At 41.8% G+C, this 117688-nt stretch overlaps 2 protein-coding genes across 4 annotated transcripts; one reads left to right on the top strand and one right to left on the bottom strand.

Moving 5' to 3' along the window:
• Positions 1-15445: 15445 nt before the first annotated feature.
• Positions 15446-19092, bottom strand: LOC310965447 (zinc-binding protein A33-like). Its single transcript, XM_083939052.1, has 2 exons — positions 18970-19092; positions 15446-18820 (listed from the first exon to the last, which is right to left on the bottom strand). Exon 2 carries the CDS (start codon positions 18811-18813, stop codon positions 17449-17451), a length of 1365 nt encoding a protein of 454 aa, XP_083795178.1. The 5' UTR covers positions 18814-18820; positions 18970-19092; the 3' UTR covers positions 15446-17448.
• Positions 19093-32202: 13110 nt separating this feature from the next.
• mtss1 (MTSS I-BAR domain containing 1) lies at positions 32203-106166 on the top strand. Of its 3 annotated transcripts, XM_083939275.1 has the most exons (14): positions 32203-32933; positions 54694-54755; positions 58554-58627; positions 74905-74989; positions 76713-76804; positions 76895-76969; positions 89698-89855; positions 89994-90101; positions 91410-91507; positions 92489-92567; positions 94828-94959; positions 95100-95250; positions 97043-97069; positions 99089-106166. In XM_083939275.1, the coding sequence occupies exons 1-14, from the start codon at positions 32862-32864 to the stop codon at positions 100219-100221; spliced, it is 2346 nt and encodes a 781-aa protein (XP_083795401.1). In that variant the 5' UTR covers positions 32203-32861; the 3' UTR covers positions 100222-106166. The 3 variants fall into 3 exon arrangements, with proteins under 3 accessions (XP_083795401.1, XP_083795402.1, XP_083795403.1); XM_083939276.1 differs by lacking the exon at positions 97043-97069; XM_083939277.1 differs by lacking the exon at positions 97043-97069 and having other exon boundaries at positions 99092-106166.
• Positions 106167-117688: the final 11522 nt, after the last annotated feature.

Raw genomic sequence — 117688 nt, forward strand, 5'->3', positions numbered from 1 at the left:
GGAGTTACTAAATTTGGCTTTGTGAATATGATATTTTCCTAAAATGATCTACAGATTAACTAGGTATATTTCTTTCTGTTTTTTTTTTTACTTTTGTTGTCATGGAAACCAAACAGTACATCTTTCCAGAACGACGAAAGAATCAGAGACAAGATTATCAGTAAAGTAACGAGACATCTCATCTCATCTCATCTTCAGCCTCTTATCTGGGGTCGGGTCTCAGGGGCAGCAGCTTTAGCAGGGGACCCCAAACTCCCCTTTAACCAGCTCTAACTGGGGGATCCTGAGGCGTTCCCAGGCCAGTGTGGAGATCTAATCTCTCCACCTGGTCCTGGGTCTTCCCCGAGGCCTCCTCCCAGCTGTAACGAGACAGATCTAAAAAGTGATGGTGTAGGGACACTGGAGAACAGATGCACCGTTGTTTCTGGACATATAAGTGACAGTTAACACACATGTAAAGCTTAAACCTCAGGAGTTGTTGCTCAGCAGGGTAATACCTACGTATGACTGTGAAAGAGACTTCTCTTACTTTATTGGTAAGGAGGTATTTGTAAGGAAGGTTCCAGATATTTCCCCAGTTCAGCTTAACAAGGGACCAATAGGGAACAGCATTAGGGATACTGGGGACATCTCTCTGGAAGAGCCAATGCAGTCGCTCTACCGCATCGTTGTGCCGAAACGTGGGCTGAGCTGGAAGGCAAAGCTCTGGATCTACCGGTCAATCTCTGTTCCTACCCTCACCTGTGGTCATGAAAGCTGGGTCATGACCGAAAGAACGAGGTCGCGGGTACAAGCGGCTGAAATGTGTTTCCTCAGGAGGGGGGCTGGAGTCTCCCTTAGAGAGAGGGGGAGAAGTTCAGCATCCGTGAGGAACTCGGAGTAGAGCCGCTGCTCCATAGCGTTGGAAGGAGCCAGTTGAGGTGGTTCAGGATCATCTAGTAAGGATGAACCCTGGGCGCCTCCCTAGGGAGGTGTTCCAGGCACATCCAGCTGGGAGGAGGCCTCGGGGAAGACCCAGGACCAGGTGGAGAGATTAGATCTCCACACTGGCCTGGGAACGCCTCAGGATCCCCCAGTTAGAGCTGATTAATGTGGCCCGGGAAAGGGAAGTTTGGGGTCCCCTGCTAAAGCTGCTGCCCCCGCGACCCGACCCCGGATAAGAGGCTGAAGATGAGATGAGATGTTACTAAAACGATTCCTTGTTGTGGTATCAAAACATACATTTCCTACTGAGGTCAACTTAGGGTCCACGGATGGTAAACAGTCTGGTTTTCCAGTCCCTTTTAAGAGAGTTAAAATACCAGATGGGATGGCGTCCATAACAACTGCAAACTCTTTTGGGGTGGTAGGAACGCCAAAAGTGTGAAGGAGTTCAGAATAATTGGTTAGTGTTTGGTTGCTTGCATCTCTGGAAGTGTGTCTCTCTGTCTCTTTTGTCTGTCTTTGTCACAGAAGCTGTGGAAGATAATTTGATTGTTTTGATAGAAATTCGGACTTGAATGGCGTTTTTAAAAAATATAATAGTATCATCTGCTAGTTGGGTGATGATAACTTCTCTTTCTGCAACTGAATTTCCCTCTAAAGCACTATTTTTTCATATGGGTGGAAAGAAGTTGTGTACATAACTGAATAGGTGGGGAGAGGCAGGGCAGCCCTTCTCTCCCCTTTTGTCTCGGTGTTTGTCTCCCTCTGTCGGCGGTTCCCTGTAGGTGTCTCCCCTCTCTGTGTTGGTCTGTTGTGAGCTGGAGGTGTGGTTTTCCAGGCAGGCTGATCCAGGTGGACCTCTTCAGCGCTAATTACCCCCCCGTATATAAGGACGGACCTGGGACTCATTCAGCACGCGATTGTTTAATCAGCAGGTGTGATAGTGTGTGGCAAACCCTGGCTTCATCTGTGCTTTGTTGTTTTTAACCCTGTGAATGTTCTCATTTGTCCAGGTCGTCGTTATCCTCAAAGCAATTTCAGTCAAAAGCAACTGGACTTGGTTCTTTGTCTAGGAAGGCGTTTCACCTCTCATCCAAGAGGCTTCATCAGTTCATGTACGCATCTGACCAGGCTGGGACTGGACCAGGACCAGGACCAGGCTGGGACTGGACCATGTTTTCGTTTTTCTTCTCACTTCTCCATGAACCTGTTCATGACTGTGTTTGTGCTTTTTGCTTCATTTACCCGTTGCCCTATCGACCTGCCTGCCTGCCTCCCCGCTTAACTCGCTCCTGTGCTTATTCCCTGTGGCCTTTCACTCCAACTCACTACTGGCTTCTTCTGTGGAGGACGCCATTATCACGTGGAGGAACGGACGTTCGGTGAAGCTTCACATTAAACACCAGGCTCCCTCAGGAGAGCGATTCACCCTCAGTCCCCACTCCTTTATTCCCTGTTCACGGCGCACGTTGTGTGGAGAAACTATTAAAACCTTTAAAACTGACTCTGTGGTTTTGTGTCTGCATTTGGGTCCTGGTTCATTGTGTTTTCCAGTAACAGTCCATGACAGGATGCCCTTTAACAGTTCAAATCTCAGCGATGCCCCATTTTTTAATCTAATAGAGCTATTGCCTTTGGAGTACAATGTTTAACAGCTTTACAAAAAATCACCAAATCTAAATTTCTCAGTAGTTTGAAAGATGAAGTTATGTTCTACTGTGTCAAAGGTTTTATAAAAGTGCAAGAAAAAGATAAAACTATCATCAGGACATAAATGTGAATGATCAATTATATCTAAGACAAGCTGAATATTGTTTGAAATATGTCTTTTCCTCATGAATCCTGATTGAACTTCATCAATAATAGGGTCTAAAACATTTTTCAAATTTAAAAATGTCGCAGTCAGTGTTTAGTAATGAACTAGGTCGCCAGTTATCAACAAACAGAGGATCCTCTTGGGGTTTGGGGATTAACGTGATTAAGCAACGTGGTCTCATGGGAGGGCGTATAAATAGCACGCCACTTTTCATGACTTTCATGACTTTTCGCGTGCATGTCTACGCATATTAAGCTTTTCGCGTGTCATTTAACGCCCGTAGTTCCCCAGGGTTAGGGTTAGGGTCAGGGCATTTCACGCCGTCATTTCAGCCATCCTTCACATGAAATATTGATTTAAAAACAACCCTCTGACAGAAACCTCCACCACTTCGTATTTTTCCGCCACCTTGCGGAAAAAACGTTGGTTTTCCCTCAATGACATTTGTGCGTGAAATGACAACGCCATCTCTGCATAGTACAAGTCAATTGAGACTACATGGCGTGAAATGACACGCAAAAATCATGACATGCGTTGTAATTATACGCGAGATGGCTTGAGAGAAATAGCGTGTCATTCACACGCCTTTTGGTGAGACCAGGCTGAATTAAGCCCTAGGCCACTGAGGGAGGTAGAGAACCCTTTTCAACACTTTCTAATATTACTTCAGGTAGAAAGGGATCTAAATCTTGTGTAAAAGCCTGATAAACCTCTGCAGAGAGGCCATCACCTCCAGGAGATTTTAGTTTTACAGTGTTAAGTTGCAAATGTGGGTTCCTGTAAGGTTATAGGACCATTGCATATTTTTTTTATCATCTTCAGAGATTGGTGTGACTGGAAGAGAGTTCAAGAATATGAACTATAATATATAAGAAATATATAATATAAGAAATAGGCTGAGTCCTGTTCCCTTTCTTAATCCATCTTTTTCTTTACCTTATAAAGGCACCTTTTGCTTTGTTGGAGTAAATCTCATTTAGCTTAAGTTGTTCCAAAATTAAAATTAATTACCAGAAACTGCTCTACCTCCAACCTCAACGTACCGCTAATTCATGTCTCTGACCACTTCTTCATATCCTACTCTCTCCCTCTCTCCCAATCTGACAACCCGTTTTCATCAACAGATACAGCACCTGTCTGTCACAACATCCGATCCCTCTCTCCTTCCTCTTTGGCCTCATCTGTTCTTTCAGCCCTCCCTTCAACTAACTCTTTCTCACTCATGCAATCTAACTCACGCCACAGACACTCTCCTCTCTACTCTGTCCCCTTACTTCAGGGGTGTCAAACTGATCCAGTAAAGGGCCGTGTGGCTGCAGGTTTTCATTCCAACCAAGCAAGAACACACCTGACTCGACTTACTCAATCACCTGAACTGCCTTCACACAGTTGATTTGTTGGACCAGGTGTGTTTTTGATTGGTTGGAATGAAAACCTGCAGCCACACGGCCCTTTACTGGATCACTTTGACACCCATGGCTTACTTCATGGCGGGTCCGTAAGTCCTCCCCAGCCCTGTGGTTGTCTGACTAAGTATGTGCTGAGAGAGACACTATACGGCCAGCAGAAAGGAAATGGCGGAAATCAAAACACCCTGATGACCTGCTTACTGATCAACATCTTCTCTCCTCCTTCACTGCCTCCATCTGTCTTTTAAAAAAGTATTTCTATCAGACTAAAATTCAATCCTCCTTCTCAAACCTCAGAAAACTCTTTTCCATCTTCTCAAACCTCCTTGACCCCCCCAGTCCTCCATCCTCCCCTCTACCAAGGCACTTTGTTGACTACTTCATAAAAAAGGTAGATAACGTACGCTATACATTCTGCACAACACCTCCTGACCATTCGACCCTTCAACCACCTGTCCCCTTGACCCCAACCCCTCTCACCTACTCCAATCTATTCCACCTGACCTTCTTCCTTTTCTCACCCATCTTATGAACACGTCTTTATCCACTGGCTGCTTCCCTGACTCTCTAAAAGAGGCAAGAGTGAACCCCCTCCTCAAAAAGCCTATCGTTGACCCATCTGAAGTAAATAACTACGGACCTGTCTCTCTTCTTCCATTTCTCTCCAAAACACTGGAGCGTGCTGTCTTTAACCAACTCTCTTCCTACCTTCACCTGAACAACCTCCTTGATCCTCTCCAGTCTGGTTTTAGGGCGCCCATTCAACCAAAACTGCCCTTCTTGCTGTCACTGAGCGACTTCAACTGGCTAGGCTAGCCTCTCTCTCCTCTGCACTCATCCTTTTGGACCTTTCTGCAGTATTTGACACAGTTAACCAACAGATCCTTGTTTCCACCCTACAGCAATTAGGTATCTCAGGCTCTGCATTCTCCCTGCTCACATCTTACCTAAAAAAACACACATCTCGAGTAACTTGGAGAGGCTCTATGTCAGATCCCTGTCATCTCACTACTGGGGTCCCTCGAGGTTCAGTCCTGGGGCCTCTCCGCTTCTCTCTGTACACCAACTCCCTTAGTTCTGTTATTCTCTCAAATGGCTTGTCCTATCACAGCTATGCTGATGACAACCAACTTTTCCAGTCTTTTCCTCAGTCCAACACTCACAGCAGAACAGAGCTCTGCCTGGCTGACATTTCTCAATGGATGTCTGCACACCACCTGCGGCAATAACCCGATCATGCAGATATATGTTGCACAACATCAGAAGGATACGTCCTCTTATGACCGAGAAGGCAGCACAGGTTCTGATTCAGGCCCTTGTCATCTCACGCCTTGACTCCTTTACCTCCCCCATGGCTGGTCTGCTGGCCTGTGCAGCCAAAACCGTTTTTTCAGCTAAAGTCTAGTACCTTTAAGCAGTGTGAGTGGACCCACTCCGCGCTCAACTGCGGCCAGCGGACCGTCCACGGCCTGCTTGAAAGAGGTGGGCTTTAGCGGAGCCGTTTGCACATGTACGAGCACGAGCGTGCGCACGTGTATGAGCACGAGCACGAGCCCTACGGCAGTAGCAACAATGGCGGTGAAAGGTTCACGTTGGTGTGGTGCGGAGGTGGAGTGTTTACTGCAGATTTGGTCGGATGAAAATATTCAAAAACAGTCGACAAGACGCACAAAAACTCCGAGGTCTACGGAAAGATTTGTAAACAAAGCCACACACACGCGATCAATGCGTGTGACGTGTTACGGCGTGATGGCGTATGGACAGCAAGAAGCATTGGCCGGTCCTGGCAGTGTGAGTACAAACAGGGCTGGGGCGCGGGGGGGGGGGGGACAAGTACCCTAAAGTCCGGGTCGCGGTCCGGGAGGACAGTGTGAGTACGCTCTTAGTTCCCGTCTCCGTAAAGCTCCAGAGTAAGGCTCCGGCAGAGCGACAACTCTGCTGCTCACACTTTTAAAACATTGTGTCCGATGGTTTTTCTAATGTTTATCTCATGGACACAGTAAACGTTTTTTCTAGTATGCATGACCTACATGAAATTGATAGAAGTCATTTTAGGCATGGACATATTGATTATAGGAAATGATGGTACGTCATTTTCTTACATTGTTAATATGCTAATATAAACATTATAACTGCATGCACTACACTTAATTACTTTTTTAGCTATGTAGTCTATGCAATTGTACAATGTAAGTGTATTACAATATGGGCAGTGAAACCTCATCATACTAAATAGGCCTATCTGTGGTCATTCATTCATTCATTCATCTTCAACCGCTTATCCCGGGGTCGGCGTCGCGGGGGTGCTGGAGCCGATCCCAGCTGACATCGGGCGTAAGGCGGGGTACACCCTGGACAGGACGCCAGTCTATCACAGGGCACATAGAGACGTACAGAGACAGACAACCATTCACACCTACGGGCAATTTTAGACTCATCAATCAACCTAACACATGCATGTCTTTGGACTGTGGGAGGAAACCGGAGTACCCGGAGAAAACCCACGCAGACACGGGGAGAACATGCAAATTCCGCACAGAAAGGCCAAGGTCGGGATGCGAACCTGTGACCTTCTTGCTGTGAGGCGACAGTGCTAACCACTACACCACCGTGTAGCCCCTGGTATTTTATTTAATTAGTTCCTGGTAGACGTACTATTCCTAATAAATATATGAATACAAATATATAATTAAAGCTGCAAGCAGTGATGAATGGGCCCTCGGGAGAACAGGCCAGACTCCAGCCAATGAGACCAGGTGTCTCAACGACTGTCAAACACTGCACGAAGGGAATGGCGCCGCAGCAATCTATGGAAACTTTTGCCCCACTTCCTGCATCCACCATGTGGTGCTAGAGAGCACCTACCAAACATGCTTTCCCTTGCTGCATATCAAACGAAGAACACACATTGAAAATTTGATGTAAAGCGGATGAAGTTTGTCATATTAGGCAGACTTCCTGTTTCCAACAGGTGGTACTGTTGCTGTGAGTTAATATTGAGATGTTAGCGTGTTCAGTCAGGGGTTCTTGTCATGCCTCAAAAATAAGGTGAAGATTGGACAATGTATGCTAAAGTTACAGCAACTTCCTTTTTTATACCCTGCCCCACTTCTTGTGTCCACTGTGTGGCACTTGAAAGCACCTATCAAACTTGCTTTGCTATGCTGTACATCAAACCAAGATCACATATTAAAAATTTAATGTGAATCGGATGAAGTTTGTCATATTAGGCAGACTTCCTGTTTCCAACAGGTGACACTGTGGCTGTGAGTAAATATTGAGATGTTTGTGTGTTCAGGCAAGGTCTTGTCATGCCTCAGAAATATGAAGATGAGGTCATTTTGATCACTAAAGTCTTTCTACGGGGAGTTCGTTACAGTATGACACCATCCAAAAGGAGCATATCTCCTGTCACCAATAGGGGGCGCTCTGACTAGGAGTAAATATTGAGATGTTGTTCGGTTCAGGACTGCACTCTCATCAACCATCAGAAGTTTGGAAAAGATTGGACAGTGTAGTCTCAAGTCAGCAACTTCCTGTTTTATAACGTGACACCAATATTTAATAAAATGAAAAGATATGAGGTAACTTTGATCACTCAGGTATTTAGATGATACTGGCCAGTTTTGAAGTGAATCAGGTGTTGTGGAAATAGATTCTTCAATAAAGAATTCGTCTTGGATAAAAGTAAAATACTAGGAAATTATAGGACATATTTAATTAAGAGGTGTGTGACAGGCAACATTGATGAGAGATACTCAATACGCTGCTTTCAACACTTTGCTGTCTGCTGTTGTGGAAATGGATTTCTTCAGTAAAGATTAACAAACAGGACCAGCTTTTTCTCCGTGGTTTATTTTGCCAAAGCATTTTCCTCTGCAGACAAACGTTCATCCCTGCTTCCTCACAAAGTTAGAGTCTAGCAGAAAAGGACGATGTGCCAAATCGTGCACAGTCTTTTAGGGAGAGGGACAGGACGCGATAAGCCTTGGTTGGGTGACGTCTTCAGACCAAACAAAAACATGCCTTAGACATTACAATTCTCATCACAAGGTCTCTAACACAGGGTACAGATGCACAAATATGCCAATATATCATCATGAGTTAGTTATTTGCATTATCCATTAAGAAGGTGAGACAGAGGAGACACTGAACTGTGTCTGACCTGACAAAACTATGATTATGAATTACAAGTATCCAAAATTCCCACAATTTAGGTTAAATCTCTAAGAGCAGTTTTGTAGCAGACCCTTGGCGTCAACAAAATGAGGCGGAGAGATTTTGACGGGTGCTTCATTTTTATTGTTTGCTGTAGCACCGTGAAAACTATGAAAAGTAAATACAGAAAGAAAATAAAGAGGTTAGATTAAACACATGAAACATTTGATTTATAATTTCCAATTCCTCAATACAATCGCCCCCATTCAATAATAAAATATGAAAGAGATACATTTATTAGCAAATGTTTACACATTGTTAAAACTTGATCAACCAAAAAACAAATCTAGACACCTCAAGGATAAAAGTAATTGCCCAAAATTTGAGTTTCACATACCTCGTTCCACTTCACCAAGGGAGCTAATTGTTTGTATGTTGAGGGTGCAGGAAAGCCATCTGCCTCCTAATAACAATAAACAAGCTTAAGACAGACTGCAGCAACCTAATCAATATAAAGATAGTACGTGATTACAATACATGGATCAAATCAAACTTACTGGGAGTGCCCCAAACAATCCAGACAAAGAAAAGGCCCAGCAGAGACAAAGGGGAAGGCGATTGAGATGCGCACAGGTGAAAATGCGCACAGGTGAGGTTACAGGGCTCATAGTCTCCTCCCTTGCTAGAATTGGCCACTAGTTGGCAGTCCAGGGTCATTCACATGCTCCACAAACAGAGAGGCTGAGGTGACAGCCTAAAACAATGTATTGTTCTTTACAAGTTTGTTAAAGTATGACACGTGCAAATGTTGGAAAATGGGCATAATGTTGGAAAATGGCCAAAATGGCCAACTTCCTGTTGAGTTTAGGATTTCGCTCCAGGAGGCTTTTTTGTACGACTGGAGATGTTAAATATGCCTACCCATTTTCATAAAAGTACATCCATCCTTGAGGACAGGCTGTAATTTAAGGTGAGCCAGTTGGGGGCGCTCTCACTTTGAGTCAATGTTGTCATCTAGGTTTGTTTAGGGCGGGGTTCTTGTCGTGCATGATATATTTTGGGCAGATTGGACAACTATTGCTCAAGATATAGCTACTTTATGTGTTCTGATGAGAATGGCCACATTTTGTTTGTTAAAGTATGACACTATCCAAAAGCCACATATTTCCTGTCACCAATAGGGGTCACTCTAACTATGAGTGAATATTGAGATGTGGATCTGTTCAGCCATCAGAAGTTTGGAGCGGATTGGACAATGTATGCTGAAGTTATTAGCTACTTCCTGTTTCATGGAAAAACGCCAATATTCACTACCACGCCAGGGCCACACGCTGAAAAATTAGGTTACAAGATGAGGTGACTTTGATCACAAAGGTCTTGAGGTGGTACAGGCCACATTTGAAGATGATCGGGTTAAATCTCTAAGACAAGTTTATGGACTAAATTTGCATATTTGACTCAAAATGGCAGACTTCCTGTTAGGTGTAGGATATGGCTTCTTGAGGCTTTGTCTAGTGTCTCCTCACTCTCTTTGAGAGTACTGATTTTCGTAACTCTAGGGCTCAATTTTAGCAACTTTCCAGGGGGCGCTACTGAGGCATTTTGCCACGCATGAGAGGAATTGCATGAGACCCATAAAGTACCTAAATTTACATCAGACTTGACAAGTTTGTAAATTTTGGGGACTTGTGAAATATGTTGAAAAAAAAAGGCAATTTTTTGGTAAAATAATAATAATAATGATAATAATAATAATATAATAATAATAATAATAGTAGTAGTTAGCACTGTCGCCTCACAGCGAGAAGGTTCCAGGTTCGCATCCCGGCCTGGGCCCTTCTGTGTGGAGTTTGCATGTTGTCCCCTTGTCTGCGTGGGTTTTCTCCGGGTTCTCCGGTTTCCTCCCACAGTCCAAAGACGTGCAGGTGTTCGGTTCATTGATGACTCTAAATCACCCGTAGGTGTGAATGGTTGTCTGTCTCTGTTCGTCTCTATGTGTCTTGTGATAGACTGGCGTCCTGTCCAGGGTGGACCCCGCCTCATGCCCGATGTCAGCTGGGATCGGCTCCAGCCCCCCCGCCACCCCGACAGGGACAAGCGGTTGAAGATGAATGAATGAATGAATGAATAATAATAATAATAAGAAGAAGAATCACTAGGGAAACAATAGGCCCCAAATTATATTCAAGATAGTGCTTAGGACAGGGAAGTCAAACTTATATTTCTATTATCTTTAGTATTTTAGCACATTTTAGTCAGATAATTAAAATTCTAAAAAAGCTCCCTAAAGACTACAAACATTGCCTTTCTTGATTCAAACCATTAATACAGATTAATGTTATTTCGGCTAATTTAAATACATAAATAAACAAATGCCAACTACATATATGGACAACATTTACTAAATCTACTAACTACCGAATCATAGTTACCATGGGCAGAAAAAAATAAAACGAAAAGACAAACTCGAAAAAGAATAAGAGGCTTTTTTTCGTTATAAACAGACTCTTTTTTTTCCAAAAAACTTTATTGACAGTGACCAGCAGATACAAATGCAAATACCATACAATACGTTGTTGCTGGTGTAAACACCAACACAACACTGAACGAGAACAAACATTAAAAAAGAGATGAGAGGTGAAGAAAAATAATTTTAAAAAAGGGAGTGAGAGAGAAAGATCAAAATAATATTAGCAGCAGTAAAAGTAAATAAATGGTAATAAAATAAAGGGGAAGTTATCAGATTACGTAAATACCTTAAAAGTAGAGCATACACAGAGTTTTGATGCTTTTTTGTTCTGTGATTTTGCTAACAGTAAACTCAAATTAATAAGAAAAAAAGCATCCTCATTTTTACAACTGTGTTCATAACAACCACATTTTTATAGTATAAGACGAGATCTGGGAAAATACAGGCAACTATAAATCTATTAATCTCATCCCATGAGTAAATTCACAGTACCAAAACAGATGAGACGTTAGAGACAGACTCGCTCGTGCTTGGTTTCCGGGCATTTCTACTTCCGGTAAGTCCTCTCGCGTTCACTAGATTCTAAAATGGCGCCGTTCTTAGGGGAGCCTGCGCCACTGAGCAGCTCTCCGTAGGAATGAATGGGCCGCCATTTTGTGTCCGCTGTCCGTTCTTCTTATCTCCATGATCATCCCTCAACGGTTTGGCCGCCTGTAAGCGCGCGGTCGGATAAATGCAGTACACTGTATTTATCCGACTTCCGGCATGAACGCACTTCTTGCACTTCCTTTTGGGAAACAGCGTTTTTTCTCAACAAAAAAAAAGGAAACCGAGACACTGACGAGACAAGATGATATTCACCTTGAGACAAAAACACCCACAGCTTCAACACAAACAGGGGGGACACTAGCTTGTAAATGTGAGTTGTCAAGACAACCACAATTATTTTAAATCCATTACTCAAGTAGAAATATATTTTATTTAAATTGGAAGCAAAAGGCGTCATTACCTGCGATGAAAACCAAGACAAAACAATACAGTGGATTAATGTCAATTTACTTCAAGGGAAGCATCATATCCATAAAACGAAATTCTCCAAATCTCAAACTTTAATCCCTTCAAATTTGAATTTTGTAACTATTTTGAGTCTGTCCAGATTATCAATAATAAGAAATGTAATTATACCACAGATAAGTTACAAGGCTTTTTTAAAGATGTATAACAGTAGCTATAGCCTGCGTCTTAATTTAAGTTCTTTACATGTATCTAATTTTACTTTATTTATTGTCTTTTTTTCTCTATGCCTTTGTATCTTATTAAGTATTCTTATGTAATGGCATTATAATTGAATGTGTATTGTATTCAGAAAGAAGAACTGACTGTCTTTACGCACATATCTATATTTGTCATGTATGATGCAACACTGTTCTGGTTGTACTATATTTGATCAAATTGCAAATAAATTATAAATTGCATTAAAAAAAAGTAGGAATATAGATTCTAGGGTTTAAAAAGACTTCTGTAGAAGAATCATCTCACACCTTTTACTTAAGTAAAAGTAATAAAGTACTGGTTTCAAAACTACTTAAAGTATAAAAGTAAAAGTAACGTAAAAGAAAAAATGCCATTAAGGACAAATGCTAAGGCCACACCACAGGGGCCTATGGTGCACTACCCCACCTCCCCCTAAAGATTTGTTCTAAAGGCCATAATGACTATCATGTTATATTAAATGTTAATGTGAATTTGTTGAGTTTTTGAAAGCCATTAGCTCGTGGTACTTGGGAGTGCAGAGCTTGCAGAGCATTCAAAAGGAGATGTTTTTGCGTCCAACCACAAAAATTCTTCACGGTACGGCCAGGGATGCAGAAGGGTTGGTTGGTGTTCCTGGCTACCATGTCATGAATCAACAGCCAAATATATATACTCATAACAACATGAAAAATAAAGTGGTAACATAGGCATCACATTATTACTCCTGTGTTTTTATAATGGCTCGGACCATCGACTGTATAAAAACTAGCATAATGTAGCGCTAGCATACCTGAACATACTTGAGGTGGATGGGAAACAGGAGAGTTGTGAGCTCGGCTGTCAAAAACGGTGCATTTATCTGTCTGAATATTCTGCACTTTTAGATGTTTTGAGAGGCTGCTCGTGTCCCTTTACATGCAAAACCTTTGTTGCACTATTTAGCATCACTATTTGCATCAGTTTTGGAGAAATAGCACGAGGACGGGGCTCTGACTGAGTCTGATTCTGTTCAGGAAGACTGGGAGGACTAAGCAGAAACGATAACGTCAGAGTCTGTCGATATTATAATTTCAAAATCTTAAATCTTAAAAGTTTAGAACCAGGTTTTGGTATCCATCATCCCTAGTAACGAGGCTATATTTAAAATGTAAGGAGTAGAAGTTAAAAGTAATCTGAAAAATAATTTCTCCAGTAAAGTATAGATACCCCTAATCTCTACTTAAGGAACGTAACGAAGCATTTGTAGTTAATTACTTGACAACTCTGCAATTAATCCATGAGAATAACTATATACAGACATAAATGTCCGAGGTCCGTCGGTCGTTAAATTGTTTAAACAAATCTGTGACACAAAACAAAGAAAAGAAAGAGAAACATGTTAGAATTAAATTTATTTTCTTCTGTATTGTAACCAGGCGGAACTGACGCTGGAGTGCAGTTGTGTCCGTCCGGACCCCTTAGGGTCCATCCGTACCGAGCCTAAGCACGTTTCAAGGCTAAAGTCTAGTTCATTTGACCAGGGTGAGTGCAAGCGTACCGCTCCTAGCTGCGGCGCGCTTGCCGTCCACGGCCCGTTTGGGAGAGGTGGGCTTTTGCAAAACACGTTTGCACATGTACGAGCACGAGCGTGCGCACGTGTACGAGCATGAGGCCTACAGCGGTTCTGACGTCATTTTATGTGCGCCTTCAACTCAAGTTGTTGCCTCGCAACGTCGACTAAACAGGTTTGTGCCGCATCACAATGAGTCCAAAAAAACACAAAGCCAAAAACTTTACTATGTTTTCTGCGCTGCTTTCCATTATGTGCCCAAAAGACCGCACACTTTTGTAAACAAAGTGACGCATCGCGATGACGTCCATCAATGAGTGTGACGTGTTACGGCGTGATGACGTATGGACAGTAAGAAGCATTTGCCAAGGCCCAGGCAGTGTGAGTACAAACGGGCCTGGGCCGCAGGGGGAGAGGCGGACGGACAGTGTGAGAGCGCCCTTAGTCTTTGCACGAATGGGAGATAACCTTTTTATACAGTCTATGGCGATAACAGGACACATAAATATATATATTTATAAACATAGATATATATAGATAGATATAGATATTTATAGAGAGAGAGAAAAACCTGTCCTGTCATGGATATATCTATATTTATCTCGGTTTCTTTGTTTTTTTGGTCTCCAGGCTGACTAGTGAGGGCGGGATGAAGCATCATGGAGTATTGAAGCTTTCCAACCACTCATGGACCGAAGCTCCACGGTGCTTCATCTGCTCTACTGTGCCATCAACTGGACAATAAATGGGAAACAGGCCCAGGAGTGATTATAATGACACCATGGCTTTGGTGCCTGAAGCTTTTGATCGAATTGTGCTTAAATTATAATGCCAATAAACAAATAATATACTCATTAATAAAGTGTATTTTATTCTGATAGAATGTGAGACAGCGGGGAAAGTTGAAACTTGGATCATAGCGACATATTACAAATAACATATATACAAATTGTGGAGAGGGTTGTGATGTGAATGTGCCTCTGTAGGCCCCTGGGCCTGTCCCGGGTCGGCCCGTTCAATAATCAATCCATGAAAATAACATTTCTATTGAATTTCTCCCAGTAAAACCATTTTCTTTCTCCTTCCCCTTCTCCGTCAGATTAAAACCGATTTAAAAAAAAACTTTTTAGCCAAACTAACTTTGAACTAAGTTAACCCCTCTGGCACGCCTCAAACATGGGCCTAACAAGACGCCCCCCCCAAACCATAATTCAACATGATGGGAACAGATTTATGTATTATTGGACATTATACATTTCACAATTTTTTGTTTGTGTCAGGTTATTTCGAACATAATTGTGTTTAATGCTGGATAGAGGGGCCCCCCAGGACCTTTTGTCTTGGGCCCCAACAGACTCTAGTATCACCTCTGCACAGCTACATTCATTAAAGTAGAAAGTGTGTCTCCTCAGGGAGACTTAAACAGGTGGATACAAAGGCATTTAAATGCTTAGTATTAAAATAAAGTTTGGGTCCTTGGTGTAAATAATGAAAATAAATAATTAAACTTTAAGCACAACCTAAGAAGTTAGGTAATCTGTTCTCCGGTCTTTAAAGAACGTAGTAAACAGTATGAAGGAGTCGTGCAGTAATACAGTTTGTGTCACAAATCACACATAAAAGTAGACAAAGTGTGAATTTATTTTGGTACAGAAAAGTAAAATGCACTATAAGGAAGAGCTCAATGCTGGTTGCCAGACTGGCATCTGCTGTTGGTTGCTAAAACTGATAACACGGTTGCCATTTTATCTTTTTTATCTTTTATATTATGAGTAATTAAGATGCAGTTGTACGTTGGCATAATGATGAAAATGCTATGATTTAAACATTTAATGTCCTGATTATCCTGGCCAAAATAATAGCAATTTAAAATACACTTAAAACTCTTAAAATGGCACTTAAACATACTGGAAACAGAACCTTACGATTGGTTAAGAAACAAATATTTTTATTGCCTCACAGATAGGACATAAATAATTTTAGTGAACATCCTTTTGAATTTAATCCAGTTTTATTTATTAGGTCAAATAATAACAGAAGTTATCTCAGGATACTGTTTTTTAAGTGAAAAACAAACAAGGCCATCATTAATCATAAGGTCCCCCCACGCAAAAAATATGCACAGCGTTTACGGAGAGCCTCTTAAATGATTAAACTTACATTTATTGCCGTTGTGGTTAATAAATACATGCACAGTGATGTTAATTGTTCATGCAACTAACACTTTCAGGGCGCACTCACACTGTCCTTCCGCACCGCGACCCGGGCTTTAGGGTACTTGTCCCCCCTCCCTCTCCCCCCGCGCCCCAGCCTGTTTGTACTCACACTGCCAGGGCCTCGGCCAATGCTTCTTGCTGTCCATACGTCATCACGCCGTAACACGTCACACGCATTGATCGCGTGTGTGTGGCTTTGTTTACAAATCTTTCCAAAGACCTCTGAGTTTTTGTGCGTCTTGTCGACTGTTTTTGAATCTTTTCATCGACCAAATCTGCAGTAAACACTCCACCTCCGCATCACACCAACGTGAACCTTTCACCGCCATTGTTGTTGTTGTTAAATGTCCGCGCATGGTCCGTCCTTCTATGTCCGAACAGGCACACTCACACTTTCTCTTCTTGTAACAGGCTCCATCAAATGAGAAGATGATTGTCAAATAAAATAAATTATATTTGATTTACACTGTAACTGATGGGTTGTGGCCAAATTAATCTCTATAAACAGATTCTGCAGAGGAATGTAACAATCAACAAACAAAACAATCACTGACACTCGGAAGAGGAAGTCTCGGCCTGGATATCCGCTGGTTACCAAGGAAACATATATTTTTTCCACGATGGCAAAGGCATGACCCGCTGTACTCTGTCTCTGATGGGCTTAACCTGATATTCTTCCCCTAACCGTAACCAGTCCCACAAGTAGGGCGTGGCATGCCTTCACCATCCTAAGAAAAAGAAAATGTGCCCACTGGAAAGTTTGAAATATTAGCCCCCAGAGGTTAAATCAGGAATTGGGATCAAATCAATTTTACAGTTAGAGGAAAACTTTAGTACATTGCATTCAATTAACAGTGTAAGTCGATCATCCTGATAATGGAAATACACCACAATCAACGTTAGTGAGTGCTTTTTTATCCCAAACTGCAGCATTAGTGGTTATAAAAGACGTTTTAATGCCTTCACCGTACTGCCCGAGCTAATCAGTGTTAGCCACGTCCCGCTGTTAGCAACTCTCCCGAATTTCTCCATTTACAGTTCATGCCCTTGGGATGATTTTGCACCATAATTACACTTTAATATCAACATGACAACAGTCTTGTACGGCTTGTACCCGCAACCTCGTTCTTTCGGTCATGACCCAGCTTTCATGACCACAGGTGAGGGTAGGGACGAAGAGGAGGGTGTCTGGAGTCTCCCTTACAGAGAGGGGGAGAAGTTCAGCATCCGTGAGGAACTCGGAGTAGAGCCGCTGCTCCTTTGCATTGAAAGGAGCCAGTTGAGGTGGTTCAGGATCATCTAGTAAGGATGAACCCTGGGCGCCTCCCTAGAGAGGTGTTCCAGACACGTCCAGCTGGGAGGAGGCCTCAGGGAAGACCCAGGACCAGGTGGAGAGATTAGATCTCCACACTGGCCTGGAAACACCTCAGGATCCCCCAGTTAGAGCTGGTTAATGTGGCCCGGGAAAGGGAAGTTTGAGGTCCCCTGCTAAAGCTGCTGCCCCTGCGACCTGACCCCGGATAAGCGGATGAAGATGAGATGAGATGACAACAGTCTGGGACAATATTTGTCTTGTGATCTGAGCGGCACAGCAGCCAGAATCATCTTCAAACTGTTCATTTCTATTCATACCTGTTCCTCTGTTACAGACACTAAACTGGTAATATCTTCAGTGGTAGCTGATTTGAAGTTTGAAAGTACGCAAACAGTCTCTCAGTGAAAGTGTGTGTGAAGGTGTGCATGTGTGTGGTGGTATCAGGATCCAAAAATGACAGTTTTCCTTTGTTCCAGTCCAGATGAACTCTGATCCTCTGGAGCTTCTTCTCCAAAGGGAGAATGATGGATAATCCTGGTAGTGAGCGAACTGAGTATTCACCTTCATAGAACCCAATCCTCCATAATCCAGATTTCATCTCTCCCTTCCTCTGGACAGACTCTGCTGCCACACCAACTCTCCAGTGAGTACTGTCTCCAACCTCAACATCCCAGCTGTGAGTCCCAGAGTTAAAGCCCTCAGAGCCCAGGACAGAGGGGTAGTTATCAAACCTCTCTGGATTGTCAAGAAACTTTGGCCTCTTTTCACGCCTCGCACTGGTCAGATCTTCAGACAGGAGGAGTTCTTGATGAGCAGTGTTTGGATCCAGAATCACAGGAGTGTAGGAGACCATCTGCTTCATCTTGTCCCAGATGTGGAAGGTCAGGTTGCCCAGGTGTTTGGCCTCGTCTATCAGAGCTCCTGAGAGCAGCTGTGGATCATCCAGCAGGGGGCGCTGCTGGACTCTTTCCACTGCAGCCTTGTAGTTCTGCAGGAATGAGACGTCTTCAGCTCTCAGCTCCTCCTCTGTGGCTCTGATTGTGTCTGAGAAAGCTGCTATCTCTCTGCTCAGAGCCTCAATCTTCTCCTTCATCACCTGACTCCTCTGCTCCTCTTCCTCCTTCAGAGCAGAGATCCTGGCCTCCTCTTCCTCTTGTAGAAACTGGTGCAGCTTCCTAAACTGCTCCTTAATCTGCCTCTCTGTGTGTCGGGCCTGGACCTTAATGTGTCCTGCTGTTTCATCACAGTTGCCTTTAACTTGTTCAAACAGCTTCAGTTTGTCCTGTAAGGGCTTCAGGGATTTCTGGAGCTCCTCTCTGTGATCCTGTGCAGCTTCATCGATGGGTCTGAATCTGTGGTCGGTGTGTTTTTTTGAGTCTCTGCAGACGACACACACCGGCTGCTGATGGTCCAGACAGAAGAGTCTGAGTTTCTCAGAGTGCAGACTGCAGAGAGCCTCTGAACCTCTCTGGTCTCTCTCCAGTAAGAAAGACTCACACAGGTTCTTTAACGCCAGGTTACAAGGAGGATCCGTTCTTGATGATCTTCTGTTACAGCATGGACACTCCTTTGATTGTTTCTCTCTCCACCATTTCTTCAGACAGTCTTTACAGAAGCTGTGGCTACAGGACAGGACAACAGGATCTTTAAAGACATCCTGGCAGACAGGACAGGAGAGATCGTCCTCTGATATAGAAGCCATTTTCTCTCTGAGCAAAGATAAAGAAACATCAGGCAAAAAGTACAAAAGTCAAAGTCAAACGCAAAATCAGTTGTGAGTTCCCTTTCCCCTTGAACAAAGCTCAGTTAACGCTACTTTTTACTTTTAGTTGTGTTAAAAGATAAAAACAAAACTCACATTTAGCTTGTTAAGGTGCAGCAGGTTGAAGTTACAGTTTCCATGTCCTCTGCCGTTGTTAGTTTGGGGTGTGTGTGTGTGTGCGTGTGTGTGTGTGTGTGTGTGTGTGTGCGCGTGTTTGTTTCTCCTTAAACAATAAACCATTTCCTGTTTTTGTCTCGGGTTAGTCAGGAGAGGTGGAGCTTTTGCAAGACCAGTTTATTCTGTTTATCTGCCATTGCTCCTCCTCTTGCTGCATCTTCTTCACTTTTTTTTGCTATTTTTTTTAAACACTGGAGCTCCAGATTTTAACCTGTTTGGACCTGATACTCCTGATACACTGAGCTTCTCTCCTCTCTGTCTGTATCATTCATGTCTCATCAATGCATGTTACTAATTCAACTTCTTCCCTGGAGTTGTTTGTGCTTCGTTGTCTCGTGAGTGGGTGGCTGTGGCTCAGGGGGTAGAGTGGGTGTTCCCCTTACCAAAGATCAGCTGTTCAATCACCGGCTCCTCTGGTCCACATGACGAAGTTTCCTTGGGCAAGACACTGAAACCCCTAATTGCTCCCTGTGCTGTGCATGGGTGTGAATGGAAGTCGCTTCGGATAAATGTAATGCAAATCTCTGCTGATCGTGGTGGTGCCTGCTGCTATTATTATTACTATGACTCATATATTCCATCATCAGTTTTATTAACTATAGAATTTGTAGCCATAGAAACATAATCAGTAATATATCTTATTGTATCACAGCTGTTATTACCACCATAATTATTATCATTGTTATAATCTATCACCTTAGCTGTGCTTGTTTCTACTATTCTGCTGTATTAATAAGTCATATTCACATTATTATAGATATTATTATAGTTACTGGAAGTGTGTCTGTCTCTGTCTTTGTGTCTGTCTTTGTCTCTCTCTGTCCATCTGTCCATCTTTTCTCTCTCTCTCTCTCCTTCTCTTCCTCTCTCCGGTGCAGACAGATGTGCGTCCTCCACAGAGCTGGGTCTGTCTGACGTTCCTGTCTGTTATAGTGAAGGTTTTCAACGCCACCGTACTCTACGGGGGAATTGTTGGGTCTCTGTAAATCATAAATAAGTCATAGAGTGTGGTCTTTACCTACTCTGTAAAGTGTCCTGAGATAACTTTGGTTATGATTTGGCACTATAAATAAAATTGAATTGCTTTTAATTATCATTTAGCAGTTGGGATATCAGAATTTTGTTATCATTGAACCAAGCTTTATAAAATAAAGGTGTAGTCTTGCATTTAATAAGCCGATTCTTCCAGATGAAGCACCTATGAGGGGAGAAGTTATGTTTGTAGATTAACGGCCATGCTAAGAGCATTTGTTTGGGGAATTTAGATAAAATCACGGGATTTTTTTTCCTATTTTGTAATCACAAAAAAGTAAATGTATTAGACCTCTGACCTTTAGAGAAAATACAGTTAGGTATAAAATTACATGTGGATGTGGGAGTGTGGTCTATACCTAAAGTGTCCTGAGATAACTTTTGTTATGATTTGGCACTATAAATAAAATTGAATTGAATTGAATTATCGTGATTTAAAAGTAATAAACATTTGAATAATCTATGTTTAGATCAGATTATTTTCTAGTTTAATCATTTGGTCTATAAAATATCAAAGTCCGAGGTGTTGTCTTGTTTTGTTCATGCCCCAAATATTCAGATAATTATGATATAAAACAGAGCAAAGCTGGAAATCTCCATATTTAAGAGGCTTTTTCTGCCATTTCTCATGATGATTTGGCATTATAAATTGAAATGAATTGAATTGAATTGATATTTGTCTAAACAGAGTGATGTGTCTGGATCCTCTGCTTCATCTTGTCCCAGATGTGGAAGGTCAGGTTGCCCAGGTGTTTGGCCTCGTCTATCAGAGCTCCTGAGAGCAGCTGTGGATCATCCAGCAGGGGGCGCTGCTGGACTCTTTCCACTGCAGCCTTGTAGTTCTGCAGGAATGAGACGTCTTCAGCTCTCAGCTCCTCCTCTGTGGCTCTGATTGTGTCTGAAAGAGCTCACTTGTTTTACGTGACCATCTTATATGTAAACGGACAGGTGGTACCAACATGTCCAGTCATTAATTACAATAATCACAAGAAATACCTACAGGACGTCTGAGCACTTATACAGAACTCAACTCCTAAAAGGATGCAGGATTTTGTGTTTCTTTAGGGATAGACAGATAACTTTATTTATCCCTGAGGGGAAATTAGGTCATCGTAGCAGCGGTACAGAACAATCAGAAGTACTAAAAATAAGATAAAATATCAAATACAAAATATAAACTACAATAAAATAAAATAAGAGTACAGTATCGCAGATTTAAAACACTATATTACAAATATACTATGTGGATTTTAAGGTGCAAGATGAAGAGAGAAAGGTGCATTTATTTTAAAAACATGTCAAATCTTCCAGCACATGCAAAAACCTGAATCCATAATGCTGCTAAAAGTATTATCAGTGAAATGTTACAAAAAAGTACTTATTATGCACTAATGAATACATGAAAGGGCATTTTAGTGCTGGTGTTGCTCTATGTGGACTCAGTTTAAGATGCTTTGTATCCTGGGTAGATTATTCAAGATTCAAGAAGTTTTATTTATCCTGAGGGAAATTATTGTGCAACAGTTTCAACACAAAGATGGGAAAGGATCAGAGTGACGATAAGCATAAAAACATAAATCAAAATAAAGCTAACGTCAAAAAAATCAAACAATAACTAAATGTGACAGAGTGCAACAGACATTGTGGTTAAACGCAGGTTCATACAATATACAACAATACGCAGCGTGCAGTTTAGCAGCAGATGAAATAAAACAAGTACAAACTAAATAAGTGATAACAGTGTTAAAGTGAAGCAGCATTTCTGACAGAACTAAGTTACAGTACAACTCAATACAGTGATGCAGTGATGATATAAAGTGATATAAAGTGATGCAGTGATGATATAAAGTGATGCAGTGATGATATAAAGTGATATAAAGTGATGCAGTGATGATATAAAGTGATGCAGTGATGATATAAAGTGATGCAGTGATGATATAAAGTGATATAAAGTGATGCAGTGATGATATAAAGTGATGCAGTGATGATATAAAGTGATGCAGTGATGATATAAAGTGATGCAGTGATGATATAAAGTGATGCGATGATGATATAAAGTGATGCAGTGATGATATAAAGTGATATAAAGTGATATAAAGTGATGCAGTGATGATATAAAGTGATGCAGTGATGATATAAAGTGATATAAAGTGATGCAGTGATGATATAAAGTGATATAAAGTGATATAAAGTGATGCAGTGATGATATAAAGTGATGCAGTGATGATATAAAGTGATCTAAAGTGATGCAGTGATGATATAAAGTGATGCAGTGATGATATAAAGTGATGCAGTGATGATATAAAGTGATATAAAGTGATGCAGTGATGATATAAAGTGATGCAGTGATGATATAAAGTGATCTAAAGTGATGCAGTGATGATATAAAGTGATGCAGTGATGATATAAAGTGATGCAGTGATGATATAAAGTGATATAAAGTGATGCAGTGATGATATAAAGTGATGCAGTGATGATGTAAAGTGATGCAGTGATGATGTAAAGTGATGCAGTGATGATATAAAGTGAGGCAGTGATGATATAAAGTGATGCAATGATGATATAAAGTGATATAAAGTGATGTAGTGATGATATAAAGTGATGCAATGATGATATAAAGTGATATAAAGTGATGTAGTGATGATATAAAGTGATGCAGTGATGATATAAAGTGATGCAGTGATGATATAAAGTGATATAAAGTGATGCAGTGATGATATAAAGTGATATAAAGTGATGCAGTGATGATATAAAGTGATGCAGTGATGATATAAAGTGATGCAGTGATGATATAAAGTGATATAAAGTGATGCAGTGATGATATAAAGTGATATAAAGTGATGCAGTGATGATATAAAGTGATGCAGTGATGATGTAAAGTGATGCAGTGATGATGTAAAGTGATGCAGTGATGATATAAAGTGATGCAGTGATGATATAAAGTGATGCAATGATGATATAAAGTGATATAAAGTGATGTAGTGATGATATAAAGTGATGCAATGATGATATAAAGTGATATAAAGTGATGTAGTGATGATATAAAGTGATGCAGTGATGATATAAAGTGATGCAGTGATGATATAAAGTGATATAAAGTGATGCAGTGATGATATAAAGTGATATAAAGTGATGCAGTGATGATATAAAGTGATGCAGTGATGATATAAAGTGATATAAAGTGATGCAGTGATGATATAAAGTGATGCAGTGATGATATAAAGTGATATAAAGTGATGCAGTGATGATATAAAGTGATATAAAGTGATGCAGTGATGATATAAAGTGATGCAGTGATGATATAAAGTGATGCAGTGATGATATAAAGTGATGCAGTGATGATATAAAGTGATATAAACTGATGCAGTGATGATATAAAGTGATATAAAGTGATGTAGTGATGATATAAAGTGATGCAGTGATGATATAAAGTGATGCAGTGATGATATAAAGTGATATAAAGTGATGCAGTGATGATATAAAGTGATATAAAGTGATGATATAAAGTGATATAAAGTGATATAAAGTGATGCAGTGATGATATAAAGTGATGCAGTGATGATATAAAGTGATGCAGTGATGATATAAAGTGATATAAAGTGATGCAGTGATGATATAAAGTGATGCAGTGATGATATAAAGTGATGCAGTGATGATATAAAGTGATATAAAGTGATGCAGTGATGATATAAAGTGATGCAGTGATGATATAAAGTGATATAAAGTGATGCAGTGATGATATAAAGTGATGCAGTGATGATGTAAAGTGATGCAGTGATGATGTAAAGTGATGCAGTGATGATATAAAGTGAGGCAGTGATGATATAAAGTGATGCAATGATGATATAAAGTGATATAAAGTGATGTAGTGATGATATAAAGTGATGCAATGATGATATAAAGTGATATAAAGTGATGTAGTGATGATATAAAGTGATGCAGTGATGATATAAAGTGATGCAGTGATGATATAAAGTGATATAAAGTGATGCAGTGATGATATAAAGTGATATAAAGTGATGCAGTGATGATATAAAGTGATGCAGTGATGATATAAAGTGATGCAGTGATGATATAAAGTGATATAAAGTGATGCAGTGATGATATAAAGTGATATAAAGTGATGCAGTGATGATATAAAGTGATGCAGTGATGATGTAAAGTGATGCAGTGATGATGTAAAGTGATGCAGTGATGATATAAAGTGATGCAGTGATGATATAAAGTGATGCAATGATGATATAAAGTGATATAAAGTGATGTAGTGATGATATAAAGTGATGCAATGATGATATAAAGTGATGCAGTGATGATATAAAGTGATATAAAGTGATGCAGTGATGATATAAAGTGATATAAAGTGATGCAGTGATGATATAAAGTGATGCAGTGATGATATAAAGTGATATAAAGTGATGCAGTGATGATATAAAGTGATGCAGTGATGATATAAAGTGATATAAAGTGATGCAGTGATGATATAAAGTGATATAAAGTGATGTAGTGATGATATAAAGTGATGCAGTGATGATATAAAGTGATGCAGTGATGATATAAAGTGATGCAGTGATGATATAAAGTGATATAAACTGATGCAGTGATGATATAAAGTGATATAAAGTGATGCAGTGATGATATAAAGTGATGCAGTGATGATATAAAGTGATATAAAGTGATGCAGTGATGATATAAAGTGATATAAAGTGATGATATAAAGTGATATAAAGTGATATAAAGTGATGCAGTGATGATATAAAGTGATGCAGTGATGATATAAAGTGATGCAGTGATGATATAAAGTGATATAAAGTGATGCAGTGATGATATAAAGTGATGCAGTGATGATATAAAGTGATGCAGTGATGATATAAAGTGATATAAAGTGATGCAGTGATGATATAAAGTGATGCAGTGATGATATAAAGTGATGCAGTGATGATATAAAGTGATGCTGTGATGATATAAAGTGATGTAGTGATGATATAAAGTGATATAAAGTGATGCAGTGATGATATAAAGTGATGCAGTGATGATATAAAGTGATGCAGTGATGATATAAAGTGATATAAAGTGATGCAGTGATGATATAAAGTGATGCAGTGATGATATAAAGTGATATAAAGTGATGCAGTGATGATATAAAGTGATATAAAGTGATGCAGTGATGATCTAAAGTGATGCAGTGATGATATAAAGTGATGTAGTGATGACATAAAGTGATATAAAGTGATGCAGTGATGATATAAAGTGATATAAAGTGATGCAGTGATGATATAAAGTGATATAAAGTGATGCAGTGATGATATAAAGTGATATAAAGTGATGCAGTGATGATATAAAGTGATGCAGTGATGATATAAAGTGATATAAAGTGATGTAGTGATGATATAAAGTGATGCAGTGATGATATAAAGTGATGCAGTGATGATATAAAGTGATATAAACTGATGCAGTGATGATATAAAGTGATATAAAGTGATGTAGTGATGATATAAAGTGATGCAGTGATGATATAAAGTGATGCAGTGATGATATAAAGTGATATAAAGTGATGCAGTGATGATATAAAGTGATGCAGTGATGATATAAAGTGATGCAGTGATGATATAAAGTGATATAAAGTGATGCAGTGATGATATAAAGTGATATAAAGTGATGCAGTGATGATATAAAGTGATATAAAGTGATGATATAAAGTGATATAAAGTGATATAAAGTGATGCAGTGATGATATAAAGTGATGCAGTGATGATATAAAGTGATGCAGTGATGATATAAAGTGATATAAAGTGATGCAGTGATGATATAAAGTGATGCAGTGATGATATAAAGTGATGCAGTGATGATATAAAGTGATATAAAGTGATGCAGTGATGATATAAAGTGATGCAGTGATGATATAAAGTGATGCAGTGATGATATAAAGTGATGCTGTGATGATATAAAGTGATGTAGTGATGATATAAAGTGATATAAAGTGATGCAGTGATGATATAAAGTGATGCAGTGATGATATAAAGTGATGCAGTGATGATATAAAGTGATATAAAGTGATGCAGTGATGATATAAAGTGATGCAGTGATGATATAAAGTGATATAAAGTGATGCAGTGATGATATAAAGTGATATAAAGTGATGCAGTGATGATCTAAAGTGATGCAGTGATGATATAAAGTGATGTAGTGATGACATAAAGTGATATAAAGTGATGCAGTGATGATATAAAGTGATATAAAGTGATGCAGTGATGATATAAAGTGATATAAAGTGATGCAGTGATGATATAAAGTGATATAAAGTGATGCAGTGATGATATAAAGTGATGCAGTGATGATATAAAGTGATGCAGTGATGATATAAAGTGATGCAGTGATGATATAAAGTGATATAAAGTGATGCAGTGATGATATAAAGTGATGCAGTCATGATATAAAGTGATATAAAGTGATGCAGTGATGATATAAAGTGATGCAGTGATGATATAAAGTGATGTAGTGATGATATAAAGTGATATAAAGTGATGCAGTGATGATCTAAAGTGATATAAAGTGATGCAGTGATGATATAAAGTGATATAAAGTGATGCAGTGATGATCTAAAGTGATGCAGTGATGATATAAAGTGATGTAGTGATGATATAAAGTGATATAAAGTGATGCAGTGATGATATAAAGTGATGTAGTTATGAAATAAAGTGATATAAAGTGATATAAAGTGATGCAGTGATGATATAAAGTGATGCAGTGATGATATAAGGTGATATAAAGTGATGCAGTGATGATATAAAGTGATATAAAGTGATGCAGTGATGATATAAAGTGATATAAAGTGATGCAGTGATGATATAAAGTGATGCAGTGATGATATAAAGTGATATAAAGTGATGCAGTGATGATATAAAGTGATATAAAGTGATGCAGTGATGATATAAAGTGATATAAAGTGATGCAGTGATGATATAAAGTGGTGCAGTGATGATATAAAGTGATGCAGAGATGATATAAAGTGATATAAAGTGATGCAGTGATGATATAAAGTGATGCAGTGATGATCTAAAGTGATATAAAGTGATGTAGTGATGATATAAAGTGATATAAAGTGATGCAGTGTGATATAAAGTGATGCAGTGATGATATAAAGTGATGTAAAGTGATGCAGTGATGATATAAAGTGATGCAGTGATGATATAAAGTGATGCAGTGATGATATAAAGTGATGCAGTGATGATATAAAGTGATGCAGTGATGATATAAAGTGATATAAAGTGATGCAGTGATGATATAAAGTGATGTAGTGATGATATAAAGTGATATAAAGTGATGCAGTGATGATATAAAGTGATATAAAGTGATGCAGTGATGATATAAAGTGATGCAGTGATGATATAAAGTGATGCAATGATGATATAAAGTGATGTAAAGTGATGCAGTGATGATATAAAGTGATGCAGTGATGATATAAAGTGATGCAGTGATGATATAAAGTGATGCAGTGATGATATAAAGTGATATAAAGTGATGCAGTGATGATATAAAGTGATATAAAGTGATGCAGTGATGATATAAAGTGATATAAAGTGATGCAGTGATGATATAAAGTGATGCAGTGATGATATAAAGTGATATAAAGTGATGCAGTGATGATATAAAGTGATATAAAGTGATGCAGTGATGATATAAAGTGATGCAGTGATGATATAAAGTGATATAAAGTGATATAAAGTGATGCAGTGATGATATAAAGTGATATAAAGTGACATTTGCTCAGGATACAGTGTCTCCACTGTTCCTTAACTGACCTGTAGATGAATTATACAGTTTGATGGCCACCAGAAGAAAAGACTTCCTCCAGCGTTCAGTGTTACAAAATAGTATAAAATTGCACCATATATTTTAATTAAAAAGAAACTAGTAACTAAGGATGTGTAATGTCGTGCAGTAAAAAAAAAACAATATTTCCCTCCGAAATGTAGCGGAGTATAAGTATAAAGTAGCAGAAAAGAGGAATACTCAAATTTGCTTTTAAGTACAGTACTTAATTAAATGCACTATCACTGATAAAATAATAAAATATAAAATATCATAAACTGAAGTTGTCCAAATACAAACTCATAAAAACCCTCCTGATGGCAGCTCATAAAAAATTCCAGGTCCCAGTTTTAAAAATAGAACAATTCAGATTAATTATTGTATTACATTTTTATTATTGTTATATGTGGATGCTGATGCTTTGGTCTCCATGGAAACCAGCCTGGTGTTTAATGGTGGTCCTGTGATTCAGCAAAACACGCGCACACACACACACACACACACACACACACACACACACACACACACACACACACACACACACACACACACACACACACACACACACACACACACACACATACACACCACTTTGGCATGCTGGTTGCCATGGTAATCAGGCTGGTAGGAAGGCTGCTGGCGCTGCTGTGACTCAGCTGGTTTCCGGGTAAATCAGCTAAATACACTGTAACTGTGTGTTTATTATCAGCTGGTTGCTACATAATAAAGTAAATATATGAGCTGGATATGAGCAGTCTGCGTGACAGAGTGGAAGACAGTCATATATATTTATATATATATATATATATATATATATATATATATATAAAACATTATTATTATTATTATTATTGTTATTCATCTTCTTCTTTTTATTATTATTATTATTATTATTAGTAGTAGTATTGCTATCTTCATATTTTAACTTCTCCCTCCCTTTTTAATTTTTATTTTAAACAAATTCTCAAAGCAATTTCAGTCAAAACAAACAAATTAATATCATGTTTTCCTTTTGGATTATTATGCTTTGTATATTCTTAGTTTGTACATATATAATCATACATCTACCAGATACTGTTATAACTTATTGCTACTGCTATTTTTACCTTCTGGATTTACTCCATTTAATCTAATTTATTGTCAAAACATCGATATGGAAATGGAAAACTTAATTGTCGCAAATAAGAAATATATTCTATACTGTGTTTTTATTCCATGGTTTCATGTTTTAATAGTTTAATATGGCAGTTAAACTTTTATTCAGCTTCTGTTTTGTTGTTTCTGTGTTTGTATATATGTTGTTGTTAAAGTAAAATAGGCCAAACACTAAAGTTTTAACTGTATTCTGCTGTTGGGGAGAAATCTTTCACCTAACTCCGCCCGCCGCGCCGCCGCGCCGCCGCGTCTTCCACACAACAAACCGCTTTCGTCCACAGACGCGAAGCTGCGTCAAGCGAAGCGAACTCAGCGCCGACCGGAAACGTTGAAGCTTTTAAAGTAAAGGCGTCAAATGAGGTTTTTTAAATAGTGTACCAGCTTTACCAGGCATTTCCATAATTCATTATTTCAGTATTTCAGTAGATACGACTTTATTTTTCCTACATCTGCACATAAAACATAGTATGTATTTTTCTATATACTTTTAATTCTATAATTTATTGTTTCTTATTGATGCTTCTTCTATCATGTGTGCTTTCCACTTTGCGTCTGTGAATAAGACATTTCCCCTCTATGGGACTAATAAAGGAATATCTTATCTTATGAGACAGAAAACAAAAGAGAAATATTTTTATTGTCAGACGTTTGTTTTACTTAATAGGTCAAATATAAAAAGGTAAACTGAACCTGAAATAAATTATGTATGTTGTTTTTTGTTTTTTTTCTGCATTCAATGGCAAAAACACAATAATTATCAATTTAGAGACAAAATATGTGTTTGGTTATTTCTGTTATCATTGCAGATGTGAAATGTGAATATAGATTATTAAATAAACACTAAGTTCAAAGACTTATTACTTTTCTTTAATCGAGACATCGTGTCACTTAATAAGATCCACTTGCAAGGAAATTGAGTTTCCAGCAGCTTACAAAAACACAAGGGAGGTATAAAAATACAGTATAGGATAACTAATAAACTCTTATATAAATAGATACAGAAAGTATATACTATATATAGTAAACAATAAACTCAAATATATATAAGTGTATATATAGAAATTTAAAAACAACATCAAAGTAAAACAAATCTAAATCCAAAAGCAATCAGGACTTTCTCTTGTTACAGAGGATTTCTACACTGATGCATTGCTACCTTTATTTATTGAAAGCTTAATTCTGGTGTAAAATAAGCCCAGGGTCTTTTTCGTCTTTTTTTTAACCATTAATGCCTGTTTAAAATAACAGCAAACCTCTGCAGCAGCATGAGAAGAGTCCCTACACAGAAAACAAAGCACCAATGGGCTCCTTCCTTTGGGATTGACTTTGGTAATCCACTTGAATGGACTTTACTATGAGAGGAGCTGGTACAGGGGCCAGTAGGTAAGTCTTTAAAACACTCTTTATAAACTCTGGGTTCACTAACTACGTTGTTGGTGCTTTGTTTTGTGTGCAGGGACTCTTCTCATGCTGCTGCAGAGGTTTGCTGTTAGTTAGTATTAGTGGTTAAAAAAGACGTTTTATTGCCTTCTCCGTGCTGCCCTGAGCTAATCAGTATTAGCAAACACTGCCAGTGTTGTAGCAACTCCGGGACTTCAAGATTCAAGATTCAAGATTCAAGAAGCTTCATTTATCCCGAGGAAAATGATTGTGCAACAGTTTCAATACAAAGGTGGGAAAGGATCAGAGTAACAATAAGCATAAACATAAATCAAATCAAAGTAAAGCTAACATCAAATAAATCAAACATTAACTAAGTGTGACAGAGTGCAACAGACATCGTGGTTAAACGTAGGTTTATACAATATACAACAATACGCAGCGTGCAGTTCAGCAGCATGTTGAAATAAAATAAGTACAAACTAAATAAGTGAGAAGGAGCGATAAGTGATAACAGTGTTAAAGTGTAGCAGCATTTCTTACTGACTTACTTCTGACTTATTTCTCCATTAATCGTTCATACATGGTAAAAATTGTGTCAATGGCTTATTTAATGACTGAATCATTCGTAAAAAACTGGGATGATTTTACATCGCAAATTATGCTTTAAGTAAATATCTGAGAGTTCTTCTTCGACCACTGCAGGAAGGATCCTTGGGGCGGCAGTAGCTCAGTCCATTGGTGACTGGGCTGGGAACTGGAGGGTTGCTTGTTTGAGTCCCTGTGTGGACCATGAATGGAGCGTGGACTGGTGGCTGGAGAGGTGCCAGTTCATCTCCTGGGCACTGCTGAGGTGCTGTTGAGCAAGGCACCGAACCCCCAACTGCTCGGGGCGCTGGTCACTGGCAGCCCCATCGCTCTAACATCTCTCCATTAATTGCATGTATATAGGTCCTGTCTGTGCATGTGTGTGTATTTCGGGCTTGTGTGTGTGTACAATGAAAAATAATAGAGTGAAAATTGAATTTCCCCATTGCGGGACAAATAAGGGATTTCTTCTTCTTCTTCTTCTTCTTCTTCTTCTTCTTCTTCTTCTTCTTCTTCTTCTAGCTCAGGGGTCTGCAACCTTTACTATCAAAAGAGCCATGTTGCCCCCTCTGACACCAGATAAAATGTGTCTGGAGCCGCAAAACATATTTGATGTCACAGCTTATAAAGGTTTATATGTAGTTACTGTTACCTGGCTTTGTTACCTGTCCTAAAACTGTGGTTGTTTGCTAATTCCTCTCCACATATCAAGCTAACAGGTAAGCCACCATCATGTGACATCAGATCAATACGTCCACGAAACACGATTTTCCTCGCTAATGTTTTGGAGGGGATTAGTCACCAAGTCAACATTAGCCCCCTGCAGGGAAAGGCGCTGGGCCCTAGACCAAGGATGAGACGCACATTTTCACCTAATATTTCTTCAATATCACCTTGAACTCCAAGATCAAATGTTTTCCCTCGTCCACTGTGCAAAAAAAACCCACGTTATTTTCACATTGTTTATATAATTTTTTGCCAAAGCTACAGGGGGCCGCTGAAAAAGGGGCTGAAGAGCCGCATGAGGCCCTAGAGCCGTGGGTTGCAGACCCCTGTTCTAGCTGTATTGATTAACGGCTTTTATTGTGAAACTCCTGGCCGGATGTGTGCTAGCATCGCTACGGCTAACTTGCTGCGGCGTTCGGGAGGACACACTCATTCACTTTAGGTTAGGACTTCCCACTGGAGTAACCAGAGGGAAAAACGGCTGGCTCTGTCGTCTAAAAACTCACAAGAAAACAACGTGAATCACTCGGATACACTTCAGGAACCGAGCGACGCGGAGGTTTGAAATCCGAGCCGGACATCAGATAAACGGGACACGCCGGTTTATTTAGGCGAACTGATTGATTTCGGTCTGCGTGCTTTTGGAAACACAGTCACAGGTTGATAGCGGAGTTAACAGCTAACGTAAGCTAGCCCGACTTAGCTGTGTGTGTGTGTGTGTGTTTCCCCTTCTTTACCCGGGACTTCAACCCGCAGCCGGGGCTAAATGATTCAGGCATGATGTGGTGTTTTTTCGGACGTTTATCAAGTTGGCCGGCCGTTAGCATCGGCTGATTTAAAGCCTAACGTCTATTTAACGGTTTTCTAACGGCTAACCAACGTCTGTCTCGAGCTGTTTTTACTCCTGAATGTTTTTTTTTTCCACTCCTGTTTTTAGCAGTTTATTTTTTATTTTTTATATTAAGGTAGATTCTGCCTTTGGGGTGGTGTAAATCCCCCCTCAGCCTAATTTTCCATTAAATAATATTAATAAAAATAACACTTGTTTGGAAGTTTTTTTTACTTCGGGAGGTAAAAGTTTAGGGAGCCGAGGAGGGTTTTTTCCCCGACCCTGTGGAAAAATGGATGCGGGTATAGAGAAGGAATGCAGCGCCCTGGGAGGGCTCTTCCAGCTCATCATGAACGACATGAAGGTAAAAAAAACATCATTATATTTAAAATTATATTAACATTTTTTATCCCCTCCAATTCACGTCAGTGTTTCTATCATTGTATGTTTTGATTTTGGGTTAAAAGCTGTTTTATCTGTCTGCAGAAGCTTTATTTCTTACATAAATGACTTTTTTCTAGTGTTTTTTTCATAATATTATATTATTTTTAGTTATATTTCCAGTTTAACTCATATTAGTGATAGACCGATACATTGTCTGGTTGATATTTGCATTTTTCACGTGTATCGGCATCGGCTGCTGCGTTAGCCGATATTTTTCCGCGACATTATTTACAGACAGGCGTCCGCAAGCAACTCGGTGTTGCTTGTTACGCCTTTTTAAAGTTCAATAAATGTTCCTTTTTTAAAGAAAACTGAGACTCGTAACAAAGGAGCAAAAGTTGTATCGGCTCAATATCGGTATCGGTATCGGCATTGCACCTAAAAAATCCACATCAGTCGATCCCTAACATATACTTTAAGGTGATATACCTTTATTATATATTTATCTATCTTTATAGATGTGCATTTTTTATTACATTGCTATTCAGCCAATTACTGAATATGTTAAAATAATAATAACACAAAAATAAAACACATAAGCATTAAAAACAAACAAAAAACACTCAACTTACATAATGTAGTTCATGTTCGAAAGGGGATAAGAAGATGTTAAAATACCATTTCTGGTCCTACCCCGTCTTATTTTTATACATTTCCATACAAAATAAGAATTCAGTGCACTGCCATAAGTGTCTGTTTTTTTATCTGTCTGCTTAAAAAAAGCAACAATTTTGCACAAAACAAAACAAAATAATGGGAACAAATGAACGCAAACACTGTTTTAAACAGTCTACAAACAAAAAATAAAATAAAGACTCCATATATCTTTATGGAGATTTTTCCTGTATTGCTTCACTTTACATTTACACTTCCTCTAATATTAAAAACGCTTACATTTCCTCCTTTTTTTAGTCATAACTTCATGTTATGTTAGTACTGGGGGAGTTATACGGTGCTGGAAAGCTTTAAAATGCCATAAAAACTAGGTGAGATGTAAAGAATAAAGAGTCCTATAAATGAACGTGTAAGGTTTAGATCCTACGTATAAAATCTAGGTTATTATCGTCTGGATTTAGAGCGACGGGATGTAAGCGCTGGTGATGTTGATTGGGTAATGAATGAGCAGAGGTTAAAACTGGAAGTGGGCCATCTGAGAGGGTAACAGGGCTGGATGGGGGTGGATTTTACCAGCTGTGTGCTCTTTGATGTTTGTTAAGCAAGCTGCCCTTTGCTGCCTGTCTGTCTGTCTGTGTTTCACTGCTCTCAGATGTTCATCTTTAGCAGCCTCTACTTTTCCAGCTGACCCTGAACGCATCTTTTTGTCCAAAATAGCCACGAAGGCTCTGGTGTTTGTGGAGTCGTTGCTCCAGCGCTTGTACTGCGTGGAGTACGACCGAGACTTCACCATTATAAAGCTAATTCTGGCTTTTCACAATTGTTTTGGGCATCAGTGCAAGTAACTAGGGCCTGGAGATCCAAATTAAATCATATTTTGAGATATTGTTATACACAATTGCGTCTTCTAATTGCTGATCTGGCTATTCAGTCTGGCGAAACACTCTTTCAAAATACGATTTCCGGGTCCAAACGCTCCGTTGAAACAAAACCGACAACAAAAGCTGAATATGTGAACCGTTACGATCACTTCTTTCGTTAGTTAATCATCCTTTTCATCGATAAGAAAGAGAATTACGTTATTTTTTTAAGACTCAGATCTGGTCAAACAACGGGGAACACAGCGCTGCAGCGTTTGGACCCAGAAATCATACATTTAAAGGGTGTTACGTCACGTCTTAACAGCAGGATAACAAGCATAGCTAATTATTCCATATTTCGCTCTGAAGTTCTTAATAAAATGAGGAAAATACTCAGTATTTTAAGTGCGGCCAGATAATACTTGCAGCCAATCAGTAACAGAGTCCTGAACACAACTCCGGCTGCAGAAAAATTTAAATAATGTGACATACACCATTTTGCTGCTGCTTGATGTGTTGTTGGCGTAACTTAAATCCTACTGTGCGTGTTAAACCTCCAGTAGGTCACGTTCACACTGTCGGGTACAACATATGATCATATGAGAGACGGAGGGCGCTGTCAGAGGGAGAAAATGTTTCAGAAGTTGCTGAAATTATAGCTAAAAAAGTCAGTGAATTATCAAGCCATGATGATGAAGTTCTGAACAGTATTTTTATTTTGCAACTTATGCAACTTATGCATGTGAAAGTGCAATTTGAGAACAAATGTGTTTGTCCAGAGTGGAAATGATAGCCACAGATGATGACGCAGCTTTCAGAAATACAGGAATATTAAGCAAGAGTGGATCTGCAGATGACTACTTTACGTGACGCCGCATTTTCAGGCTGAAAGCTTTCTGAGTTTTTAGTCTATGTCCTGATTTAAGGCTGGAGGGACGTGAAGGTCACCTTGCTGCTGGGAGTCCTAAGAGGTTCGATCTGCGTGAGAGGAACAGTTTGAGGAACATGAGGCAGTTCTCATTTTGTTCTTGGATGTAACGTGATGGAACTTGCAGACTTCCTGTGGTGACTGAGAACAGTGCGCAGTACGCATGAGTCAGCTCTGCTGTCAGATAACAGGGAACAGGGATGTTAATGGCGTGCGTGCGTGCGTGTGTGTGTGTGTGAGAGAGAGATTCAGAGTTGTGGCGTCCTCACATCCTGGTATTTTACCAACATGGCACCCAACCAACGGGGGCACTCCTTCCATCTGCCACACACAGACAGACACACACACACACACACACACACACACACACACACACACACACACACACACACACACACACACACACACACACACACACACACACACACACACTCACACACTCAGAAATCATGTCTAATTAAGTAGAGAGTTGCTGTTCAGATAAATATCTCCTCGGGGCATCATAACAGGCCTGTGAAGAGCTCACACTCTGAATCACTCAGTACACACAAGTCACGCTCGGTCCACTACCGGGTCGATTTAGGAGTCGCAGTTCGGTGCAAGTTCGGCACAGAGGGAAAAAAAACTAACAAATGCGTAATGATGTGACGTTTCTTTTCATTTATTTAGAACAGAGAATTAAAGACAGACACAATCCTCTCGCTGGGCACTGAGGTATCACAGGCATAGTCTCGCATTGCCTGTGTTGTCACCACCGTCACCACAATATGGCTACGGTCACACTTCGGGTCTTAATGCACAATTACGATTTATTGCTCAAATCCAATTTTTACGTCTTTAAGTGTGGCCTGTCTACAGATTGCTGTGTTAACAGCTCACACTCCTGAAGTGACTTGCATGCGCTGTTGTTCATTGATGACATCATGTCACAACAGTGTTTACAGAAGCAAACACGGCAACAGCAACCGGTATAACGTTAGTGTATATAGTCTATGAGGTCTAAAACTTCCCTCTCCCTCCACTGGCTGCCTGCTTCACTTCTGTCCTCCATGTTTGTTTTGATTCTCTCCCTGGTTCCCGTCTGTGGCACACTTTTTATTCATCAATCAACTGTATTTGTCATTCATTTACAAAAACAGTGCGGGTCAGAATGACGTCAAAGTCGCATTAATTACAACCTTGCTGTTCAGAAATCTGATACGTATCCGATGCAGTAGCACATTTAAAAGTGGCCTAATACTGATTTGAAAATGTCAGATTCAATGCGTCTTGTGCTGATCACACTGTCAAGAGCAAATCAGATTTGGGTCACGTGAATATATGAGCGAAAAAATCCGATTCAAGTCACTTGTAACTGCAGTGTGAACTGCAATGCGAGACTATGTCCATGTTTAGCCAGGTGTAGCTCTGCTTTTCATGGTAATTTGTGAAACTCAAAGTGTTTTCATACTTCCCTGTATATTTAATGTTTACCATACTTTGGATTTAAAATGTAAGGGGGCCGATTGCATCCCTGCAGATCGCAGACCAACTGCTATTTACTGCTTTTGCACCATAGCTTAATTTGGAGGCTAATGTGACGTCATGTTACTCAGACTCCAACAGTAAAAGCGGTAACTTCCTCGTACCTCCACATGGTCTTAAAATAATCGCACCCCTAATTACGGCATCAATGCGGTACCTTTTTTGGTGTGTGCGTTAAAGTTATATGTCATGTGCCATGGTATATAATAAAGACAGTAATAATCCCTGTTTAGTTATTCGTGTGCAGTTGTAACTGTGGGCGCAGATGAATCAGTGAAGCTTCACAGGACCTTTAAATTCTGCCGGAGAGAGACAGACGACTTATTGATTTCTGTCTCAGCGATATCAGGAGTGACATTATGAGCCATCGACCTTCTTCACCCCTCCATCCCGACGTGCTCAGCGCGTTCCTTCACTCTCACTCTTTCTGACTCTCACGTTTTCTACACTATATGTTTCTCCATCCTCCTCTTCTTCTTCCTTCTCTCCCATTTTCTCCATTCTCTCTTTCTATTCATCCTCTTCTTACTCCTCCTGATATAATTCACGAGGAGTTGATGAGAATTAAATTGAATTTATTCTCCTCGTTAACTTGACTTCAAACGAAAACAACCGTCGACCTGCCCTCCTTCCTTCAGAGTGTATTAAGTGAAAATGTGTGTGTGTGTGTAATAGCAAATAGCTTTCAACACCGAGTTACAGCCAGGTTTAATTTCTACATGGACACACACACACACACACACACACACACCATAGTAAACAGTGGTTATGACGGCATTACTGTGTTTTACATTCAGTCCTGTCTATATATAATTAGCTGTCTGTGTATGTATATATGTATGTGTGTGTGTGTGTGTGTGTGTGTAGACAATAAATACAGGCTTTTCCCAATCACAACTGTGCACAATTACATTACACACGCATACAAAGACACACCCTGCAACTACAGGCCGTGATGTGATGTCATCAAGGCTTAGTCACATCAATGATATACTTTATAGTTCCTGATAGTGTGTGTGTGTTTGTGCACGTGTGTGTGTGTGTGTGTGTGTGTGTGTGTGTGTGTGTGTGTGTGTGTGTGTCTGTGTGTGTGTGAGCAGTTGATTTTAGAGAAGTCTCACTGCTGACAGGAAAATAGGCAGCTTCAGGTGAACGTAGGCGTGGACAGACACACACACACACACACACACACACACACACACACACACACACACACACACACACACACACACACACACACACACACACACACACACACACACACACACACACACTCACAGACACACAGACACACACACACACACACACACAAAATACAAAACTACCCAACAAACACATTATATACACACAGGGCAACACTCACATTGTTTGCCTGGGTGTTGGCTGAGATATGAGAGATAGATAAAGGAAAAGGGGAGGACATAAAAGACAGAAAAAAGAACACGAGAGAGGATGATGGGAAGAAATAATGTTGGAAAAGAAAGAAGGAATGAGGGGGACTAAAGTTGACAGTTTCCGGCTGTTAAGATGTGGCGTGACACCCAGGCCCCCACCACAGCGACTTCCTGGTTGATCCAATCCGGACGTGCCAAAAACTGCAGTTCTCCGAGTGTCCAGTAGGAGTAGTTTGCACAATAGAGCAGTTTCTCATTGACCCCCATGTTAAACAGGCCGATTTTCACAGCATCATTAAACCTAATTAGGACTTGTTTACAAAAAAACATTCTTGTCTGTATGTTTAAGTCATATCTCCATGACAACACTTGGTGAATATTTTTGTAACAGGCTAGTTTTTACTTTATTGGAGGTCACCTCGGAGGCTAGTTGTCAGGATTAGCACGCTAACTCCGTCGTCTTGACCTGGACTGCAGTCATTCGTGTGGTGGTGTTACTTTAAGTGACAACAAGGTTTGCTCTTCGATCGACTGAACAAAAAGATGGTTTAGGAAAACACTGTATTAACGTTAACTTTGTTATGCTAATTAAATAGCCGCACGTGCACCATGACTTGCAGTACAACCTGCTATCTGTGACACAGACACTAAATGCTAATCTGGAGCAGCGGGAGGATTCGGGTCGTGATGGTCGTTGTTTTACAGGCTCTGAGCGTGGTACTGTGTTGAATATCAGTTTAAATCATAGCTCATAAACGCTGCATGCACTTGACTCACAAAGCCGGTGTAATCTCTGCTAGAGAACCGGGACTCCCACTCCCGTTTATTTAGTAACGTGGTCTGTTAGCCTAGCTCCCGGGCGGTGGAGCTAATGTGAGCTAATGTGGCTAATACTCTAAACGTTGGCCAGACAGACGTATCTCCCTCCCCCCATCAGTGCCCTTTTTTGGTAAGAGGAAATGAGGAGTCACAGTCTGACAAGACTTGCTCCCAGTTGCGAATATGATTGGATCAAGTTGAGAGAACGGGCCATTTTTTATACCGTCTATTGTAACACCCGGCTTTCAAATAAGATTTCAGGGTCCAAGTTGTTCCGAGCCTCGTGTTTCTACAACGCCACAGTGCTGTGTTCCCTGTTGTTTTAAAGAATAACGTATTTGTCATCTAGGGCTGAAATAGTTACTACAGAACTCGCTTTACTCGCTTACAAAGATTTATCAAGGCAAAATGTCTGCTTCGATGGATCATTGTTCCCCACGGACCGTTTTTGCAGATGCACAACACTACATCCAGAAAAGGCAGAGAATCATTTCACACTTAAAAATGACGCCAAAAAGGTGCAATGTGTCCACTGCAAACTGGAACTGTTATACCACAACAGCGCAGCATTGTTTAAGGAGGGCGGTTGCCGTAGTGATACGTAACATTAGCTGTCCCCGTGAATGCCTGCTTAGTTTTTCATGAATGTTCAACATCACGTCACCTACCTGATCAATCTTTATAGTTTTGTTTGAGAAGATGTCGTCTTTTGTACGTTGCTTGTCGTTACGGTAAACAGGAATCAGTCACCAGTCCCAGCCTGGTCAGATGTGTAAAGGGGCTGATGAAGCCTCTTGGATGAGAGGTGAAACGTCTTCCTAGACAAATAACCAAGTCCAGTTGCTTTTGACTGAAATTGCTTTGGGGATAAGTATTTGTGTGCATGCATGTAAACTCATTTCATCGACAGTGCAGGAGAATATTTATGAGGTGGTTCAGGATCATCTAGTAAGGATGCCCCCTGGGCGCCTCCCTAGGGAGGTGTTCCAGGCTCGTCCAGCTGGGAGAAGGCCTCGGGGAAGACCCAGGACTAGGTGGAGAGATTAGGGGCGCGCTCACACTATCCTCCCGGACCGAGACCCGGACTTTAGGGTACTTGCCCCCCCTCCCTCTCCCCCCCACGCCCCAGCCCCGTTTGTACTCACACTACCAGGGCCTCGGCCAATGCTTCTTGCTGTCCATACGCCATCACGCCGTAACACGTCACACGCATTGATCGCGTGTGTGGCTTTGTTTACAAATCTTTCCATAGACCTCGGAGTTTTTGTGCGTCTTGTCGACTGTTTTTGAATATTTTCATCCGACCAAATCTGCAGTAAACACTCCACCTCCGCATCACACCAACGTGAACCTTTCACCGCCATTGTTGTTGTTGTTAAATGTCCGCGCATGGTCCGTCCTTCTATTTACATGTCCGAACAGGCGGACATAAGGCTACTGCCGTAGGGCTCGTGCTCGTGCGCGTACACGTGCGCACGCTCGTGCTCGTACGTGTGCAAACGGCTCCGCTAAAGCCCACCTCTTTCAAGCGGGCCGTGGCGGCCCAGCTGGCCCCAGTTGAGCGCGGAGCGGGTGCGCTCACACTACTTAAAGGTACTAGACTTTAGCTGAAAAACCGGTTTTGGCCGCGGCCAAAAGGATAGTGTGAGCACGCTCTAGATCTCCACACTGGCCTGGGACACCTCAGGATCCCCCAGTTAGAGCTGGTTAATGTGGCCCGGGGGGAAAGGGAAGTTTGGGGTCCCCTGCTAAAGCTGCTGCCCCCACGACCCGACCCCGGATAAGAGGCTGAAGATGAGATGAGATGAATAAGGGAATTGCTATATAAACTTAAAGGGTAACTCTGCGCTGTTGACTAAAGCCTAATTTCTGTGGCAGGAATAAAAATAAGCTTGTTCTCAAAAACACAACTACTAACTTAGGCAGAAGAGTCAGATCGATAAACGGAATCAATATCGGCATTTTTATCAATATAATCTTATCAATTTTCACCCGTAAGCGTAACAGAGGCTGCTGATATCAGGATTTGGACTCTGTGCACAAAGATCACGCTGGATGTGCCTCTCAAACTCTTTCACATCAGGCAGATCCACGCCGACGGGTTCGGTCTATAAATACAGACTGTGCAGATGCAGCCAGAGACTTGAACTGTGCACGGAAAGTTGAGAAGAAAGGTAGAGTGATAGATGAACGTGAGTCAACAGGTAAAGAGAGATGGAGGTGGTGATGATGAGGCAGTACGGATGACTGCAGTTCAATAGAGGGTGGGGATTTTTACAGCACGCACCACATTTTGCGGACTGAGGGGTTTTTTTTCAGCCGGAGGTTGAAAAAAGGATGTGGAGCTCTTAAACCAAAAGTTAAATCTTCTGAATTGAAATTGAAAGCATTCATTATTCATTTTTGGAGATTTTTGACACTTTATCTTTACATTTTATCAGTTTTAACGAAATTCATCTTGGGTAGTTTCATTAGATGCTGGAATTAAGTTTGAAGTTTTGGTCACCTGGGTTTGAAGATTTGACAGATTTGATTTTTTTTAGTGGCAGTGTTTTTTAATGCTAATCTAAAAATCGTATTAATTAGAGACACGTATGCATAACCAGTAAGAGATTGAGCAACACAACTGTGGACAAAAGAGATAAACAAATGACATGCAAAGAAACAGAACAGCCGCCATTTTACTTCCTCTACTCCACACCAATAGGAAGCCATGGCTAAAAAGACTAATGATAGGGAAGAGAGAAGGGAAATGAAATGACAGAAGCAAATGCTTTACTGCTGGTTTAAAACAGTGGGTATAAATGTAGGATATGGACATAGAACAATTAGAAAGTCCACATTCAGAAAACCTTCACTGACATCAGTTTTAATCAGATTCCTCAGAAAAGCATGTGGGAAGCTGCAAGAGAGCGACATGAATTCAACTTCAAAAAGGATGATATCACGCAGGGAACTGACTACGCAGAAACAAGCTCTCTTTCTCTCGCCTGTGTGTTGGAAGTGTTGTCTCTCCTGTTTCCCTGAAACATTTGGGACTTTTAGCAGCGCCCCAGCTCTTTTTTTTTTTAATCATTCATTGAGACGGCAACTTATTAATTAATGATGTTTTTCTGATGTGAAATAATTCATCAAAAGCAGGTGAATGCTAACTGTTGGGCGCATCCTGGTGGAGTCAGGGCGTTGGACTGCTGTAGTTCACTTACTTACACATGAGGTTTGTCGTGCCATGGGAGTTCGACTTCTTAGTGACCTCCTACTTCTGAATGCAAGTATGACTGAAACACTCGCCCGGTCACCGAACTTTACGGTGCCTCTGTGCCCTGCAGTTGTTCAAAAAAACAGGCATGTTTTTTTAATTTTAGGACAGAAAGGTGTCTCAAGTATCAGTTCTCGTGGCATCCCTACTCTCTTGATGACAAACCCCTGAAAATACCTAAAATCACAGGCTCAACAGTAACAATTATCAGGTTGCCATTCACAACCATTTTGAGAAATTGGCAACCAGTTCTTGGCCTTTGGTTGCCATCAGTGGCTTCAACTTTTTAACATGTAAAAATAAGGACAGCAGAACACGCAGGGCACCAGACTTACCTTTTTCACTAGGAGCACTGTGGCCCCCAACTGAAAATCTTAGGGGCACAACCAGGAATTTTAGGAGCACACACGGTAAATTGATAATAGATGCAGAAATTACAATGTGCTGTTTCAAATTCAGTGTCACATTTTTATTGTGCACTTTTGAAGATGTGCATATATCACTGTCATGACAGTACAATATTAAAACATATACCATATATTCAGAATAAGGGGTGTTTCCATTTTATGAAGACTCACACCCGAGTTTTCTCCGACTGTTTATGTGTTTTAAACATATGAACCGTGTCTACACTGACTGATCAGATCAGTCTGTGTCACCTGCTGCCTCACTCCCTGCACTTGGCGGAGAAATAAAGTCAATGAAACAGTTAAAAACTATTTTGATTAAGTATATTTCTCGGCTCGGCAGAGACCGTCTGTCAGCAACTCGTCACATACGAAGGATTCGGGTCCGTCAGGTCCCTACACTGTGATTATAACTTGTAGCCTGATGTTATTGAAAGCTGCGGGTCCTCACGTGTTACGTGTTTGTGTTACGTGTTTGTGTTACGGTGCTGACGGCACCACCTTCTTACACTGCTGACATATTGTTCCTGTCTTAGAAGAAGAAGAAGAATTCCTTTTTATTTATCCAGCTAGGAAAATTCAATTTTTTCACTCTGTTATTATTATTATTATTATTATTATACAGGTTACACACACACACACACACACACACACACACACACACACACACACACACACACACACACACACACACACACACACACAGGCCTGAAATACATACATGCAATCAATGGAGAGATGTTAGAGCGAGGGGGCTGCCAATGGCTCAGTGCCCCGAGCAGTTGGGTGTTCAGTGCCTTGCTCAACAGCACCTCGGCAGTGCCCAGGAGATGAACTGGCACCTCTCCAGCCACCAGTCCACGCTCCATTCATTGTCCACACAGGGACTCGAACCGGTGACCCTCCAGTTGCAAGCCGAGTCCCCTATGGTGTTCAGTTGCTCACTCAAATTTTGGTCGCAAAAAGGGACCATTTGGTTGCAGTCTGGCGCCCTGACATGCACCTCAAATAAATATATTTTTAATATCTGTTGCATGAGTGATATTTAAACATTGGCCACATTCACACAGCCTCCGGCATCTCCGGTGATTTGCTGACGGGTTGTGAGGTGGTGGGAGTGTCGTACCCTAACCCTCTAATGTAGCATAAGTACGCTTTATATTTCACAATTATTGTTTTTTCGTCTGATAAAGAGAAAGAAAACAGAAGAGGACCGAGCTTTATGCTGGAGCTTGTTGCAGGAAACAACCAGCTGTTAGAAAAGCTCCTGGGTTAGCACTGCAGTCTGGTTCGGTTTGAAGAATTTACCGGCTGTGCTGTACGTCTGTCAGTCTGCTGCGACGATCTAGGGACGGTCAGTGTTATGCAAAACTAACGTCCAGCCAACCTGTAACCATGAGATGGCCACTGCTGTAGAGAGGAAGAAGGAGAATGTCAGAAAGAAGTATAGAAATGAATGATTGAGCTTTAAATCCTTCATTTCTTAACTCCTCAGCCGTGATGCGTGCTGCATGACTTCAGCTTTCACCACAAGATTTTAGTCTGGAAGTAAATCGATTGAGCCGGGCAGCTGGGAGGGCTAAGAGGTGACCTTCTGCTTCTCAAATATCCAATCCAACGATCACTCTGATTCCAGCTTCTTACATGTAAATATTATCTGGTTTCCCTCCTTCTTTGACAGTAAACTGAATATATTTGAGTTATTGACAGAACAAGTCATTTGAGGGGTTTTAGGAACCAGTAATAAAAGTTTTTCACCATTTCTGACTTTTTAAAGACCAAACAACGAAGCGATTAATCGAGAGAATGATCGGCAGATTAATCTATCCGACTGTTAAGTCTGACGTGACGCCCTTTCAAAATAAGACTTCCAGATCCAAACGCTCCGTTGAAACAAAACAGACAACAACGGCCTAACGTGAACAATTACGATCACCTCTTCCGACAGTTAAACTCCTTTTTCATCCATAAGAAAGAGGTAAAATGACAATTACGTTGCTTTTTTAAAAACTCAGATCTGTTCAAACAAGGGGGAACACGGCACTGCGTTGTGGAAGAAATACAGGGCTTCGACCTGCTTGGACCCGGAAATCATATTTTGAAAGGGCGTTACGTCACGACTTAACAGCCGAATAATGAAAATAATCGTTAGTTGCAGCCCTAAAGAGAATAGAGCGGTCCATAGCACAATCCCTGCACCTACAGCCAATGGGAGTGATCTGCCGGATGTTGGTATTAAGGAATAAAAGATTATGAGTTACGCAAGAACGATAACAGGAATAGAAAGTCCATGTTTGTTTCACTTAATAAAAACCTCATTGTTTCACAGATAAAGGAGTGAACAGTCCACTGTGTTGAGCACATAAAGACTTCACTGAACAAACCATTAACCTGATGTTGAAATACCCTACCTTTCCACTTTCTCCTCTCTCTCTCTCTCGCTCTCTCTCGCTCTCTCTTTCTCTCTCTCTCTCTCTCTCCCTCCCCTGTTTTGTCTTACTCTCTTTGAGTCAACCAGTGCTGCTCAAACACAGCGTTAAACAAACCATCCACCTGCTGTTTGAACAGTCTCAACCTCTCTCTCTCTCTCTCTCTCTCTCTCTCTCTCTCTCTCTCTCTCTCTCTCTCTCTCTCTCTCTCTCTCTCTCTCTCCAGCATAGCTGCTTTAACCCTAAACACTGTTTATTTCACCAACAATTATTAAAAATCCAGAAAATGATAGTAATCAAAGTTGTTACTCAAGTTTTTATGTCAGGTATTCAATCTGTAAAGAGGCTCAGTGGAGAGTGGGTCGTCCTCCATTTGAGAGAATGGCGGTTCGATCCCCAGCTCCCCTGGTCCACATGTCGAAGGGTCCTTGGGCAAGACCTCGAACCCTGAATTGCTCCCCGTGCTGTGCATGGGTGTGTGAATGTGGTGTGAATGGTTAGATTAGATGGTCTGTAGATGTCCACTGTCATCAGTGTGAATGTCTGTGTGAACGGGTGAATGTGACAAACACTGTGAAAGCACCTTGAGTAGTCAGAAGACTAGAAAGGCGCTTTATAAGTACAAGTCCATTTACCATTTACAAGTCCATTTATATTATTTGTAGGTACTATTTTGTGTTACTTACTCTAATATTTAGAATGAAAGTATTTTCCATTATCAAAGACTGTAGCATGTGTTAAATACAGGGTAAGATTGACCTCAGGAAAAACAAACAATTTCACACATTTCTAAATATTTAATTGTATAATAGATAATAATAATAATAATAATGATTAAATCATTAAAATGATCAAACACCGATGCGACAAGTATGTTTACAGGACAATGAACAAAATATAATCATGCCAATTTTAGGTTTTCCCAGTTGTCCCTATAAAATTAGGAAAAGTCATAAATATAAAGCAAAAAATATATATATATATATGTCAACCACGTATTTAGAGTATTAAACACAAAATGAGGTCAAATTGACCCCAAGGATAACAGGAGGGTTAATATGGTGACTGTTAGTCTGAAACGTAATTACCAGTGCAGTCGACAATTGTATTTTGGGCTACTTAGTCTGTATATACTGAGCCTTTTGCAGACATTAAACTATAAGTTTGTGGTCTGCTTCGGTAGGTACCAATGAGCTTGGGTTTGAGAGCCACAAACAGAGCAGAGAAGTCATAAAGTATTGGGGACGTTCATGGGATTTATAGAAGAATAAGACAAAAAGAACAATAAACCCCAGCCTGATACAGACATAGATAGGGAATACAAAGCACACAGAAAGACAGGTGACTGATGAAATACAACGTAATCGTCTGAAATAAACTGATCCGACAAATGGCCCAGAATATAATGTTGACAACGATGACATTAAATGGAGGTTTTCAGAAAACCCTCATGTTTTGGGAGGTTGCTTTGAAACAATGCTGAGATTTTAGAGGATGTTTTTCCAGGCGGACTGAAACAAAAGTGATACTAATGACAATCCTCTGAAGTGTGTAACTGTCAGGCTTCACTCTCAAACTGGTTTCAGAGGAATTTGCACCATAACATTGTTTTGACAGAGGTCTTCTCCTCTCTGTGACACTCAGTGATTCATGATAAGAGTGATTATCAATATTCCCATAAATCACAGACCAGCATTTTCCCCCTTGCTGCTACTAGTTAGTCAGACAAAATGGTTGAATTTCGTCTGGACGAATACAGGGCTAGCTTCTCAGTCAACACTGGATACAGTTTTAGTTCTGTAAGCTGCATTAAAAACTAATAGCCTCAGAGTTTGCGATGGCTTATGCAAGGGCACAGTGAAATAGATTTGTTTTGCCCCACATGCAAACACTTTAACAGTGTGGTCTTGTTATCTGTTCGGCTGCCACACAGTGAAAGTGGCAGGTGAGTTATGTAGGAATTAGCTTCAGGGAAGGCCTCTGCAGATTTACACAGAGACGCTGTAAGAGGTGACTGAAGGTTGCAGAAGCTGATTGGATAATCCATCGTCTTGTCTGGAGGCAGGTTCGAACTGACAGACTGGAGTTGACTGGAATATGCTGGACCCAAATCACACAAGTAAATGTTACAGAACAACATGTTTGACTACAAACAAAGGCTGTAACTAACCACTGTTTGCATTATCAGTTCGTTGTTTAATCTATAAAATGTCAAAGATAGTGAAAAATGTTCTCAAAGTCCAAGGAGATGTCTTTAAATGTGTTAAACCCTATAGATATTAGTATAATATGATATAAAAACAGAAAAACACAGGAAATTACCATTTTTGAGAGGCTGAAAACGGCATTTCTAGCATGAACATTTACTTTAACAACTAATTGTTGCAGCTCAAACAGGAGATACGTCTCCCACCCTTAAAGCGGTCGTTTCTTGAGGTTTAACTCTTAAACCAGTTTGATGGAATCAGTGTGTTGAACCTGTTTCCACTAAAAATACTTTCAGCTCTTCTCTCTCAGTAACACCCATTACATTATCTGGAAGTCATCATAACACACACATACAGTACATATATACACACACACACACACACACCTGTATGCTTAGCTGCACATACAAAGGTAAGATTGAAACCTGCAGTGTACACACACATTAACACACCAAACATCATGAAGACTGTCTTTAAAACTGAAGCACATGCAGAGAATCAAAACATATCAATACCGAGTTATTCCCCCTTTTGTGACAGGGAAACAAAGAAATCTTCATTTTAAAAACAGCTGATTTAAAGTCCTCATCCATCTGTGAAGGAGCACAAATTCAATCATCCAAACTTATTAAACTTCCATTAATATTTAATTCTTTCAAATGAAAAATAGCTGCTTTAAAAGACCTTTTTAGCTGCTATACAAGTAACATTACTGACTCAACGACAGTCATCTTTCAGCAGTGACTTAGGGCGCACTCACACTGTCCATCCGTACCGTGCCCCGTGCTTTAGGGTACTTGCCCCCCCTCCACCCGAGGGCCAAGCCCGTTTGCACCCACACTGCCTGGGCCTCGCGCGAATGCTTCTTGCCGCATCACACCAACGTGAACCTTTCGCCGCCATTGTTTTAAATGTCCGCACATGGTCCGTCCTTCTTTCTCTATGTCCGAACAGGCACACATAAAATACACGTGCGCACGCTCATGCTCATACATGCTTGACAAAGCCCACCTCTCCCAAATGGGCTGTGGCCGGTAAGCGTACCGCTCCTAGGCACGGTACGGTTGCACTCACACTGGTCAAACGAACTAGGCTTTACCCGTAAAACCTGTTTGGGCACGTTACGGATGGACAGTGTGAGTGCACCCATAGGCTACGTTCACACTGCAGCTCCAAGTGACCTGAATCAGATTTTTTTCCGCTCACATAACATCGCTAAACATTAAACATAAAGTGAAGTATGGGAACACTTTGATTTCCACAAATTACCATGAAAAGCAGAGCTACACCTGACTTGAAGGGTCTTATCGTAACTGATGTTTCCGATTGCATTTCGAGAGAAATAGAATATGAATTTTCTTTCTCCTCTTCCTCCTTCGTGATATCACCCGCTCACAAATTTTGCCGGCTGCCGCCACACACTGTTTTTAGCACTAAGCCATAAAGTCCAACAATACCGTTTACTGTTGCCATGTTTGCTTCCGTACACAGCGTTGTGGTGTGATGTCATCAATGATCAGCAGCACATACAGTTACTTCAGGAGCGTGAGCTTTTTACACAGAGATCTGTAGACGGGCCACATTTAAAGACTTAATGTGAACAGACAAACAAAAAATCATCAGTGTGAACGTAGACATAGACTCCCAGACGGCTTATGCATAAACATCAGCCACTGTCACAGGTGAATGCCACCTTATTTGAAGAGGGGAATATTGACCCATACCTTTCATCTGTTGTTAAATCGCTGCGTCCCTTATTTTCAGCAGTTTTCAGTGTGTGTTACTGTGGAAATTAACCTTGAAAACGCACCTGTTATAGTTCATGATGACACTGTTAGGGCACCGTTACTTTTTACTCAACTGACTCATTAAAACAATTGAATTTTCACCTCAGTGACTGTCTGACTAGTTGACAGGGTGACTAAATAAGGTCTTTCTTGAGTCAGTCGAGTCAGCAGGACATTATTCTCACTTTCCCGCCGAGTCCCTCCTCAGCGCTCTTTTCTGTCGGTCAGTAGAGCAAGTCAGGATTATCATGGAGGGATTACCCGCTGATGGCAGGTGAACACACACACACACACACACACACACACACACACACACACACACACACACACACACACACACACACACACACTAGAGACTAAAGTAACTGTATACCTGGTCATGCTGTCTGGTTGACTAAGCAGATAGGATAACAGCTCCGTATATATTCTCTACATGGAGAGCTCAGGCTGAGTGAATAGTTTACTGTGTCAGTGCCAGTGAAGCATGTAGGCTGCTTCCACTTATCTTAAAACAGCAGGTGCCAAAGCTGGTTGGGTTTATGAAATATCTGAAATAAAGACACGTGCATGTTACTGCCAGATTCACTGTGTGCTTGCTGAGTTTTGCAAAGTGATAATACAGTTTGTTCTGCATGGTTTGGAAGTGAAGCCTATATTAAATCGTACATACATCTACAGGATCATGGATACATAAGGATTTTATTTGATTTATTTAAATGTGAAACGTAAAATCCCACAAGGTTGCTCTTCTGCCTCACATTGCCCTCTGGTAAAATGTTTATTTTTAATTTTTTTAACCACATTGTACTTGATTTTTACACAGTTCTATGAAGCTTTTAACCTGTTGGTGGGTAGCTGCGTGTAGAGGAAAAAAAAGAAATAGACATGCTGGAAAAGTAGAGTTTAGCAGCTTCAGTGCAGCCGTGTCACACCGCGTACACACCCCGCGTATGATGGCTGTTAAGAGACAACTGTAAATCCTGATTTGGGGACAGCTCTACTTTTGACCGGCAGTTAAATGAAACCGAATCAAAGACCTGCTAACATCTCATTTATCATGTTATTTTCTTCTTCTTCTTCTGAGAGTAGACGGCTGTTTTGTCAGCAGCTGTCTCAGGGAACCCTATGGACACAGTTTGTTACCCTTGTGGGCCCCCAGGACCCTAATTTAGCCACAACTGCTCAAAAGCTCTCAGTATCAAGCTGCAGTGGACCCTAATAATCTCTCTCTGTCTGTCTGTGGTACTTTCAGCTCTGCTTGCTGGGATATTTTGTCTGCGACTGACTGTGACATTCCTGCCAGTCACAATAAATCCTGGCAGAATTTAAGGTTTAGGCGAGAAGTGGCGGTGGAAAACAAGTAGGGCCCTCTAAAGTGCTGCGCGGACTAAAATACAAATCATTTTGTATTGTACGTTCTGTTTGTAGCTCGACACTCTTGTTCCGAGTGACCTTCAGTATTGTTTTCTTAGATAAACAAACTTACAAGAAGGAACAAGAGTCAGAGCTACAGTGCTGTGGTATTCCTGTGAACAGTAGTAGTGTAATAGTTTAGTTTAAGGTTATTTATTTTTTAAAATGTCAGCATTAAGTGGTGACTTATTGCCCTTTATAGGTCCAGTAACAGTATGAGTGGTGACACAGAGACACTAATGTTCTTCACATGCTTAAATGTAAACCTAATAGCTTGAAGTTCCTGTAGAGAGTGGTTCTGGGGGAACACGCGTAGACCATTACACCTTGCGAACATATCAGGACAAAAATGTACAGAAATGTGATTAAATGTGGCGGAGCTGCAAGGAACAAGAGATCTGATTCCATACAAGTTCAGGCCGATTTATACATGTGACAATTTTACACGCATGGGTTTTCTGAAAGATTAATATGTTGGGGCAAAAAAACCTTTGCATGAGACGGGGTTTTGGAAAGATTACAAAATATTATGAATGCTTTCAATTCAAAACATTATAACATCTAGAAATTCACCTTCGTTCTCATAGCAGCAGTTCAAAAACCACACATTATTTTACAGCTAACAACAAATGCCTTCTAAGTTCAGCTTACCCTAAATGTGCTTCTTCTTAAATTTCACTTGTGAGCTTATGCCCCCCCCCCAAATCCCTGTGTAAATTTTGTTCCAGCCACAATCTATGTTTTCCCAGTAGGGATCAATAAAGCATTTGGAGTAAAATCCATTTCTATTCATTTCCTTCCTTTTCCATTTATCCCAGGTTCACTTTTAGTTGTTTGCCAGAGGCATTCAGCCGGTCACCTGCAGTATTTCATCACGCAGTGCTAAATCCCCTGCAGCTAGTAAACCTGTCAGCCCCATGCCGTGTGCATGCCTGGCTAGTGGTGAAGCGGGGGCCAGCTAACAGCTTTAGCGGTGTTGAGCTAAGAGGCTAATGGCGTGGTGTTAGGGGTTAAATCGGTATTATCCTCTCTATAGTGGACCAGAGGAGACAGAGGACAGGCAGGGTGAGTGGGTTCAGGAGAGAGAAAGTGGGATTCAGCCCTCCGTTCCAAAAGGGCTTCCCTGCATTTTAATTGAATAACCAGAAGAACGCCGCACCAGCAGCTGTTGGTCACAGATGTAACCCAAGGTCAGAGCCTGCAGCACCGACCAGCCTTAGATTACATAATCACTCAGCTGCTGCTACAAAATGCAGACATACAAACCGTTTTTCTCTTAAAGGAAGTGTTAAACACCACGGAGATAGTTTAATCTCTACAGAAGAAATAAATCCATGATTTTTCCTTTTTATGTAGAGCTCTTGAACACCTTTCAGTGACGTTGTGCTGTAGGGCTGGACGATATGGCCAAAATCTTCTATCACGATGAAGGTCATTTCATAGAACAATAACGATATACCGTGTATCACAATATAGTGCGTTCTCTGGTAGTTCAGTAAATAAATATTCTATATGAAATAACCACATGGTAGAGCCTATTTCTGTAAACTCCTTTAAATATAATATAAACAACTTTAAATATATGTAAATACAGTATGTATATGTTTGTTATTATCAATTTAGATGATGTAATTGTGTTTCATCATATCATATATCAACTTATCGCCCTTTGTGCTGCATTGGTGATATCAGAAAAGTGGTTTCTGTACTAATTTACACAACAGTGCAGACATTGATTCATTGAATCAGCAACTATTTTGATAATCAGTTAATCATTTATGTCCTTTTACAAGAAAAACATGAATATTAGGTAGTTTCAGGTGCTTAATTGTGATGATTTGCACCTTTTAAAAGAAGATTTGAGAGAAAACTAAACATTGAAATGAGCCAGTTTCAATGACAATCAGTCAGAGCTGCATGACACCGGTTTTTGCTGGTACTCTGCTCTGATGGTCGTCCAGCCTCTGTCCCCGTGTGAAACCCGGAGAAGCCAAAAATAACATGAGTCAGTCAGCTGTCGATTGGTTTTACACTGTTCAGCGGGGCAGCTGTTGTTCACAGCAACTCAAAATGAAAACTGTGAAAGGAATCTGACATTCAGTAACATTAAAGTACTCAAAGGTCAAAGAAAGAGCTGCAACTGTTGGTCCATCAATCGATTAGTCCGCAGAAAACTAGTTGACAACAACGTTCCTGAACTGATTTCTTAGCACCACCTGAACAGAGCGCTGCAGGGATGACATATTTATTACGGCTGACTCTGAAGTTATCGCCCCAGTCCCCTTAAATAAAAGTCAATAGGATCTTTCCATTTGATTTTGGATTATTACAGAAAAAAAGCTCTGTAGCAAACAAAAGGTCATGATATTTACATACAAACAGGTACTGCACAACCTGCCAGCTTCCAACTGATTTCACTTCACTGTCCTCTCATTTAGCCACTTGTTAGCAACCGCCTTTCTAAAGACACTAAGGGCGCACTCACACTGTCCTTCCGCACCGCGCCCGGGCTTTAGGGTACTTGACCCCCTCCCTCTCCCCCCGCGCCCCAGGCCCGTTTGTACTCACACTACCTGGGCCTCGCGCAAATGCTACTTGCTGCCTTTACGTCATCACGCCGTAACACGTCACACGCATTGATGACGTCATGGCGATGCGTGGCTTTGTTTACAAATCTTTCCATAGACCTCAGAGTTTTTGTGCGTCTTGTCGACTGTTTTTGAATCTTTTCATCGACCAAATCTGCAGTAAACACTCCACCTCCGCATCACACCAACGTGAACCTTTCACCGCCATTGTTGTTGTTAAATGTCCGCGCATGGTCCGTCCTCCTATTTTCTATGTCCCAACAGGCGCACATAAATGACGTCAGAACCGTCGTAGGCCTCGTGTTCGTGCCTGTACACGTGCGCACGCTCGTGCTCGTACATGTGCAAACCCACTCTACAAAAGCCCACCTCTCTCAGACGGGCCGTGGACGGCCAGCTGGCCGCAGTTATGCGCGGAGCGGTTGCACTCACACTGGTCAAACGCACTAGGCTTGACCCGAAAAACCTGTTCTGGCCCGGTGCGGAAGGACAGTGTGAGTGCGCCCTAACAAGCTTCAAAATTCACGAGTCGGGTATTTATTGACATATTTTATGTTGTAGAACAAAATGTTAAACTCTCTTAAGCCTTTTTTAACCACACTCTATTAACAACACTAATTATATTGAATACAATGTCTATTTGTCTCAATCCCCATTCCCTTTTCAGCGATATTCTTCATTATTTCTTTTTAGCTGTCTCTTTTCTTTTTACATGCTCTCTTTGTCCTTCCTGTCCTTTCCTGTCTTTGTGTCCTGATGTTTTCTGTCTTTTTCTTTTTTGATTGCTTTCCATACATGCAATTCATACTCCAGATGCTCGTATTGCCATTCTGCTTTTCATTTACTTTCAGTCCAGTCCATTAATCCTCCCTGACTTAAATGTTGGCATATTTGTATTGCTGCCAAGTGCATACATGCCACCTCTAATGATAGTTACAGTAATAATAATAATCATTTTTACTGTCATATTATAATGTCCCATTATAAGTGTTTATGTTGACTGTTGAGAGAAGGTTTCCGTTGCCACCGTACTCTACGGGGGAATTGTTGGGTCTCTGTAAATCATAAATAAGTCACAGAGTGTGGTCTTTACCTACTCTGTAAAGTGTCCTGAGATAACTTTTGTTATGATTTGGCACTATAAATAAAATTGAAATTGTCCTCAAGTTTAACAAGCAATGAAAAAGAAATAGCTCTTTCTATTGTTTCCCTGTCAGTTTCGTGATCATTGTTTCCACACACTCCGGTCCTGTGCAGATAAATACGGGTTTAAGACTAATACTCTAATAATAGCTCTATCTCCCTCATTAAAGGCCATAAGCTCTTTGAGATTATTGGTATGAAATACACATTGTTGAAGCTTTGTGTTTAACGTCTCAGTGAATCCTGTTGTTGTCAGACTTGTGTGATGTTTAATGTTGTTGATTGATGTTCTTTGTGTTTGCTGCAGGCCAGTTATCCAACATGGGAGGACTTTGTAACCAAAGGAGCCAAGCTACAATCACAGCTCAGGTAAAACACACATGCATGCAAACTAGAGACTAACACGGGAGTGGATTTTCACTTTAGCTGACGCTTTTGTCCCAGGCAACTTAGTATTAAACAATGAGGATACAACCCAACAAATGCATATTAAGGAACAAGATACAGTTTGAACAGATGACTTTTCACTCTGCAACATGCAATAACCCTCACGTGAAGTCTCTTACATGGAAGATCGACTGCATTGTTTTCATTCACTTGACCTAGATTTAAAAAAAACACGTAATCCTGCAGAACTACGCAGTACAGCAGAAAAAGTGCAGATCAGCTGAGAATCCCACCTCAGCTGAAGGGAACCTGCAAAGGAAAATTAAAAGAAAGAACTTGTGGTAGTTAAGTGAGTCAAGTAGTGGAAACACAGCTTTTACTTATTCATCAGTCAGTTTTTTCCTGATTTTAAATCTGACTTTGTTCATTTTATTCTGTATTGATTGATGGGTATGTCACTAGATATTTGTCCTGAAAAACAGAACAGTGAGAAGTTTGTCTTCGGGACCAAAACTCTGGCGTCTTCTCCTAAACATTTTAAATGACCGCAGCTCAAAGTTCTCTGTCTTGTGGCGTTATTTTGGCTCCTGGCCAGATGATGACTCATCGTTGAACTCTACAAAATGTCCCTGCTAAACATACTTTGGTCACTGGTGTACACTGTACTTTACATGAAAGCTGCATGTGTTCTGACTCTGATGCTCGCTGTCAGGGGGAAACACACACACACACACACACACACACACACACGCGCGCGCACACACGCACACACACACAGTGACCCAGTAGCTGGCTCAGTATAATAACAGTATAATGGCTGCGTCTCCCAGTCGACCAGTTTTCTTTGATAAGCATCGCTCTGCCTGCTGCAGCCGGTCGCAGTCCATTAGCCCTGCCAGTCAGCCAGCTAGAGACACACACACACACACACACACACACACACACACACACACACACACACACACACACACACACACACACACACACACACACAAACACTTGCATGCACAAATAGGACATCCACGCTGTTAAAACGGCTCTAATGCTTAATGCTACTTATCAGATCTACTGTGGATAATTTGCACACATAAAGCTTTAATACAGACTTAAACTTCACAGTTGTGTTTGTAAATATGCAAACGGAGAAATGTAAGTTTATGGTTGTATGTTGCAGTTAAAGCTGTTATATTAAGTGAACACCACCAGGATTATTATGCATGATTTTCCGGGATTAAGTCTTATACCTCTGAGCCTCAATGAACACAAGTCTTCACCAGAGAAAAATACATGTTTAATGAAGTCTAATTAGTTTCTTGTCAGAGCAACGAGAACAGGTTTCATTTACATGAGTTAACCTGTCAATCTAAAGGCTGCGGACAGAAATGCCTCTGACGCAGTAACTATATTGTATTATAAAATATATTAACATTGTGGCCAAAATCATGGACTGGAATCCTCTCTGGCTGGACAGAGCTGTCTGTCTGTCTGTCTGTCTGTCTGTCTGTCTGTCTGTCTGTCTGTCTGTCTGTCTGTCTGTCTGTCTGTCTGCCTGTCTGCCTGTGTGTGTGTGGTTATATTGTAGCAGACTGATATTGTTTAAAGATGATTTAAGTATATAGTATAATAATAGTCATCTGTAACCTAAATTTTGCTTTTCTTAAATCTTAAGACACAAATCCATAACAATTTTATGCTCCTATCACTGCCTCAAGCTCAATATTTTAAAGGCATTTAGAGACTTAATATTTAGTATCTAATAAAGTTGACTTATGAAACTGAATTATTGGGAGATTAGCACATTGCCTGATTTCCCTTGCAGGATGAGGCAGCGTGATCTTCACTCCAAAATTGTTTTGAGGTGGGAACGATTAGACATGTTGCTTGTTCCGTCTCGTGTTGGATTTAGAGACACATCCCTACTCCAGCCGACTTTAAAAGCAGCGTGCACCAGCTGAACAAAGACAACCCGGCTTCTGTCAGACTCCAGCGGGGTTTCTAGTGTCTCGATGAGGAATGTGGGACAGAGTTTTCCCGCAGCGCCACCAGCGTGTTCAGGCAGCCGGGGATCATGGGACGGCAGATCAAACATGCCTGTGCACACATGAAGCCACAGCAGTGCGTTTTAATTTGTTTCTGGTGGAGTTTTACTTTCCTCTACCTCATCGTTCTCATTGTTGTATTGTTGCTGCTGTGTGCTCACTTCAAAGGAAGCAACATTGTTTTATTGTTGTATTGTTAGTTATTTTGGTCAAATCTGGAAATTGTTGTTTATCCTTTGAGATTTCTTTTTTTGTTCATATACGTCTGCATGGGAGTCAAGACTTTGGTATTATTATGAAAGACAATTTCCACTGAAGTCAGACATACAGACTATTGACAGCAGTGTCATCTGATCTTATTAGTTAGGTTTTCCTGGGTAGTGTGTGTCTGTCTGTGTGTGTGTGTCTTTGTGTGTCTCTGTGTGTGTGTGTAGCTGCAGAAACATAGACCTGGCTGGTAATGGGACACACACACAGACAATAGGTCCATTGATGATGTGTGTGTGTCAGAAGGTCTCCAGTTGCACTCTTAACACTGGCCTTTGAGGGCGACTGGCCTCTCATGTGGCTCCATCAATCTTGCTTCCAGAATAAAAGTCCTTTTATTTTTTCCCCTTTTTTAAAACCAAGCAGAGGTTTTGTTTATGATGTGTCTTCTGCTGCAGACTGTAAATTATTTTTGCGTTTCTGTTTTTGTGCTTTTGGAGTTTCAAACTTGCATTGTAGACACATCTCCATCTTTCTTACGGGCGTAGATGTTTTCTGATATGCACTGTATAAAAACCTTTTTTACGGAACGATAAACCGGAACCGTTGTAACGCAGAAAAAGATGTTTGGGGTTATTAAGAGATGTGTCAGAGCATTTTATTGAAATGTTAAGCAATTTACTAATACAAATAAAACAGTACTAATCAGCTATTCAAGAATTCACATAGAAAATATCTATTTTCATACAAACTCAACCATTTCACTATATCAGCCACCAGATTGTTAATTTGTGAATTCCCCCTCTGAAATCGGTGGAATCCATCTCAAAAATATCCTCTCATTTGGGTCTTACACTTTCATTTAATCTCTGTAGGTCTTCATGGGAAGTTATCCAAACTATATGAAACCAACATGCATACATCGTTTTTCAAAATAAGTAACAGACTGTTCTTTCTATGACAATGTGGTGGTGGTGGCGTAGTAGGACTCATCATGTGTGGAGCGTCTCTATCTCCTGATGTAATCAGAAAAACATATTTACCCCATCTTTTTGTGTAAACAGCAGTGTTTAGCGTCCAGCTGTTGGTACTTGCAGTTCTTTTGATCAGTTTTGTTGTACTGACAGGATGCTTCACTGAACTGCCATGTTCTTTTTTTTTTTTAAAGCTTCCAAGCTACAGAAAGCCAAAAACAGAACTGCTGAAACTAATGTTGTGACTTTGAGCTAGCTAACAGGACCACAGCAGCGCAGCTACCCCCTGCTGTGAGGCTTTAGTAGAAACGCATGTCAGCACAGCCTGGCTTTGCGAGACTAAAGCATGAAAAAACCTTATTAATGACACTCATAATGTGATCCATCCAGCAAGTAGGAAGCACAAGTACACAACAGGAGCTTATAGCTTATTGTAGCATATGAAATACATCTGAAATATCTGGTGTTTTGTATAAATTCAGATGAAATCAGGAGGTCAGAGATCACATTTGTGTATTTAACAGATTCAGTTAATACATGTGTGTTTGTGTTTGATCCAGGACGACCATCGTGGTGACCGGAGCCTTTCTGGACGCTTTTCAGAAGGTGGCAGACATGGCAACCGGGACCAGAGGTAAACACACGCACACACACACACACACACACAGACACAGACACACACTGACACACGCACAGAGAAACACACACACGCACAGAGAAACGCACAGAGAAACACACGCACGCACAGAGAAACACACACACGCACAGAAACACAGGTAAGCTGTGGGCCGAATACACCAAGAGGGAAATCATTCTGAGATCAGCTTTGCAAATGTGTGTATATATAAAGTTTATATATATATACTGTGTGTGCATGTGTGTGTGTGTGTGTGATGTAGAAACCATTAAGGATTGTGCTACTGGAAGACAAAATGGGCCAGGAAAATTGCCCAGCCAATTTTAGTTACATCTGTCTTCTTTTCTTTCCTTGTTGTCTGATTTTTTTTGTGCTTTCATGCCAAGTTACTTTGGCTGCTTTTGGGATCATTTTTCTCCCTTTTTCCCCCCTCTCTCTCTGAAGTGACACAGTGAGACCTCATATGCAGCTGCCTCGTTTTACCCTGGATTAGGTTACTCACATACATACTTCATAGTGCAGGGCGCTCTTAATTCTTCAATGCTGAAGGAGTACTCTAACACTGAAGGAAATACTCCGCTGCTTGGTATCGACTCGACTCGATTTGGCGTGCGAGCCCAGAACGGCAGGGATGTGCTTTTCCACTGCTGCAGCTACCCACTCTGTGTACTCTGACCGTTTTTATTTTATTTTTAAGCATCATAAAAGTATTTCTCATCAGAGAGTGAATCTCGCCGTTGTCTGGCAAAAGTTAGCGGTGTTGACATGGAGTTCCACAGTTAGACAATAACCTTAGTTTTAGTTTTATAAAATGTAGACCACCTGAGTTCAGAAATATGTAGGATATCACTACCAACACTCCTGTACTTAGTCGCAACATCTGCTGTTGCTATTTAGAAGCCAGCAAGGTTGCGGTCTGGCTGTAAAACAGTGGATAAACACATTCAAAAACTTTTACGAATCGGCTCATTCTCGTCTCCTGCACAGACACAAGTTGAATCTCACAACACACTAAACACCACTTTAGTATCATCTCAGCTAACTTAGAACCTCAACCAAAAAAGAGCGAATCGAGCCGTACCGTACAGTGGAAAAAAACGCCAGTGTATCAATTTCTTAACTTGAGGTTCACCTGATGGCCATGACAAACCTTACACCCATATGTGAATTAGAATTAAAGCAGGCAGGCTGCTGCTGCAAAACATACATGGCAGAAACCCTGGTAGCGCGTAAACTCCAACCTAAATTAGAAATTGCGTCTCTACTAGGCTGTGTTTCAATTTACACATAGCCGGAACAACCCGGTGCTGGTTTTGTGCATGGGGGGCAATGTCATGTTGAAACAGGAAAGGGCTTTGCACTAACTGCCACAAAGTTGGAAGAAGAATCTTCTCTAAAATATAACTGAGGCTATATTTGTCGACAGGGTATGTTCATCACGTTGTATTTTTCTCTACAAAATTAATAAACTGACATTAACCCCTTTTAGGCTTACTTCAAACAGGAACAGAAAAGCTTCCCTCCTGTGGATAAATGAATCGGTATTGAGTGCAGATGTCACGATACCAAATATTCAGTAGTTGGTGCCAATACCAGTGAAATTACACAATTCTCGATGCCACAGTAAAAAATAAAAGATCTCATTTACTTAAACATGAACTTCTTTATCAGCAAATTTGCAAAATAAAAAAAACGTTTCTATAACAGACATTGCAAAAGTATTTAGTTGATAAGACCTAATGAAATGTAAAGAGGCATGCTAGCTGATTAGCCAAGGCTGCATTACTACGAGGTACAGGCCAACGTTAAACCTACAGCACGTATGCAACATAAGACGAGGCATATGTGTCCATGAGCATCCAAACATCATGTTATGTGTATTTCAGTATGATAGATAAAAAAAGAAAATGTTAACTCAACTAAAAATCACCTTGAATTAGCAGATGTACCAGCTGTCCTCATGAATGCCTCCTTCTTTAATTTTTCATTACAAAGTTAAACATAACATTACCTATCTGATCCGTCTTTATAGTTTTGTTAGCATCGTTTGTATAGTGGCTTTAGCAGATTGATGATAGCTCCACGGTCATCTGCCTCACACGTAAAATATTTCCATTTAAGATTCTTGTTGCCTTTTTTATCAACGAGGCGGGGCGAAGCGATCGCTGTAGTTCACTTCCACATGGGGTTTGTATGACTGGGACACTCTATACTGCCCCCATTCGTTCTGGAAGAATCACGGGACCAAAACATATGGTGCCTTGGTGCTTCTGGTGCCTCAAAAAATAGGCATCCCCTGTGTTTTTTTATTTTAGAACCGAAAGGTGTCATAAGTATCGGTTCTCGTCACATCCCTAGTATTGAGCCTTTCTGATGCAGACTACAGGCTGTATATAAATACATGCAGGACGTGGACAGGGACTGCCAGGGTATTCAGAGCTGCAGTGCCTGTGTTGGGGCTTTGTTAATTCAGCTGCCAGTATGATTATGTAACACAGAAGCTGGTTGGTATTTAAAGGAAATCCAGTAAAGGGGGTGTGTGTGCGTGGGAGGTGAATCATGGTCGCTCCCCTCCAAGAAATCCTCAGCAGACCTGCTCAGTCATGTCTTAGTGTTCATGTTTGTTTATCAAAAAAGAGCCAACAAACATAAATGGCGCAGACTTGGCTGTGGTGGTTGACAGTTACAAGAACATAAAACACAACCTCTAATATCAGAGTGAACAGACTGCAGATAAATATCTGTACAGTCCTTTAAATAAAGAGGTTAATGTGAAATGAGCAGCTTCAGGCAGGCCACAATCTACAGCACATGACATCACCTGAAGCATAAATAAAGCCTGCAAACCTTTCACCATCATACTCTATCATTGTGCACGTCACAAGACCTACAGTACAGTATAGTTCGACAGCAAGAGGAGAAAGTTCAACACTCACAGAGCAGTCCACACTTAAAGTATGTGTTTATATGTCTGTTAAACCTGCACGGACAGTGTCTCATACCTATGTGATGTGTGCTTTCAGTGCCTGTGAATCTTCCAAGATTTGACAGCTGGTTATGGTGGTGAAGCATTTCATTTCAGAAAAACAGCTTTGCTTAGAAGTAGCTCAAAGTTAGATTCAAGATGCTGGTTGTCATCACTTTGTCGTATTGGTGGTTAAAAAATCCAGTGTTTTTGAAAAAATTACTTTAATGTTAGTTACAAGCCCGTAACACTGCACTGCACAACACTGCGGATGCCTTTTGTCTTTCAGAGGCTTTAGCATGTTTAGCCAGGCTTTTAGAGATGGAGTGAAGATATCTGTGTTATATGAAACGAGATTTGGTACCAACCATGTCATGCTAGCTAGCTAAATAACACATATAACTTTATTTATCCCCGAGGGGGAATTAGGTCATTGTAGCAGCGGTGCAATACAATCAGAAATAGAAAATAGAAAATACAATATAAAATACATGATATAAACGTTGAAGTGTTGTAGAGTCTGATGGCAGCAGGTAGGAATGATTTCCTGTGCTGTTCTTTAAGGCAGCGAGGTTAAATAACAAAGTTAGGCTAAATTTTGGCAAAGGAAAACTGGACTGTCCCTTTTTCGAAGAGGGCCCTTGAATGAAAATGGGTTCTATGGTTAGCTCCAAGTATGGTCTTTACAGACACACCCACTTTATGATAATCCCAGAGAGTTCATAGGACCGTAATAACAATGCAGTTTACATACAAAAATATGTTATTTTCACCTTTTCTTAATTGTTTTATTTGAATATTTCTGTCACCGGGATCTTGTAGTTGTATAAATTGGGTCTGACTGGAAAGCTGAGACTCTTGTGGATTCAGTAGTCATTCAGTCATCACCAACTGTATTTATGTGTAATGACATTAGTCCCCATGGTAGCCATTTTATTGTAGTGAGAGCACTGTTTTGAAACTTGAGCTCACTGTATAAAATGATCTGTTGTGACCTCTAGGATAATCACAGCCTCATGAAACTTTACAAACGCAAACCGGACACCTTTAAACCTTTTTCTTTGTCTAAACAATGTCGACAGAAAATTGATCAACAGCCTTCTGAGTGAAATCTGTTGGGAATGTTGCTGAATCACCAGCTTCACAAGGGACATTCAATAAAGGACACAGAGGTCACAGATAACACAGCTGTTTTTGAACACCAAAAATTGTGCTGAAATTGTTAGTCAGTGAATCAGTCAGCTGACAGAAAATCAACAACAGTGTTGATAGTTGGTTAAACATTAAAGTTATTTATCTAAAGAAGAAAAATCCCCTCTTATTCTCTGGTTCCAGCTTCTCAAATGTGAGTTTTCTTTGTTTTATTTAATTGTAAACTGAGTATTTTGGAGTTTTGGGCTGTTTGTCGGACAGAGTGAGATTTTTGAAGGTGTCTGCTTGTGTGCTTGGTATTTTCACTTTTCCGTCAATTGTATTTTGTCTACAGAGACGTGCTAAACAGGAGCTCTGTGGTAGGAAACAGGCGTGATTGTTCTGAATCCGTTTGGACCTGGCCTGGAATAGCTCCGTTTAGTGCATGGGTGTCAAAGTCAAGGCCCGCGGGCTGGATCTGGAGAATTAATTATCTTGGCCCCTGGGATGATATTTGATTAGTATTAGAACCGACCCGCACGCCTGCTGGTGTTTTTCACGCACCAAAACGACATTACCCACAATGCAACGGTAGCCCGCAAACTCACTGCAGCGCCGCAAGTGGGCCGCCTCGGCTTCAGGAGGCAGAGGACATGTTCACAAAGCTGTGCGTCTTTATCTTGATATTAAGGAACATATTTTATTTTTGAAGGACATTTTCTTTTTTGCTGTTTGCCTGTTGAAAATGTTTTCCTTGAAATCACTGACAGAGTCGTACAAAAATATTGGATTATTCATTTAATTATTAAATAAAATACGGTACACTGTGTTAGGTCTTGGTTCAACAGGTGATATGCATCATTTTAATATGTTTTAATAAACATTGAACCAGTCCGGCCCTCGGTTTGTAGCACATTTGTTTTTTTTTGGCCCTTTGATGTATTTGACTTTGACATCCCTGGTTTAGTGGCACCTTATCTAGTTTAACTTGGCTCTGCAGCGAACAAAACTGCTGCCACCTCTTTAGCAGTAAGCTCAGTGTAGAGCTAATATGGCCTTTACACACTGCCTGTTGACCAGGCACATACCTCTGCTCTCAGTGTGTGTGTGTGTGTGTGTGTGCGCGCACCTGTGTCGTGTGTTTTGACAGCTGTCTCCTCTGTCTATAGAAGTATTTTGAGACAAAAAGATCACAAAACAGATTCTGAGCTCTACTCCAGTCTGTAGGTTTGCGAACGCTTGTTTCTGGGGCAGCTCTCAGAATTTTGTTCAGAAGTTTTCAGCGTCTGAACTTTGCAGATTTGCAAAAGTTCACTTTCCAACCAATTTCAACTAGCAAGTTCAATTAAATTTTATTTATAGTGTCGAATCATAACAAAAGTTATCTCAGGACACATCCGGACGTCATGTTAAAATCCCATGCACAGAGAAAATAAGTAATCATTTGAAGATATTGCTCCACGGTATGGAGCGATTGATGAACATATGTCCATATGTCCTATTGTTTAGCCTACAATTTAAATTATTGTGTGCATCTGCACTGTAGATTGAAGAGACTGTAGTTACAATGAACCTCATTCGTTCACATAATTTTCTTCAAAGACGGAAGAATTAATAAACCCACCATCTAGTTCAGAAAACCACAATGGAAATAGTAGTTAGCACAGAGCTACGGAGTGGCCACTATGATTTATAGCTAGTGTTGATTTTTAAATTAAAAATTAAAAGGTAGATATTTTGACAGAAAATTAAATGTTTTAGTCATTTAGTGCAAACACATTTATATTTTTAAGATACAGACACTGCTTCGTGTCTCCATCTGGTGGATTAAAACTCACACACACACACACACACACACACATGTTGACAAGTCTTGTCAGCATAAAGACACTTAATTGTTTTCTCCCTTTGAGTCCCTCATAACACCCGCAGGAGACTCTGTGTCAGAACCGGTCTGGTAGGTCTGTGTGTGTGCGCGTGCGTGTTGTCATGGTAATGTTCATGTTCTCATCTTTCTGTGCTCTGGGAAGTGTAACACGCAGTGTCTGAAAATGGTTTACCAGGATGAACTGACAGCCATGATGCCAGTGCCTTGCTCAAAGATCAGTGGTAATAAGACAGTAGACACCAGATGAGGGGACGCACAAGAACCAAACCTCCAACCACAGCGACTTCCTGGTTGATCCAATAAGAAAGTGCCAAAAATTGCAGTTCGCGGAGTGTCCACTAGGGGCAGGTTTCATAATAGCACAATTTCTCATTGACCCCCATGTTAAACAGGCTGTGTCACAGCATAATTAAACATCTAATTCTTGAGTGACAGCTAGACGCTGGCCTTCACTTCTCCTCTGAGGTAAACGTCAGCCAGATGCACGTATCTCCCTCCCCCCAACGTCACATACATGCCCTTTTTTTTGTAAGAGTAAAAGGGGGGGAATCAAAGACCGACAAGTTGGTGTCTCCCGTAGGAAAGGACGATAGGATCAAGTTGGGAGAAAGGACCCCATCGTATAGGAAACATCCATTTTTTCTTACAGTCTCTGCCCAGAACCTTTTTTCAGTGTCGGTGACAGTGTTTGCCTTAAAGACACAGTGCTCTCATGGTGTCAACGCAGTAAACGTCAGTATTTGAACTCAACCAGAGCAACACAGAACCTTTTTTTCCTGTGTCCTCCTCATTCATATCTAGAGACCACATGTTGGAAACTCTTTTCAGTGCACTCGCCCTGACAGAATCTAAAACAAAGTGTCCTTTTCTGAGCGCTCCACCCTTTTCCCTTTTTTTGTGCAGCTTCTCCGAACGCTTCTTGTTGAACTTTTCAGAAAAGTGGTGGTGTCGTCACTGTTGCTCCTGTTCAGGAAAGGATCACAACAAAGACAGGGAAGTCAATTAGAGGGAGCAGATCGATCAGACACTAACTGTCTTTTTATCACGTACGCGTTGTTGATCACGTACGCGTTGTTGATCACGTACGCGTTGTTGATCACGTACGCGTTGTTGATCACGTACGCGTTGCTGATCACGTACGCGTTGCTGATCACGTACGCGTTGCTGATCACGTACCCGTTGTTGATCACGTACGCGTTGTTGATCACGTAAGCGTTGTTGTTCACGTACGCGTTGTTGTTCACGTACGCGTTGTTGTTCACGTACGCGTTGTTGTTCACGTACGCGTCGTTGATCACGTACGCGTCGTTGATCACGACCGCGTCGTGGATCACGTACGCGTCGCTGATCACGTACGCGTCGTTGATCACGTACGCGTTGTTGATCACATACGCGTTGTTGATCACATACGCGTTGTTGTCGTTAGCTGTGAAATCACCTAGCTAACGTAAATGCCGTTGTCACAGAAACAAAACCCACGGGCATCACTTGGGCGAGATGCTGTGATGATGCCTTCCCCACCGCCTGTCTGACAAAAAAACACATCATGTGGACACGCGCCCTTGGGGAGTCTCTGGATGATTCGATTCATCGACTCTCACAGGGCAGCACCACCAGCATTCGTGATAATATTTAGCATTTCATGAGATGAATTTTTGCGGTTGGATCATGATGATTTTATTTAGAGAGCCACTAAATATCTGCTCATGTGCAAAAAGAAGGTTCTTTCATGTCTCCGTCATCCACTTTTATCTGATGTCCTCTGTTGTGACGGGTGACTTCAGCCTGTGGTGGCGACTCGGATAATTTACTAAATAAGATACGGACGATGTAGCTGGAGAAACTCATGCTCTTTCCTTGATCTTTATCTAATAACATCACTAAACAGACATGGATTTAATTAGTCAAATATTCGTTTTTTACAGCGAGAGTTCAGAAGAAACCGCATGAATCTGTTTTTCTTTGTTGTGCAAGAAGGAACAGAAACCGTAAATTTTGCAGAAATCTCTAGCGCGTAAAATTTGGATTTGATCTGGAAAAAAAACATATTTTAGCGGTTGGCACATTTGCTTGAGCAATACATTGATATGCTTAATATATTGTATGACCAGTGTTTGCAGGTGCCAAACTTTCTCACCACCCATCGAGCCACAAAGTCTTTAATGACTGACACCTAATCGATCGGACTGTCCGTAAATAGAAGTTGTGAGGTGTCTCGTTCTCTGCTTTTCACTGCTGTTGATGTAAGTTTTTTTTCTCTTGGCTGTGTATTAAGTTACACCACATTGAATTTACATCAAATGAAATCACATAACTTCATTTTATCATATTTCAGTAAACAGGGAGGAAGACTGTCTCAACAGCACTGATCGCTTTCTGCTCCCCTCCCTCCTCCTGCCCCTGCGGTGCATTTATTATTATTATTATTATTTAAACTAGTAGTGCCACATTTTCTTTTCTAGAGCGTTGACTGTAATTGCACTGACAGACACTGGAAAACAGATATCTAATATCTGTGGATGACTGCAGGCATTGTGATAATGTGCTGTAATGACGATAAGACATAAATCTTGTCACAATCAGCTGATTTTGAAAGCAGGTTCCTCTTGTCTCGTTCTCTGGTGATCCCTCATGACTGGTTTCCCCAGCAACTGCGGAACGGTTGACGTCTTGGACATCATGGGGCTTTCAAAGAGTACACACACACACGCACACACACACACACACACACACACACACACACACACACACACACACACACACACACACATACACACACACGCAGATCACAAGACTACCTGCTGAATGCTGAATAGTTCTAATCGAGCTTTCCTAAGGTCAACTGTGTGTTGGATTTCAGAGGTGAGGAGACAGTTTATCATCCCTGTCTGGTCAACTGGTCAAATAATCAATAACTGGATCAATATAAAGAGAGGCAGCTGCAGTGTATTTATATTCAGGGCTGGGTGATGTCCACTGAACTGGCATATGACAATGTCAACAGTGAAACATGATGATGGGCGATTATATCGTTGTTTAGTAGTTACCACAAGGCGATCCCTCCCATAGACCCAATCACGATGATTGTTGAAAGCCTTGCAGCGGTGTCTTCACTAACAGTGTCTTCTTCAATACAGCATGATGTTCATTGAGTAAATGATCCAGTCAGAGTCAAACAGAGAATAAAGCAGGTGATGCTTTAGAGCGGGGCTATACCCTAAAGAGGATTTGTGTCAACAGGTTGAAAACCAGAAAGGAGGTTCCCTTTTTAGAGTCTATGTGTTCATTCTGAATATAATTACATTACATTTACATTACATTTCATTTAGCTAATGTTTTTGTCCAAAGCAACTTCTAATAAGTGCCTTCACCAATTAGGGTACAGACCAGAAGAGCAAGTTATCAAGTGCTGTAGCTTCAAATAAGCTACAGCACCAAGTGCTACATATAAATGCTTTTATTAATTCATTTATTTTCATTCATCTTCTTAGCCAAGGTGCAGTCGAAAGAAATGCATTTTTAGCCTGCGGCAGAAGATATGTAGACTTTCTGCTGTTCACATGTTGATAGGGAGCTCGTTCCACCATTTAAAAGCCAGGAGAGCAAACATTTGTGACTTAGTCGAGTGATTCTCTGTTCCTCTCAGTGAGGGAGTGGCAAGCCGATTTGCCGGTGCGGAGAGGGTGGGCTGGGGTGTACAGTTTAATCATCGACACAGAGCGTCTCCAAGTTACTCGGTATGTGCGTTTTTTTAGGTAGGATGTGAGCAGGGAGAGTGCAGAGCCTGAGATACCGAAGTGCTGTAGCGTGGAAAAAACTTGCAACCCGCCGTGAAGTAAGGGGACAGAGAGAGTAGAGAGAAGAGTGTCTGTGGAAGAGTTAAGATGCATGATTGAGAGAGCAATGATAACCAAATTCTTTTGAACCAAAACATCCACCATTGCTTATTAAAACAACAAAATATACAGTGTAATTATTGCTGCTTCAGTAGTAGTTTTTTTGTATTGCAACAACAACAAAAGAAAGAAATTACCTGAGGAATTTACTGATCTAAACTAACTAGTAGTTAATGTTGGAGTGAAGTTTCCTGCTATGCCATTGCCTGCACATAGATCAGGACGCCATAGAAGTGTGTACCAATGCTCATGTAGGCTCCGTCACTGAGCAAAGATTGTTGAGGTCGATAAATATCCCAGGCTACATCACCCAAAATCCCTTCCGTGAGAAAATTCACTTTCAGTAGGAGTTGTCCACACATGAGTTTGAGATAATGTAGAGGTAGAAAAGTACTGAGATCTTTAATTTCAGTAAAAGTTGTAATAACACAGTGTAACGAGTGGTGACAAGCTGCAGTGTGACGCTCCCTGTTGGTGCTAGACTTGACAAGTTCCTGACTCGCGTCGCATGACGTGTTTTTAACTTGTTTCTCTCAGTTTACATGTTTGTTTTTAAGGAAAGAGTGTGTAAAGCAGATTGGGGGAGGGTCCACTCACTAGAGATTTTCAGGGGCCTAGACGTTTCTTTGGGCAGCCCTGGACGGTAGCGATTTCATAATTTTAATTGTAGTACCTTACAAATCCCCCTCCACACTTCTTAAAGTGAAATTCCGGTTTAAAATCATCCCAGGCTCTTTTCAAGCAAATACGCTCATCAAATAAGCCATTGAGACAATTTTTTTTTGTGCACGAACAACTCACAGTGAAATCCGCGACAGGCGCAAACAGTTGCTATCAGCCAAAATGTGGCTAACACGGATTAGCTTGGGGCGGGTGAGTTGAACGCATTTTTAGATATATCTTTGAGCCAGTTGCTGCACTCGTGGGATGGCATTCTTCTTCAAGCACACCTTCTTTGGGTTCTTTGGGTGAGTAGGAAATATGAAGTCGTCCTTTTCCAAATGTTTGCTTCAGACACGGTAATCCCTCTGCCTAGGCGTCTCGATCACCGTCTCAATGTCCAGATTTAAAACAGTAAGCCACTGGTTTATCAGAGTACGGTCATCGTACCGCAATGGCAGCCTATGAAGACTTTCTGAGTTGTACGCTTTCATTTTTGTTTCGCAGCCGGGATAGAAGAAGAAGAATTAGAAGAATTACTTTATTTTTATCCCACACGGGGAAATTCAATAGATAGATACAAACACGAACCATTCTGTCTCTCTTCACTTCAAGTTGCAGGCTAGTCGCTTTACCTGTGCCTGCACTCACTGTGCGTCCTCCGGCAACACATACCCCTGACCCCTGGACTCTCCCCCCTGACCTCTTGCTGTGGGACTTTTCCAAGCCTTTTAGCATCTACTATTAACTTATATTTCACCAAACCATCAAACCACAAAGTTTATGTGTTTTGCTGGAATAAAGCATCAATGGGCTCCTTCCTTTTGGATTGCATTTGTAATCGACTTGAATGGACTTTACTATGAGAGGAGCTGGTACCGGGGCCAGTGGGTAAGTCTTTCAAAACACTTTTTTAATAAACTCTGGGTTCACTAACTACGTTGTTGGTGGTTCGGTTAATGTGTAAGGCATTCACATTCAGCATTCAGGGGGTATATTCAGAGGAAAAGGAAACAGAAAGCTAGTCAGTCTACAGCTCACAGACTTTTGTAAAGGGGCCACATTATGAGCTGTGAGTGAGAGAGTGAAGCTGGAAAATCTGGGATTAGTAGGAGGGCAAACAGTTCCCTCTCTGTCTCTCTGGAGTTTGTGTCTTTGGAAAATGGAGGGAAATTATAAATGACTCGAGCAGCTTTTTATTTTCCTCCTCTTCATTTTCCACCCAGAGGACTTTAAGTCGAATCATTCACACTGCATATTATTTCATACAATAACTTAAATATGCATGAGACCATTTTCATCTTTATATTATATTATAGTTCTGAATTTGACCAAAAACAGTGATACCAGGTTTTTCGACACCATTTAGTTCCAGTGAAGGGTCATCTTCATGTTGCAGCATACATTGATAATAATGATAATAACAATAATAATAACTATAATTTTATTTATTGGCGCCTTTCTAAGCACTAAAGGACACCGTACAGTTGTTAAAAACAGTGCAACACAAACAATAATAAAAATGCGGAGTAAAAAAAGATCAAATCAGGTTGAAATAACAACAACACAGTGCAAATGAGATCAAAGGGAAACGGCAGTTTTTGAACAAATGGGTTTTCAGTTTGGATTTGAGGTGAGGTAGGGTTCCTGAGTTCGGGGGGTAGGCTCCCTAGACGGGGAACAGAGTGAATGGACTTATAATGTTAAGAGGAGGATTTTGGATTCAATGCGGATCTTTATCGGGAGCCAGTGAAGCTGTTGAGGGACGGGGGTGATGTGGTGGATGGATGGGGTCCTTGTGATGATGCAGGCAGCTGAGTTCTGGACTAACTGGAGTTCATGGAGGGATTTGTGAGCGACACCTGAGAGGAGAGAGTTGCAGTAATCAAGGTGAGAAGTGACAAGGCTATGAACAATAATAGAATAATTATAATTATAATAATTTTTAGCAATAGAGCCCTGCAGGGATGACATATTATTGTAGCACGGAAGTTAGCATCGACAAAACGGTCCCCTCGACAAAAAACCAATGGGATTTTTCCGTTGTCCCCGACAGCCTGAGATTTTTAGCCTGCTAGATATCTGTAGTGTGTGTCTGCGATGCACCAGCGAGCCGTTCAACTCATCTCTTTTGAAAAGTTTACGCGCTCAAGCTCCGACCAGCTATTGCTAAGCAAAACCCCGATTTGCCTCGGATCTGAGGCTTTTGAATGGGAGCTCCAAAAGCTGTTGGCGAGCAGAACTTGGCTTTAGCAGACATGGATATGGATGTGAACAGTGCGAGGAGGATATACAGTTGTACAACACGTTTTGTATTTTGTTGCGAGTCCATTGAAGCTTGATGAACTGTCCCGCTTCTTTTTGATTATGTGCTGATGAGCTCAAACAGATAATTGATCCAGTGTATTCAGAGTGGTGAATCAACAGCACATTGAAACCCAGAAGAAAATGATAATTATAATGAGAATCAAAACACACTCCCACACTGAGGCTGTCTGATCTTGTCAGGTTACATTTTTCCCTGAAGTCATCGCTGAAGTCGACTCTGAGCTCCATTAGACGTGTCTGAACACAAACGTGACAGGCGCCTACACAGTTTAACACCTGGCTGTGACACACACACACACACACACACACACACACACACACACACACACACACACACTGGCTCGGTCACATGTTGTCATTCAAGTGTTGCTAAATTAATATTGACTCCATTAAACGGGACTGGGCAGCGAACTGTGAGTCAGTAAGTCATGACCCGCCCTGTCTGCCTCTGATTGGCTAATACTTGTTCCCTTTGTTGCATGAGGCATGAGATTGATTAGGGTTAGGGTAAGCTAATCGTGAGTTGTGCCTTTGCCATCCTATAAAAAACAAAGTTTAATACCAAAGATTTTGAAATAACAACACTGAAAAAAGCAGAACAGAATGAGTGCAATACAACTGAAATAATGTCTCTCTTTACTTTAATTAGTTGAAATCAAAATGACGTGGACTGGCATTTAAAGCAGACAGGATGTCACACACACACACACACACACACACACACACACACACACACACACACACACACACACACACACACACACTTACACTTACACACAATTTTAAAACATTGCATGACAGACTGTTGAAACATCTACTTTAGCTGCATTAAGTCAATGTCTGTCAAACGTTGCGGTTCTAGACTTTAATGACTGCAGCAGGGAGGGAAAGGCAAATAAAGCGAACACACCTCGCCACACCTTTAACGTTTAACCCACGGTGCATACCTGTGTGTGTGTGTGTGTGTGTGTGTGTGTGTGTGTGTGTGTGTGTGTGTGTGTGTGTGTGTGTGTGTGTGTGTGTGTGTGTGTGTGTGTGTGTGTGTGTGTGTGTGTGTGTGTGTGTGTGTGTGTGTGTGTGTGTGTGTGTGTGTGTGTGTGTGTGTGTGTGTGTGTGTGTGTGTGTGTGTGTGTGTGTGTGTGTGTGTGTGTGTGTGTGTGTGTGTGTGTGTGTGTGTGTGTGTGTCCCTACGCACTCTGCCACGTTTCTGCCTGCGTTGGTGTGCATGTGTGGCCGATAATTAATGTTTTGTTTGAGAGGAGGAAAGGAAGGAAGAAGGAAGAGAGGGAGGGAGAGCAAGAGAAAGGCAGAAGGACGGGTAGAGGGCAATGTGGAAAAGATGGAAGAGAAACAGAGTAATGAGTGGAGGTGTAGAGGCTGATGGAGGTTAGATGACATACAGGAGGAGGGAGGGATGGAGCGAGTCCTTCAAAACCAACAGTCCAGGTTTCACTTCACTTCCTGTTAGTGCTGGAGCTGTTTGAAAGAACTAATCTTTTCACAGTGATTGTTCTCTTTTTTTGTTTTATGTAACTCAGCCGTGACTCAGCGTTGCAGCCTGTGTGTGTGTGTGTGTGTGTGTGTGTGTGTGTGTGTGTGTGTGTGTGTGTGTGTGTGTGTGTGTGTGTGTGTGTGTGTGTGTGTGTGTGTGTGTGTGTGTGTGTGTGTGTGTGTGTGTGTGTGTGTGTGTGTGTGTGTGTGTGTGTGTGTGTGTGTGTGTGTGTGTGTGTGTGTGTGTGTGTGTGTGTGTGTGTGTGTGTGTGTGTGTGTGTGTGTGTGTGTGTGTGTGTGTGTGTGTGTGTGTGTGTGTGTGTGTGTGTGTGTGTGTGTGTGTGAGAGAGAGAGCTCTGCTTCCTCTTGGTGCAGGTCTCAGATTTAGATATTCAAATGACATGCAATGAGTCAGCGTGAACTCGCACAACTCACTCTTCTTCTCTTCGTTATAAATCTGCCGTGTCACTTTGTTCCATCGCAGAATCAAGCCCAGAGTGATAAAAACAAACGTCACTGATTGTATGTTTGACTCGGTATAGTTATCAGTACGACAGACAGTATCCAAGAGTCCAGCTGAGGTCTTCAAATTTCTTGTGTTGTGCGACACACAATCCAATACCCAAAATATTCAGATTACAATGAAAGAAAACAGAGAAAAGCACCAAAAGAAAGAAATTCTGTGATTGCAGCTTCTTAAATGTGAATATTTTCTGGTTTCTTTCCTTAGAGTTATCTAAATATCATTGCGTTGTGAACCAAACAAGAGCTTTGAGGATGTCATCTTGAGCTTTAGGACACACTGATCGACATTTTTTTTTTATTTTTACCATCTTTTAAACAACTAATCAATTCATCGAAGAAAATAAATAACAATGAAATGAATCATTGTTGCCCTAAATGTTTGCCATTTGAAACATAACTGAAACTCTCAATTTATTATCGAGGTTACGTTTTTGGCTTGGTTTATTTGTTTCTCTGTCTGTTTGTCAGCAGGATTACGTAAAGACGGCCAGCTGAATTTTATAAAAAAGACTTGTAAGGGTGTGACATGAACAGAGGAAAATCCCATCAAATTTTGGAGTGGATACACAATTTTTTGTTTGTGTGAAGAGTTTGCATTTACACTGCATTCATGTGGTGTCGGAGTAATCTGAAAAGTGACAAAGGGCATGTCTTGGCAGAGGTATGCACTCTCTGATTGACCCTCTAGTTTGTTCTGTTCACAAAACACACACTATGAACCTGTTTTAAATAAAAATCACACACAATACATACTTCAGCTCCACATCAATGAAAGCGTAAGTTGCAAACTTTTTGATTTTTGTGTTAAGCCCCTTTCACACTGCCTGTTTGTTACGGGCTGTTGTGCCTTTATTGCGCCCCGACGTCTGTGTGAAAGGCACGGAGACTTATATGTATCCCTGAGGTGTGTGTGCGCGTGTGTGTGTGTTTGTGTGTGTGTGGTTGATTGTGAGAGGAACTAGTCTCTTTCTTACATAACTCATTAACCAAATGAGACACACACAAACATTGTTTCAACATGCATTACAACGCTCATCCTAATATCTTAATCAGATGGTTTTCCTTAATACCACTTTATGAAGCAATGATGGCAGACAGACAGACAGACACACACACACACACACACACACACACACCCCCACACACACACACACACACAAACACAACTTATTATCAACTGAGCGTCCATTTCAACAGTCAAAATTTTAAAGGTATAATCTTCTATACAGCTTCTACAACTTCTAAACAGCTGACCTTTTATTTTGTAGTTTAAGTGCTCCAAATATTGAGTTTTATTTTGAAACGCCATTTGTTTTCTCTCACTTCATTTTCTTTCTAAAATGAAACTTGTCATCTGATTGTTGTTGTTGTTGTTGTTGTTGTTTTCCAGGTGCCACCAAAGAGATCGGCTCAGCGCTAACCAGGATGTGTATGAGACACCGCAGCATCGAGTCCAAACTCAAACTGTTCACCACGTAAGACTACACACACACACATACACACACACACACACACACACACACACACACACACACACACACACACACACACACACACACACACACACACACACACACACACACACACACACACACACACACACACACACACACACACACTGCATGTGTTGTTACCTCGACAGGGAGGAAGGCAGGTGAGGGTGTGAATGATGTGATGACACCTTTCTAGCAATATGGGAAGGAGATTCTAATAAGTGTGTGTGTGCGCGTGTGTGTGTGTGTGTGTGTGTGTGTGTGCACTCATTAGAGAAGCTGTCAGTCAGATGATTTATTCACATCGTATAGCTCCCAGGTTAAATAATGTTGGTCCATTCACAAATACGTTTTTCTTCTTGTTGTCTGATCTCAATTACCTCAACAGCTTCACATCAAAGCATATTATGCTTATACTATTTTTATTATAACATGCAACAATGTGAACACAAGATAAATCTAGTTTAATCCAAACCTAAGTGCATGTTAAAGAGATCACCCCAACAGCTCTGCAGTGTAGCTCCTCTACTGCCTACTCTACTTGGACCTCCTGTACACTAACTGCAGCTGCACACTCATATAATCACTGTGAACAGACATTTGGACCTGGGGCCGTATTACAGAAATGTCCTATCTTAAGTTAGCATAGGTAGATTTGTTGAGGATCTGTTCATCTGTAATGTTTTTTTCCTAAATAAGGTCCAAACTGCCTCCTCAGTGGTTTAGTCAACTAATTAGTCAACAACTGTGTTTGAGTTTAAGTCGACTTAGATTTCCTTTGTGCTTTTTTATGCTGACGGACTTATTTACAAGAAACACATGAGTAGGACTGGACGATATGGCCCAAATCTTATATCCTGATATTATTTTATAACTCTATGTATCTTTAAGCAATAGCTCACTTCACGCTGTTGTATATTGGATTTATATCTGCTAAGAGATGTTGCTCGGCCTTAGCTGTGATATAATCCCAATATACTACGGCCTGAAGTGAGCTATTGCTTTTAAAAAACTGTAACCAACTATGGCATTATTAAAGTGATTAATTTAAACCATTTTGACTAACAGAAATCATCCATAAAGCATTGTTTCTTATAAAGAAATAGACCATCCTGGCCTGCAGTTGCTAAGGAATGCTATGCAACAGTATATATCACAATATAGTATGTTTTCTGGTAATTCATTAAACAATGAAATAGTCTATATGAAATAATAATTGCATGGTTAAGTCTATTTTTGTATCCTGATGTGTGAATTTAATACTTTACAAATAAAAAATACTGAGTATTTTCTAATTTTATTAAAAACTTAAGCATTAAATACAAACTCAACTCAGATTTTCTGGATGTTTGTGCTTTTTTTTATCAATTTAGATGACAGAGCTGTGTCTCACAACATCTCAATGTATGATTTCATCATGTTACGATTCCATTGAAAGAGCTCAGCCCTCAAGTATTCACTATTTTCTGACATTTCAAGACTAAATCAGTTGTTTGGAATAATAATTACCACATCCAATAATGTAAATAATTCTTAGTCTCAGCACTCCATTAATGAAAGATAAAATAAAATAAATTATACTAACCCAACCTACCAGAGAGTTACTGGTTTTAACAACGAACTAACTTGGTAGTGATGCATGTTTTTTGTTTATAAGATTAAAACAGAGTTGAACACAACATTTAATTGTGTCTCCTTCTCTCAGAGCTCTCTCAGAAGGTCTGGTCACTCCGCTGGAGTTTAAAATGGAGGAGTGGAAAAAAGTGGCCAGTCAGCTGGACAAAGACCATGCTAAAGGTATGCTAACATGCTAACACACACACACTCACACAGAGACCTGCACAGATACAAACGCTCTCTCACTCCCGACTTGTTCTTGTTGTTTAGAGTACAAAAAGGCCCGAGCGGACATCAAGAAGAAATCGTCCGACACTATCAAACTGCAGAAGAAGGTGAAGAAAGGTAAGAACAACAACAAACATGACTCTCCTTTCACATTTTCAGCAGCACCGAAACAAACACTGCATCAATAAAACTGTCAGGTTATCTTATTACACAGTTAAAAGCAAAAACAAAGGGAAAAAGATAGTTTTTCCATCAGTGGTGAAGCTGCCAAACGTGTTTACTTGAGAAGAAGCAGCAGCCACCTGCTGAATATGAAAACCATCTTCCACAGAGTGAGATAATCCTCCTCAGTAAACCGAGGTCTGTTTGATCCTGCCCGCATTGTGCTGAGATAAGTGTTTTCAGATCTCTGCTGCCTCCTGTCAGTCACCTGACACCCAGAGGGGAGAAATAATCCCCCTGAAACATGTTTTCTTTTGCTAAATAACTGCCACAGTCATGTTTTATTTAGTCTTGTTTTACAGCCGGGAATGTAGTTTTTTTTTTTTTACTTTTAGCTCATAAGAGGTCAAAACCCAAACAACTACTGATCTGTACCTGAGACTTGTTGGTCTTGACTTGGGATTTTTTAGGGCTGGGTATCTGTGAGGGACGGGAATCAGGAACCGGTAACAAATTGGAACAGGAAGTTTCGTGTTGCGTGTCTTACATTCACCTGATGGGTGTTGAATGAACTAGAAAAAAAAGATGAAGGGCAATATCTTAATATTTGAAACATTACCATGCCTAGGGCTTGTTGGTCTTGATTTGAGACTTGTTGGTCTTAACTCGGACAAACCCTCGATTTGGGACTTCCAGCAAAGACAGCTCTTGGATTTGAACTAGTTTGTCTTGACTCGGGACTTGATGGTCTTAAATTACTTGATATCTTCCCCAAGAGCTCTAAAAGATAACAGATATATTTAAAGTAGCCCAGCAGCCAATCACATGCACTTGACATTACAGACGAGCTGACAGACAAATGATGACATGAACTTGACATGGACTTAGACTTGACTTGGGACTCGTTCGACTTGACCCTGGACTTCAAAGCAAGCACTTGATACTAATTTGTGACTTGTGAAGCGATGAGTTTGTTTATCCTGTATATTTGAAGAATTTCTAGAAGGTTGGTGAGATCATCTCACAAGTGGTTTAGTGGCTGTCTCTGTTTTAACTTGTTAATACTTGTTGTTGTAACACTCAAACCATCGAAGCTGCTGATTTGTCACCTTTAATATTTATAAATCATTACTAAGGTTGGTTCACAGTCTCAGGCATTCCAGTGAAAACGCTGTTATCAGAAGCACATTTTAGTGTACTGTCAAGTTTCCACTTATCAAGGACCGTTTCATTGTTGTCATTGGTTGTAGGTCTATCTAATTGCATCCAGAAGCATTTTGCTCTGCACTGTTGATAACACCGGGTGATGCCATTAGAAGAGTCTCGTACCGTAAACGGTAAATATTCATGCCTCCACTGCTACCACAAGATAGAGTTTGTAAAACAGCTGATTGTTTCCTGCAACAGTCGCTCAGTGTCTTTTCTCTCTTTTGGAAATGTCACAATCATAAGAATAACATAAAACAATAACGGTGAATTATAAAGTCTACTTGTGCTTCATTAGGAGGTTAAAGAACACAACAGGACGTCAACCAGGCCGTTTAAAGTCGGCGCAAATGTTCCAACTCATCTCTACTGCCTGACCTGACACCTGGACCACACCCTGTGCTCCACTATCAAAGTGACACACCCTGTGGTTGCCATGGTTGCACCTGGCCTCTTCGCCGTTTCCCCTAATCAAAGAGACTTAAAGCTCTGCAGGAAACACTGCAGATGGACTTATATGGTTGAAATAGAACGGAAACGCCCAAACACGTGCACAAACGCACACGCACACATTTACACATGCTTAAACACACCACTTTCAAAATAAAACCTCGAGGCTTTTATACAAATATCTTCTCTTGACAGATTCAGTAGGCAGATGCACGGGCACAGAAGTACACACACATCTAATACACACTAACACATACACACACACACACAAAAACACACACGTACACAGTCATGCAGACCCGCCCATGGTAAACAGAGTGGTGTCTGATGTGGGTAACATCTCTGAACATGTTTTCTGCTACGTGCCGTATTTTTTCTTTCCGTCTCATTTCCTTTCCTTTCTTTTCACTCTCAGTTCAGTCGACCATCGAGGCTTTTTGGCACAAACTAAATCACCACAACTGTTTAAAGCAGCGTAAATGATCAGAACAAAATGTAAAACATTTGATGGAAAGTTTTGGGTTTATTAAATCTTGGGTCTTATTTTCATAGTTCTCTCTGTTGGATATGATAACACTGTACTCAATGCATTGGAACATCTAGGAAAGATTGAGGTTCTTGCAACGCCATTTAGGCTTTTTTTAAGCTCCTATTTCAGAGTAGGTACTCTCCCAGTTCAAGAAAAAACCTGTTCCCCTTTTAAACAACACAAACCACCAACAAGAGCTCATAATGACAAAATGTAAGACAACAACGACAGATGGACTGAAAGTGAAGTCCTCATGCTTACGTCACTTCAGCGTTCTTATTGGCTGTCCAAATATAAAACATTAAAAAACATGTTTGAAGGTATGTCGTTCCCAGGGGAGTTCCCTAGTGAGCAAGTCCCCACAACCGTGGGGTCTGAAAAAAAAAACTTTAATCTGTTAGGGCACACTCACACTGTTCATCCGTACCGTGCCCCGTGCTTTAGGGTACTTGTCCCCCCCTCCAGGCCCGTTTGTACTCACTCTACCTGGGCCTCGGTGAATGCTTCTTGCTGCCTATACGTCATCACGCCGTAACACGTCACACGCATTGATGACGTCATCACGATGCGTCTCTTTGTTTCCAAATCTTTCCATAGACCTCAGAGTTTTTGTGCGTCTTGTCGACTGTTTTTGAATCTTTTCATCGACCAAATCTGCAGTAAACACTCCACCTCCGCATCACACCAACGTGAACCTTTCACCGCCTTTGTTTAAAATGTCCGCGCATGGTCCCTCCTTCTTTTTTCTATGTCCGAACAGGCGCACAGGAAATGACGTCAGAACCGCCGTAGGCCTCGTGCTCATACATGTGCAAATGTATGCTTTACAAAAGCCCACCTCTCCCAAACGGTCTGTTGACAGCAAGTGTGCCACTCCTACGAGCGCTCACACTGGTCAAACGAACTACACTATACCCGTGAAACTTGCTTGGGCACGGTACGGATGGACAGTGTGAGTGCGCCCTTAAAAGTATGTAAATGTCACTAAACACAAACAGACACTCTAAGAGGTTGGAAACAAAAAGAGCGTTCCAGATGAGCACACCAAAAATGTCGATAATAATCCATCATTGTACTGGAAAACAGAATGGATAGGTAGGAAGCGACTCTGTTAACTGTGATGGACGTCATCCTGAGACTTATGAGGACCCGTTTTGTGTGAAACTCAGGAAAGTTAGGCCCAAGGAGCGAGGTCAAGGTAAGAGAAACAGGGTTGGCCAATCAATCGAGTCACTCCGATTACAACCAGAAAATTACGTCATATTTACATAAGTTTTCCAACGCGATCTCAGATATTAACTCGGTCGAAAAAAAGATTTTTAACAAACAAGACTATAAAAATAAAACCCAAGTAGTAGTAAAACAGAAATAAGCACCGCCCACACCACGAACGATAACTTCATCAATAACTACAAATGTATAGTTTTAAAAGTTACAGTCTAGTTTTCAGAGCGATTTGATGATCGTTACAAACACTGACAGCCAATCAAGATCCATCTTAATTTACAGACTCTATATAATAATTAATAAAGTCTAATAAAGTGTAAGATACTTACTGAAATGATCACCACCTCTCTATTCGTCTCTGTGGAGCTGAAAGACACAGCAGCTGCTCCTTTTCAACTGTTTTCTTTTTATTATTAATGATAAAAAGGACAAATAAAAGCTTAACCATATGCTTTATAAATGTTGCATCTTCCGTTTCTGACTAGCTCTCTAACTCGAGATAATTAATACTATTTAGGAGACACAATAATGCAGGAGACGAGGAACATGTGGGGCTCCGACACATCTGGAGCGAGCAGGGACACGATCATCAGTGTAGATGGACGCTCACATCATTACAGTCAAGTTCTTGGCCCTTTTTATTCAAATCAATCCCAACAACGGCTATAGCAGTTTAGTCCTTATTATGTGGTGTCACGCACACACACACACACACACACACACACACACACACACACACACACACACACACACACACACACACACACACACACACACACACACACACACACACATACTCACACATACTCACACATACTCACACAAGAACGCCACTTTTACAGTGTACTAAAACTGTTTCTGTACACTCACCAATCAAGACTTCACATTATAATTATCTCTCGTGTGTGTGTGTGTGTGTGTGTGTGTGTGTGTGTGTGTGTGTAACACACCATATAATAAGGAGTAAACTGCTGCAGTAAAAGAAAGTCCAGTGCTTTTCGGAGACTTTAGTGAACTTTCTTGAATGTTATCTGTTCAGTCTGCAGCTGTACATTAACGTTATACTCCACGTTGAACTCTCTATTTCTAACTTCTCTCTTCTGCCTCCAGATCTATTTTTTCCCTGTGTTCAAACACCGAAACTCTCTCAAGCTCAGTTTCTTATTACAATATTTAAATTGATTTCTTTGTGTGGCTCAGTCCCAAGTCTCCCTCCTCTCACTTCAGTCTCTTCTGTTACACAACATAAATATAATGAATAAAAAAGGAAAGCTTTGTAACATCAAACATCTGTTCCATCGCTAATCACTCCATATATATGTGTGTGTGTGTGTGTGTGTGTGTGTGTGTTGGTGTGTGTGTATGTATGCTCTGTCATTATGTGGTGTGTAACCACTTCAAATCTCAAACTGCTCAGAGAGAGAGATGATTGGAGGAGAGTCGAGGGAATAGAAAGACAGACTTAAAGATGCTGTTGGTTATCTTCTTCACTCAAACACACGAGGGCTTTAAAAACAAAACAAGACTGAATTAATGAGAGGAAACATTTGATTTATTCTCTTGCGGCCTCAACGTACGTTAAAGAAAGGACAAGACTATGACGTGAGTGTGGCTGATGTCTTCTGGTCGGTTGTGCTCTTCTCCCACGCTGCTGTTACATTCATAAAACCATGTGTCCATAAAAGCACTTGAAAATGGCCAGGTACTCACACTACCTGGGCCTCGGCGAATGCTTCTTGCTGCCTATACGTCATCACGCCGTAACACGTCAAACGCATTGATGACGTCATCGCGATGCGTCTCTTTGTCTACAAATCTTTCCATGGACCTCAGAGTTTTTGTGCGTTTTGTCGACTGTTTTTGAATATTTTCATCGACCAAATCTGCAGTAAACACTCCACCTCCGCATCACACCAACGTGAACCTTTCACCGCCATTGTTTTAAATGTCCGTGCATGGTCCCTCCTTCTTTTTTCTATGTCCGAACAGGCGCACATAAATTAAGTCAGACCCGCCGTAGGCCTTGTGCTCGTACATGTGCGCACGCTCGTGCTCGTACACGTGCAAACACGCTCTACAAAAGCCCACCTCTCCCAAACGGGGCGTGGCCGGCAAGCGTGCTGCACCGAGGCGTGGTACAGTTGCACTCACACTGGTCAAACGCACTAGACTTTAGCTGTAAAACCTGTTTGGGCACGGTACGGATGGACAGTGTGGGTGCTCTTAGTCTTTTTTTTTTCCTAAGATTTATTTGAATAAGGACAGATACAAAAACAAAGATATACTTAAAACAGTCATTTGATTTTAATCATCAGTGTTTTTTAGCCAAGGCTAATTCACAACACTTTTCCCAAGTGCTTTTAGTTAAAAAACAATAAAAAATGAAGATAAGATAAAAAATGGAAAAGCAGGAAAACGCACGGAGAGAGCACAGTGTAAAAACTTAATAAGAGAGAAAGATTGTTGCTGAATTAGCCACAATTTTGTGTTTCAGCACTATTTAGGCATTTCATTTCATTTGAAATATTTGGAAAGGGATAAAATTAGCGATGTAGGAAGTGGCAGTTTCTTTATCTCTTTGTCCTGCCCCCCCCCCCTTCACTGTGATTGGACGGCTGGGTAAAAACAGTGATGGTGATGCAACGTGTTTGAGGTTTAATTAAACTCTCAGCGAACGTCAAAAAAGTCCCAAAGTGCAGCACTCAGTGCACTTCGTTGCGCTGCTGGTGTTTGCAGCAATTCAATATAATTTTATTTAAAGTGCAAATTCATAACAAAAGTTATCTTAAGAAACTTTACACATAGAGTCGGTAACGTCCACACTCTGTGACTTAATTATGATTTACAGAGACCCAACAATTCTCCCATGAGCAGCAATAAGTCGCATTATATTTAATAAAAGTTGTAATAATTATTATAGTTATTATTTACAGTATTCATCCACCAATCGTGTGAACAAAGTGGAAATGAAAACCAGCAGAGTGTAAATAAACGGCGCTCCGCTCTCACAGGTCGAGCTCTCACTGCACAGTGGATGATTCAGAGATAACAGATTGTTTTTCCCATCAACGAGTATCTATAAAGCTGTTGTTTGGCTGCAGCCCTGCAGGGAGGGAGGAGCTGTGAGGTTAAAGGAGGTGAAGTGTGTCAAATGCTCTCATTTGAATCTCTGGGAGTTTTTTTGATTTTTGCATACAGCTGTTTCCTGTCACGATGTACTTCAGCGCGCTCCATACAACACCTGAACTGAACTTCCTGGTGGTGTGCCTATCTGACACTGATGATGTCATCAGAGTGTGACACAGAGGGTCTAGACTGTTCGATGAATAAGCTTTTGAAAGCAGCATTTTGAACATTAAGATGGCTGTAAGTGCAAGCTCTGTTGTTGGAGGAAGTCTTAGTCATCGTGATTGAAAACATATTCAGTATAATTCACATGTCAGCACATTAAATATCGCCATGGCAGCAGTTATGTGTCATCACAAACTGTTTACCGTCATCTGCCACCTCATTGAGACGGACATCTGGGGAAAAGATTTCTACAAACATATTTTGTTTTAGCACTAATTATGAAACTTTTATATTGTGATCGAACCATTTAGATTTAGATTTCGGTCACAATAATCGTGCAAGAGTTTGATGGTCAAGATTTTAATATATTATCTATTTAATATATTAATGAATGGAGGTGGACTTGGTCTGCAGCACCACACTTCGGCCAGATATGGTGCTGTGGACCAAGGCAGGGAGGTCGGTGCTGCTGGTGGAGCTGACGGTGCCATGGGAGGAGGGGATGGATGGAGCCTACGAGAGGAAGAGAGCGAAGTACGCTGACCTAGTCACTGAATGCAGGGAGAGCGGTTGGAGGACACGACTCTTCCCAGTGGATTTGGGCACTAGGGGCTTTGTGGGAGACTCAACAACTCGCCTACTGAAAGATCTAGGGCTGGGGGGTAAGGGGCTACACAGAACCACCAAAGAGCTGGCTGAGGAGGCAGAGAAGGCGAGCTTCTGGCTCTGGCTGAGGAGGCAGAGAAGGCAAGCTTCTGGCTGTGGCTGAGGAGGCAGAGAAGGCAAGCATCTGACTTTAGCTGAGGAGGCAGAGAAGGCAAGCTTCTGGCTCTGGCTGAAGAGGAGGCAGAGAAGGCAAGCTTCTGGCTCTGGCTGAGGAGCAGAGAAGGCAAGCTTCTGGCTCTGGCTGAGGAGGCAGAGAAGGCAAGCTTCTGGCTGTGGCTGAGGAGGCAGAGAAGGCAAGCATCTGACTTTAGCTGAGGAGGCAGAGAAGGCAAGCTTCTGGCTCTGGCTGAAGAGGAGGCAGAGAAGGCAAGCTTCTGGCTCTGGCTGAGGAGCAGAGAAGGCAAGCTTCTGGCTCTGGCTGAGGAGCAGAGAAGGCAAGCTTCTGGCTCTGGCTGAGGAGGCAGAGAAGGCGAGCTTCTGGCTCTGGCTGAGGAGGCAGAGAAGGCGAGCTTCTGGCTGTGGCTGAGGAGGCAGAGAAGGCAAGCTTCTGGCTCTGGCTGAGGAGGCAGAGAAGGCAAGCTTCTGGCTCTGGCTGAGGAGGCAGAGAAGGCAAGCTTCTGGCTCTGGCTGAGGAGGCGGGACAAGGTGTGGGGAGTGAGCAACTCCTGAGGAAAGCTAGCTTCGGGGGGTTACTGGGAGACGTCCCTGTTCACTGCCCCGCCACCAGGAGATGTTCTGGCTTAAGGGGCGAAACATCGGTGAATGGTGGTCCCCAGCTGATGACCCCACAGCTAGCGTATAGGGCACCGGTGGAGGTGCGGCAGGCCTAGAGCCGAGCAGGTGAAAACACCTACCTGTTCAAACGAAATGGCTATAAGCTTCATTTTTTTGTCAGCAATGAGCTTTTTTAATGTGGTTAAAATAAGCAGAGATTCTGTATTATCTCCCAGATAAGGATGGGACAACAATCGCTTTATTAAGCTATATTTAGAATATTTTCAGCGCTTTATTTTGCCATCAGACAACTGAACTGAAGCCGTTATATTCATCCACCAGACTCTAACAGAAACAGTGATTTTACTTTGTTTCTGTTCTGCTGCTTTGAAAGTTTAAGAAAGTTAGTTTTAGTGAATTACCATGAAATCTGGTTCACTTTCATGCCCCCCTCAAGATGACGTTTAATAACTTTGGTCATCGTTTTCTCCTAAATCTAAACTCTATAGTTGTGTAATTTAACACAAACAGGTTGAGGGTTTAGATTCCCTGAAATAAACTGCAGTAACTCCGCAGCGTGCTGTCACTGTTGGTGATTCCTCGTTTCGCTCAGCCTGAGGCTAAAAGAACCTGAGGAATGCTAACGGACGAGTTCATGACTAAAGAAAGTGCAACTAATGAGAATTTACTGAGGGGTTGTTACAGTTGGTTTCACTCATCACGCCTCACGATCATTCAAATCTTCTTCTTCTGCTTCTTGTCATTCTTCCTCTCATTTTCTTCTTGTCATTCTTCTCATTCTTCTTCTTCTTCCTCTCATTTTCTTCTTGTCATTCTTCTCATTCTTCTTCTTCTTCCTCTCATTTTCTTCTTGTCATTCTTCTCATTCTTCTTCTTCTTCCTCTCATTTTTCTTCTTGTCATTCTTCTCATTCTTCTTCTTCTTCTTCTTCTTCTTCTTCTTCTTCCTCTTCCTCTTCTACTTCTTCTTCTGCCTCTCATTCTTCTTCTTCTTCTTCTACTCAATCTTCTTCTTCTTCTTCTCATTCTTCTTCTTCTTCTTCTCATTATTCTTCTTCTTCTCATTCTTCTTCTCCTTTTCTTCTTCTTCTTTTTCTTCTTCTCATTCTTCTTCTTCTCCGTCTTCTTCTTCTTCTCCGTCTTCTTCTTCTTCTCCGTCTTCTTCTTCTTCTTCTCAGTCTTCTTCTTCTTCTTCTCATTCTCATTCTTCTTCTTCTCATTCTTCTTCTTCTTCTTCTCATTCTCATTCTTCTTCTTCTCATTCTTCTTCTTCTTCTTCTTCTCAGTCTTCTTCTTCTTCTTCTCATTCTCATTCTTCTTCTTCTCATTCTTCTTCTCATTCTTCTTCTTCTCATTCTTCTTCTTCTTCTTCTTCTTCTGTCTTTATCTCTATGACTTCTCAGTGAGGATGTAAATATTTAAAAGCAGGTTGCAGATAAGTCGTTTCTTTTAAATAAATAAAGATGCTCAGTCCTACAACAGCCGGTCACTGTAGTTTTCTATCAAACGTCAAACAGGAGGAAATAGTGCATTTGTTGGTGGTCGCCCAGTGCAACAGTGCAGCTCATTGATGTGTTCTTAAGAGTGACTTTCAGATGTGTAGCTCTCTAATTCAGACGCTTAACACTTCGTTCTGTGAATTTTCCTTGTCTGCCAAAGTGATGGACGGCCTCACAATGTCACACGCCACTGCCAACATTTTACCTTCATTTGACGGGTGCTGATTTCAGACGGTGTTGACAGGTCACTTGTGTGAGTGTCGTGCAGTCCAGAGTCACAGCAATGAGAAAAGATCCCTCTCGTTATAACTTTGTGCATTCGATTTAAAGAGATTTTAACTAAGGTAAAGTAACGTAGACTTTGGCTGACATGAGTTCACTCTTCAGTCACTTCTATATGATTTACTGCCAAGTCAGACACATCAGAGCTTTGAGAAAAAGACCTATTAAGGAATGTTTTGTTCCTCCAGGTCAGCGAGGAATAATTAAAGTAACTCTTAACCTGTTTGGAGACAAACAGGAGGTGTTTTTGCAACACATTTCCCAGCTGGTGGGAGTCCGCTCCGTCTGAACTGCGTTTCACCTTTTTTAGCAGAGTGAACGAGTCGACTCGGTGCAGAAAGGAGCTCCTGAGTTCAGGTCTTTGTGTTTTCGTGGGTGGCGAGCCAGATCCTTGTAGAAACAAGGATCTACAACACGCAGCCTGTCTGTGTGTTTCCACAGAGGCCCGACGTCAGGCAGACCAACAGCACGCCGACACTGAGCCTCTGTTAGCAGCGTGGAAATTATCCTCTGTCCTCCCTGTGCTCTCTCTCTCTCTCCCTCACACACACACACTACACACACACACACTACACACCTGAGTGAACAGGTCGTGTTTAGTTTGAGCTTTATGACACAAAGTCTGCAGTGTTTGGGTTTGGAAACTGCTTCTCGCTGTTTTTCGCAGGATTTACTGTCTCTGTTTTTCTCTCCTGAAGTCAGAAAGAGGTTTTGTTTAAACCATTTTTGCTTGAAAAACATCTGACGAATCAGTTCCTGAAATTTTTAGAACTTTTTAACCGAAAACATTCACACTGCAGAAACACGTCAGTGGGAAACTGATGAAAGCAGTGCTTTCAAAAATTGTGCTCTACCTCTTTGACGGTAAACTGAAAATATTTGACTTGTGGCCAAAACAAGACATTTGAGGACATCGTCTTGGGAAACACTGATCGACAAACAACTAATCGATTAACCGAGAAAATGATCAGCAGATTAATCAGCGATGAAAATAATAGTAAGTTGCAGCTCTAAAGTGGAAGTATAAAATATAAATCAACAGTTATAAACTCTGAAGGTTCAACTCTGACGAAGACTGCAGCCCTGTGAGTTGTACTTTACCTCCTCTGTGTTCCTTCCACCACTTTCTGGACTTATTTTTACCGTCAGTGTGTGTGTGTGTGTGTGTGTGTGTGTTTCCAGACCTGGGTGGTCTGCAGGTCAAAGCTTCGTCTGTCTCCTCTACCTGCAGTTCTGAAGCCAGCGGGCTCTTTACACATCCACACTCAACCTCACAGCTACAGCTCAGATGCTTTTTTGTCTCTGCGTGAGCTCAAAATGAGACATGTGAGATATACAACATATGAGTTCATTGTCAGAGGAAATATCACGGTCTCACCATTATTAATGAGTGAGTTTGTTATTTGATATGAAACGATATCAAAGGAAAAACACACACAAACATTATTTTAGTCCCGCTCCTTCCATGTTAAAACACCACTAAGTCGAAGCACACCTCAAATAAGTTTAGCTTGTCCCTCTTTTCTTGTACTTTCCGTTTTAATTTGTTATTGGATGCTATGAAAACGGGGTGAAATGTCGTGATTGACAGCCGTGATCGACTCTCGACTTGTCGGGCAGGTGTGTGGACGTCACCACTGCGCAGACTCCGGTTGCAAAATTACACCATGGCGGCGCCCGTATCTGAGATATTTTGGCTTCTCATTGGTACAGTAAAAGGAAGTGGAGCTGCGTCGTCATAGCTTCTACAATTCTTAGCTATAAAACTGTGATGTCATGTCACCATGGTAATGGAAAAATCGGTTAATCCGCGACATCCCTACTTAGAAAATATGATTCCTGATGAATTCAGCTTGTTTTGTGCTGTTCAGTTTTAATTTTCTAATAAGATGAAATGAGGCAAGATGTATTTTATTAGCAGCGGGGCTCCGCGGAGGTCAGTCAGCTGGTCCATCGCCGCTGCATCACACGCCGAGGCTTCGGATCATGTGGTGGTGGAGGAGTCCAGTAAACAATGTAGTAAATCACATGGAGATGGACATGAATTCCTGCTTTTCAGTATCATTATTATTCTGAACTTCTCAGATGTTTTACAGCCATGAACTCAATAGATCATCATTAAATCAAAAGGTCAGGTGGTTCGCAGCTAGATTTAGACTTAAACAGGAGGACAGAGTCAGGCAGCATGTGTGTGACAAACAGCTGATGCTCACTGTGTGTTTGGGTGTGTGTGCATGTGTCTCCTACATCAGCTGTTCAGTGTTGTGTTGCCCCCTGCTGGTCGGGGCTGTGTATCACAGACTGAGTGTCGTTTGCTCCTTAGCCGTACTCTTTTAGATTTAATCTTAACTATCCAGGGGTTCAACAAGTCCACGCTTCAGGTTGTGTTACAGTTTTCTGGGCCACACTTTGTTTTGTTTTGCACATTAGGGAGAAGAAAAACATAAACATGTCCAGATTTTTCTTATACCCCAAATAAATACTGACAAATACTTTATCATATTTAAAAGCATATATCTAAGTAACGGATGTATTGTCACTTTTTTATTTCTGGCGGTTCATGTCATAAAAAGTCCTTTTGATTGCTGATCATAAAACATAACTGACAAATTGTCTCATGTATATAAAACAACAAAATGTGATGTATATTTTACAGGAAGAATTAAGAAGAGTCCGTTATTTGTTGACTGCACTTCCTGTCTCTGATGTTCAAGGTGTTTTAATGAAGAGGTTCAGAAACAGTCCTGTTCCTGCCTAGATCTTCATCACTTCCTCCTGTGTGTGTGTTTGTTTCTGTAGGGAAGGACGAGGTGCGGGGCCAGCTGGACAGTGCGCTGCAAGACGTCAACGTGCGCTATGCCGTCCTGGAGGAGACTGAGAAGCGAGCCGTGTGCAGAGCGCTGATAGAAGAAAGAGCGCGCTACTGCAGCTTCGTCAGCATGCTGAAGCCTGTACTGGTTAGTGCTGCTGCTAGTGTGTGTGTGCATGTGTGAGAGAGTGAGAGTGTGAGCATGCATGAGCGCAGGACTGTGGCAGCCTGTAAAGCCTGCTTAACTAGAATAATCATTAGTGTCTGTGTGTGTGTGTGTGCGCAGGACCATGAGATCAACATGCTGGGCGAGGTGACCCACCTGCAGACTATTCTGGAGGATCTGGCCAACCTGACAGCTGAGCCCAACAAACTCCCAGCAGCCAGCGAGCAGGTACCCTCCTCTTCCTTTCAACTTCCTGTAGCGCCACCATCAGGCCAAAGGTTACACTTTAGCTCTATGACAGGTACGCACAGATTCAGTCAAGGGATAGACTGACAGACACACCAGACTGTCCTTTTAGGGCTTTTATAGCGCTTTTCTAAATACTCAAAGACGCTTTACAACTGTAGAAAACACACAAAACAAGCAGTGGATTCTTTATAAAGGACAGTCAGATAAAGTGGAAGTTAAGGATACGTTGAGTTGGTCTGTTTTTCTAGGAAAACCTGACACCTGCTCTGTTTTTCTCCTTTAAGACAAAGACATTTTCTCATGCATGAACAGTAAATTTGGCAGTGTGTATCCTGTTTGTAAACGCATGTTATCAATAGCAGTTATCCAGCAGAAAGCCTGCTCCTCTTATCAGGACACCACAACCCCAAGTGGACAAATGCATGGTTCCTACTTCTTTTCCAAAGTCAAATTCAAGCACTTTTCAAGCATTTCAAGGTGCATTTTCATGTTTTTCCAGCACCTTACAGCTGCGGTGAACTACATATTTGTATACAGTACACTACTCAGTATTCAGTAAACGTATTATTGCACTTGTTCATCACATTAAATTAGATGTTACTGACCTGTAAACAACAAACATGATGTTTTGAGACAACTTTCTACAGAAGGACGACAAATTAAAGGAAAACTAACTCAACAGAAATATAATCACCAACTGTTCTGATCATCTGTTGATCATCAAAAGTCATTTTTCATGCAAAAAATGTCAGGAAATTATGTTTTCAGTCCCTCAAATAACTAGATCTTTTCTCTGTGTTATAAATGTCATGCCATATAATATGAATGTCAAGCACTTTCAAGCACTTTATTCAAAATCCAAGTGCTTTTCAAACCTTGAAAGCACTATTTCCAGATGATTGATTGGCTGATTTCCAGCAACCGTACGAACCCTGCAAATGTGCAATTTTCACACTTTGCAAAGTCATCCATGGGGCAGATTCTGACCCCTGCTGTCTGTACTTTTAGCTATATGTTTCAACCGTTTGTTCATTTTTCTTTTAATCAAATAATAATTTAGATTTTTTTAATAATCCATTAATCTGCAACAAAATGCACTGAGTGATAAAATCAGTGACCAGCTGAGTCAGGAAAATACGGAGCCTTCTTTAAAAACAATACTTTATATTTGTGTCCCATCATAAATATAAAAGTGTTCAGTAGGAGCCGGTGGGTTTGGGAAAGTCAGACAGTGTCGAGGAGCAGAAAATAACATTTATTTACAATGTTTGTGTTTTTGTTTCTCAGGTGATTCAGGACCTGAAAGGTTCTGATTTCAACTACAGTTATCAGACTCCTCCAGCTTCCCCCAGTAACACTCTGTCGAGGAAGAGCAGCATCAGCAGGTAACACACACACACGCACGCACACACACACACACACACGCACGCACGCACGCACGCACACACACACACACACACACAGATACACACACACACACAACAATATATTTCTCTAACAATTTATAGTATCTTGTGCAGCCGCTCCTGTTTCGATATAATTTTATTTATTTATTTTTATTAAAGACAAACACACACACACTTGCACACACTCACTCTCTCACTCACTCACACACCACTCACTCAGTCTCTCGCACACACTCACTCACTCACTCACTCACTCACTCACTCACTCACTCACTCACTCACTCACTCACTCACACACTCACTCACTCACTCACTCACTCGCTCACTCTCTCGCACACACACACACACACACACACACACACTCACTCACTCACTCATTCACTCACTCACTCACTCACCCACTCACTCACTCACTCACTCACTCACTCACTCGCTCACTCACTCACTCGCTCACTCGCTCACTCACTCGCTCACTCGCTCACTCTCTCGCACACACACACACACACACACACTCACTCACTCACTCACACACACACACACACACTCACTCACACACACACACACACACACACACTCTCACTCACTCAGTCACTCTCTCACACACACACAAACACTACAATATATTTCTCTAACATTTATAGTATCTTGTGCAGCCGCTCCTGTTTCGATATAATTTAATTTATTTATTAAATTTATTTCTTTATCATTAACTGGGAAGTTTTGATTCTTTTATTAAATATTTTTTGTTTATGATTCTCAACATAACCGATTTAGTTGTTGCTATAAAAACTCATAACCATAAACCATAAAATTCACAATATTTCGTTTATTTTCAGTGGAAACAGAACATCAGAGGACTGTAAAGATTTACAAGCATGATTCTTATTTAATATTTGAATTTGACATTTCAGTGTCTGTTGGTGCTGTTTGTCCTTAAATGTGTTTATTTTGTTTTCACAGTAACTATCAGTCCGGATCAGTGAGACACGTTCCCTCATTGGACTCCATCAGCTGTGCTGTCGATGGAGTTCACATCCAGGTAACACACACACACACACACACACACGCACACACACCAAAACTACAGTGACTGTTTCAGACCCTCTTCCCCTGAACAGCTTAATTTTATACTATATATTATTTTTCTTGAAGAAGCAACATTTTGTGCTGTCCTTCAGTGATACTCAGTGATTTAATTTGAAATCCACTGAAATGCAAACTGTGTTTAAACATTTTTGTTCTCTTAAAGGTACATTTCACTCAAAAATAACACTCCGACACCCCCTCTTAAAAATGACACTGTTAGCTTTGAGGTTCTACAAATTAAAAACTTTTCTCAGTGACAAGGACTACACAGCGCTCTCACCCTCTCCTGTGTGTAGCACCGCTCCTCCCCCTATCTGCTGATTGGCTGTGATGAAACCGGGCGGTCCCTCAGCGAAGGGAACTCCCCCTCTCGCCTCGGCCGTCAGGGCAGCCGTGGTCGCTACGGTTACGCCGCTGGCCATGGCCACCACCATGCGCTGAGCCGCCGCGTTAGCCGCAGGGATATGACCACCGTGAGAACAAAACTATTACATTCCTCCCAACACGAGTGGCGTCCTGTGTTGTAACCGTGTGTCTTCCATGGTTTTGAAGCTCCATCTCACATTATCTCCCTGTTTCACTCCTCGTGTTTCCATCCGCTCACAATGGTTTTATCCGTCTTATGTCTCTGATTTCATCCGCTCCAAATGTCCCCGACAGAACCTCATATCGTTTATTTTTTAAACTAAATTGTTCATTTGTGTGTTCACATGTACAGTGATTAGAGTTTCTGTTGCCTGAATGTGTTTTTTTATGGTGTATTTTCTGTTTTATCAGTGTCTTCTTTTAATATGTTGTTACGTCTGTATGTATCCTTATGAATCCTAACGATTTAGTCGATGTTTTTAAATATTTTATTCTTGGAAATATTCCGCCAGGACTCGTGAAGACCTACTCTGCATCTAAACGTTGGGCATATAAATATGATAAAGTTTTCTGCCTGGTATCCTTTTGCTCCGTTACATTCGGATCTTATCTCCTAATGCCAAGTTCCCACTACAAGACGTTGTTGCACTGGTCAAACTACACAACTGTCCGTCTTGTGTCGGGAGTCTTGAAATCGTTGTAGATTTCACACTTCTTGTACTGACCGGCGACAACAAGTCACCAACTATAAGATCTTTCACGCCAAGCAGACATCCCCGACGTGTGTGTCCGGTGGATTTACAGTTTAAAGCCCGGTGCTGAGCTTCACTTCGCTGCTTGTGGCGGCCCATACAGTCTCATGCTGCTGCAGAGGTTTGCTGTTATTTTGAGCAATATTAGTGGTTAAAAAAGACGTTTAAATGCCTTCACCGTGCTGCCCCGAGCTAATCAGTGTTAGCCACGTCAGGCTGTTAGCGACTCTCCCGGTTTCCTCCGTTAACAGTTGTTACACAAAACTGAACTGTGCCAAGAAAAGACCACGGTTTGATTTTGCGCTGGAATTACACTTTAAAGACCGGATTGTTACTGGCGCCTCCTCCCCCCTGCTCTCTTCTCAGTGTCTTGCGCTGTCATTGGCTCATGGAGTCCCTGACAGCTCCAGATATTTCACATGCTAAATATCTGTAGTGTGTCTGTGAGCAAGCCCCAACTCCCTCTGATCTGGGGCTTTTTTCAGGGAGCTCCAAAAGTTGTCGGCGAGCAGACAATCAGGTCTAAAGTCGAACAGTGGGAACTTGGCATGAGTCTCTCCTTTTACACGATGGCTCTGTTGTGAGAGCACTGGACAAGTGTTCAACTTCTTCTGGAGCGGGTGACGTGCATCTCAATATAAAGCTGAGGAAAGCAGCATATCCTCATTTGAGAGGCATGAACCAGATGATCAGTGTTTTATTAACTAAAGAAGATCAGAAAATAATATAACATAATAAAAAACGTTCCTCCTTGGATTACTAATGTATTTCGGAGTATGACAGCAGCCTGGAGGTGACCGTCAGTCTGAACTCAGGTTGCGGTTATGCTGTCGTTAGCGCCTTCTCTGTACTCCTGTGATTACAGTTTGTTTCTTTGCCTTATAAGTGATGACGGAAATGAAGTTGGTGTGCTTTAATTTGAAAGTTCTGCAGGAAGGATGTGAGCTTTTAAACATTTCAGTAAATGTTGCTCATTGAAAACTCCAGACTCCCTAAAAGAACGGAGGCAACAGCAACAGTCACGGATCATATTCTGTTGTTTACGCTGATGGCACATGTTCCTTAAGTCGACTCTGATTGGTTCGTTTGTCACAGGGCGCAGTCGGCTCTACCAATCAGCTTTCTGCTGTGGGGAGCGGAGGATCGGAGAATGGCCTGTTGGCCCCCCCACACAATGCCTACTCACACCATGGAGAGAGAGCTCGGGCCATGTCTGCGTCTGGGAAGGTACCATTCACAAACACTGTTGCACAATAATTTCCCCTTGGGATTAATAAAGCTTCTTGAATCTTGAATTAATCTCCCTCTCTCTCTCTCTCTCTCTCTCTCTCTCTCTCTCTCTCTCTCTCTCTCTCTCTCTCTCTCAGTCTTGCTCAGCCCGGGATCAGCTGGCTTTGACGTTGGGTGCGTTGAATTCGGACGGCCAGAGGAGCAGCAGGGACTCTCTGCACTGTTCCAGCGGCTACAGCACCCAGACCACCACCCCGTCCTGCTCTGAGGACACCATACACACACACAGTGAGTATAACACACACACACACACACACAGAATACAGAGACACAACCGTTCAGCTTACATTAACAGAATAACTGCAAACGCTGTAATTTACAACTTTTTTCTGAAGTTCTTGTTGTGCCCTCTTCTTCTGCAGTGGTGTAATGTTCTCTGTCGGGAGAATTGGCGCCACCTGCAGCAAAAAAAAAACATTAATTCACTTTTTCTTTTGTCGATTTTACTAAAATTCGGTTCAAATTTGTGACACATTTGAATGGAAACCCAACTTTTGCATCCAGAGTAAAATGAGAGAGAATGTGACTGAGCTTCTGAATGTGTAGAGGATCTGAGCCGTCTGACTTAAAGGAAGAGATTAACATAGACACTAAAGAGGCAGCTTCACCATTAAACACAAGTATTATTTTTTTTAAATCAACACCTGGTAAATCACCTGTTTGACTGAACCTCTAAGCCAGGGATTTTCAACCAGTGTGCCGTGAGAGATCATCAGGTGTGCCGTGGGAAATTATCAATGAATGGTCTATTTTCGAACTTCTTTCATATATATAAACTATAAGGTGCATCTGTCCCTTTTAAGAAATGGAACCATAGCACTATCGCGTCACCTACGAAGTGACGCAAGAGTGCTATGGTCGCGCCATCTTGGATTCGCTCAGACGCTAAGTAAACAAAGTCACTATGTAGTTACTTACTACTACTAAGAGTTAGTGCTGCAGCTGCGCGTCAAGTGACAGTGGCAATTTGGGATCACAGCAAGACAAGCGAGTGACAGTGATGGAGAAGTTTTTGAGAAGGGAAAACGCGAATGCCCACCAGGGTCCTGGACAAAATGAGGACACAGATGAAGGCCCTGATATGAGCGGTGGACAAAAGCAAAAAGAAAAGATGGTGAGCTCGAGGCAATACAGCGAAAGCTATCTTTCATTTGGATTCACTGTCACCGACTCCGCTGTGCTTTGTGTGGTGAGAAGCTGTCCAATAGCGCCATGGTGCCGAGCGAACTTTTTTGTGTGCCTTATGTACAAACAATGAGAAACAGGCACATTTTTTGAGAAAAACCACAAAGGCAAACAAGAGAGCCCTCATAGCTAGCTACCTTGTGTCAAACCTCAAAGAACAACTGTTCACAAATGTCCTCCTGTAACTCCAACGACTGTCGTTCAGACTCAATAGAGCACTAACGAAGTCGAAACCAACTTCCCCCCAACGACCGTCACTCCAACAACGGTCGTTGGCACTTGGAGCACAAAAGGTTCCAGTGACATCATCGGCCTTGTGAGAGGTTAAATACCTGGATCTCACACCAGTTAGTTTAGTCCCAGCCCGGTCCTGGTCCTGGTCCTGGTCCTGGACCTGGTCCTGGTCCTGTGTGTGGCTCTGGTTCAGTTCCAGCCTGGTCCTGGTCCTGGTCCAGTCCCAGCCTGGTCAGATGCGTACATGAACTGATGAAGCCTCTTGGATGAGAGGTGAAACGTCTTCCCAGACAAATAACCAAGTCCAGTTGTTTTTGACTGAAAGTGCTTTGAGGTTAACGACGACCTGGACGAATGAGAACTTTCATAGGCCCCCTACCTTGTGTCATTTTGTGTCATTTTGGTTGGTGTTGTGCCCCAGGATTTTGTAAATGTAAAAAATGTGCCGGGGCTCATAAAAGGTTGAAAATCACTGCTCTAAGCTCTCCGTTATATTTATATTTCCTGTCTGTCTCTTGTGTATTCCTCCATGTTACTGGTGTACTCATCCTCTCTGGTTGATTTGTGTTTTCTTGGCTAAACTTCCTTCCTTCTCTTCCAGCTGTAAAGAGAGATCCTCCCCTCTATGGTAGGTCTCTGACTTCCTGTCTGCCATGTTTGTCTGTCTGTCTTCTTACCTGCTTCATCTCCCAGCGAGGCTCAGAGTTCGCTTGCATGTTATCACATCTGCATCCAGCTTTGCATTCATTTAACAAATCTGATTAGGTTCAGTTTTACACAAATAGTTAATGTCATAAAGGATAAAAGATCCAGTGTGTTGGCAAAAGAAGCAGAAACACTAGAGTTTTGAGTTAAAGCTGTTACCTTTCTCGCATGTCTCACAGCGCTTCCTTCCAAAGCCCCACCCTCTTCTCCCTGCCTGACCTCTGACGCTCCCTCCTCCCCCGACACATGCGTTGAGAGAGAAATGCTGCTTCCAGCGCCATGGGAAGTCCGAATTTTCGGACCTCCAACTAAGCAAAGTGCACTGAAATGTCAAAGTGGAACCTCCTACTGTTGAATTTGAGGGAGATCGACCGTCCCCTAATTCGATAGTAAGAAGTTTCAGTGCACTTTGCCTAGTTCACCCCTAGTTGGAGGTCCGAACATTCGGACTTCCAACGGCACTTGAACACAGCATGAGCTTATTCGGTCTGAATAAAATGATTTGTCAGACTTTTATCTGAATTATATGAGAATCGAATATTGATGAGTTTCAACACCTGGTGGATTTCTTTTACATTTTAGTGCCATACGGTTATTAGGAACATTTTAAGATTAAAAAAAGAAGCCTTGGTAATTTATTTTCATTACAGTTGTCAGTAATCGTAAACCTCAGCTCGATAAGATTTTCTTTAACAGACTTGACTTGACAAATGACAGCTGATATAATTGGCTCATATGCTCATAAAAAAAATAAAGCAGAGACAAAAGACTCCAAAAGAGATTTGTAATTGTATATATATATATTATATCAGGCAATTTACGGAAATAAACACATGAACACAGCATGAGCTTCTTGTCAGACTTTATATGAGAATTGAATATTGATAAGTTTCAACACCTGGCGGATTTCTTTTACATTTTAGTGCCATACGGTTATTAGGAACATTTTAAGATTAAAAAAGAAAGCCATGGTTATTTATTTTTATTACAGTTGTTAGTAATTAATCATAAACCTCAGCTCGATAAGATTTTCTTTAACAGACTTACAAATGACAGCTGGTAAAATTTGCTCATATGCTCATAAAAAAAAAGCAGAGACAAGAGATTCGTTATTATTGAAAAAATTGAGGCAATTTACGGAAATAAAACCATTTAAAATGGATCTAACTATGAAAACCATCCAGTCCAGTTACTCAATCATCCTTATTTTGTTGTAAAATGTATTTTTTATGGCTCCAAACACAGTTTTTATCAGTTCAAACCCTTTACATGGTAATTTAGTTTGTTTCAAAGTAAAAGCTCTCTGTGTTAAAAAAATCACAACGTTTATTTTCTGTGCTGATGAATGTGTGGCGCTTGAAAAGTGACTTAAATGATTGATCCGTTAATGAGGTTCATTTAAACTTTAGTCAAGCTCGGCTGCAACTCACATTATTGATTAGTTTGTCTATTTTTAAATCACTTAATTAATCTATAAAATGTCTAAATTATCAGCAAATCCTCATATTTGACCGGTTCAGTTGTCAAAAGTGTTGATTATTATTTAATGAATTAATCTTTTTGGTTCTAAATTAACTTCCTTTGTTATAAATATCCTTTTGTGCAGCTGTTTGTTCGTGTTGGCTGCGTTCAAACACAGATAATTCAGTGTTGACCATTTATAAAGTCGTACAGTTTTACGTCATTCTCATGAAGTGACGTCTGTTTTTAATTTAATTACTCAGCTCGTTATGCTGCTGTTGTGACTTTAAAGTAATTGTGTTGTGTAGATAAGAGTTTCCACTGTGATGCACCTCCTAACTGATGACACACACACACGATCACACACTGATGTGATTATGTTCCTGTCTGTCAGACGAGGAGATGAAAACACATCAAATGTCATCGAGATAAGAAAGAACAGCATAGCAACAACTCCTTTTATCTTTGTTTCTCTCTCTAGTAGACTACGAGTCCATCTCTCTCCATGGAGACGTCGACTCCATCTCCTTACACCACCTCTCCCACGGCAACAGCCAGTCAGACTTCGACAAGTCCTCTACCATCCCGAGGAACTCCGACCTCAGTTTCCAGTACAGGAAGTTTGCTCAGTCCAAGCGTCCTGCCTCCACTGTCAGCTTAATGGCAGAGCCCGAATTGATTGGCAGGTCCGGGCGCCAGCTGCCGTCCCACACGGCAACCATCAGGCGTAAACCGTCGTCCAAGCCGGCGTATCGCAGGGGCACGATCAGTGGCGGGGTTCCCATCCCCATCTGCACCCCGCAGGTTCCCCTTAAAGCCCTCGCAGGAAATGGCGGAAGCGATGAGAATGTTTTCGCAGTGCCCTCTGCTGTTGGAGCAGGAGGCTTAGGTTACAGTAAACTCTGCACCTCCACGCAGAGTCTTAGCGCCCTACCTCCCCCCTCATCCTCCCCGTACTACCAGCTGGTCCCAGGTCAGATGCCCATTCCGGTGCCAGTACCCACTGTTCCCACCCTGCCACCAGAGGGCGGCAACGCCAAACAGCAACAGCAGAGACAGTACCACCAGCAACAACTTCAGCAACAGCAGCAAATCAACCAACAACTAAATCATCATCAGCAACACAGTCAACTACAGCAGCACAACCAGCAGCTCCAGATCCAGCAGCAGCAGCAGCTGCAGCAACAGTTTCAGCAGCTACAGCAACATCAGCAGCAACTACAGCAACAGTTTCAGCATCAGCAGCAACTACAGCAACAGTTTCAGCATCAACAGTCACTGCTTCAGCAACCCCAGCAGCTGCAACATCATCAAGACCAGTACCAAGAACAGCTGAACCAGCAGCAGAAACAGCAGCTGTACCAGCAGCAGCACCAGGCCCCGCTCCAGGCCTCCGCTGCCCAGGGAGAGCCTTCCAGTCTGGACCTTAGCGCTCACCTCCAGCCTGTGGCTCCTCCACCCTCCAGCCAGGATCAGGACCAGAACCCGGAGCCGCCGACCCCGGAGGGAGGAGGAGGAAACATGCTTGCCCAGATCAAAGGAGTAAAGCTCAAGAGGACCCTGACCAACGATCGTTCTGCCCCTCTCCTGCCCCCTCCAACCAATCACAAATGATTGTTTTGCTTCCTTTTTGGTTTGAGCACCGACCGCACAAATGAAACACACAGACTTCCTGTTAAACACAGACTGTGGACTGATTCATCGCTGGAACTCGACGTGTCTTATTTTATTTTCTAAAGATCTGCTTCCTTTTAGGCCGTTTGTTCTAAACTTTTTTTGAGACTTTGATGTCATTTCCTGTTGCTGCAGCGACTTTTGCCTTTTTCTTTTTTTGGTTCATGTTTGCATTTCGACTGTGCATAAAGTTTGTGTCTGACCAAGTTTTACCAATAGAACTGTTGATTGTTTTAGTTAGTACTCTCTTCCTTGTCAGACGCTCATTATGTGGCTCGTTAATTAGTCTGACAGGTAGCTGTTAATGTCTCAGATCCTCTTGAAGTGTTTGATTTGCCTTTTTGCTTAGACTCCCAGGAGGGTGGGGTTAAGTAGTCCTGCAGCTCCACTGTGTCACATGGTTGAACCATGATGTGTTGCTGGCTGTGGGTCAGTGCTGGTCCAGTGTGTGTGAACAGTCAGTGTTTGGTTTGTCCCCAATCATCTCAAAGTGTCAAACACCGAAACAGGACGCCCACGACTCTGGAACAAAACTGGGTCCGTAGTTTGTAAATATATTGGAACAAAATTAGCTTTATGTATGTTTGTTGTCAGAGGTCACTCACTTTTCTTTGAACCGTGCAGAAATTTGAACTGAAGATGATTCATTATCTCACCTTCTAGTGGCAACAGTTTCCGCCCCCGAGACACCAAATGGTGGCGCGGAGGGCGACTGTGTGTTGAAAAGAATTAAAAGGTTACTGTGTGCGATTGTCTAGTTTACTGTGTAAATACTTAGCTGGTAAAGGAAATTATAAGAAGGAGGCCGTGATCTGTTGGCAACTTTTAGAGGCAACATTGTTACTTTAAGAGAGAAGCGACGATAACGCGACAATATCGCTGAGAGCTCGGAGCACGGCAGAAACGAAGCCTGAAGCCTGGGAGAGAGTCGTTATTTTTGCACTTCCGGTTCCCTCGTCTCAAAGTCAATCAGCTTTTTTTGAATGTGTCTGTGGTTAGACGCCTTAAATAAGGTTTTTGTCTTAATAGATTTTAACAACAGATTTTATTAAGATGTAAAATACGTCAGTAAATACCCGACTCGGGAATTTTGAAGCTTGTTGCTAACAAAACGCTAAATGAGACGACAAACGTCATCACGCCGTACAAGAGAAATCAGTTTGAAGCTCGGGAATTTTGAAGCGTGTTCGGTTCATTGATGACTCTAAATCACCCGTAGGTGTGAATGGTTGTCTGTCTCTGTTCGTCTCTATGTGTCCTGTGATAGACCGGCGTCCTGTCCAGGGTGGACCCCGCCTCACGCTCGATGTCAGCTGGGATCGGCTCCAGCCCCCCGCGACCCCGACAGGGACAAGCGGTTATAGATGAATGAATGAAGACGTTTCTTTAAAAAGGGCGTTTGCTAGCAAAAAGGCTAAATGAGACGACAAACTTCATCACGCCGTACAGGAGAAATCAGTTTGAAGCTGGTGGGAGGTGTAGTTGCTTTATAGCCCAACGTTAGCTTTTTACATTTGCCGATTTTATTCACGTTTCAAAACTTAAGATAAACTTAAACAACTTAAATCATGTAAGTATCATTAACTTTTGTTTGCCCCAGAGTTTCTACAGTTAAACAAAATCCAACCCAATGGAAAAATTGGCTATTTGTAGGAATCGGCCGACGCCATTACCAATTTTTTTCCCGTCAGCTTTAGCCAATGACTGATATGGACTGCCGATATTTGGAGCCGGTACTTCTATTGCTCCTTAATTTACGTCACAAAAATTACACGTTTATAATTACAAATGTGTATTACAAATTACAAATTATTACAAATGAGTCAAAAGGAGAAATTACGTTAACAGTTTTTCCTTTGGGAAGTAAAACGCCCAAAAGTTCTACAAATGTTTGTCTTAAAATATTCTTGAAAATATGCAAATCAATAAAAAAAGAAAAGAGTCTCATTTTTTTGACAAAAGGAACTTTTATTAAACTTAAAACGGCGTCTCCAGCAAAACGGAGCCGCCTGCGGAGGCTTGTCAGTAAATAATGCTGGGGAGAAAACGCAGCAGCCCGCGTCGGCCGATACAGATACACCTAAAAAACCTGTATATCGGTGATACATGTATCGGTTTAACACTATGAGAGCTATAAATACAAGTTGATCACAGCTGCCGGTGCCGTGCAGGTCTATCCCCCGTTATTAGGGACACAACGCCGCGTCCGACGGCCTAAATGAACCCTATAGTACCAGAGAAAATCAACGTTGTAGACAATGTTATAACAAGCACCAGAGTTTTGAGACTGGTATTTGATTTTCAACATAAACTGTTTTGTTTAATAAGGAACCTTTAAATTTGGTTATTAACAATTGTGACCAAGAGTTGGACTGAATGGACAAACTATGTCACGGAGCCCGCAAACACATTTCCGTCATTTCTTGTAACTTGAACACTGATACAAATGCATTAAGTTGCCAAGACATAACAAGAATTGCTTGTAATGTTATACATTAATATAGAAACACTGTCTTCATCACACGGTGGGGTGGTGGTTAGCACTGTCGCCTCACAGCGAGAGGGTTCTAGGTTCGCATCCCGGCCTGGGGCCCTTCTGTGTGGAGTTTGCATGTTGTCCCCGTGTCTGCGTGGGTTTTCTCCGGGTTCTCCGGTTTCCTCCCACAGTCCAAAGACGTGCAGGTGTTGGGTTCATTGATGACTCTAAATCACCCGTAGGTGTGAATGGTTGTCTGTCTCTGTTCGTCTCTATGTGTCCTGTGATAGACTGGCGTCCTCTCCAGGGTGGACCCCGCCTCACGCCCGATGTCAGCTGGGATCGGCTCCAGCCCCCCGCGACCCCGACCCCGGGATAAGCGGTTGAAGATGAATGAATGAGTGAATGAATGTCTTCATTACAAAGTTAGTCCATCAGAGCACGGACCGATTATTTTTGCACTAAGATTTCCAGTTCAGTTCGTTTCTTGGTCACAATCCTTTGATAACCACATTTAACGGCTCCATATAAACTATTTGTTATACTTTTATCATAAAAGTTAATATTTGACGGTTTCTTTATTCATCATTCGACATAAAACATCTGTTTATTTTGATTATAGGGAGGATTTTAGACTATCAGGCAGCCAAATTTGTGATTTTAATATTTTTTTTTAGTGCTACAATTGATGAAAATGTTCCTTTATTGATTAATCTGCGAATTATTTGGTATTTAAATTGATAAATTTTTTAAAAAATATGTGAAAAAAGTGCATCCTAAAGTTTTAAACTGGATCATTTTGCTTGAAAAATTAAAATTGATCCATTTAATTTTCCGTCAGTTGACTTTTTATGTTAGATTTTCATTACGCGGACATTGTCACTCCTCCTCCGCGGGCGTGTTTCCATCCTAACGTTTAGAAAAACAAACCTTTACCTTCAGGTCTCCGATTTACTTCAAAGGCAAACATCTGTGAATGTTACTGTTTATAGGTTTATTATGTCGGCATGTTTAAATTCAGCCAATCAGAGTCCAGGACGGTGCAGAGTGTGTGTTTGCGGCCACTTTCAACTTAAACTGTATTTATCTACAGAGTCCAGTTGAGCTCCAATAGCTGGTTCTATTGTTGAGCCTGTGACAGATCTAAGTATTAAGAGCATACTCACACTGTCCTCCCGGACCGAGACCCGGACTTTAGGCTACTTGTCCCCCCTCCCTCTCCCCCCCCCCCCCCGCCCCAGCCCCGTTTGTACTCACACTGCCAGGGCCGGCCAATGCTTCCTGCTGTCCATACGCCATCACGCCGTAACACGTCACACGCATTGATCGCGTGTGTGTGGCTTTGTTTACAAATCTTTCCATAGACCTCTGAGTTTTTGTGCGTCTTGTCGACTGTTTTTGAATCTTTTCATCGACCAAATCTGCAGTAAACACTCCACCTCCGCATCACACCAACGTGAACCTTTCACCGCCATTGTTGTTGTTGTTGTTAAATGTCCGCGCATGGTCCGTCCTTCTATTTACATGTCCGAACAGGCGGACATAACGCTACTGCCGTAGGGCTCGTGCTCGTGCGCACGCTCGTGCTCGTACATGTGCAAACGGCTCCGCTAAAGCCCACCTCTTTCAAGCGGGCCGTGGACGGCCCTCTGGCTGCAGTTGAGCGCGGAGCGGGTTCACTCACACTGCTTAAAGGTACTAGGCCTTAGCTGAAAAAACGGTTTTGGCCCGGGACAGAAGGACAGTGTGAGCACGCTCTAAGATCTGTTCATTTGTTAACTGTACCCTCGTAAATGTCTTATTTGATATTTTAGCGTTTCTCTATGTTCTTCCTTTTCCACTTGTGGCTGCGATCACGTATATAAACGATGACCTGGGCGCAGAAGAAGTCATCTGGTCAGAAATGACATTACGTTATCTTTCATAAAAACAACAACAAGCGTGAATTTGATCAACGAAGCTTTAGTAGTTTTTAAAATGTGACGTTAAGGAGTAAAACTTAAACCACAGGAAGCAAAATAATCCATATAAATATGATTTAAGGCTGAATAATGGCGTGATTTAGATTTGATTGTTGTGTGTTGCCTCTCAAAGTCGCTGAGTCATGACTTAACAAAGAGCTGTCGGAGCGTGGCGGGAAGCAGCGCGGCCTGTAATGCAGGGACAAGCGGTTGAAGATGAGTGAGTGAGACTTTAGAGCTGCATCGAATGATTACTTCTATTTTTATTATCCATAAATGTGGCAATTTGGTCTCTAAAGTATCAGGTAAAGTGATAAAAACATAAGCATTTGAGAAGCTAGAAGCTAAAGTTGAAGTAATTTTGTATTTTCCATCCGAACTACAAACTTGAACGCGTGGAAAAGTCCGGAATAGAAAACTGGAAATCTTAATTTTAACAGTTTAAAAGGAGGAAATACAAGTTTGTGGTTTTCTTAAATCGTCAAAACTGTAACAGAGTTCGGTCGTTAGCTCGTTAGCTCGTTAGCTCGTCAGACGTTTCTCCTGCGTGCTCTGCTGTGAGAGTTTAGGCTCAGGACCTTTCATCCGGTTGTTAAGTCTGACGTAACGCCCTTTCAAAATATGATTTACGGGTCCTAACGCTCCGTTGTAAAACAAACAGACAACAACGGCGGAACATGTGAACAATTACGATCAACTCTTTTGTCAGTTAGACGTCTTTTTCATCGGTGAGAAAAAGGTAAAATGACAATGACGCTTTTTTAAACTCTGTTCAAACAACGGGGGAACACGGCACTGCAGCGTTGGAGAGGCTTGGACCCGGAAATCTTATTTTGAAAGGGCGTTACGTCGCGACTTAACAGCCGGATATGTCTCTGGTTGCAGCCGTGCGCCGTGGCAAAGACCAGCTGCATTCTGGGAAACGCAGTCCAGTCTCTGCTCAGCTCTTCTCGTCTGTTCGCAAACGTTTTTCCGTTTATTTAGAGATTTTCTCAAGTGTTGATATTGTTGACGAGACCAGAACAAGCTGCCTTGTGATCAGTCCGAGAGCTTCTGACACTCGATTGATTGATTGATTGATTGATTGATTGATTGGACCCAATCAGCCCCAAAGCAGTTGAGTGTTTGTGTATATATTAGTGCTTTTATTCCTGGGAGAGATCTAAATCTATATATAATAATGTATGTAAACATATCCTGATTGTATTTTTGTTGATTTATCGATCACACGGCGTGATCAGATGTGACGCGTCGGCTGTCAATCATCATATTTTTGTAGAAAAGCTTTAAAAGGAGGAAACCCGGTGAACTTCCTGATGTTTGAGGATCTGAAGCCTGATTGGACGTCCGAGTGTCGAGAAGTGAACAAAGAGGACCGTAGCAGACGTTTGGACGACATGAACCAACAGAATGTAGAAATGTTTAATTCTTCATCTTTTGACGTTCGCTGTGGGATCAATAATAATAATAATAATAATAATAATAATAATTGATTCATGGTTGGTGGTGCTGTCTTCTTTGTGTCCTGTATTTACCGTCACGACACAGCTGCTCACAGTCAGTGTTGACGGGTGAATTTGGGTTTATTTGACGTTTGTCGGGGAAGTTGGTGAATTTTAAGCAAACAACGTTCATGAATCACATCCTACATTCACATTATTATAATTAGTATAATTACAATAGAATAGAATAGAATAGCCTTTATTTCATTGCATTTGCATACAACGAAATTGGAGTGCTACTCCCCCTTGGTACATTTTTAGAAAAGAATATATGATAAAACAATAAGCAAAGTATAATATAAGCAATAAACACACAATATAGTATAAACAATATAATAATGTGAACAGTATAAACAGATGGGGAACAGTCATATTTTTCTACTTTTTGTTCAAATGGGGGAAAACATTTATTCTTAATTCAAGAGTTTATGCCATGACTGCTGTAGACAGGCTGTCCTATGACTGATTTAAGCATTTTATGTATTATATATTTTAAATTTTGACTGATACTTTACTACAACTTGGTATTAAGATGTTTAATATTGACTGAAAGAAAACCTCTAAGAACTCTGGAAATTTGAGTCTAAAGAAGTATGTGATTATGAAATGTAAAATGTGTAGGAACCCTGAGTCTAATATCTTAACTGTGGTCATCGTGCTTCGGCTTTAACCAGCAATAACTTGATTATCGTTTAATCTGACAGTCTGACAGTTACTTTAATGATTAATTGTTGTCTCCGTTGTCTGAGAGTGAGGGAGAACTGATGGAAACCGTAAAGGTCTCCTCATCTCATCTCATCTTCAGCCTCTTATCCGGGGTCGGGTCTCGGGGGCAGCTGCTTTAGCAGGGGACCCCAAACTTCCCTTTCCCGGGCCACATTAACCAGCTCTAACTGGGGGATCCTGAGGCGTTCCCAGGCCAGTGTGGAGATCTAATCTCTCCACCTGGTCCTGGGTCTTCCCCGAGGCCTCCTCCCAGCTGGACGTGCCTGGAACACCTCCCTAGGGAGGCGCCCAGGGTTCATCCTTACTAGATGATCCTGAACCACCTCAACTGGCTCCTTTCAACGCAAAGGAGCAGCGGCTCTACTCCGAGTTCCTCACGGATGCTGAACTTCTCCCCCTCTCTCTAAGGGAGACTCCAGCCCCCCTCCTGAGGAAACACATTACAGCCGCTTGTACCAGCGACCTCGTTCTTTTGGTCCTGACCCAGCTTTCATGACCACAGGTGAGGGTAGGAACGAAGATCGACCGGTAGATCCAGAGCTTTGCCTTCCTCAGCTCTCTTTTCGTCACAACGATGCGGTAGAGCGACTGCAGCACCGCCCCTAAAGGTTTTCAGTGTAATTAGAATCATTGTTATTCTAAACACACTGATTAAAGTCATTTTAACTTATTTTCCTTCCTATGATTTGACCGTCTTGAGGCACATTTGTAATTCGTAATTATAGCTACTGTATATTAATAATATTGACTTGACTGAAATCCTGGGATGAAGCTCTGCAAAGCTCCACCCATGACATTCACTTTCTAAAAGGATCCAGCAGGAGAAGACTTTTCCCATTCTCGGATATGAGTCACAGCAGCTCCTGACTCACTCTGAGGGTAAACATCCTCGGTCATTACCCATGAGTGTCTGTGTAATTTAGACCAGGGTGGGGCACAAACACCAAACTCTCCAAGGGGGGATATTGTGAAGGGACTAAACCTGTGTCTGTTAGCCACTTGTTATGATTTGCTATCATGATCACACACACACACACACACACACACACACACACCAGACTTATTGACATCTCTTCTGATACTTTTATGAGTTCAGTATTTAGTTCAGTATGTTCCTTATGTAATTATTGTCTTAGACGCAGTAGAAGTAGATAGGACTACTCTACGGTGTAAGATGTTTTTCCAGGATTTATTTCAAAGTTGAACATATGATATCAACGGCAGCAGGCGAGGGATTAAAGCAGTGACTCGTCTGTCTCGCTCTTCTTGTGATCGCTTGAACAGTGATTCAGAACGTTTTATTCAGCCTCTTCTTTCTGTCTTTCTTTTCTTTTTCTGGCCTGCTGTGTCTCCGTCATCTGATGCTCACGGGCAACAGGTGGAAGATAACGGACTTGAATTACACACACACACACACACACACACACACAGAGATGCTGCCAGGGGGATGAGTCAGAATGACCCAGATACGGAAGGAGATCATCTCTCCGTGTGGCAGCTGTTCAGTGACTCAAAGCCCACATCATAGTGACTCTGCACAAATCTGTGTGTCAGGTGTGTTGCACCAGCTGCACTTCCACTATGCACCACCAGAGGTAACAGCACACCACAGCAGAGGCGGCTTTACTGCCAAAGCGCTTTCTCTGACATGGAAACTTCTAATTGTTTCTAATACACATTCACTTTGACCACTGCAGATAATTTACTTGAGTAGAAGTAACAGTGTAACAATGTGAAAATACTCCTTTACAAGTAGTCCTGCATTCAAAATCATGCTTAAGTAAACGCATGGGAGTATTGTCAGCTAAATGTACTCAACATATCAAAGGCAAATTGACTCATTATGCAGGAAAATATCTTCTGTGACTGAAACTGTTCTGAATGACTTTATTAGATTGTTAATATGCATCAATATGTAAGCATATTAGGAAACCGGTGGATTGCTTACTCCAGGTAGGGAATGGGTCCTTACCCCAAGTGAAGGAGTTCAAGAACCTCGGGATCATGTTCACGAGTGAGGGGACGATGGAGCGTGAGTTTGGCCGGAGAATCGGAGCAGCGGGGGCGCTGCTGCAGCCGCTCTACTGCACCGTTGTGACGAAAAGAGAGCTGAGGAAGGCAAAGCTCTCGATCTACCGGTCAATATTGGTTCCTACCCTCACCTGTGGTCATGAAAGCTGGGTCATGACCGAAAGAACGAGGTCGCGGGTACAAGCGGCCGAAATGTGTTTTCTCAGGAGGGAGGCTGGAGTCTCCCTTAGAGAGAGGGAGAGAAGTTCAGCATCCGTGAGGAACTCGGAGTAGAGGCGCTGCTCCTTTGCGTTAAAAGGAGCCAGTTGAGGTGGTTCAGGATCATCTAGTAAGGATGAACCCTGGGCGCCTCCCTAGGGAGGTGTTCCAGGCACGTCCAGCTGGGAGGAGGCCTCGGGGAAGACCCAGGACCAGGTGGAGAGATTAGATGTCCACACTGGCCTGGGAACGCCTCAGGATCCCCCAGTAGGAGCTGGTTAATGTGGCCCGGGAAAGGGAAGTTTGGGGTCCCCTGCTAAAGCTGCTGCCCCCGCGACCCGACCCCGGATAAGCGGCTGAAGATGAGATGAGATGTAAGCATAATTTTGTTCAGTATTACAAACGCAAATATCAGGGATGTCATGACCATGATTCTACATCTAAAGATTGTCTGAGTATAGATCAGTTTGTCTCCGACTGACTGGCTTTATTGTCATTACATTTGAAATAAATTGTTTAAATTTGACCATATGTAAGTGTGGTACATTGCAAAAATAATTGGTGGTTACATCACACTTTCTTTATCAAGAAGAATTAAAAAAATGTGGCTGACAGTTGTACTAACGTCTTTGAAACTGATCTTCTGCAGACACCTACGAACTTTAGATCAGTCAGGTAAGTGCATTAAAAAGCATCCAGTGTTAAAGGCACTAAAAATCACTCCTGTAAGCCACAAAACAAAAAAACATAAGTCAGCAATCTGTTATGACCACATTTTAGTGATGCAACATTAAACTCTTGGTGAAGCATTAGTTTCCTGATTAGGTGATTAGCATCAGGTGATGGTTCCTCTCTGGAAACCATCACCATATCGTGGTGGAGAGGTTTGTGTGCCCCTGTGAACCAGAGGGCTGTTTTGTCTGGAGCCTGGTGCTCCTGGTAGGGTCTACCATGGCAGAGTGGTCTCAGGCGAGGGGCCGGACTAAGAATGGTTCACAAAGACTCTATGGAACAACGAGGAAGAGGGCCAGACGAGCGCCTGGTGGCCAGGTTTGCCACAGGGTCCGGCCGGGCACACCCCCGAAAAAGTGACGTGGCACCTCCCCCCTTTCCATCCTGTGGGCCCACCACTCGCAGGGGGAACCGCTGGGGTCGGGTGCGCTGCTGCACGGGTGGCAGTGAAGGTGAGGGGCCTCAACGGAGCAGACACGGCAGCAGAGGCTCTGGGGACGTGGAATGTCACCTCTCTGTCGGGGAACGAGCCGGAGCTTGTGCGGGAGATGGAGCGCTACCAGTTAGATCAGGTGGGACTTACTTCCACGCACAATCCCGGTTCTGGAACCGTACTCCTGGATAGGGGTTGGACCCTATTCTTCTTTGGAGTTGCCCAGTGTGTTAAGCGCCGGGCGGGTGTGGGGATACTCACAAACCCCCGGAATGAGTATCAGCACCTCTAAATCTGAGGCCATGGCTCTCAGCAGGAAACCGGCGGATTGCTTTGTCCAGGTAGGAAATGAGTCCTTACCCCAAGTGAAGTTCAAGTACCTCGGGATCATGTTCACAAGTGAGGGGACGATGGAGCGTGAGTTTGGCCGGAGAATCGGAGCAGCGGGGGCGGAGCTGCAGGCGCTCTACCGCACCGTTGACGAAAAAAGAGCTGAGGAAGGCAAAGCTCTGGATCTACTCATCAATATTCTCGCAGGGTATCCGATCACTGGAAGGGCAAAGCTGTTTATTGCCTGAGACTTGTTCTTGCCATTGAGCTGGCTTCTTTGGACTTGTCTGGAGGTATTTGGCAGTTGCCGCTTTCCTCGTTGCCTGTTCGAGGTTGCCATTTTCCTGTGGTATTCCAAGGTACTTGTAGCTGTCCTCCACATCTGCTATTTTTGTGGGACCCCTTCGGTGTTGACTACCTTGCCTCTCCGTGTCACTATCCTACTACATTTCTCAGGCCTGAATGACATCCCAATGTCATTGCTGTAGGTACTGGTGGTGTGGATCAGGGAATCAATGTCCTGTTCGCTCTTAGCATACAGCTTAATGTCATCCATGTAGAGGAGGTGACTGATTCGTAGCTCCATTCTTGAGGCGGTATCCATAGCCAGTCTTGTTGATTATTTGGCTTAGGGGGTTCAGACCTATGCAGAATAGCAGTGGGGACAGAGCATCTCCTTGGTAGATCCCACATTTGATGGATACTTGTGCAAGTGGCTTATTATTGGCCTCAAGTGTGGTTTTCCACATCCCCATTGAGTTTGCAACAAAGGGCCCTAAGAGTCCTGTTGATGTTGTACAACATGTCCTGTCAACCGGGAGCTGTTGTCTCCTCTGGTGTCTCTACCAATGCCCTTCTGTGCTTCTGTGCTTCATGTATTGGTCCATGTGCCCACTTATCTTAGCCGCAATGATGCTGGACATGAGCTTCAATGTTGTGGAGAGACAGGTTATTGGCCAATAGTTGGAGGGGACTGCACCCTTTATGGGGTCCTTCATGATCAGGACCGTTCGCCACCAGGTAATCCACCATCCAGGACATGATTGGGGCCTCTAACTGCATCGCAGCCATCTTCTCACCCAGTAGAGCCTGACAGATGGTGTTGAATGCATTGGAGAAGTCAAAGAACATGACTCTCATAGTGCTCGCATGCTTGTCCAGATGACTGTAGACTGTTTAGCAGGTAGGTGATGCAGTCCTCAACTCCCAGGCGGGGCTGGTAGGCAAACTGTAGTGGATCGGTGAAGGGCCTGACCATAGGCCTTAGCTGCTCCATGGTCTTCATGATGTGAGTTGTCAGGGCCACCGTGGGCCACTGGGATGCGGCATATGTGGCATAGGCATAGGCATGAGGCAGGACGTCTTCCACAGCGCAGAGACCCTCTGGAGGTGCAGGCTCAGGCAGAAGATTTGACTCAGTACCCCACACAGCAGGGGGGCTCAGGCTTTAAGCACCCTGGCAAATATGCCATCAGAGTTTTTAGCTTTGCCAGGGTGGAGTCTCATCAACTGTCTTCTCACCAGGTCAGGTGTGAAGTACACTGTAGAGGTGTCCGTTGGGGAGGGCTGAGGTCATCAGGAGGACATGATGGACATGATGTAGAGCATGGGGAGGGGACATGATGGAGGACATGATGTGGAGCAGGGGGAGGGGTTGAATAGGTAGGTGTGAAGTGAGGTGGTGAGGGGCAGACATCAGGTCTGTAAGGAGGAGGAGTAGGGGGAGGTAAAGTGGCATTAGTTTAGGGGCCGGCAGCAGCAGAGTCATGTGGGGGATAAGCCTTAGTAGCAAACCTATTGAAAAATAGGTTCAGTTCGTTGGCCTGGTCCACAAGGTCCTCCAACCCTGTGCTACAAGTCTTCTGGAACCCGGTGATGGTTCTCATGCCACTCCACACATCCCTCATGTTGTTTCACTGGAGTTTATTCTCCAGCTTTCTCCTATAATTGTTTTTTAGCCTCCTTGATTTTAAGGTTTGAGTACCCCCTGCACTCTCCTCACCTCTTCATGGTTGCCATCTCTGAATGCTCACTTATTTTCATTCAGATGGCCTTAATGTCCGTGTTGATCCAAGGTTTATTGTTGGTATAGCAGGTTACAATCCAAGCTGGGACATTGCAGTCCACATAAAAATTAATGTAGTCTGTGATGCACTCAGTGAGCCCATCGATGTCCTCCCCGTGGGGCTCACAGACTCCAGGCCAGGGGAGGACAGGGGAGAGAAGAAGAGATGTATGCATCCTTATGGTAGCATACATCAGGTCCTCTCTTCTCTGGTAGGACAGCTCACGTGCTGTTGGAAGGTCAACAGAACTCTTTCCAAGGTGACGTGGTTAAAGTCTCCCGACATGATGATGAGGGCACTGAGGTGTTGAGTCTGGAGTCTGGAGATAATGGTGTGGATAATGCTGCAGGCAGATGTCGGGTGTACATTAAAGCAGGTTACGTTTAATGCAAAATATTACATCCACAAACAAAAGATGCAGGCTATTTGTTATTTAATGAACTTGATGAATTAGCATTTCTAAGGAAGTCACATCTTTTGACTTTCTGTCGTTTCAGGTATCAACGTAAAATCATAACCAGACATTTCCAGTTTTGCCTGGAGTCGTTCCAGTAGCCTTTGGTGTGTATGACTGCAGCTGAGCGTTATTCAAAGCTGAGTGTGTAGGTCTGTAATTCTGCAGATTTAAAAGAGCATGTAGTCTTTTCATTCTTGTAGAAGTTTATCACAGTATTGTTTGATTGTAGGGGATCATTAAGACAGCCTCATCCTTCAAACACACACACACAGACACACTTGCTTGCTTGAAGTTGTCCGCCGATTCTGAAGAAGACGTAATTTCGTGCGTAGACAAGGTGATGAAGTGGGTCGACACTTTCTGGGGGTCACACTAGATAGGTTCTTCGATGGCTGTGTAGTCCGATGCGGGACTTGCAAACACGGTTGCAAATGTCACAGGGGAAGTTTCCATCTTGAGCTGGTTGCTGATGGCGTCGAGCGCACTTTTCATCTGCAGAAGTTCGCCATTTGTGACGATCAGGGGCGAGTGCTTGCTTTGCATAGACACACACACAGACACACACACACACACACACACACACACACACACACACACACACACACACACACACACACACACACACAGCTTCAGATAACCTGCTCATACGCTGTTAATGTATACAATATATCTTTTTGTGTTAGTGATTGTAACGGCAGGTGTGCAGTTATTCGCGACAGCCAGTCAATAAGACTCCGCTGCAGCAACAAGAGTCAACATCAGTATATTTTCTGACTTTCTGAACAATTTCTTTAAAGAGTGCTGGACTGTGAGGATTTTACACTATATACACAATAGTTCATAGAGATTTTATTACATGTTTCCATTCCTACCATGTCTGACGCATACATTTACTGCAGCAGTTTCTCTATAAAGCATAACCAAATACAGCTGTTATGACTTCTGCCAACAGCAGCAGCAGCAGCAGCAGGAACAAAGTCAGTACAAGTGAGTCACATTATATTAAAGGTGAACTGATTATATGAAGATCAAACACTGTGTGCTCAACCCGACTGTTATCTCAAACCAAACAGCGGCAGGATAAAGGACGCAGAAGGCCACAGCCTCCAAGACTCCAAGAGATAACGGAGGGGGGAAACAATTTGTCTTTCTAGTTTACCGACCATTCAAAGTGCTTTACACTACAAGCCACATTCACTCACTCACACACACATTCACACACTGCCACCTGCTCAGACAGCCTTCAGGAGCATCCCGACACGCGGACTGGAGGAGCTGAGGATCAAACCACTCTACCTCATTTTTGTTTGGTCTGTAAAATGTCACAAATTATTTCTTTGAATACTTGTTTTGTCCAATACCCAAAAATATTCACTTTAATATGATATAAAACAGAGAAAAGCAGGAAATCTCCATATTTGAGAGGCTGGAAACAGCATTTTTTGTCATTCTTCCCCAACAGGGCCTAAGGTAATCGCCTACTTCACCTTCACCCCCCCCCCCCTCTCACATACACACACACACACACACACACACACACAGAGTTCCCGCCACACCAATCCTCCGCGGTGGCCTTACCCGCGGAGGGTGTACCGACCCTTTCAGTTGGCCCTCTCCATGGAAACGATTTGTCTCATGTTGCCGCGGCGCCATGTGGCAGGTCAGCACTCTGCAAACACAAAACACACTCTGACACACGATGCTGATCCTGACCCTGGTGTACACACACACACACACACACACACACACACACACTCTCACACACACACACACACACACAAACACACACACACATTTTATAATTGAATTTAATGCATTTTGTGTCTGTACTCATGCTGATGTGTTAATCCTGTGCCTGCTGTCCTCTGTACGTCTTCCGTCACGTCACTGCAGTCAGGTGTGTTCTGGTTGTTTATTATAGAAACATCATTACCTTACAGCCGGCTCTGCAACCAAGTGACGTCAACACAAACACTTATAACTGACTGACTGACTGAGTGCCAAGTGTACCATATGAATAGCTACGTTGCTCCAAACACCAGTGGATTTCTTTGTCTTCTGCAAATCATTTAATGTTGTTGTCAAAGGTGGTTCCAGATCACAGATCAGGCTTTGGTGCTCTGAATAATTACAATCTCCCCTCACTGGGGATGAACGTGTGGTGAAACATGTACAGAAATATGCATCACAGTTAAGGGGGGTTTAGGCTTATAGGGCCATCCACACCAAGAATGATACATGTAACTATAAATGAAGAGCTCTTTTCCAAAACGAGATAAAAGCCAGATTTAAAATAAATGAGTTTGAGCCACTTTGCTGTAAACAGAACCTTTTCACTGCTTCATCAGTGTTTCTGCCAAATCTCTTTATTTCCTTGTTTAAAATGGTCTCAAGATGCAGTTCCTTTCCAAACCACGACCAGCGCCAAACCTGTTTTTAGCCTAAACGCGATACGTCCTCTCGACCAATCAGAATCCAGTGAGCGTTCTATGCGATCCAACATGGTGGCGCTCTGAAGCGGGAGAGTTTTTTTGTGTCGTCCGTCTACAAAAATGAGTGCTTCACACTACATTAACGCTGTTGATGGCCTGGATGAGCCAGTGAGACCTACGCCTGGGGGTAGAAGACACCGACTGGACCGACACGACCACAAAAAACCACAACAAAAGTAGTTTCGTCACTCAGGTGTCGGGTTAATACCCACAGTGGGATGCGAACACAAGGCTGCTGCGACCGGTTTATTATCAACAATATTGGTGTTTGATTTAACAATCGTCCTGTCCAGGGTGGACCCCGCCTCACGCCCAATGTCAGCTGGGATCGGCTCCAGCACCCCCGCGACCCCGACCCCGGGATAAGCGGTTGAAGATGAATGAATGTTCAACATCTTGGCTGCACGGTGCTGTAGTGGTTAGCACTGTCGCCTCACAGCGAGAAGGTTCCAGGTTTGAATCCTGGCTGGGTCCTTCTGTGTGGAGTTTGCATGTTCTCCCCGTGTCTGCGTGGGTTTTCTCCGGGTTCTCCGGTTTCCTCCCACAGTCCAAAGATGTGCAGGTGTTCGGTTCATTGATGACTCTAAATCACCCGTAGGTGTGAATGGTTGTCTGTCTCTGTTCTTCTCTATGTGTCCTGTGATAGACTGGCGTCCTGTCCAGGGTGGACCCCGCCTCACGCCCGATGTCAGCTGGGATCGGCTCCAGCCCCCCGCGACCCCGACCCCGGGATAAGCGGTTGAAGATGAAGATGTTCAGACTGAGCCATAAACCATTTTGACAAGATAAATTGAATATTAACCAAATGTGTGGGTCTGGGTAAAAAATGTGATTTTTCTGAAAACTATTAAAATGGATTTATAGCGTTTTGGAAAAGAGCTCCTCAAATATATAATTTATACAGGTTGTCAAATTGTTCCACACCACAACTATAACAACAGAGGTGACTTATATCGTTGGGATCACGTTCAGAGGGATTTAATGAACGATAGAAACACAGACAGCGAAACAAAATCCATCTGAATTCACAGGGCGTCACATTTAAAGTGTATATAATAAAATAAAGTGCACTCATCATCCCTCTCTCCTCTCCTCAGGTTAACACAGGCTTAAAAGATCTTAACATTTCGTCCTGCAACATAAAACACGTCCATAAATACCCTGACTTGTGAATTTTGAGGCTTGTACGTCTTTAAAAAAGGCAGTTAACCACTTATTAAAGGAGACGGCAAACACCAGCGTGCATGAAATCAGTTGGGAGCTGGTGGGTGGTGCGGTTTGTTTATAGTCACACTTAAGCTTTTTACTTCACACAATTGCTTTTATGATTCAAAAATCATAAAAGTGGCGTTCGTTAAGATTATCTTGCTGAACAAAACGTGTAAATATCGTAAACGTTTTGTGATCTACAGGAGCATCATTGTTTCATCTCATAGCTTGTGGTAAATCTACCTTTGATGGTAAAGACATTATGGCTAATAATCTATAATAATAAGGTGGTGTAGTGGTTAGCACTGTCGCCTCACAGCGAGAAGGTTCCAGGTTCGGATCCCTGCTGGGGCCCTTCTGTGTGGAGTTTGCATGTTCTCCCCGTGTCTGCGTGGGTTTTCTGCGGGTTCTCCGGTTTCCTCCCACAGTCCAAAGACGTGCAGGTGTTCGGTTCCTTGATGACTCTAAATCACCCATAGGTGTGAATGGTTGTCTGTCTCTGTTCGTCTCTATGTGTCCTGTGATAGACTGGCGTCCTGTCCAGGGTGGACCCCGCCTCACGCCCGATGTCAGCTGGGATCGGCACCTTTTTCTGTAGATGTTTGACTTTTCTATGTGGTCGTTCTGCATCTCTGTGGTGGGTTTGTGTCCGTGTTTAGTAATTCTTTGCTTATTTTACTCATTTTGAGTTTCTTTTTGGTCTTTAAATCCATTCTTAAAAATTTTGCACCTCACTGTGGAACCACTGTAATTAAAAATGCACCTTTCCCTCTATTGCACCTTAAAATCCACAT

This window comes from Echiichthys vipera, assembly GCF_963691815.1.
Source record: "Echiichthys vipera genome assembly, chromosome: X".
NCBI classification, from domain to species: Eukaryota; Metazoa; Chordata; class Actinopteri; order Perciformes; family Trachinidae; genus Echiichthys; species Echiichthys vipera.

Bases quoted from the DNA above. Each gene is read 5' to 3' on its own strand.
- LOC310965447 (XM_083939052.1), bottom strand. From the start codon at position 18,813: ATGGCTTCTATATCAGAGGACGATCTCTCCTGTCCTGTCTGCCAGGAT.
- mtss1 (XM_083939275.1), top strand. From the start codon at position 32,862: ATGGATGCGGGTATAGAGAAGGAATGCAGCGCCCTGGGAGGGCTCTTC. The intron at 54,756-58,553 runs GTAAAACACACA...TGTTTGATCCAG, and splicing joins AAGCTACAATCACAGCTCAG to GACGACCATCGTGGTGACCG. The intron at 76,805-76,894 runs GTATGCTAACAT...CTTGTTGTTTAG, and splicing joins GGACAAAGACCATGCTAAAG to AGTACAAAAAGGCCCGAGCG.